Below are 144,179 nucleotides of genomic sequence, written 5' to 3' on the forward strand. Positions count from 1 at the left end.
TTCCTCCGACAAAGCTCCTACCTTAACTGCGTTAACTAAAGCCACTTCACCATCCGTACCAAAAATCACTCCTTCCCTAGCCTCTCCTACAATCAAACCTCCGACTAAACTAACAAACTCCAGACCTCCGCCCATAATCCTATCCTCCAGCTCCTGGCGTAAGGTCGCGCCCGTCATTTACGGGCTCGCAAACCTTACACCTTCTACCCTAACAGCAAAAGCAACAGCAAGCAATCAAATTACTCTTCAGACCACCGAACCGACTCAATCCCGTCTCATCCAAAGTACCTTGTTACAAAATGGAACCGACTTCCACACCTTCTCTCTCCCTGAAGAACGCTCTGTCAAGGTCGTCCTGAAGGGAATCCCTAGTGACATCCCGGTCGACGAGATCAAACAGGAACTCGAAACCCTCGGCTTTTCGACCACCTTCATCCGCCGTTTTGGCACTCCCGACAAACCAATGCCCCTATGTCTTGTCCACATTTCCGCTGACCCGAAAGCTAAAGACATTTTTCTTTTAAACAACCTATTTTATATTTCCATCTCAGTAGAACCCTTGAAATCTTCCGGACCTTCCCAATGCTTCTCATGCCAACGCTTCGGTCACGGCTCCCGCAACTGCGGACACCCGCCGAGGCGTGTCAAATGTGCTGGCAACCATGCTGCTAAGGACTGTAAAAAAACCCGGGAAGTATCTCCGACCTGCTGCAACTGCGGCGGCCCACATACCGCAAATTTCCGTGGTTGTCCACATTTCCTATCGCAAAAACCACTTACACCACCAACCTCGGTCCCAATCATTCAAATTCCACAAACCCTACGCCCTGTCTAACAAGAAACCCAACAACCACCCAAATCTTCTCCACCATCTCTAGCCCCTCAACCGACTTCCACAATTTCCTACGCCTCGGCTACTTCAGGGTCTCCTCACACTCCACGTACTTCCCCAGCCCCCCAACTGGACTTAACCCTCATCGTATGTACCAGGGATGGGCAACTCAAAGTAACTAGCGGGTCACTTTTAAGTACTTTAAAATCTAGCGGGCCGCAGTGCATAGGAAAAAGCAAAAAAAAAAGGTTCTTCAAATTCACTAACATTATTTTTTATCTTTATTAATTTATACTCGCTCGTATTTACAATTATTATTTAATGTGATACTTGGGGATGAGGTATTATATTAAGTAATTTGAAAATGTAGCGCGGGCCAGATAAAAAAGGTACGCGGGCCGCCAGTTGTCCATCCCTGGTATATACGATGACAATAGTATATAAATATACAGTATATTTTCAATATACTTTGAAAGTCCGGACATTTTTTATTCTTTTGATCTGTGAAACAACGTCTCTTTAAGCGTAGATGATGTCTTCCAAAAATTATCTGAACTACATTGTAACAAATCTGTCGGTCCAGATGACATACCTGGTATATTTCTTTTCAAGCAAAAATCCATTATATCTTACCCCCTTTGGATCCTTCTTAGACGATCACTTGATGAAGGCATCTTCCCACACATTCTTAAACTGGAATCAATTACACCAATTCTGAAATCCGGATGCCCAACTGATGTCTCCAACTACAGGCCCATCTCAATTTTATCGCATATTGCCAAAATGTTTGAGTCATTGGTCCAAAAGGATATTCTTAGATCTTTCAATAATATTATTATGGAAGAGCAACATGGTTTCCGTCCTGGTCGTTCTACTATCACTAACAGCCTAATTTTTCATAATTATGTTTTCAAGGCGTTCCAACATCATTCACAGGTTGACGTTATCTACACAGATTTTAATAAGGCCTTCGATACCGTTAACCATGCTGTCTTAGTGAAAATTCTAAAAGATTATGGCACTGGTGAGCCGCTTTTGTCTTGGCTTAAATCCTACCTAGGTAACAGATATCAATGGGTTAAACTACCTAACGTTAAATCTAATATGTTTTTTACCCCCTCTGGTGTTCCCCAAGGTGGACACCTGTCCCCTTTGCTTTTTTCTATCTTTATCAACAGCCTTAGTAAAACACTAAATAATTGTCAAGTTTTATGTTTCGCGGACGACATCAAGCTCTTTATGCAAATAAACTGCATTGAAGACAGTCTTAAACTTCAAAGTGATTTAGATAGATTTGTTGCTCTTTTTATTAAATTAGGTTTGTCACTGAATCTAGGTAAATGTAAAGTCATGACGTTTACTAAAACCCGCTCTCCGTTAACGTTCTCCTACCGTATTCATGATTCAATAATTTCTCGCTGTGATGAATTTACGATGGATCTTGGGTTCAAACTTTCCAGTAACCTTGACCCGGGCCTTCACATTAAAATGACTTGTTGCAAAGCTCTAAGAATATTGGGTGTAATAATGAGATTGTCAAAGGACCTTAACCTAACTTTGTCATTGAAAGTTTTATACTGTTCGTTAGTCCGGCCAATTATTGAATATGGTGCCATTATTTGGAATTCCCACACGGCCGACAACGCTTGCCAGGTGGAAAGGGTACAGCGTAGGTTCTTGGGATTTACCAGCTTCCTTTTAGGCATCAAATGTCCACCGCATGATTATTCCCCAGTTGCTATTCAACTTAATCTAGCCTCACTAGCAGAGCGCAGGCGCATTATGGATACCAAGTTCTTGAATGGACTGTTATATGGTAGTGTTGATTCCCCGACTTTACTATCCTTAATTAATTTTAAAGTATCCCAACGCTCCACCCGCTCCATTACTACATTTCATGTCCTTTTTTGTTCCACCAACTACTTACTAAATGAGCCTATGAGGCGTATGATGCATAATGCCAATTTGGACCCCACTTTCTCTTTTAGTTATCTCTGTCATATCTATTATTTTTGAAATGCCCATAAACTGTATTATCCCATAGCTACTTAATAACTACTGTTCACTTTAACATCTTCATGTATCTATATCTTTAATTGCATACCTATGTATATTATTATTACTATTATTATTATTATTATTATTATTATTTTCTCTCGCTTTGTAAACCATATTACCTGTTTTATCTATGTATAAAAGGGCTTAGCCCGTGTATTCTAATAAAATAAAAATATCATATCATTATCACTATTATCGGAAGTAATATAATTTATATTATTTACGTCACTGCAACCAAAAATATCGAACATCTATACAAATTAATCGATATATTCTCTAATATTCTTTATTATACGAAATATTCTTTTATCTTGAAATATTCTCAAATATGTAAAAAAAAACTTTTACCATTATTACACCTGTTTCATGATTCGTAAAGATTTCGAACCCACGTCTGACTGCATACTCATAAAAAATATGCAAAAGAATTTAATTCCGGGCTCTAATCATGATATACTAAATTGAAAATCGTTGTAAAATTATTCCTTAATATATTTTGATCGTTATCTATCTATTTGTATAAAAATTTATTGCTAGCATAATCACAGAAAATGAATTTAACACACAGTTAGAGCCATAAATGTGGAAGGATTTTTAACGGGCTACGAAGTGCACGGGCTCAGCTAGTATATTTATATTTTATAATACATAAATATGTATCTCAGGGCACTACAAACCTTGAATTCAATATTGGTTTCAATGTTGGCTTATACAGTATAATTTTCCATAAACATATTCTATTATTTATACATGTATTTAAATCACAGCTATTTAATAACTTAAACAAACATTTTTCATCTTCTGACATTTTTATAAAATTATGCAGAACTAATATAGCTTTATTAATTGCATTTACAGTTTTCTCTCCTGCAATTATTATAGATCGACGGTATATTTGCCACTTAGATAACAATATTCCCAATGTATTTTCTATTACTCTTCTAGCACGCGAAAGTCTAAATAATGATATAAAACTTAAAATTATTTTTATTTTTTTTATGATACAGTTTAATTTACATATAACTTTTATAAACTACATATCACCTATAGTTAAATACTGATTCTCTTATCAGAAGATTTGCTTTCCCGCGACCCGGATATGGTCTCATAATGTTTTCCATTAGTGGGAATACTTCATCTGCTATTATGTAGTATGGCATGTTTCCATTTTCACTATCGATTTATATGGGTTCTGGAAAATAAATTTTCTTTTCTAGTATAGCTTCCCCTAATGTGCATTCTTTGAATATGCCTCCATCACTACAACGGCCAGGAAAACCAATATTGACTATGGTAAAATAATAACTAGCATTGCACAATGCTAGTAAAACTGTCCTGTGAGATCCTTTATAATTAAAGTTGGATGATCCACTGTTTGCAAATGCCTGTTATATGTAAAATATTATTAAATATGAAAATTATTTGAAAAACCATAACAAAATACCAACTTGATGTACTACATGTTTTCCATTTAAAGCGCCACAACAATTAGGTATCTGCCATTGTTCATAAAACTGCTTTGCAACCTTAACCCAATTACTTCTAATTGGTTGCAATAATACCTATATATTATCATAACAATTTAATTTTAATAATCCAAGTCAACTAAGTCTATTTATAGTACTTTTTTATATAGTGTATCCCACAATACTTTAGAGCACTCATATATTATTTTTGTTATAGTTGCCTTTCCAATTCTAAAAGAATACATAATAGATACTATGCTTTCGCCTAAAGCTAAATATCTATAGAAAAAAAATATCTTTCATTATTTTTAATATAGTCTTTAAGTTACTTAAAGTATATACCTTAATGTAGCAGTTAACATTTCTTCAAGTGAATGATTATCCTTTCTGATTGGATCTCTTTGGAGTTTGGGAGAAACAAGAATTACCACGAGTAATTCTTCAAAAGTAATAGAAATCATTCGCATAAAATTGAAATATACAGCTGAATTATACAGTTGCAGTTCTTTTATAAAACAATGATGATGGCCATGTAATTCTCTCTCTTAGAGTAACAGACGTACGTGCCATCTTGGTTTGGCCCTACTAGAAGTATATTAAACATTAGGAATGCAGTTTAGCTCCCAATCGATTTTTTGGAATTTTTTTTTCAAGATGTGTTTTTGCATGCCTGATTTGATGGTACTTTTAAAAAAAGCCGGTAGAACTTATTTTGGAAGTTATGGTCAAAAAACTTCAAAATGCTCAATTTTCTCAAACATCGTATTTTTAAATTTAAAATACCAACAATTTAAGTTTTTAGAATTTTTTTTTTTTAGAAATGTTCGTACTTATATGCTCAACATTTTGGTAATTAAATCACAACTTTTCGTCGGCATTGTTGTAGAACATAATGATAAGTTTTTTAATTTTCTTTTTAAACTCATATTTAAATTTTAAAAAAAAACACGCGAAATGAATTACCTATTCAAAAATGTAATTTCACTTTCAAACTTAGGAACTACTATAAAATGTTAGAAACTTGGAACTTGACATCAATTTTAAAAACAAGTGGGAATCTATGGATAATTATCAAAAAAACAGCTTCAATATTAACCGAAGTGGTATTAAACTGTTACCATTAAGTAACCAAGACACAACAAAACGTCACGCCCACTTTCAGAATTTTACGTGCATAATAACGGAACACGGTGTATTGGAAACCCGGCTTTAATGTTATAACTATTTTATTTTCATGAAATAACAAATTTTAGTTTCGAATTCTCTTCCATGATTCCCGCAGAATAGTTCTTTCTCTCACTCACTTTATATCAATGCAAACTTGTAATAGTTGGGTGGTGAGAAACACGCTGTCCATTGGTCAATGATCATATGTCATGTGTAGTTTATTTGTTTTCCGGTAGGTGCTTACCTAGAGACGCCTTCCTAGTTGGGAAAAAACTGTTCATCACTTCATCACTGCCACCATTGGCATGCACAGGGTTTTTCATAATCAGTATTCACTATTCAGTGTTCAACAGCATGACGTCTTTAACAAAAATCTTAATTTTGATCACCGCAATCGTTTTTATCAACGAAAAGGCACTCGGTTTGAGTATCGGTACTGTTGGGTCCAGTGGTGAGTACCTATCTACTTTAATCATAATTTTTTTAACTTCGTCATTGATAATAACTTGGGCTAGGATTTTGTAGCATTTGCATTTTCTTTCATATTATTCCAGGGCATGACTAATCAAAAACAAAATTCGATTCATTCATCACAGAGTTCAAATATGCAATTTTGTTTTTGCTTTTTTGCTTTTTCTTGTGATATTCGTAAATAAATGCTTTATTGGTACTTTTTCGTCAGTTTATTAGCTTTTTAATTGGTTTTTGTTAATTATACGCATATTTAACATTTACGTACTCACATATTTATATAAATTATTATTTTTTCATTTATTTTAATTGTATAATTATTAATTATATATGTTTTGTGAATTCGTAGTGAAATTTTTTCGCCTTATCGGAAAATATTTCTGAAAATAGATTCTTAGATTTTATGATTACTGATTACTGATTACTGAGTGGGGAGTAGCGGTTACGTAATACAACGTCTGTAATATCGTCGTAATATTATGTCTGGATTTCTGACACAATGAGAACGATATTTATTGACTTGTTTACTATATCTAAATTTACAATAATATTATTTAGCATTTCCTAATTATAGGAATTTCTATGGGGGTTTATATTCGAGTACGGAGTATTGTCGCGACTCGCGGAACCACGATATCAGTAATCGACAATACGTTATGCCGACAAGTCAACTAAACTTAAAAATGTTTAATTCTTTTTTAGTTGCATTTTCCTGGTTAAATGCTTTTTTTTGTAGCATTATTGACAATTTTTTAATTCCTTTATTGTAGGTTTTTAGTGCTTCATTTTCCTATCCCTAATAATAACTGTATTATTGTTATTATTGATATTAAACCCATTTTTGTAACTGAAATATAAATACCTATATTATGTATATATATATATATATATATATATTTTAATTTAGAACTTATTTGATATTTAAATTTTTTTACTTTATATTGGTTCATGTTTTTAGTGTTATATATATTTGTTTCATAAAGTCTTGTTCGTTTTTTTTATATTTTATTGATAATTCGTACCATCATAATTCCAGGTCGTGGTTCCTATCATAACAAAATGTTAGAAACTTTACTTTGCCAGAAGCAAATTGTTCCAAACTACGATGAACTGATTTTATATGGCCTTTACGGACTAGATCGAACGTTCGGCTACAATCAACAGATGTCAATATTGCTAACACCAAATCCATTGTCAGCAAGCTTGAAATCCAAAAGTAAATATATCCTGTTTTTACATGTTGTTATGAAACCGACGATAGACAATTACCCTCCAAGTCACTAATTCATAATTTTATCAATTATTAAACACTGAAATATATTATAGAATTTCCTTTGCACCAACGAGCATATTTTAACCTTATTCTTTATTTTTACATTCAGCGCACAATGAATTTAACCAATTATAGGATGCTAAAAGTAATCAGATAATCATGAGTTAATCGTTGTACCTTAATACCTTATATGAATCGATTATAATATATAAATTAATTCAAAAATAATATTTCTGGGGTTTTTAATAAAATGTATGTATTTATGTTTATTTTATTTAATAGGAAAATTAATAAAAGTTCAATATTTTAATAAAATCATTTTTTTTTTTTTTTAATTATGTAAATACAACTAGTTGTAACATTTATTATTGTAACACTGGAATAATATAATGGTTTTCACTTCAAATAAGTTAGATAATATTTTATAATAATTTTGGGAGCCGCATTAAAAACAGATGAACAACATTGTAAAAAAATTATAAATTATAATTAAAAACATTGTAAATAGCTCTCATTTTGTTACTTCATACGATAATTTTTATAAATCTTAACATTTTCTATTAATGGACTATTTTAATTTTAATCTATGTAAAATTAATAATATGCATTCTAATTTAAAACATATTTTATAAATATTATCTTGATCCAGATTTTTATTCTTTTACTCTTAAAAATGTGTCAACCCTCTTCTAAAAGCTATCTTACTGAGTGTTTATATTTAGACATTTATTATAAATATTTACTAACTTACAATAGCCTATAAGTAATTTATACAAGATATAGGTACATTAAAATAAATAAGTATGTAGTTTTAAACTGTTCATCTACACAACCATAAACTATAATATTAAGAAATTGGAAAGAAATATCTGTCTTATCAGCTTTACATTCTGATATTTTTTTATTTGGTGTCTGTCTGAATAAATATAATTTAAAACACATTTTTAATTTTTCTATTGCGATTGGATTCTATTTAAATATTTATATTTATGGTTTTGAAAAAGGTACAATAGTTAATTTTTCCATTGAAAAATTAATTAGTTGTTGGATGAAGAACACGTATTAATAAAAGTCATTCTCCTAGCCTGTAATTAATTTAATGTTGTTTATAAATTCATATTTGTTAAATAATAAGTCTCTAGTTGTTATATTTGACCCACCTCAAAATAATTCTAAAAAAATGGCAACATGCAAACCTAGTTTTAAATATAAATTACATATTTTGTAAATAATCTTAGATTGAACAGTTGAGCTTTCGACACACAGTTCTAAGTATGTTTATTTTTATTAAAAAAAACTTAATGACTTTTGTGGTGCCCTGCATTTTCATAAAAGTAACAATGCTTGTTGTGAAGTTTTTTTTATATTATGTTTTGGTATTGTAGGCGTAATGCAGAAGTACATATTTTAAAGAGGTGTCCACTGAAAAAAACATTGATTGCGGTCTGTTTCCATTAATACAATTTTTTAATTTTTTTTTTTTTACATAATGAAACAACAAGAAGCTCTAGTTAAAACCAAAAGTTCAGATGATGAACCTGAATCAAGCATTCCTCTCACCAGTTCCAGTTCTCCATTAAGAACCACAGTGAGAAACAGATATCGTCGATCGTCCTCAAAACTATATACACCATCCAATAAAAACACTACAGTTGAAAGTCATACTCCGGTCAATAGTGGAACACCAAAGACATCCAAAAATAAACGTCTTCTTCTCATGATATTGACTGCTCTTACTAGTCCATACTTTATGATTTCTCCACACCAAGAATATGAACAAAGAGACGATGTTTTTTCTTGAAATAAATAATAAAACATATGATTATTATAAATAAATAAACTGTGTATTTTATTATTATTCCTTAGGTATATAAATTAAATAATATATTTGGTAATTATAATATTATTATTCTAATAAAAAGTCATACATTTTTCACCCGGTATGAATTTATTCATGTCTTACCATAATTTACATGCTTACTTAGAGTTAGGTGACAGAAGGCGATATGTGAAGATAGTGAACTATATCACTAGTATAGTGATAATTGTTATTTAACTGTTTTGAAATTTTCGAAGATTAAATGATAGGTTAAGTTAATTAATTAGGTCACCTGTTTAACCAAAGGTAGACAAAATAAATATTGTTTACGTAAAAAAGCGCTAAAGAGAAAAAAGAAGGGTAGTTAAAATAAAGACGTTTAGTTCTAAATAGTAAATTTATGATATATTCCTAATCCAAGGTTTTATATTTAAAAACGGTGCCTCACTGAAATTGCGAGTTCTAATCACACCATAATTCTTATGTTGGGTTAGTAAAATACGTAAAAAAAATTAAAACTCGTTTAAGTCACGAACACAACAATATATTAAGTTACAGTCACTTATAAAAAAAATAATGATTTGCGCATTATTTGCTCTATCGTTCTTAAATCGTCGTACCTAGTAGGAATATATTTATTTTTTTTTTAAACAAGTATCGACAAATAATATAATACTGTAGGTATATAATGGTATAATGGTCATGGCCCATGATTATAAATTGTACACAACTAGGGTTATGAGCATGAAATATTGAAAACTTGAAACTTTCAGCCTTTTTGAAATATTTCAATGAAAAATTGAAAAATATATATGTAAAATATTATAATATTGTATAATATTTTTTATTTTTATTTTTATTTTTATTTTTTGATATGTTTAAAAAAATCATCAATACATGGTCACCATGGTTTAAGATAGAATGGTTGAGCGACGATTCATACAATCCCATGGTACATTACGGCGGAAAAGTTTCTTATCAAATAAATGTTTTTACTCACTGGATACTAGCGCTTCCAGTGCCAACATGGCCTATCACTAAATGTTGGCACCAAAAACAATAATCCCATACGGCATTTTACTATTTACTATTTAGTCATACCACAAAATAGAAAATAATATACAGCATTTTATTCTGTATGACTGTTTATACTACAGTATATAGCAATAGTCATACACATAAACGGCGATAAAGGATGCAGGTGCTGGTATTAGATTGGAAAGCTATTAAATGCCAATTTAAACTGACATTTGTTAAAAAAAATTACATTGAAAAGTTCTTCTACGTTTTCAATCATAAAGTATTATGATTTATGAAGTAGGTACTATATAATAATAATTAATTATTATACTATAGTATTAATTATTATTATTTAATAAATTTAAAGAATATCAAGAGTATGGTGGTAATTTAGTAGATCCGAGATCGCACCACGGGGCAGTGAGTTTTTCATATTTTTGATAAGAAACTCTACCGCCGAAATATCAGACCTCGTCGCTTAACCATTCTATCTTAAACCGTGATGGTCACACTGATTCCATAGTTGATTTGTAATTATAATTTCATGATTATGTAGAGAAAGAGAATATTATAATATTAATAATATAAAATATTATCATTATCTTATCATTCTTATCTTGAATAAATCATATCAATAATTATTAATTATAATTCATTAATTTATTATGACTTATTAAATATTAAACCTCCACTAATTAGTAACTATAAAATATTAAATAAACATGAATTAGGAAATTCATATAGGTAATTCATATGTTTTGAAACTTTTTTAAGTATGTTGATATGAATTTTATGTAATTTGTATAATATAATAGGTATATAAGAAATATTTATTACATTTTCCACTTTAGATTTAAATTAATATGATTTTTTACTATTTTTCACAAAAATGAAATGTTTTATGAAACTTTCATGAAATTTTAGAACCCTATACACAACCCACTTAAATTTTGAACTTTGTTTTAATTGTAAATAATGATTGATATATTCAACAAATGCTACATTGTTCATAAATTTTAATACAAAATTAATTTTTCAAAAATAAGTCTAACAATTTACCGCATTATATACTTATCATAGTTAATTATAATCAACCAAATAAAACTTATTCACTGCATACACAAACATTTTTAATTCAAAATATATCTAAGTATTTACATGCCAAACCAAAATAGTTAAAAACCGTAAATATAAGTATAAATATGGAAATATTCCATAACCTGAAATAGAATGATCACATTCATATAAGTACTTGTAACAAATAAAAGATAATGTGTTGCGGTCGATATCGTAAGGTTATCGTCTCTATCGACGTCCTCAAAAGCGTGACCGAGAATTGGTCTAGCCGCGGCCAACGGGTTGAGCTGTCGGCCCAAAGATCAGCGGACGACCAGGGCAGCTTTTGATTGACCGTTGACGTGGACACAACGTCACAAACATCATATTTTGTTCAAGAGTTGACTTCATAAAAATAAAGTATTTTTCCGTAATTAACGTGTCTATTGATTTATTCAACCCCATCCCAACCAACATCTACAAATGTATGCTTTCAAAAATCAAATAGATATCTTTGAAACTAAGAAAATTAGAGTATTAAAAAAAGCATTAATATTATTTATAATTAATTGTGATTTTATATATGAGGAGGTACGTAGGTATTAAACAACTATTATACCTACATCAATGAAATCCAAAATTAAATGTTAACAATTTGTTTAACATAAGGCTAAAGTACCACTCAAGACACAACATATTTACCTATATTATGAATTTACTAAATATCTAGCAGTAAAAATGTATTTTACATAATTAAGAAATAACCTTAGATACTTTTAAAAATGAACATGGATATAAGTAATGTGTATTAGAAAAATTTCTAATATTAAAGCTAAACATTAACACAATCCACACACTTGAACATATATTTTATCATCCAAACAATTTACCATAAGAATATTACATACGAACTAAAGAAATTGAAAATGGACTGTTTTTAAGAAGTTCAAAATAAGCAATTTTTCAATTGTATACATATGGGTCTTGTAAATGTGTACTTACGTATAACGATGTAAGTTACAGCTTTTGCGATGCGTAAACGTAAATAATTATTTATATATTTATATATAATAGCTTAGGTAGGTATCTATATCTAAACATATTTTGTACCCGAATACTTTTTGTCAATCCAGCCGATGGAGGCGATGGAGCTGATACTATTTTAAGTTTAAAAACTGAGAGTTTGAGATTTTAAGAAATTTAAATATACAAACATAATTTATATGAGCTCAAGTTATTGGTGTATTTAAAAAAAAAAAATAATTTTCGGTTTGAAATCGTCTTTAAACACGTTAAGTTACTGCTTTAAGAATAAAACAATTTTTAAAAATACACTTACAATTGCAAGTGCAAATTATATAGGTGCACATACTCGTAAAAAATTTAGGTAAATAATTATTGGCTATTACAATGGTTCCCAACCCATGGGCCGCTTGTTGGTTAGGTTAGGTAACCGCGGACACTGGTCAAGTATCTGTGTTAGTTATTCTTAACCGGTTTTCCGTCGACTTAATATAAGTGCTTCGCCAAAACTTTAAAATCTATAGAAAAAAGTCCATAAAATAAGTTTCATTGTAATAATATCCTTGCTTTTATGGACTTCTATAGAATATAACATAAAAGTGTAAGACGTGTATGTTTGTATATAATGTAACTACTATGTAACGACTAATTTAATAACAAAAATCGACAAATTTTTAAATGAAAACATAATTTTGGAGCTGATTTACAAGTACAAAAATAAGAAATAAGAAATATCATTGATAATACTTTCAATACTAAAAAAAAAATAAGAAAGATTGGTAGATGCATTATTCCAATGATTATTTAAATGTTGGATTCCCTTATTTTGTTATGTTGACGAAAATTACTATAAAATTCAAATATTCCAAGGGTTTGAAAATTTTATTGAAACCAACATCGAGATTTTTATATGATTTTATACGCGTCTATATTTCTTCTATCGTTTTATTTTAAGGTGCATGTTTATATTATATACCTGGAATCTGTAAATTTGGTAAGTGTGACTTGTTTTGTTTACATATTAATAGTCCATAAAACAAAAAGGTTGGGCACCATGGGCTATTACATTAATTATTAGATAATACAGATACATGGACAATGAATTTATTAATTGTTGATAATTCTAATTTTATTATTTTACACTGTACCTATTGTTTAACTACTGTTGCGTGGGTAAGAGGTGCTGATTCAGGAGGAGGGGGCCCACCAAAAATTTCAATAAAAATTAATTGATTAATTAGGTTAGGTATATTTATTTGTCAATCCAAAAAAATATTCTAGGAACCACGCCTTGTATGTAATATGATCAAATTATCACCGCGTGTGCCTGATAAAAAAAATAGTAAAATTATTTATTTATTTTATTGATATTTGAGTTATAAGAAAAAAGCGTGGATAAGTATTGTAATTATTTTATTACTCGTTGTATTATTTGCATTGTTAGTCTTAAAGATTGACGGGTGGATCTGCATAAGCCACAATCTTCAAATATTTCCATAAAAAATCCTAAATTTTGTACAAAATCGATTTTATATGGAAAATTCTAAAAATAACACAAAATGCATTTTTAGAATTTTTTTGTCCTAACCATATGAAACTCCAATTTTGCGAGCAACATGCTTCATTTTATTCATTTAAAACAATCAGTTTTTGTGGAAATTTCTTATAGAAATATAGAGTCTCTTACATTTTATACCATATTATGTTATGAGTCATTCCAAAACACACACACATACTTTTAGTGAAAATTATAATACCTATATAACATTATAGTTTAGTAATATGTGGATACCGATTATAAAATAAGTAAACCCTACCCCGTAATCACCTCCAACCCACATCGCTGTAATTCGATTATAGTTTATGTTACAGCTCAGATAGGTAGCATGTAATCAGAGGTTTGGATACCACTTCATGCCACACAGGCACCGCACGTTATTATATTTAGGTATATTTTTTGTATTAATTGTATTTTGTGTATATGTACGATAAACAGTTAATCTCAAAATCATCTCCGTCACAATATTATAAACATATTTTTTATTTGTATACAATTTCACCAATAGCTGACTCCGGCTCGTGGGGTTAACGAGGATGGCATGTTAAATACATATACATATTATATTATATACCTACATATATATAGATACCGACATACCGACCGACGCCGGCGTCCTGCTGATATTTTGTCTGCCTTTATAGTGTGCATACTACCTATAGGTACATTTATCTCAGAGGTATACTACCAGACAGAGTAGAGTAGACAGACAAAGATAAACATCTTAATGTCTATGTCTGTACAGTGTATAATTTCTATGTAACTGAATTTAAATGTGCCTATGTCCGTATTTGCCTGAAGTTAAAAATGTATAATAATATATTATTACCATTGTTTAGAAATACTTGGAAAAAGTTGGACCATAAGAGTCAAAAATATAAATTCACAACCACGACAACTAAAGCTAATAATATATAAAAATTAATATGCATAAAAAGGGTAGTTTAATAATTGTTAACACGATAATATGATAACATAACAACTACCAATTAAAAATGTACAGACTATATACTATAGATTTAATTACGTCAAAATTGTGGCATACAAAAATCAACATACCTAATAATAAATTTAAAAAATGCAACATCATATTTTAATAAAAATACACATTTTAATATTAGTAGCATCACTCAACATTTAAAAATTTGACTAATTAAGCCAAAAGAATCAAATAAACCTATAATATAATATTTTTGGAGTGTACGCCAGTTCACCTTCTCGTGGTGCACCCTAGGTAACTCTAAATAGTCTAAATTAACCGTGAAACACTCAGGCTACGTCAAAGTAGTGACCTTTTTCTTTTGTAGAATACACGGGTAGTCGGGTTATATCTTATTCTAAACGTGCCCACAACATTAAATATGGGTCATATGGGTCAACATACTCTTTTGAACAGTTACTTGTCGATAAAAGTGATTAGTCATTTTTAGATGGAATTATTACGCCAAAAATTCATTTTTATGTAATTTTTACAATATTTATTTATATTGTCTTAGGGCATTTACATATAAAAATATAGGTCTGCGAAAAATCATTTATATTATTATATTATTCAAATGAATAATATTATCATCATCATTATCTACGACAGTGATGTCAACAACAAATTATCGAATTTGGACTGGAAATGTCAACAAATATGAGCACGTTGTTACGCACTGTGAAAACATGTGCTATGAATCACAAAGCGATTTTATTAGCGCTCGAACTTTAATTTTATTTTACATAAATAATTTAATAATCATATGCTCATTTCGAACGAGATGGCCATTACGCTCGTTACGCCGGTTACGTATCTACTGAAAAGAAATATTTGAGTATGTGCGATATAATCGCCGAAAAGAATTAAATTATATTTTATTAAATAATACAAGTAGTTATATTAAATAAGTTTTATGTTGTATAATAGATGATGCGCATGCTGCGAGGGGAAGCATTTTAAATACTAAATATTTTGGAAGAGGAAACAATGATACTTGTTTATACCTATGATGAAAATTAACACCTGGGAAGTGGGAAAAATATAAAACCATTCACCAAGGGCTGTATGTAACTTGTCTCTCAAAAAATAATATTTTCAGGTTGTAAATTCAACCGCTAACTTGCCTTCCGTTATTGAGACGCAAATCGGCTGAGCGTTTAGGTGAATACTACATTTGAGTGATTATACGATAATAAGATACATTATAAAAGATGAAAGATAAAAATATAAAATATTATATGGTAAATCTAAACTTAATTTACAATTGGAAACGTGAACTTATTACAGTGTTAGTGTTAGTTAATACGTATGGTATGTTGTTTGTTTACGCCGTCGAGCTCTTGTGAAGAGTTGGCCCGACAACTCGCACCGTGCAACGGTTGTTACCACTAATAATATTATTAATAAATGAAAAAATAATGTAGATAATATTGTGGGTGAATTGTTGCTAAACAGTAATATTGTATTGATCGTTGCGAATAATGATAATAATAATAAAGAAATACAAATTATATTAGTGAGGACGTTTCATGATTAAGTAATAATAATCAAATAGTAACAAAAAATTCATACAAATGCACAAGATACAATAATATAATATACAAAATAATAACGAAGATCGGATTTATCACTGAATCCAGGTGTCGTGCCGGAACGCGATAATAGACAGCTGACGGAGCGGCCGTTGACCCATATTCGTCGTATTTATAAACGCGGTCGACGTTCGCGATGGCAGCAAGTGACCGTAGTGGCGACGGAGAGTGGCGGTACGACGACGGCCTATGGACAGGCGGAGAGTGGCGGATCCGGAGACTGTGAACGCACCGGCGTAAAATGACGGAGTCGACGACAGCGTATATTAGTAACGAGTCGCACCCAACGCTTGCGGAAGACGATTAAAACTGGTCGTAACGTCGTATGCGTGCGACACAAAACTATATGAAACCACAACGCTATGATGCGTCCTGCGACGGATGAGATGTCTATTGACCGAATCGCGTCGTACAAGAGAAACACGTGGTTTCGAGTTGCTGCTGTGGATTTCAACAACGTCGTACGACGCGCGACACAAAAACTAAATGAAATCACAACAGCTCACGGCAGACTGAACCGCTGTCGCGCACACGCCGCACACGTATAAGGGCCAGTTGTACCGTCTTCGGTTAAACTTCGATTACGCTTAATCAGCTGATAACAGATATTTAACCGTGCAAATTCGGCCGATTAAACTCCGGTTAACTTTAATCAGAGACGGTACAACTGCAGCGGTAGCGGTGGCGGTGGCGGTAGCGGTTACGGCAAAATGATGTCGGACTCAATTTTACTGCCACCGCGGCGGCACCAAGACAAAGAATTTTACCGCCACCGCTGCAGTGTGTGGCGACTTTAAGCAACAAGCAGCCGGCCGGTGATAAAAAGAACAATGCGTGACAACGAGCGATACGAAAGTTCTCGAATATTCCTCGTCCGCCACGCGCTCACGCGGACCAGTTCGAAAAAAAGGGCAGCGGTTTGAACAGTGTTTATAGTACCAAATATAGATGATAAAAGTTGAAATCATTTTATGACAAAATTAAATAAATTATTCATTTTTATTCAAAACTATAATTTTAAAGAATCCTAATAACTATAACCCCTTAAAAATTTTCGTTTTTTGTTATGTCATTTTCATGATAAAATACTGCCCAAACACATCACGGGATATTGAAAAATGTCATCCAAACACATTACAGTTTTTACAAACTTTCCCAAACGCAAACCACCCAGTCAATTATATAATTTGTATCGATATTATCGTGTCACAAAAATCGATATTAGATCAATAGTTAACAAACTGCGCAGTTTTTAAATTTCAATTTTAAACTTTAAAAAAGTATATTAAGCCTGTGATAACTAAAAAATTCATATACTCACCATATTAACATTCTACTTGTATTATTAATAAGAAAACTAAAGGACAATGCAAGAAAAAAAGAACACCTGGTCACCACATGAGTGGATCACTATAGCTATAGTTCCATACCCGCACGCACCCATCCCTGCATACACAATAATATAACTTATTTACATATATTATTAATAATTAATAAGATAAAATATTCTGTTGATGGTACATTTTGGTGCATGCATACGCGTGCGGAGTGTGGAACTAGCTGCTATGATCCGCTCATGACGTCACCACTACTCGCCTTATGATAATATTCCTTTTATATGTGTCAAACATTGAAACAAAAGATGACCAGCAACAAACTACGAGTGTAACCATTGTTTGATTACACAGATAAAAAATATTTTCGTTTACCGAGGATTTTATCGAATTTTTGTAATGAGTAGGTGTGGAGTGGTTAAAGGGTTGGTCCACCTTGTTTCGGTTTCATTACCCTTTGCAAATATACGTGTCAAAAAAACGTCATCAAATATTGTTTATAATATGTATGTACTATAAATAATATACTTATTAATCATTGTTCAATACTATGTCATATAAATACCACATACTATGTGTCAGACATTGTCAGTAATCAATACGAAGTATATATTATGTGTGTATATGTGTGTAGGAAAAGAGAAACGACTCACTACCTGCAGCGTTGGGATTCCAATCTGTATATTCTATATGGATACAATGATGATAATAACTGCATGTGAGATATGGATCTTAGCACGTCATGTGGAGACCATCTGCACCAGAGTTATATTTTTATATTATGCGCAATATTATACGGGCCATATTTACGGGCATTATTTTTCGGTCGTATACTCGGGTATATATTTTAAATAAAGGTATAAGAACGACGATAACAAAAGCAAGCTTGTGAACTGCAGGGTGTCGGCGTCGGCTGCAGCTGGTTACTACAATACAACACGTCTACAATTCTACATATACATAACACAATAGATTTAAATGTTTAAAATCTGCTATTTTCAACCCTCGTCAATGACAGGACTCAAATATCATCTATAGTATAGATTCTATCCCGATGATGATTGTCTGTTCAGTTTCTGGTGTATTATTAATATTATTATATTTTAAAAATAAGTAGGTAGGTACGACCACGACGATAGATATTTGATCTATAATAGCAAAAAACTATCTTTACGGGTGTAACCATTACTTGATTACACGGATAAAAAATGTTTTCGTTTACCGAGGATTTTATATTCGAAATTTTGTAATGAGTAGGTGTGGAGTGGTTGAAGGGTTGATCCACCTTATTTCGGTTTCAGTACCCTTTACAAATATACATGCCGAAAAGACGTTATCAAATATTGCTTATAATGTTTATGTATTATAAATAATATCGTAGTAATTATACTTATTAATCATTATTCAATACAATAACATAAATATACCTAACGACGTTATTTCTGAAGGTACAAAACTTTCCGTATTATTAATTTATTATTTATTATAACTGCGAATGATTGAAATATAAAAATATTATATGCAACGTACCAATAATATTTACTTACATACTGTATAACTTGACTTATACGGGAAAAACGAACAAACATAAAATATGGTGATTTATCCATGTAGACCAGTTTTAGTGTAGAGAAGCACTAGACTATCATGTATATCATCACTTTTGGTCTTTTTTTTATTTTACACAAAACTGACACTACTTAAACGGAATAAACTATGAATAATAAATGGTTCACTATTTATTGATTAAAATATTTGATAAATATAATTTCCTAAAGTAAAATATAATAGTATATATAAATATATATATATATAATATAATATAATATAATATAATATAATATAATATAATATAATATATAATATAATATAAAATATAACATAATATAATAAAATTTCCTAAAGTAAAATATAATAGTATATATAAATTGTTTTCAAATGTCAAGTCGTCAAGAATATTTTTGAGCTACATTGGGTTTAACTTCCAAACTGTAAGTTGCTATAATTATTTCATATTTTATACAATTTTAAATTACATATTAATTATTATTTTTGTAACAATAGCTTAGAATGTTATAAGTTCCTAAAATATTGTGATTAATACTATGCCCTTTAAATTATAAAAGGTAAGTGATAAGGGGTAAGTATTTTATAGACGCGTTGCTCTAAATCGTCATCAAAAAGAATGTAAATTTAAATCTTGAATATAAATCTAAATCTTAAATCAGTATTCAGATTTTATAACTTTTATGTGAGAAAATGCATTAATCACTCTAACAGGTTAATCCAAAATATGTATGCGGATGTAGATAACAAGTATCTACTAAATGTAAAATATACCTAGGTATTAAATTCTTACATTTATACGAATCGCATTCTAAAGAATCTAAGATCGACCCTTCACGACCCTCCAGTCTCCACCGTTTGGCCACCCCTGAGTCCTTGATCTTTGCGTTTTGGCCGTTTTGGGTACCTATGGTGTATATTTCGTAACAATAGTCGCCGTTCAAAATTCTGTATGTATTGTGTTTTCTCAGCAATAAGTATTTTGGCGTCAAAATGTCGGCACCATGGGTATAAAGAGAGAGCACCTGCATTGCAGTAGGTACACGAAGGAACACATACAATATACAATAATACCCATATATGCTCATAAACATTATGTATATACTATATATATATATATAATACATGTTATACCTTTTTTTACGATTGTCAATAAATACGACGCAGATTATGTATATATGCCAAGTTTTTGTATGAAAACGTTCGGTAGGTAGGTAGGTATAGGTGATAAAATAAAATAACGTAAATTTATACGACAATCGCATTACAACACAATACACGGCGACGGGCTGTCCGATACGACCCTCACCACCAACAACCCCTCTCACAAAATATATGTAGAAGATATTAAAGGTACCGTATCTTATTAATATTTAAATGGTAGGACCGACTGGATCGTAATCGAATTTCTTATATTTACGGGTGAAAAACATATTTATATATTATATAGGAATAATAGAATACATTATTAATCAGTAGTTGTAAAACTATATAATATAAGATCGAGGAAACAGTGATGATAATCGCTTGCGCATAATACACAATTTTTTACCTGTAAACTGACAACTCGTTTGCGTACATCGAAAAATGTGAAAACTGTTAATACTAATTTCGACCTGAAAATGAAGAATTGTGTGCATACAGCTATCAAATTAGACTTATATTGTTACTTGTAGAACAAATTTCGATAACATACACGTAATTAATTAACTAGTGTGTGGTTCTATGTTACTAGGTATATGCCTATTATTTAGTCGAACGTGTGATGCTATCGAGATAGCATAGTCAATTTATTTCGTGTAGTACCATGGATATTCAAATATCAAATGTTTTTGAAATGCGCAGAGGAAAACGTTGTTTTAATATTAAATACAATAAACATAACATTGAAAAAACATGACAAATTTAATTTAAATTAAATTAACAAAAAAAAAGACATTTTTAATCTCACCTGTTGTAAACATACAGTCTATAGAAGTGAGAAGGAAAATGTTTGAAAACAATCTTAAACATTATTTTTGTTAATGGTTTTAGTAGACTTTTGTTATAGTTTATGTACGCAAACGAGTCCTACGTTTTGGGTGATTTATCACAGGTATTAATAATTCGTGTGCACAATCGAGTTGTTCATTTGTACGCAAACGAGTCGCAAAAAAGGTTAAATGTATTCAAAGGGTATCGCCCGGAAAACAGATAACATCGGGGCTTGGGTAGATGAATTCGATCCGTTCACGATAATAAAAATATCCAAGGTAGGTACCTACCACATCACGACTCACTTCTACTCTCTACAAAATTTTAACATATTAACATCAATACCTATTATTGGCCAATTAATTAATTTTATCATTTAATAGTCTGAAGCACCTAAAATAGAATTAAATTAAATAAGTACCTTCAATATAACAATAAGTAGTTGCCAACATGTCCCATCGAAACAAGACGTCGGAGAGGTGTTCCCTCTAATATTACGCAAAGTTCTTAAGGACGATAACGAATATTATAATATTATCATGCCCCATAAGTAGAATGTACACAATATACATAGGCGTGCGCACACTTTATTCGCAGGAGATGCCATTATGCCAATATAATTCAAAATAACTCAATTTTTAACTCTTTTCAAAAAAAAAAAAAAAACATAGATCAGAATTTTTTTTCCTAAAAAAATGTAATACATAACTACAGAACTCTATGTTACATTTGTGAAAAAAATTATGATAATATTGATAGTTTTCATTATTAAAAGTAAAAACATAAAACAATGAGCTATCTGAGTAGACTGCAGGGGATGCCATGGCATACCCGGCACCCCCCCCCCCCCTGTGCATGCCTATGACAATATATACACAATATTAGCTGTCCCAACCGACATTGTCCGGGCCAAAGATATTCCCGAAAAACATAATCAGCTGGTCCATTTTAAATTTGTTAATTGCTACGACAATTAATTTTAACAGTTCATAGATTTGAAAATATTCCATTGATACACAATTATATAGTCATAAAAATATAACATACTTAAATGGTCAAATTTATTTAATGAATAAAAATTTTAAAAATTTTAAACTTTTTAAAACAAAATTGTCCAGCATTCATTTTAAAATCTTATAATTGAGTTAAAAAGTAAGTGACCTTATTATATAATTAATTATCAAGGCTCGTCCAGACCTTTCCGTGTGGTGTCTGGACGCGTCTTTATACTTGTAGCTTCATATTATTATCTATCATTATATGACCTTAAAAAAAAATGTTTTTAATTTTTTCTCGTCGATGTATGAGTTGTTCTATATTCTACTTGTAAATAAAATGGGAAAATAATATCATTAAATCAGTTTAATTTTTTTTTCAGATACCTTTACGGCACGGAGAGTTAATTTTTTAATATCATACGTTTTAAAAGTAATTATACTAATGATTTTATCAGAAAATAAATCAAATATTTCAGCAGATAGTAAGTAATTTATTATATAATTATAGTTTAAAAATAAAAGTTTGATTAATTTTAACTTCGGTAATTATTTTACTGAACTTCCCCAACAGATTCAACATTTGGAATATAAACTTCATTTATTGGCTGTGTCACGTTGTATGAGGTCAATGTTTTAATGTATTTTAACCTTGAAGTCAAAATTGTCAAATTTAATATAGTTTAATTTTTCATCACAATCAACATCATAATACACATATCGATTTTAGAAATTTTAATTATTTTAATTACAGTAATAATAAGACCACAAATTTTACAATCAATATGCCGTCCAGTTCTAACGATATATTATAATGTATCACATTATGTATATATCTCACACAACATATATATAAATATATATTCAAAAAATATTTAATTTCAAATTCATAATTCGTCAAATTGTTTTTTTTATTTATATGTTTACAATCTTATAATGATATATAACAAATTTATCAATAAGTTACCTAATTACGTATTTAAGCGTACTCTGTTTTTTCAACAATTTGAACTATGCACAATCTACTATCACACCATCAGTACTGATAATCTAGTTAACGGTATATATAAGCTCAAATTATTTTATATTACAAAATAGTTGCTAGACGCTTATCAAAATACATATTTTCTTATACTTTTTGTTTTATGTTTCTATACTGAATACTGATAATACCTATTCACCATTCAGACAATGAATTAAAGGACAATGATGATGAAGACAAGGACAACGAAACATACTATGTGACTGGTAAGACCATATTACATTTAATTAGTCTTTAAAAAATACTTTTAGATTCTGACAATGTTATGTTTTAAAGACTTTTAGCTTAATAGTTTTAATTAAAAACATCTCATTTGCTGCATAATAAATCATATTAATATTTATGTATATTACAACCTATTACATAATATATACATTATACATAAATTAACATTTTGCAAATTATAATTTAAATAATTTAACTTAACAGTGATGCCTGATTTAACTGAGGACTCCATACCATCAACTTCAACCAATAAACAAAGTAAGTTTCCAAACTTTGCATATTGTGTGTAGGTATTGCTTGATACCTTTTCAAGCTTTTTTCTCAAATTATTTTTTATTATTACCTACCAACCTCATTCATGATAATAATATCAAATTGTATATATTAACATACCTAACAAAACAAACATTATATTTAAAACAATATTTTATTAATACAATATACAAATAATACATAAATACTTAATTTGATTTTCAATCAAAAATATTTAATTTTTAAATAGGTACAATAATTATATTAAACATAATTTCAATATTTACAATATGTATTATTATCATAATCTTATTTTTAATTGCAATTTGAATTTAAATAACAAGTTAACTATTTATGTTGTCATGGATATGCTTTTGTTTTTCTAGAACCATTCAAGAAAGAAAACATAGATATAGATGTTCCCAGTAACTATGAAACTGCTAATGAGGCAAGAAGAAGCTTTACCGACTTTGGTATGTTAAAGTAAACTTGCCTACAACAAAATAATATATCTAATAAATCTGCTAATAATAGCCTTATTTTTTTTAAATTTTATATTTTTACAATAATACAAATAAATATATTAGGTACAAAGAATCTTTATAATATTATATATCATTTTCTCAGGTGCAAGTGTCAGCCAATGGGACGTGGTAACTCATCAACATAATATAAAACTTGTTAAAAGTACTCCCCTCAACAAAAAAAATAGTGAGTTTTGCATGTTTGAATTTATTCTATTCAGAATTTGTATAACATATACTTATCATACTTTAGAAAAACATTTCAAAAGCCGATCCGCCAAGGCAACAAACCTCTTGCAGTAAAAGGACAAATTAGTAGATTTACAAATAAAAGCGTTGGAGCAGGAAATTGGAATAAATGATGTTCGAAAAAGGAATGCTATCTTAAAAGAAGAAAAAATGAAATTAAAAATAGAACTTCTTAAAACCAAATTAAATAATACAAAACATTAAGTTATTTTTTTTTAACTACAACTTAGAAGTGTGTTGCTACATAAATTATGTATATATTTAAAAGGTAGGTAAAAGTTATTATTATTATTATTTTTTTTTTTTTTTTGTTATTTGTTGCTATATAAATTATGTATATATTTTTATATATATACACCATAAACTTTTTATTAATATTGTTATTACTTCTCAAAAGGTAAAAGTTATTATTACTTTTTTTTTTTGTGTTATATAAATTACCTTAAGCATTTCATTAATATTGTTATTACTTCTGTTAATATTATTATTTGTTTTTGTTACTATCATTATCTGATCATTATAAATAATTCAAATGAAATTCCTAAATCTTAATTTTAATTTCTATTTACTTACCATATAACTGTAAATTGGCAAAGTGGTCCCTTATCACCCGATCTCTTTTTCTTGCCTACCTCTTGTATTTCAAGACTAGAGAAAGTTTTCTTCTCTGAATAAATAACATCAATTTCTTACTCTTGATAAAAAACATTGGTTAGATACATTAGGTACAAATTATAATCACAAAATTTATTTAAATCTATCCCACCATCTTCAACCAAGCAATATTTGCCTTTCAATAACATTTCTAGTCCTGATGTGACTTTCATTGTACAACTGCTCGCTTTGTGTCCTAGGGGCCAGCAGAGGAGTCATAAGGTAGAGCTTCACTTCATACCCACCCTCACCTAAGAGGTATCCTTTTATGAGTCCTGTTTCAAATTTATGTTTTATTAAAGAATTGTCGAAAATGGTTGGATCATGGCATGACTCTGGCCATCGAGCAACTATGTTTGTAATTTTTAGCCATGGATTACAAATGCATTGGACGTTGACGGAAAAAAAACCTTTCCTATTTCCGAAGGTTTCCCCATTATCTCCACCTCTAAGTTACATTGAATCTTAGTTGCATAAAAAGGAATATAGTTGGTGGCAGTAGTATCATATTTTATTTATACCTGGTGACTGAATTTTTATATGGGTACAGTCTATAGCTTCTATTACTCTGGGAAATCTACTTCAGCTGTAAAATCCAGTGACTACTCTTTTTGTATCAACATCATTCAATTGGGATGGCATGAATTTTTGTTTTTGATTTTCTATGGTTCTACATGTTTGGTGAAGGTAACAACAGGCTGATGATTCACTAACCCCAACAAAGTTAGAAATAGCTAACAAAAAAGGCCTGTAGCAAGATATCTTAGCATAATGTACAGGCGTACAGCTTACAATAGGTGCCAATATTGCTCTGTTTCTAAAAGAAAAAAAATAGTAATACCGTAGGTAGAAGAAAAAACCACAACAATATAACTTTTCATACAGTTGAAGGATTTACATACTGTTGGTTATTCGACGACAACATCAATATTTTTAATAAATAAGATAAAAGCTTTAAAATAAATAGTTATTTTTACATATTATATGGATCTCATTGGACAACTGATTAAGCTGTCTTTACAAGATAGTTGGTATACAAGTTAGGACCATCCTGTCATTATAGCAGTATTATAAATTGTCAGTTAATTGTCGTCCATCCGACCCATATAGTTAAAAAAAAGTTACACTTCTTGAGACTCCTGTGCACATCATCACTTTAGTGTAACATTACAATAGATGATGTCGTCTCCGACAGTATCACTGTTTTTCATGCAGCAACTGTTTTCAAATTGTATTAAAAGCTACTTACCTTTGAGAAGAAGGTGATATTTCATTTTCTATCAATGTCAAGACCATACTAAACGTAGCTTTAGAAACACGAAATCGATTTATGAAATCATGATCATCATACAATTCACAATAGTTGACTCTTTCATAAAATATCCGAGGTCGACGTTGTATAGCAATAATCTCTATTCATCATCGTCATCGTCGTTGTATAGTATTTGACGATACATTCCATTTTAGTTGAACTCTTGTTTTAAAAATGCACTATGTAGAAACTATGAAAACGTTGAAGTACAAAATCGGAAAAAAACAGAGCCAAACTTATAAAATTCGATATGTAAATATATTTTTTAATTTGAGTTTTCTGTATCATGAAACACATGTTTAGCATATTACTCTGCTATTTTTTAAGAATCTCATAGAATTATAGAAATATGTAAATGCTATAAAATCCTAGCCCCGATGATAATAATGAGAATTAGTGAATTAAACTGATAAGTATTTTGCAACTCAAATTAAACTCAAATTTATTATTTGATATCAACAATTAAATTCTATAGAATTATAGAAATGAAAAACAGTAGGACTTCTAAAAAGATTTTATAAAATTCATTGTATTTATTTGAAGAATAGTTAAAAGAACAACATAAATTATTTTAAAATATCTATAAAAACATTTTTAACATAGTGGACTGAGGTAAGTTTTCACTCGTTTTTAAAAAAATGTTTAAACAACAATAATATTATTTGTACCTAAATTTTATTTAACTTTAAAGAACATTTTGTCTAAATTAAATGAGTTAACAACAATTTATAGAAGTAATTTAAATAAATTTAAGTATTATTTCAGATTTCAGTAATCAGCTTAATCTGCACATTAACTAAATATTTACCAAAAACATTAATTTAAAAATAAAACTGATTCATCGATTTTGGCTCCAAAGATGTAGATGAAAAAAATTTTATAACACTGCAACATTGTCACCGAATAACATAAAGCAATGTATCGTATCAACACTATCAAAAATATAATAATACTATAATGTTGGCTGCAAGTTCGAGAAAAAGAATCATCACTCTTTTTATTTGGATGTCGTCTAATCATCATAACTTACTGATAATCCCGCCCGTTAGCATATTAATATTCCGCACGTTAAATAAAAATCATAGAGAAATACGGCCTTCTCATTGGTCTCACTTATTTAGTGTAAAATTCAAATGAAGTTATATTATTATAATTTAGGTACTATTGAATAATATATATTGACTATTTATTTAAAATTTTATATTATAAATAAATATCTAATTATTAATTATTTCTTTTAATTTAACATATTAGAAAGGTTTTGTTTTCTTATGTAGGAAAGATTTGTTATTCTTTAGTCACAGACACCTATATAGTCTGTGTTTTAGTTCATATCACATGGTTAAAAATAATGTAATAAAAAATAACTATCTAAAAACACAAGTTGAAAAGCTCAAGTTAAAATATAATGAACATAATATTTTGGATAACTGTTATATTATTATTGTAATTAATATATCATAAAATTAATTAGGTATTTATGTAATAATAATTATAGATTGATTATGTTTTGGCATTTAACATAATATTGTACATTATATATCTTTTGATTGCCTTTAAAATAATAGAATAGTAAGTACCTATAATAAATACATCTTAAATTAAATTCTAATATATTACACACAAATGATTGAAAGAATTTTTAATTTTGATAGCTACTAAGTAGAATGTTTGTTTGTCAGTTCCAAAGGGAAAATACCTTCAATGCAAATTAGTGAATATAATAATATGTCCATAATATAATGTTTTTAATTTTTAGATTCAAACATGTGTATTATAGGTATTATACACTTTTATTATATGTTTTGTCGTTAAAGATTGTTTTTTATTAATATGTTATACCTCAATTGTATTCTATGTAAACTATGATAACATAATTTACAGGACAAATTGCTCGGTGTTATTACAATTTGGAATGAACACAATCATGGTATCAACACATCAGAGGCTCTTAGATGTTTGAAAGCCACAGATGATTTAAGACAAACTTTTGAGGAATATATGAATGATGGAATGACAATGACAGAAGCCTTTCAGTAAGAATCATATATACAAATAATGTTAATTCTTAATTAAATTGAATTTTAAAACGATAATAAAATAACACAAATAATTCATATATCTATATCTTCTATCAATATATATACAAAAAACAAACAATTTTTGCGCCTGACTACCGATCTACCTATGTCCTTTATGCATTTGTAAACAATGCATTGTTGCATTTGATTGTGATGAAATTTATATTATACATTTAAAGAGTTGATTGTTTGTTTTTATTTATTAATATAATTCAATAAAACTGCTGAGAATTTCGAAAAATTATCTTTTTTAATTACCACTTCGTGGGTAATGCAGTTAATTTATACAAACCAATAGGTAGGTACATCTTATAATTTTATATTTTATATTACAACCTAATCAAACAGAAAAATATACATTTATTTTCCCAAGTGAAACTTACCAATATATACTGGATAAATCTACTAAATTTTAACGTACCTTGGTTACTTTGTCATTTGTTTCGATAATTAAATTGCTAAAAGAAGAAAGAAGATTACTAGAATTTAGTTTAAGATTCATTTTGACGAAATTTCTAGAATTAAAGAGTATTAAACAACTCATAAGCATTTACAGAAAATTTAATTTAAAATACATAACACAACCTAGAAAACGAAACCTTTTTAATCATATTAGAAGGATTATGTGACTAATAATAGAAATAATTAATTGATAAAAATGTTCTATTCATTTCTAACTAAGTTTGTTTGCTATTATGTTAATATAATTAACTAATGCAATACTACAATAGAAAAGTGCATTGAATTTATTAGTTAATCTACTTTAATAAATTCGTAATTACACATGTTTGAATATAAAGATTAAAACATTCTATTATGAATTTATGAACATATTATTATATTCACTAACTTGCATTGAATGTATTTTCCTTTTGGAACAGACTAACAAACATTTCACTTAGTGGCTATAAGAATTGAAAATTCTTCCTGTCACTTATGTGTAATATATTATATTTGAATTTTAGATGGATGCATTTACTATAGGTACTTACTATTCTATTATTTTAAAAGTAATCACAAGATATATAATGTACAATAATATGTTAAATGCCAAAACATCAATCATTCTATAATAATTATTAAATAAATACCTAATAAATCTAAATTAATTTATAAAAAGAATTCTAAATAAAAAGAAATAATTAATAATTAGATATTTATTTTATATATTTTAATAATATTTGATATTCTTTAAAATTTTAAATAAATAGTCAATATATATTATTCAATAGTAAATTTATTATAAATTATAATAATAAAACATAATTTGAATTTGGCGCTAAATATGCGAGACCAATGAGAAGGCCGTATTTCCCTAAGGTTTTTATTTAAAGTGCGGAATGTTAATAATATGCCGCTCGTTAAATGCCCTATCACTATCAGTCAAGGATAATTGCTACATACATATTTATTCAGCATATTATTGTCTGTTTTATCGACAACTGTGGTATCGGCCAATCGGCGTGCTCGTTACTTTGATCAGCTTGCCGATCATACGACTATACGAGTGTCGTCGGTCGTCTTAACGACAGACAAATATAGTAATCGCTATCACATTAATTTAGCTTTGTTAATGTTAATTAATTATTATTGAATTGCACAAAAATCATTTTTCTGTAGCCGTGCGTCTTCGTTTTGTATATTGACTTGTCCAGACACCGTTCACGTGTAGCAAGTAGTAAGTATTATTGGATTTGCGAATTAAACAATCCACGAGCATTTCCGTCATTTTCCAACTTTCACCACAACGCGACGTTAGTCTGAACAATACCAGTCAACCCGAGCCGGAGGTTTTTGATTTTGATGCTCTCATGTCCGGCTGGGAATTTGGCCTGATGTTCTGTTTTCATCAGAACGCTGGTGCTGGTCTCCTTGTCCCATTCCACTTTGAGTGTTGATGTTTTATTTTTGTTTGAATAGGTACAATGTCATGTTGCTTTGATTTCTGAATTTGTTTCAGTTGAACCATGGCTCGTACTAAGCAAACCGCTCGTAAATCTACCGGAGGAAAGGCTCCCCGTAAACAGTTGGCCACCAAAGCCGCTCGTAAAAGCGCGCCCTCCACAGGTGGAGTAAAGAAACCTCATCGTTATCGTCCAGGTACTGTCGCTCTTCGTGAGATTCGTCGTTATCAAAAGTCTACAGAGTTGCTGATTCGAAAATTGCCTTTCCAACGTTTGGTCAGAGAAATTGCCCAAGATTTCAAAACAGACTTGCGTTTCCAAAGTGCGGCTATCGGAGCTTTGCAGGTACCTATCGCTGTTTTACAAGTTTAATTTATAATATATGTTTACTCTACTGTAAGTAGTCTTAATAATCTGTGTTAGTAATTCTTTCAATAGATTTTATTTTATATTGAATAAGATAGATATTTAGATTGAATAATTGCATAACTTTTCAATCAGTAGTTTTGATGTTCCATTTTAGATTAATAATTAATTTACAAAGTGATATTACTGACATTTCACTAATTAAACATATCATACAATTTCTAATATCTAAATTTTCTCTATTTCAGGAAGCCAGTGAAGCATACTTGGTTGGCTTATTTGAAGACACTAACTTGTGTGCCATTCACGCCAAACGTGTCACCATTATGCCTAAAGACATCCAATTAGCTAGACGTATCCGTGGCGAAAGAGCCTAATTCATCTATTACATTCTTCTCAAGTGTAATTTATTTTTTTTTTTAACAATTTATCTGGATCAACTTTTATAAAAAATTATAACCATATCAATGTGTGACCGTGAAATATTTAATTGTAAAAACATTAATGATTTATTTCGTACATATTTAATTATTAGCAAGTGTTTATTTAAAGAAACAATCTTTCGAAAAACAATAGCAGCATTTAAAATTATTTTACTTAATATTATATACCGTAAATGTCATATTTCTCAAGTCATTCAAAGAATAATTTTCTTCATAATTACTTAATTTGCTTATTACAAATAAGCGACTAAGTAAATTATTTATAACTCATTAAGCAAACTATTTAAATAGTTTTAATTTATGCTATGCTATTTTATATTAAATTCTAATAAATAATTCTGTTGCTTAAGAATCTAATATTCAAAATATAAGTGCGTTTTTTTTTATTTATGGTTATTGTATTTAAAATTGCTATCCATGTATATTTAAAACTTAAAAGAATTATATATTAATTGCTTTAAATAAATAAACATGAATTACTAGATAAATCTGTAGTATATTATATACTTTTTGAAAATTATATATTTTTTTTTAAATTGTCCATTTGATTTACTACTATATTTTATTATATTTAGGTAGAGTAATTACAACTATTTATTATAGATTAGAGGTCATCATTCTTTTCCATCAATTGAGCTAGTTTATTGATTTAAGATTTAGTAATCAAATCTATTTATTTTGGTATATTATTTAAATTATTAGATGTTGTATTGTAATAAACTGTATAGTAATTTTCTTCTTTGATCATTTCTTCATTGGAAAACTATTTTTCTTTTCTTATAACTTAACTTTGTATATAAAACATAAAAATGTGATTAAGATTATCAATAAACTGGCGATAATAATTAAATTTTTTCGGAAAACTTCAAAATTAACTTGGTTTATTAAAGTTTTCATAATCTTAAAGAATTACCTTACATATTTTATTTTAAGATTACATAATATTTTATTAAATATCTTTTTTTGGTGTCAAATAATCATAAGTCATATTAATTATCAAGTTTTCAGGGCGACTAATTGAATGTTTAAAAAATTCATTTTCTAAGACTGATTATGACTTGACTAAGTATGATTAAATATTTTAAACCAAAAATTGCTTTATTATTAAAAAAAACCTTTTTATGATTTTGTCCATATATTAGTTCTCATTATTATACAATATGAGACATTTACCCTTTAGTGTTAACCTTAGTCCTAAAGATTATGACTTAAACCATTTTAATCAATTTAACTTGGGCTTGTAATATTATTAAATTATTAAAAAATAATATTATAATTATGTCCTAAATTTAAGCGAGATTATAAATACATAATATTAGCATTTTAAATATAATTGGTACCTATTTAAATAAATAACAATAAGAAAATACATCATATTCAATTGGCTTTTTCATTCTTAAATGAAAATATTCAAGTTCAACTCATTTAATATAATTTTATTGAATAAAAAAATGGCATAATTAGGTATTGTAGTATTAATAATAATGTATTATTAGTGTAACAGTCTTAAATGAAAATTTATGTAATTAAAAATAAAAAACCTATGTATAAATAAACAATAGTTAAAATTCAAACTTGCAATTTAACAGTATAAAAATAAGGATATTAGCGCGTTATAGCTTATTTGTTGCACTTTAAATCCATATATTAATAATTACTCTATTATGATAAAGTATTTAAATAATATTATTATATAAAACTTTAAATTCAAAATATAATATTACTTCATAATCATAAAAATATATTTAAACATAAAAACAAAAAACATTACCTTAACAATTTTATATCAATAATTAATATTATTGATTATTATCTTTATCATTCAAGTTATATAAATCAAGATTATTAGCAGTATTTCTTCATCAATTACTATGTTCTTATAAAAATTGTGGTAAATGTTTGGTATTAATTGTAAAATGTCAAAATGATCTTTTTTTCTCTTTTGAAATAGGAACTGGAGGATTATAAGTATTTTTCAATTTAAAATTAGAAGCCATACAGTTTTATTTCTTTTTTTGAAGTTAATCACATTGAATGATTAGGCATAATTTAAACTTATTTTACAGTATAATATCCTAATTATTGGGTTGAATCTATTATCCAATCACTATCATGCCATAAAAATGTTATACTTTATTCATTTTTGTTATGTTAAATCAATGGTCCTTTAACTAATGATGCAAAATCATAAAAATCATTTTGTTTAAGTTCATGAACTTAATTTATTATAGCTTTCTTTTGTCGATACATCTTATAAGAGTTGTCCAGTCTCTGGGATGACATTTAGAAATTTTACTTTTTTTGTTTTTAAATTTGGGAATGGTCACTGTTATATATATGTTTTATATGTTTGTTACCAAACACTATAGGAACTTAGGTTGATTTATTATTTTTGTTGAAGATTTTTTTTTTAAGTTAAGCACCTAACGTGGCTGCAATATGAGAATTTTTTTGTTGTCCTCCGCAAGGATCTGAATATAAGGTAACAATTGTAATACTTTTTAGCAAGTTCATCAGTTCTTTGAAAATACAGGATTCTATTTCATTGGCATCTCTTCGAGCAATATTTTCATGCCGTAAGTAACAATTTGATTGACCTGTTGTAGCAAGATTATGTGTGCTACAATTGTATGTCCAATATTGTTGTTTATAAAAAGCAACAGATGGTAAAATAAATGGTGTTGCTAAAGATTGTCGCAAGTCGAATGATATGCAAACATGTTTTTCATCAGTTTTGCTATCTATTTATCTTTTCTTTTAGCTTCATAAGCCAAATCTGCACTTCCAATATGATAATATTGTTGATATTAATAAGTGAAAGTATTTTTTCTTTATTAACTTGAATTTGCATCATAAACACAAAACATTTATTACAGGTATCTAATTTTCTTAAATTAAATCTAATATTCATACTTTTAAATACTGTTTGATAAATGGTTTTTCTTACTGGTTCTGGGTTTTCTTGATAATATAGTTTACACATTTTGTTTAAGGTGAAGTGTGAAGGTAGGTATAGTTTATCATTTGTAACAAATGATTTGTTCAACGAATGTAATGGCTTTTGTATATAGAAAAAGAAGTAATTTGATTTTTTACTTCTTGTGTTTTTGTTTCACATATTTTGTTAGGTGGTGAGAGTGAGCCACGGGAATCTTCTGAAGTAATTCCTGATACAATTTTGTTTTTACTCTCGATAACCACATGGAAAAATTTGCCAATTTCAATGTCACTAAAAAAAATTTGTTTGCAACAAATTGTTCGTCTCTGCATGAATATTGAAACTGTATTCATTAGTAATATATCAATGTTTTAATGATGATGGGACTCGTTTTCTTGAGAGATTTAATTTAAACATGAACAACTAAATCAGTGAAGTTAGTATCATTAAAATTAAATATTTAATTTATTGAATACGTAAGTTTCTCCATTCTCCCACCTTTTAACTATTATATCAAAATTAAATTTTATATTCATAAATGTTCTATATGAAGGTGTGAGCCTAATACAACTAGGTCAATATTTAAGATACAAAAAAATATTGAATAGAGGAAAAAATTGCAACAATCAACAGAGCTAGTACTTATTGGAGACAATTCCTAAATTCATAAACTACATTTAAAACAACTGTGTACCCTACCGTGTAAGTAAGTGGAAAACACTGGTGTCTTTTTCCACAGTCGATTTCATAGCCAAACTTTTATTTAGTTTTTTGTAGTTTTTGCATCGTGTTTAATTGAACTCATAGACTTTATATTACTATACATAAGTGCTGTTTAGGGAAGAGGGGGTACATTGAGACACTATTTTTTTTATGAGACAACATATATCATTTTATTTTATTTGAAAACTTCCATACTTGTTTAGTGGTTCAAGTGGTTGTAAAATCTAAGTGGTGTACCTACAGTTTGAAACTTATTTAGCAGTACCTATCTGAATACTTTTATTTATCAGTTTATCATTATCACTGATTATATATTATATTATTATTCTTTAATCGATAGTTTCTATGACATTAAACATGTTATATTTTAATGACTATTCACTTGTTTATTACAAATTATTATGACTTAAAGCTGTTAATATATTCCTAATAAATAATTAGGTCCAATTAAAAAAGAAAATAATAATCAACATTTTTGTTTAAACGGTATAATATTTTATATATATACCTAACTTTAACAAGTAAGATAAATTTTAATATAATTAATAATTATATTACATAATTACCAAATATTCGCAAATCTTCATGCGTTATCTTAATTATATTGATATGCCTATCTATTTGTTGTATAACTCTGTTATTAACTATATTGGCAATTGTGACCATTACATAAAGGTAGATGTATCGTATATTAATTTTTTTGTTATCGAAGGTATTTAAAATGAGCACTGATGAGAAAGTATTATTAATTCGATCTAAAGTCAATTTGGTGCAATTTGAAAATCCCATATTGATATCCAACAACAACCAGACTAAACAAGTAAATATTATAATATATTATGAGTGAGGTTTGGTGTCATAACCTGAAAATACCTACTTGTAAAGTTGTAACGATATTCTAGAACTATGGTATCAGACCTTCAATTAACTTATTATTCAAAAATATAATAACTCAACTAATAAAACATAAATATTTGCTATTTAATTTTCCTACAAATTAATAGGTACCTATATTATATTCAGCCTGTATAATGAACCAATATTTTTTAATATTTATGCAATAAATTGTTATAAAAACAAATATGTCTGGAGCCACATGAATAGTACAGTTAGAAAATAATATTGATTTTATAAGGTCTTATTTGATATTAGAATACATTTTGCAAACGATTTAGGTCTAATATTTGAATACTTTTTGTTAATAAATGAATTTAATATACCTAATGTATCTAGGTACTATGTCTTTATAAAATACTTAGGTTAGTATTTAATTATCTACTGTTTATTGTAAATAGGTACACTTCCTTTTTTAAATACTGCAAACAAATAATTTAACTTTAGACAGTAGATAATATATATTTTCATTTATTTTTCCATTTACCAGATATTTTTCTGTAGACCAGGTAGAACCAACGTTTTTTCAGAATAGATTGAAAAAATTTAAATGATTTACTTAGGATTCAAATTCTGTTAAAAACAATGCTCGTCCAATAGAATCTGGTGATGATGCGGATGAATGTGAACGACAGAGTTGTGATGACGTTTTGAACAGCATATTACCACCAAGAGAATGGGAAAAAGATGGTAAAAAATTTCGTCAATGTATATCAAATAAACCGGCCACCGAAATCAATGTGAAAAAACTCAATGAGAAATTTGATACACTTTTGAAACAGTACAATGCTAAGGAAGTTGGAATTTGTCCGATAAAGCAGGAATTATACAGTCAATGTTTTAGTAAGTTTGGAATATATGTAAAACCATTTATATACTAACACTTTGGATGAACCAGAAAGTGGAGTTGGTGGAATGGAATAACGTGACGTATTAACTATTAGTACAAGTTTAAATTATTTTATTTGTAGGGGGCGAGGGAAGGGCACAATAAATTGATGTCAAACAGTTTATTGAGCCATGTGTGCGATAGTATGTATATTAGACGTATTTAAAAATTATATTTCTACCTACATTAGATAGGTAGTATAGTGGTAAATTTAGGAAAATTTGGGCATATAAATAAGTGCTCTAAATTGGCTTTTGCAATTGGCCTTAATTTCTTTTAATCAGGCTAAAAATTTAATTAGCTGCAAAGGTTACAATTCTGAGTCACATGGTATATTATACAGTATTCCTTAATATATAGATGACGATAGATAGGTAAGTAGGTAGGTAGTAAAGAAGGCAGAAGATACACAATATAACATCATAATAAATAGGTATAGATTTTCCTGGTAGAAAATTTATTATACGCCAGGTATCGAGAATCGCGGAAAAAAAAGTCCCGTAAAAAAAATTCCCGGTAAAAAAAGTCCTGGTAAAAAAGTCCCGAGGTAAAACGTCCCAACTTTAATATAGATTTGATTTTAACTGATACCTTTTATTTCATTATTTGTGTACCTAATGATTGGCAGTCGAACACTCGAACACATACTGATAATCGTATCGATATAATTGAATATTGATATAATAATAAATATAATAGTAATCGAACAATTTTATCATAGTTATATACATATTTTATATTTATTTTTATTATTTATATATTATTGACTATTGTATATGTTATTTCATTATAACATTTTATCATTATACCGATTAGGTATTATATCGATACGATTATCAGTATGTTTTCGACGGCCAATCATTTAGGTGCACAAATAAAAGGTATCATCTAAAATCAAGTCTATATTATTAAAGGTGGAACTTTTACGTCGGGACTTTTTTTTCTTAGTGTGGAACTTTTTTTACCGGGACTTTTTTACCGGGACTTTTTTTACCGGGACTTTTTTTTCCGTTTACCGGTATCGAATATTGGCAGAGTACAAATTTTAACACTAGGTATTTTAGATATTATATTATTATGTATGCAGATTATTTTATATATTGGTAAAATCTTATTTTTTACTTAATGTGTATGGATTTATGATTTTGCTGTATATAGTATTATATCAATAAATAGCCATTATTGACTCAATAACGTATATTTTTAGTCAATCAATGATTGCAATATTCATGTTCGGGACACAGCCGTTTATTTCTGGAACCAGTTCACGCGGACTCGCGAATGTTCTAGAAGTGACCCCTCTCTCCCGCCCTATCAATTATCACGACCTGTCGGACGAACTCGCTGTGTGAAAAATATAACACACTATATTACTATATTACACAGTCAGTTGGCACTTGGCCTTTTGCGCTGTTGCGGTTCGACCCGACATTAATTATTGTCATTGCGACGCCGCCGACCGCTTTCTTTACTACGCGTGATAATAAGCGTTTTCTCGCACTACGCACCCGATTCCTTGTCGATCAATTTCCCCGTGTTAACTCTATCGATTATCTGACATCTGTCAACGTCGAGTGCATCACCATCTTCGTGCCTGTGTCACGAGCGGATTAAAACCACCCTGATCCGTGCACATTATTATCAATTCTCCGTTATCACTATAACTAACATAATTAAACATTATTACCTATATGATATAATTTATATCTAAAATATAATAATGATATCTTAATAACTAGGGTTTGAAAGTTGTTAACTTGCATAACTAAAAATGTGTTTCAACAACATACAATACAAATCTAAATCTTCTAAATAACTAATTTTTATTTTGCATCTATTGATATTTATGGTATTTTTTGGATTTGAATTTGAAAGTCAAATCATTTTTAATTTATTAATTTGACAAGATATTTGTATTATGTGATGATAATTAAAAATTTAATTTACTTATAGACTTGGGTGAATAAATTAAAAATAATTAGAAAAAGTATTATTTATGTAGGCATTTAAATAAATAATACATATTGTTGAGAACACAGGAGCTTGCAGCTATAGCAAGCTTGCCTGTTTCTTATAAAGATAAAGGTAAATTATTAAACACTAAAAATAGTGAATAGTGGACTGTATATTTTAAAATATTGTAATAATAAAGATTGTTGTAACAATAAGTACAATAATAATAATCAGACTTATACATGTATACAATTAATTGAATGGTGCTTGGTGCACCAGCTTACCCTGAATAACATTAGAAAAACTGGCATGCAATATAATACCGATTCGATCACAAAGCCCCCTTCCCATAACTAACTTGCACATCCAAATTTCTCCCAGTCTTTCCCGTAAGTCGTCGTGAATGTGTATGAGTTTGCCTACACACCACATATCGGGCGTATGCGTTTGGTTGCCTATCCATTCTCTTTTGCGGCGTTGATTGGTTACCACTGAGGCAAACTCGTTGCCTAAATTGCTCTCGAACGTTTTCGAGTGGTCCTTCGAAATAGCCTCTACTTAGAGCGTAAACAAATAACAATATACATAATAACATAAAATAGATAATACATAATAATAATTTAAACTTAAAGTCTTGAGGGGTAACTTGAACTTGAGTAGACTGACTTGAATGAACACGAATACAGTTTGACTAGATTGACTTGAATGAACATGAATACAGTTTGACTAGATTGACTTGAATGAACATGAATACAGTTTGACTAGATTGACTTGAATGAACATAAATACAATTTCACTAGATTGACTTGAATGAACATAAATACAGTTTGACTAGATTGAATTTGTTGAATCTTCAGCATTGACAAAAGACAGTGGACATAGTTTCACCAGAGGTCGCCGCAATGACTTGTTGCCAGGCATGGTAATTGTTGCAACACGAACAATGTTATCAGATCCAGGATGAAGCTGTGTCACCCGGCCAGTGCGCCAAGTTAATGGTGATTGATTGTCTTCTACTACTAACACCAAGTCTCCTACTTTGATGACTGCATCGTTAGTGACTACATTCCACTTAGATCTGACTTGCAGTGTGCGTAGATACTCAGTGGACCATCTGCGCCAAAACCTTGCATCATTCCCTGCACGATATGCCATCGTTTTATATGGTTTATAGGTTTCTCGGGACGTTCTACATTTGGAGGTAACGTTAAACAACCTCCCACTAAAAAATGGGCAGGTGTCAACACTGAGAAACTTTCAGGGTCATTAGACTGAGGAGTCAATGGCCTGCTATTTAGACACGACTCAATTTGACACAACAAGGTGACTAATTCTTCAAAATTGAGTGTGGCTGACCTTAATGTTCTTACTAGATGATGTTTCGTAGATTTAACTGCTGCCTCCCAAAGACCACCCATATGAGGTGCACTTGGAGGGTTGAAGTGCCATTGAATTTCATCTTGTGCTAATGTCTCTATAACTGCTTTATTGTTATCACATGGTTGTTTGTAAAGACGTTTCAATTCAGCGTTAGCACCACAGAAATTTGTACCATTATCTGAATATATGTGGGAGCATTGACCTCGTCGCGAAAAGAAACGTCGTAAAGCTGCTAAAAAGGCTTGAGATGTTAGACTGCTAACAGCCTCCAAGTGAACGGCGCGAGTACTGAAGCACATGAAAATAGCTATGTATGCTTTAGTGGTGGTTCGATTGCGAGGACCTGAATGTAGATTGATGGGACCAGCAAAGTCAATACCAGTTAGCAGTAAATGGACGACTGGGTGTCACTCGAAGCCGAGGTAAATTTCCCATTGTGGGCTGAATCCTGTGGGGTTTGGCACGATAACAAACACTGCAACTGTGTACAACACGTTGAGCTGTATTTCTAGCATCCAAAGGCCAAAATTCTTGACAGACTCTAGTAAGCAAATTTTGGGCGCCTGCATGCAAATATTGTTTGTGATATTGTTCAAAAATGAGTTGAGTTACACGATGCGCTTTTGGCAACACTGCAGGATGTCGTTGATTGGCAAGTAGCTGCGATAGTTGTAGCCTTCCTCCAACTCTGATGAGGCCGTTTTCAAGAAAAGGACTTAAGCCAATGAGTTTACTTCGCCGAGATAATTGGTTGCCGTGTTCTAGACATGTTATCTCAGATTTGAATGTGTCTTGTTGAGCAATTCTTACCCAAGCTTCCTTGGCTGTCTTAAGTTCGAATGCATGGAGATGATCGATGGTCCTTTAAGTTTTCGCAACTTTAGAATTTTTACAAAATTTTTGAACATATGCGGTTATTCGAATGAGTTTTGTCCAACTTGATTATTGATTTAACAGATTGTTATCGTTTGATGAATCTACACTGTGACACTGGGTGACTGTCAGGATGTCAGGACAGGTTTGATAGTACGAACTTCGGGAATACTGACTGCATACTCAACACCTGCAGGCCAATGATTACTATTTTGTGTTAACCACTGTGGTCCTTTCCACCACAAAGTTGAAGATTCTAATGACTGTGCAGATGTTCCTCGAGTTATAAGGTCAGCAAGGTTATCTTGTGACGGTACATATCTCCATTGTGCAATAGTAGAAGACTCATGAACTTGTGTTATTCGATTGGCAACGTACATTTTAAAGGTATATCTGTGTTGATCCATGATAACACAATTGTAGAATCTGTCCATAAATTTACATTGTCGTTTGATATAAGTATGTTGAGTGCTTTGAACTCCTTTCGAACTTCCGTCATCAGGTCAACTAATATTGTTGCACCGTTGAGTTCCCCAATCTTGGTATTGTTGTGGTGTGAATAGGTGCTACTCGAGATCTTGAAGTAAATAGTGCAGTTGTCCATGAGTCCTTAGAGTCGACTGTTTTCGAACGTACATAGATACAGGCCCCAATGGCGTTTTGAGATGCATCACAGAAACCACGTAGAGTGATATTCGTTTGTTGGCATGGCACAAAACTAACCGTGAAATAGATAGGTTTTCAATTGAGTGTAGACTATTGCAAAATCTTGTCCACTTGAGTTGGGTGTCAGGAGGTAAAACTGTATCCCAATCTATCTTGATTGTCCATAATTGTTGGAGGAAAATTTTTCCTTTTATTAGGACTGGTGTGATAAAATCAAGGGGATCATAAATTTTGTGCAGATCTGACAACAATGACCTATTGGTCATCTTTGTTTGTGGGCTCCAAGGTTTGAGTACAAATTTAAAAACATCCTTATTTGGTAGCCAAGTTAGTCCTAGTGTGGTAATGGATTCATCTTCAGCCAGCAACAAAGAATAATGTTGTTCATTGGCAGATGGTATATGTGCGATCAGCTCAGTAGAATTTGAACACCATTTTCTGACAGGAAAGTTGGCTTGGTTTAGTACATTTGTTACTTCTTGATAATATTGACAACATTCCACAACTGTAGTACCACCGCTTAGTAAATCATCTACATAAAAATCTTCTTTGATTATCCTAGAGACTCTTTGATCAGTGCAATGTTTGCTTAGTTCAGATAAACATTTTGTGCCTAGATACGGTGCTGATTTTGTCCCATATATGACAGTTAACAATCTTTAATGTTGCAATGGGTGACTTGGATTTGATCTGTATAAAATTCGTTGTAAGTCACAGTCAGACTGATCAACCTTGACTTGGCGGTACATTTTCTCAATATCACCAGTGATTGCTATGTTATGTAACCGAAATCTTAGAATAATTCGAAACAGTATTGCTTGCACCGTGGGTCCTCGCATTAAGATGTCATTAAGAGATATTCCAGTTTACGTAGCAGCTGATGCGTCAAACACAACGCGAGTCTTTGTTGTTATACTGTTTTCTTTTACCACAGCATGATGAGGAAGATAATATCAATATGTGATGGGTTGATCGATATCTGTGTTTTTAATTTCCTCCATATGGCCAGTGGTTAGATATTCAGTCATAAATTTGTCATATTCTTTGCTAGGGCTTTGTTGCTCATCAACCGTCGTTCCATTGCTAAGAATCTTTTTGTAGCCATATACTCTGAATCTTCTAGAACACTAGGGTCTCCGTTGATTGGCAGCTTCACTATGAATTGCCCATTATGATCACGCTTAATTGAATTTTGAAAACGAGATTCAACTTGAGCTTCTTCAGCACGTTGAGCAATACCTTTTCGACTCTGGAGAGATAGAGCAGAGATTTTATTCTAATTGGTGGTGAGAGATGTAGACATTAATGATTGTGGTACTGACGACTCGATGACAGGAATGCATCCGGTGATTATCCAACCCAGCTGTAACTCACATGCAAATGACTTGGATGAAAGTTTAATGTAGTTGCCTATAAAAAGTTCAAAAAATAGCTCAGCACCTAACAATAAGTAAATAGGTTGAGGTTTATGAAATAAAGGGTCTGCAAGTTGACATCTGACTTGGTCTGGAATATTGGTCACAAGTATGCAATCTGTGAGAACCTGTGCATAATACAAACTTTATGTTACTTGGAGTTTTAAGATTGTTACCTATGCTGAATAATGCCTTTTTTTGAGGGGCTCGTCTCATGGTTTGATGCTGTCCTTCCATAGTGGAAATGTTGTTGAAGTCGCCAACTTCGTATGCTGATATGCGATTCAACAAGAATGTTTCTAGTTCAGCAAACTTGGGTAGTTCACGAGTTATCTGGCGGAGCTGCCATTCACCAACTGTTATATTGTCCAGTTTGTAACAAATAAATAAAAGCCAGGCATCCCAACTGTGAATAGGTTGATGTAGAGCTTCTAACACTTTGACATGTGACATAACATGATGATGTAGTTTTTGCAGTTCTGCTGAAGTTACAGTGATGACCTTTTGTGTTTCTAATAATGACCGTATATGAGATTGAATTGTTAATGATTTATTTTCATACCGCATGAGTAAGGCATCATAAGCTTTTTGATAATTGTCCCCTGTTGTTGGAAAGCTTTTTATCACATCACCAACAGATTTTGTTACACAAGACTTCAGGTAATGCAGTTTTTGAACATCTGCCAGTGATTTGTTGTTATGGAACATTGCATCAAATGAATCCCTAAACGCTGACCAATTTTGAAGGTTACCATCAAATTCAGGTGCAGGAACTGCTGGTAATCGCATTGTGTCGCTAATTCTAACATTTATAATATATAATAATAAATAATATATAATCACCAAATGGTAAATAATTAAAAAAAGTTATTACATTTGCATATTGTTATTCTTGATTACATAAATAAAGGTTGACAAACTAAACCAAGTTAATACAGATGGTTTAATACAAGATAATTTTAATCAAATAAAAATAGTTAGGTACCTAATCAAATTTCAATTAGATTAAACCATTGATTGAAACATTTCAGTAGACGTTCAATTTCATGATGTTTAACAATTTTCAAGACATTGAAAAAACATTTTGATCTGTAAAACATGAAAAATTGTTAATCATGCAGCGGTTCCCAAACTGTGTGGCGTGCCACCCAAAGAAGGCGCGAGCACTTATAATAAGGGTTATAATAAGTTGAAATTTTATACATATTGTTATTTTAAAATATAGGTCCAAACTCAATGTGGAAAAAGAAATGCGTGTTGCAGTCAGGGTTGGGCAAGATACTCAAAAAGGAGTATTGAGATACTAGATACAAGATACTTGGCTTTGGAGTATCGCGATACTAGATACTCGATACATTTTAATAAAATTAGTCACTGGATTTTTAAAAATTATGGGGAATTACTTCATTAAGTAACTAGAATGACAAATAAAATAATTAAAACTGACACTTATTCAGTAATAATAATACATTAGTAATAAAACAAAATTAAACAAATCAATCGTATTCATTACCTACTTTATCGTGAAAGGTACACTATAACGTAGTAACTATTAGGTACACCAGTATACAAAATTATGGATACCTAATAAGTAGGGCTAGGATTTATATGCTTTTGCATGTTTTTTTCCTTAAGTCCAAATTGATTGGTTGTCAGATTTGTCCGCGATTTGGCTTATTCTCGTTTAAATGGGACCAATTTTTTTTGCATATTTTTAACATAATGCATATAATTGCATATTCACGGATTTTTTTAGAATTTGATAAATATACATTAATTAATTTTTATAAGTTATTTTAAATTTTAAATGGTACTTCACGAAACCGATAGTTTTTGGTTTATCCGTTGAATTTTCGTAAATATATAGCATAAATAGGTATTACCTATCTTAGGTCGGATAATATCCGTTCGTTACCTTATCATTGGTTGGACGACTGGTAGAATTACTTACACATTGTTATACAGTGAGACAGCATAGAATAATTGTATTAGTACGTCGTGTGTTGCGTAAATGCGCGGACGTTTATACTTAAAGCCTTGGTTTCCTACAATCACGCATCCGTGAATGCGTGGTGCGCGATGCGTGATGCGTGATCGCGCAGAAGTTGAAACCACGAAAAACTATGTAAAGCCTTGGTTTCCTACAATCACGCATCCGTGAATGCGTGGTGCGCGATGCGCGATTGCTCGGTCACGCTTGCGTGATGCGTGATGGAGGTGTTTTGCCAGACTATGCGTGATTATGAGCGCGTGGTTGGGAGTTTGGAAATTGTTGTCAGTTTGTGTTCAGTAACACGCCAAAATGGACGTGATGTCAGTCTATAGTTTGTTAGAAGATGAAGCCGACGAAGAACTTCTACTATTGGTCCATTTGTTCAGGGATGAAAGCCATGAAATGTACAGTGAACGGGACAGGGAAGGCTGCTACAACAACCTAATACAAAGACGCTTGATTGACAGTGAAACTCAATTCAGAGCATATTTCCGAGTTTCCTTAGAACTATTTAATTATATACTTAATTATATTAGAGAAGACATAAAAATACCTCCTTGCAATCGAGTCAAAAAACCTATATCACCGGAAGAAAAATTGAGTGTTACTCTCAGGTAAGTAAACATGATAAAATAGTTAGCTAAACAATTTTTTTTTATTAAATCTTTTTAAAAAATAAAAATAATAACAAATTAATGTTTTTGTAAAACAAAATATATAAATTTCACCTGGTAAATTGCAAATTGCAAAGAATAAAATAAAACATAATTTATAACCTTTTAAATTTCAAAATTACACATAATATAATGTTTAATACCTTGTTAAGCAGTTTGAAAAGATTAAATTATCAAAATGATAAAATATAAAACAAAAATTAAAAATCAGCAATATAGTCTAAATATGAAAAATTAGAATTATCTGGAGTTGAACTAGGACTTGAATAATCTGGTACACTTGTATTTGACGTTGCGGAATTTGAGGTTGAAGAATCATCCATGATATCCGTTATGTTTGTGAAAGTTGATGGTGTTGTTGTTGCATGGTTATTCGTTATGGTTGGTGTGTTATTTTTTGCCGTTAATGCACGTAATTCCATTTCCGATACAATATTGTTGACTCGCATTCTTGTTTCCACCACCAATTCAGGGGGAAAAGTCATGACCGTTGATGCTATGCTTTTAAAAAATATTTGGATCGGATTATTACATTCAGCTTCCTTCATCTCTTTCATCATGGCTAATCGTTCTTCTCGTCCTTTTTTTATTTCTTGAATTATTTTGTCTTTTCCTCCTCGTACTTTATATGGTTTTTTAAAATATAATTCTTTTGGTCAACTATCAGCTTCATGTGATTCATCAAGCGGAGAGTCAGTATTTTCAACAACTATACTATGATTCACTTCATCACTCTCTGCATAATCTGTCTGATCTAAAATTCCATTTTCCACCTCAGAGTTATCGATGATAGATTCTCCTTCAACTGCAATGTTTGATTTTGTTCTGAAAATTACAAAAATATTTTCGTTAGGAGATAGTAAAACAGTAAATAATAATGAGGATTTTTTATTATCTATATTATATTTATTAAATTTTAAATAAAAATACATTAATTATAATTAAAAATTTACCTTCTTTCATCTTCAATATCTCTCAAAAAGCTTAATGTATCTACATTATATTTTGATTTACTGGCTGCTGCTGCAGAACCGGTGCCTAATTTTCGTTTTTTTAAATTTTTTTTGTTAGAATCTCGTATTGTTCGCCAACGTGTTTTGCAATCATTCACTAAAATTCATAAATAGGTAATATCATAATCATCAAATTGTATTTACCGTCCAAGCTACTAATAATTTAAATACACTCATTATGTCCAATTAGTCATTAGAATAATACAATTTTAACACGCAAATTAATAAAAAAAATTGAAAATAATATATACTTTTCGAAATAATTAATGTAGTCACTTAAATGGATCACTCTGTATAATATATATAATTAAATAAATAAATATATATATATATATATATATCGATTTTACAGGTTTTTAGCGACTGGAGAGAGTTTTAGATCACTTGCATTCCAATTTAGGATATCACACAGCTGGATAAGTGTAATAGTAAGAGAAGTTCTTGCTGCTATTTGCCTTCGATTAAAAACTATAACAATGCCTGTACCAACAGAGAAAATTTTAAAAAAAGTATCTAACGAATTTTACCAAATGTGGAATTTCCCAAATTGCTGCGGAGCCATTGATGGGAAGCATATTAGGATCGTTTGTCCTGACAATTCTGGATCCTTGTACTTTAACTATAAATCTTTTTTTTCAATTGTTCTGTTGGCTGTAGTTGACGCGAATAATAAGTTCATGGTAGTGGACATAGGTTCATATGGGAAAGAGGGTGATGCCGGAATTTTCCCCAAATCCAATTTGGGAAAATTGATTTCAAATGGACAATTTGAATTTCCCGAACCAAGTTGTTTGCCAAACACAGATATAGTTTTACCACATGTATTTGTTGGTGATGAAGCATTCAAATTGACGAATACAATGATGAGACCCTACCCTCGAGATCAGTCGAAAGCAGATATAACAAAAGCCATTTTTAATTATCGGCTAAGTCGAGCTAGACGGACGACAGAAAACACGTTTGGAATCATGTGCCAATATTTTCGTGTGTTTTTTACACCAATTAACATTCTCCCAGAAACGGTCGATAATTTAATAATGACAGGCTGTATTGTTCACAATTTGTTGAGAGACGAATGTATTAAGTGTCCTACAGAATCTACTGCAGAAAAAGAACCGATGTACCTGAGAGAAAATGCAACTAATATGATATCGTTCAATCACGTAGGAGGAAATGCAACGCACGAAGCATTTCGAGTTCGCGATTCATTCAAAAACTACTTTAATAGCCGGGCAGGATCAGTAAGTTGGCAACAAAAACATGTCACCCGGACTAGCTAATATGATTTATCATTGCGTGATGAAGAAAAGAATGTAAAAAGTCAAAATACTATACTATATTACTACATTTACGAAAATACATTTATATTATATGATAAGATTATTATTTTTTCAAGAATTTCATTTTTAAAAATAGACATTATACAACTTTAATTAATATCATATGATAATCTAATAATAAAACTAACAATACCTAACGAGTTTGTTAAAAACGTCCATAATATTACTAACTATGTATATTGTATTTATTTATACATAATAGAATATAAAATAATAAAATAAAATATGTACCAATTAAGTTAATAGAATATTTAATCAGTAGTTGGTTGTTTAACATAGTTTAATGTACAATGACTACAATTTACATATACGATATACATATTAAGAAATATCACTAGTGTTCTGATTTAAATTTTAAAATAAAAATTGTTGTATATTTACCGTTTTTTCCGATGGCAATTGATATTTCCTTCCAAACGTTTTCTTTTATATTATTATCTTTATAATTTTTTTGACTCAATTTATATAAAACGGGGTGGTTCCGTACCAATTCAATGAGTTTTTCATCGTTCACGGGACTAAATACTTTAGATTCCATTCCGAAAAGTATTGTTGAATTAAAAATTTTAATAGTTTAGTATAAATGCATATGTATGAGTCCTAATGCGACGCGCAGATGTTGGTCTTCTGGCAACCGCGACGTGATTGACGCGCGTGATAGAAGGATCCCGCGCGTGAATATTCGCGCGCGTGAATTATTAATAAACACTTACATAGTTTTTCGTGGTTTCAACTTCTGCGCGATCACGCATCACGCATCGCGCACCACGCATTCACGGATGCGTGATTGTAGGAAACCAAGGCTTAAGTGTTTATTAATAATTCACGCGCGCGAATATTCACGCGCGGGATCCTTCTATCACGCGCGTCAATCACGTCGCGGTTGCCAGAAGACCAACATCTGCGCGTCGCATTAGGACTCATACATATGCATTTATACTAAACTATTAAAATTTTTAATTCAACAATACTTTTCGGAATGGAATCTAATAATTTGAATCTAATAATTTGAATGGTTTTAATAATAATGTCCAGCATACCGAAAAAGTTCAAAGTGAAATTGCCAAGTTACGTCTAATTAAACTAATTTAATGTAATGATATGAGCTAATAGTAATAAGTAATAATAATAAATTATGAATTATAATAAATAATAATAAAAATTTGTTTTTGCATATTTTGGTGAATAAAATGCATATTATTTTACAATTTGTTATTGCTTATAAATCCTAGCCCTGCATAAAGTAGAGATTTATTACTTTTATTATTCAATGTGCGTGTGTCACAGATAAATATGCATCACACATAAAACTATATTTTATGATTTATCGATACTGGGTTGAAAAATTATTTCTAACAACCTACCTACAATATTAAATAAAAAATATTAATTTCTGGATCATTAATTATTTCTTATTAATTATAATTTTCATAATAAAACCAGAATTGTAGTGTATCTTGTATCGCATCATAAATTATTTTATGAAATACTAGATACATTGACTAAAAATGTATCGCGATACAAGATACTCGATACTTCATATAATTGTATCGAGATACAAGATACAAGATACAAGATACAATCGTATCTAAGATACTTATCTACGATACTTGTATCGAAGATACTGCCCAACCCTGGTTGCAGTAACTACATTAATTCCTAATTTTTAAAAATTAATAACCGAAAAACAAGCACATTATTCGCATTAATTATTTTGTATAGAATAAAATATTAAGTTTATTTTTATTTTTTTGTTATCAGAATTTAAAACAATAAGTTTGAGAACCGCTGCTATAATGCATAATATAATAGTACTAGCTGAACCCGTGCACTTCATAGCCCGTTAAAAATTCTCTTTTATGGTCCATAGTTCATATTGTGTGTTAAATTAATTTCATCTGATGATGCTATCAGTATATTTTTATACATAATAGCCGACCCGTCACAGCTTCGCCCGTGATTGGTTGTTTATTTTGCCTTCGGACCATGATATGTAGAATTTTTTATTCAAATATTATTGTTTATTGTGATCGGCTAGTAAATATAAAAAACGGTTTCTAGCGTTATAAATGATAAAAATAAATACTGATAAAAAAGAAATGATTTATGGTTGATAAAGATTTATTAAAGAAAATTTATTAAAGATTTATTAAAATTTATTAAAGAAAAAAAAAGAATTAAAATATGAATTTTATAAGACTTCTGAGTATATGATGTTTTTTGTTATATTTCCTGTTGAAATTAAAATCATAAGATGATTCGGGTCTCCAGTTCGAGAAAATGCCACGTATAATTACCCATGTGAAAAGCACTCTGTACGAAGATCTACGCCAACGTACTTGAATGTTTGACCTTGTGCTTTGTTTATGGTAATGGCAAAAGAAACTTTAACCGGGAATTGAAGCCGTTTGAAAGAAAACGTCAAGTCAGAGGGAATCATGGGAATTCTTGGAATAAATGCAATTTCTCCTTTCGCTGGCCCTGTAAGAATTACGGCTTCTATAATATTATTTCGCAACGATTTTATTTGTAATCTTGTACCGTTACATAAGTTCGGTGGTTGAAGATTACGTAATAATGTAATTGGAGCACCAATTTTTAATTTTAGTTTATGAGGAGGAAATCCCGAAGGAGAAAGTGAATTGAGAAATTCTTGTGGATAATGAATAGCATCATCTGTTGATGTAACTGTATCAATAGATAGATATTCACGTGAGTGTCCATCGAATTTTAGAAGGATGATATCATTAATTTCTTCTGCTGTTACATTTCTTGGAGAGATTATAGCTCTTTCACATAACCACTGATCTGATTTATTGGACAGATTAAAAAGGTCTGGATAAACTGTAGAAATCAACTCTAACACGTTATTGACCACCCGTCCAATCGTGTGATTGACAGAAATGTAACCATTTTCATTTTCTAAAGTTCCATTTCCAATTTTCAACAACTGTGCTGGAAAAATATCGTCCCCTCCGCATAAATAAACTCTCATGTTTGTTCGCAAATAAAGTTTTTCAACATAGTTCCATATATGGGAAGATTTTAAGCAAGCATTAACGACATCAGCTCGAGTACCTTTAGGGATTACTGGTAAGGTTTGACGGAAATCACCAGCGAAAACGAATGTTATGCCACCCATAAACTTATTATTACACCTAAGATCTTTTAATGTTCGATCAATTGCTTCGATATGTGATCTGTGACTCATTGTACACTCATCCCACACAACGAATGAGGTTTTTTGAAGAATTTTTCCATGAGGGCCATTTTTACGAATCGGACAAACGTATTCTGTATCAAATAATACATTTAACGGTAACTTGAAAGTCGAGTGAGCAGTTCTGCCGCCACTAAGGGGAGTTGCTGCTATACCAGATGAAGCTACTGCTAATGCAACTTTACCTGAGGATCTAATTTGAGCCAACAACAAATTAATTAGGAATGTTTTTCCTGTACCACCCGGAGCATCTAAAAAAAAAACTCTTCCTTGATGATTCATTACGCTTTCTGTAATAACATTAGAAGCATATTTTTGATCATTTACTAATTTTGGTAAATTGATTTCTACAAATTCTTGTAATCGGTTATTATCGTAAGAACGCAAAATTGAGAATTCAAAAGGATCAGATGCATTTTCATTTCGAACAGGTGAGTTCATTCCAAATTCAGTTAAATATTTTTCAGACAGAAAAACAACTTTATCTTCTATTTCAATCAAACCTTTATTAAATATTTCATCAGAAAAAGTAAATTGCAAGTCATTTAATCGAGTGCGCTCTGTAAGAAGAATATCTTCACAAAAATCATTTCTGAACTGTTCCCACATAGATTGAGGTTCAGACGGTTGGCAGAAAACTATGATTATTGCGAATAATTCTCTTAATTTTGAAGGACTTTCTGAAAGAGTTGCCTCCGCTAGAGTACTTTTCCATTGCTCGTCATTTTCTAAAAGCCCAAGAGCAAAACAGGAAGCTTTAAAAGTCGCGTGAATGACTCCATCAAAGGCCTTCAAGCTTTCAAATGAAGTAGGACCTTGTACATAATTTAGTAACAATCTTAAATGGAAGCACTCACTTTGATTTGGGTGAATCGTGTAAATTCTACCAATGGCAGTGTCCATTTTTATTCCTGGCCAACCTGGAACATCTTTTCCCCGTCTTCTCTTTAACCAGCCTCTGCTATTATCCCAGGTGTAATAAGAAGGAACTTCATGATAGAACAGTGTTTTCGCAAAATCATCATGTGAACACAGTTCAAAAAATGCAGTGATTCAATGAGACCTCTTTTCATATTTGGAATCATATTTGTTCGAATAGATATTTGATCCGACTCTGACATAAATATATTTGTAAAAATTTAGCATTATTTCCAATTTCGGGTAATAAACTACCTATTAAATGATGCACTTGACCCTGAATTTTAAAAGAGGGCATGAAGTTCCCTTCACTTATTTCGTTTGCTCCAAACGATGTCATTTGAAACAGAGTGTTATACGGTCTAGAATTATCAAAGAAATGTTTTGATAGAGGGTGAGAATTATCAATTAAACTTTTAATTAGGTCTGGAAGATCCTCAAATTGGTGTAAAACAACTTTACCGTCAGCGCAGCAAAGTCCATGGGTTTCATCTTTCCGTTTTTTTGCATGGCACTTAGGACATAATATAGTCATTCGTCCAATTTGAAGCGCTTTAATATTTAAATAATCAATCTCGGATTGATAATTAAACGCTGATTTCATACTCAAAGCGTTACGTTGCTCCTGAGCACGTGTTTGAGAACGTTCTGGTGTGTTATTTTGTTGCCTTCTGTTATACATTCGAGATGCATTGGCAGTTCTTCTGCTAATGCGTGCTCTTTGCGCTCTCGGCATGATAATGAATTGGCCACTTACTCAAAATTTGGGTAAGAAAAAAAGGTAAAAAAACTAAGTACAAATTATGCCAGTGTGCTGATGCCAGTGACTGATGTTCTCTTAGATTGTTTACTATAATGTAATATTACAAAAACTTTAGCCACAGCAACGCGTGGCCGGGTCGGCTAGTAATATTATAATATACAAACCTATAGAACCGTAACAACTAAAAATATTTAGTATATTTTTTGGCCGAAAGAGGGCACCACTACTTTGATTCTGTTTTTGATTTTGTATGAACTTTATACTTTTTTTTTATTGACAAAAGTGTTACTATAACCTTCAGCGGAGTGTCGGGTTTCAGCCAAAAAAAATTTCAACCAAATCGGTTCAGTAGTTTTCTCGGTTAGCGCGGTCTAAGAAAAACCCTTACAATTTTATATAATAGTATAGATACAAGTTTGATAGTTTTAGAATAAAAAAAGTACACCAATGAACTCATTAGCTAACACTTCAAGATTCCAATCAGACTGCTAAAGTTCCATTTCTCCCATTGTTGGCTCATCAACGGTCAGGGTTGGGCAAGATACTCAAAAAGGAGTATCGAAATACTAGATACAAGATACTTGGCTTTGGAATATCACCAGTGCTCGAAATGGAAAATGTTCTGAACCGGAACGCTTTTTTTTTTAGTACATACCATAGAATTGAGGGCTTCACCCAACCAAAATTATAATTTCTAATAATAACTCTTTTTTAATAATATATAAGTTGTATCTACTATTTTATGAAACTCACTTTATATTTTCAGCCCTTTTAAAAATTTAAATATATTTTTACCTTCTTTTATACTTACTTACGAATACCTATAACCTATGTATATATTAGGTATATAAAATTAAAATAAAACTATAAAATGTTTAAAGAACTACTTATAAACTTATATTTATTTAAATTCTATATTTATAATTCAAAAAGTCGCGTCGCGGTCGTTTGTCGTTTATTAAATATTTTACAATGCACAGTTCTGCAAAATGTTTAAATTTTACAAAAATATGGTAGGTACAGTAAAAATTTGTTTGAACCGGAACGATAAACGTATTTTTTTTACGAACCAGAACACTAAAAATTTTTTTGCCGTGAACCAGAACGGCGTACCGGTGCGTTCCGGTCCATTTCAAGCCCTAGATATTATTATTATTTATCGCGATACAAGATACTAGATACTTGGCTTTGGAGTATCGCAAATACTAGATACTCGATACTTGGCTTTAGAATATCGGGATACTAGATACTCGATACATTTTAATAAAATTAGTCACTGGATTTTTAAAAATTATGGGAACGGGTACTTCACTAAGTAATTAAATATAAAAAACAAAATAATAAAAATTGACACTTATTCAGTACCTAATAATAATACATTAGTTATAAAACAAAATAAAACACCTACTTTATCGCAAAAGGTAAACTATAAATTATTATACAAAATTATGAATATCTAAAAAGTTACAGGCGTAAAGTCCAATTCAATGTGCGTGTGTTACAGATATATATTATATACAATACATATACATCACATATACAACTATATTTTATGATTTATCGGTACTGGGCTGACAAATTATTTCCAACAATAATCTACAATATTAAATAAAAATAATAATTTCTAGATTATTAATTATTATTTTTACAATAAAATCAGAATTGTATCTTGTATCGCATCATAAATTATTTTATGAAATACTATAGATACATTGACTAAAAATGTAACAATTTTTTAGTTTCGATTTGATATTCTTAGATGATTTTAACTTTAATCTTTTTAGTGTGAGATAATTTTTTTTTTTTTATCAAATAGGTAGCGTTTATTGAAAATTTACAATGTATACAAGTTTTGTACAATGAGTATATTGGTGGGAAGGATGACAATGATGGGGCGGTGGAGGGAAGCTCACAGTTGAGCTACCTTTTAATCACGGTTTTAGATAGAATGGTTGCGCGTCGACCGAAAAATAGTGGCAAGAGAAAGTGCTAACATAAATATTGACTAACTCTTAACGTGATCTAGCGGTCATATTTATAAATTATAGGATATTATTATTTATAATGCTAATTTTCTGCACGGAATGTGCACGACGATTTTTTTATTGGCCAAAATCACTTTTTAATTTTTAATTATCAAAAGATTATAAAATAAACCTTGATCAGTTGATTATAATTTAGCTTAAACTGTCCTCATGACTAGCTACTTGGTACCTATTTAATTTATTAATTTAAATTGTATTATTGAGTTATAGATTGACTATATATTTCACAGTGTATATTATATTTAAATTATTTATCAAAATGTTTAATAATTACTAGGGCCAACACTTGTATGCATTTGCATATTTTTATTGTTGGTCAAAAAAATAGCTAGTTTATACCAAAATTTGTTTTATAACCTAACGATGCTGTATACGAAATTTTTTTTTTTTTTTTTTTTTTTATTAAACAACTATCCGCGGCGTCTATGGCCATTGGATGTAACAGTACATTATATATTAGTATATTTACATATTACATTAATATTTAAAAAGATATACAAAGTGATTTAGTATTTAAAACAAGACAAAGTAGTAGTAATTAGGAGTTAAGTGAATAGTATTATTTACAATTTACAGTTTGTTTATAAGATTCGTTTGTCTGAGAAATAGTATGATCTTGTGTATATTGTTGGGGTCCGGGTTGAGTGCTTCAGCAAGGTGGTTGGATATTTGATATAGCCTTCTTTCTTTGTCGTATATTCTGCATTCGGTTAAGATATGTTTTACAGTAAGTAGTGTTCCGCAACATGTGCAAACTGGGGGGTCTTCCTTCTTCATTAAGTAGGAGTGTGTAAGGTGTGTGTGGCCAATTCTGAGACGGTTAATAGAGGTCTCGTGTTTTCTTGAGATGTTATCTGGAGAAGGATACGGTAAGGCGGATCTCTTGATTTCGTTCAGTTTGGTTGACATTTCATTCCATTCCTTTTGACGCTGAAGTAATGTATCATTTTCGATGACCCTCTTAATGTCGTTGAGAGAGAAAATGGGTAGGTTGATAGAATTTAGGGAAGTGTGAGCGAGTTTGGCGGCTGTGTCTGCAAGTTCGTTGCCGTCTATGTTACAGTGGCCAGGAATCCAAGAGTATGTGATGTTTTTGTCCTGTTGTTTTGCTATGTAGTGGGTGTTTTGAATTTTTCTAACGATATCAGAAGGGGAATACAGATTTTGGAGGCTGGTAAGAGCTGAGAGGGAGTCACTAAATATTGTAATATTGTTGTCGTTTATTTCAGATATGGTGAACTCGATAGCTTTAAGAATCGCCAGGGCTTCTGCTGTATAAATAGAGCATTTGTCTGAGAGTTTCCATTGTAATGTAGTTTCATCGCATATGATAGCCATCCCGACTCGTCCTTCGATGATGGAGGCATCTGTATATATATGGGTTTGTGGGTGGGCGCGTGAGCAAAAGTCTCTGAAAGCATTCTTGAAAATGTGGGGACAGGTTGAGTTTTTAGGGAATTGATGTAGGTCAATGTTAATATTCATGCTGAACTGCCATGGGGGGCATAGGGATTTTTCATATGGGATTATATTTTCGAGGTCGTATTTTATATAAGTGTGATTGAATGTATGTTTAGGGTGGTGAATTTGATTTTGGGGGGATCTTGATATTCTTGCTGCTAATTTGTGGGTTTGTTCTCTCCAGCGTACTTCTAGGGATGGAATTCCAGCAATGTTTAAGATGCTTTTGATGGGGCTAGAACGGAAGGCTCCAATGGAGAGTCGGATTCCCGAGTTGTGGATAGTCTCCAGTATTTTAAGTTTGGTGTGTTTCGCTGATGAGAAGATTGGAGCGCCGTAATCAAGTTTCGATAGTATGAATGCTTTGTGTATTTTAAGGAGGGTTTGAGATTTGGCTCCCCATGAGGTATGAGCTAGAGTTTTTATGATGTTCAATCTTGGCGTGGTAATGTTCTTGAGATTAAGAATATGGGGGATCCATGAAGCTTTATGATCAAAAATGATGCCCAGTATTTTAACATTGGGTTGGTTTTCTACGACTTGGTTTCCGATGTTAATGTGTATTTTCTTCTTATTTCTGTTATGGCTGAAAACTATAAGGTTGGTTTTTTCCGGGGAAAATCGGAAGCCGGAAGTTTTCGACCAGGATGTGAGTTTGTTCGTGGAACCTTGAAGTATCGATTGAATAGAATTAACGTTTGTACTGTGGCAAAGAATAGTGAAGTCGTCTGCGAATAATAGAGGTATGTTTGGGCGTGATATTCCTTCTGATATGTCGTTGATAGCGATCAGAAAAAGAGTTACGGAGATAGTGGACCCCTGTGGAACCCCACTTTCTTGGAGAAAGGTGTCTGAAAGCGTGTTGGAGGTTTTTACTTGAAAGGTGCGGTGGTTGAGGAAATTCGAGATGAAATCTAGCATGTATCCTTTGGCAATAATTTTATTGAGTTTATTTAATATTCTGGGTCTCCACGCCGTGTTATATGCTTTGACTATATCAAAGCTGATCATTCCCAGGTTTTGTTTGTTGTTTAAGGAAGAGTGAAGTTCATTTTTAATGGTTAGAAGGTTGTTCATTGTACTTCTATTACATCGGAATCCATTTTGTTCGGAGGTGAGAAAGTTGAGGTTTTCAATAAACCATATAAGTCGACGATTGACTATTTTTTCGAGTAACTTACATAAGGTGTTAAGTAGACAAATGGGGCGGTAGCTTTCTGCTAAGAATTTATTTTTGTTAGGCTTGAGTATGGGGATGACATAACCATGTTTCCAAGATTCAGGGAAGACGTTACTATCCCAAATTAAGTTATAGATGGTTAAGAGGTGATTTAAGGTGTTTTTTGGGAAGTTTTTGATGAAGGAGTAGGGAATCCCATCAGGGCCAGGGGATTTACTTTTACAGTTGTGGAGAGCGTCTTCAAGTTCCTCGATCTTCAGTGGAGAGTTTAGTAGGGATTGCTGGGGGTCGAGAGGATCTACTGTGTTGACTGGGTTGGCATAACATTGCGAGTAGTATAAGAAATCTTGGTCATAGTTAGCATTGCAAGAATTTTCATGGAATATACGTCCCAGAGAATTGGCTACGTCATAAGGTGATGTGGAGAGTTTTGAGTCAATAAGTAGATTTATGACGTTAGATCTATTGGTCCCTTTTATGGATTTAATTTTTTTCCAAACAATGGAAGAGTCCGTTTGGTTATGTATGCTGGACACGAAGTTTTTCCAACTTGAAGCCTTGCTGTTTTTAACGAGGAATCTGGTACGTGCTTTGCATCTTTTGAGGGCGATAAAGTCTTCTTGGGTCTTGGAAGTTTGAAATGTTTTTAGTGCTTTGTTTTTGATTTGGATGGATTTTTTGATGTCATCGTTCCACCATGGTACTCTGGGTCTATGTGTAGTCTTATTTAAAGATTCACCTATGGAGATTTTAGCAGTGTCTTGAATAAGGGTTGTAAAGTTTGCTACATCAGTGGTGATGCTTGTTCTGGAAGGAGTAGGTAAAGAGGGAGTATTTACCTCCAAGGTAGATGAGAATAGATTCCAGTTGGCGTTTTTAATTTTCCACATAGGGGGGTAATTAAGGCGTGAATTGTCAAGCGGAAGCGTGATCAATATTTCTATAGGTATATGATCGCTGCTATATATATCGGGGAGGGTGTTCCATTCTAGTTTGTGGGATAGGGACGCGTTTGTGATGGATAGATCTATGGCTGACGGATGTCCATTTGAAGGATTTATTCTGGTGGGTTGGCCATTGTTTAGTATAATAAGACTGTCGTTTGAGAGTAGCTCTTCGATTATTCTACCTCTGTAGTCGGTTTTGTACGAACCCCAGGTTTCGCTGTGGCTGTTGAAGTCGCCCACAATTATAAACGTGTTGGGTAGTTGTTGGATGATATGCTCTATATCGTAGAGTGTAAAATCTTTTTGGTTGGGTATGTAAATGTTACACAAAGTTAAGGTCATGTGAGGAAGTGTGATTGAGAGTGCTATGGCTTCTAAGTCAGTGTGGAGTGTAATTTCTTCGGAGGGAAAATTGTGGTTGACCAGAATAGCGACTCCTCCGCTCGATCTATTGCATACATTTCTGTTTTTTTTGAAAATGTTGAAGTGGAGAAGTGCAGGATTGCTTTTGGTATTAAAATTAGTTTCTTGTAGACATATAATTGTGGGGGTATGGTCTTTGATTATTAGTTGGAGTTCTTCTAATTTGCTGTAGAACCCATTTATGTTCCATTGTATAATGTTAGCTGACATGTTAATTGTTTTTAAAGATAAGATTTTGCTCTTGTTTTGATAGGTGGTGTCCAGTAAACTATGTGAGGAGTGGTGATAAGTACTAAGAGTGAGCTGATTGGGGTTGTGAAGGAGGTTAATTGTCTTGAGGTGGAGGTAGCGCTTGAAATAAAAAGTTCGCCAGTCTGGTGAGTTGAGCTTTGGTGGTACGTTCAGTGATTTTAGGTCGTATTGCATCGATCAGGAGCATAAGCGAAGTAATATCCGAGTTTATGTCTTTACAGATATTGTGAATATTAAGATTTTTGTTGGTATAATTTTCCAGTACGTATTTGAATTGTTGAAGCGAAATGAGTGAATCGTTGGAGAAGATGTCCTCTGCTGGTTTAAGTCCATAGGATATTTTGTCGGCTGTTTTAGATGAGGAATTGGAGCGGGATCTATCTACTTTAGCTTTTTTTGAACTATTCCTGCTTCTGTCGGTGCTTAAGTTTACCTTAGGCGGAGAGTCAGGTATTGTTAGAGATGAATTATCGGACTACGGTCTTTTATGTGGTTCGCAAATAGCATTTAAATTTATCTCTGTTATTTCGGACTGGTTGTGGGAGGAGGATTGGTGGGTTTTGTTGGTTTGATGGTCTTCTGAGATTCCTTCCATTTTTTGAAGGGGCATGTGTGGAGTAATAGGATTTTTTTTTTTTGGGGGGGGGGGTGGGGAGGATAAATTCATTTCTGGAGTGCTTGTGCTTGTATGAGGATATAAGCTAGATTCTTCCAAGGAAGGTTCTTCCACAGGTTCAGGTTGTATGGGTGAAGTTGTGGTTTGGGGATTGGCATTAATTTTCTTGCAATTATTGGAGGTGTGTCCAGTGGATTTGCATAAAAAGCAAGTGATTCTATCGTCAGTAAAGAATACTCTATATTCGGTTTGATTATGGAGTAATGGTAGAGATCCGGGGAGGTTTGGAAAGTCTTCGTGTTTGATAAAGATTTGGCGGCGGAAGCTTAATATGTGTTCATATCCCTCAATGTTGATACCTGCTTTGAGGTATGCAATTTCGGATACGGGGATAACATTGATATTTTTAAGCGCATCGAGTATGACGTGGTTGGGAATAGAGGGGCAGACATTAGAAATGACAATCCTCTTGGCTGGGTTTATGAGTCTGCGTATTTGTATTATCTGTTCATTTATTGTAATAGTTTGAGTGGCTTCTAAGAGTGAGTCGAGTATTTGCTTGCTTGAGAGAAAAATGCAAAAACGGTTATTCGATATGCGGGAAACAAAAACTATGTTCTTTGGCGAGATTATTTTACCTATGGCGACAATGTATTCTCTTTGAGGTATGCCGTCTATAGAATTAAACACGAGAGCTTGTTCTCTACTAGGAGAGTTTTCATTAGATGTCGCGGACGCATAATTACGATTTGTGTTATGTGTTGTGATGTTGGTAGTTATTACTTGTTTGTTGATATCGCTGGACGCGGTGGACGTTGATGGCAGAAATGCTGGTGCGGTCGAAATATGAGTGTGAGGTGAGGTGGTGGAAGTAGGGGTTTTGGGTATCTTTGAACGACTAGGTAGAGTGGTTTGTGGAGAGTGTGCATTTGTAGATTTAGTTATTTGTGTTGCATTGGTTTTAATACTAGGTCTATTCGATATCGGTTTAATGACCGACGATAATGCCGGTCTGCCCGTCTTATTAACGTTGCTCATTATGCGATAAGGAGGGACGTTACATAATATGATTATATTACCCGTATACGTGTATCCAGCGGTGATGTGCTATCGGGAGCTTATAAATGCGCACTCGCGTAAAGAAAACACGTGCTACACGGACGGCTGTTAGACACGTACTGACGAAATTTTATTTCGCATATTTTTGCATATTATGGTATTTTTGCATTTTTAGGGCATATTTTAGCATTTAGTATATTTTTAGAGCATATTTATGATCTTAAAAACTCTGGATATACAAAATATTCATTTGTTTCACTCATATACCTTATTATTGGTATTTCAGCTCATTTATGGAAAGAGGTAATCTAATCTTAATCGCTAATTATTAGGGTCAACAATATTATATGTCCGTAGATCGGTGACAGTATCGCATAGAGATAAATATAATATATTTTATCGCACCTATTACAGTCGTCAGTCGCTCTTTATACTCGTGCGGTGCGTTATTAAATCGACCGTTTTAAAATGCCGAAAGTGAGAACTTCCAACACTAGTCGTATCAATAGTTACATCTCTGAATTTGGAGAAAATATATTTTCATTGGATGGGAATATATTGTTTTGTAAAATATGTGAGGCAAATGTTACACGTGAAAACGATTTACAGTTTTAAAACATCTTAAAAGCACTCACGTGGTATTCAACGACTGGGCGACAAACAACAAAAGACTCAACAACTTTTACCTACTACATCAAAAATTAATTCTTTCAATAAGGATTTGTGCAAAACGTTGTTAGCAGCCAATATACCATTAAATAAATTACAAAATACCTATTTTCGTTCGTTTCTGGAAAAGTATACGCATTAAGATATTCCATCAATATCTTTATTAAGAAGTACCTATGTCAATGAGTGCTATGATGAGACAATGTACGCCATAAGAAAAGAAGTGCTTGATAAGAAAATCTAGATTTCGATCGACGAAACTACTGACGTACAATCTCGATATATTGCAAACGTAATTATTGGTATTTTCAATTTAAATTAATAGAAACTGCGTGAAGTAAAATATGTGAAGTTAGTGGTACAAATGGCACTGATATTAACAAAAAAAATTTTTAACGGACAATCGACGCTCAATGCTGTTTGAAAACTTATACAAATCATTAATTGTTCAATGTAATAACATCGGGTAAAAATTAAAATGTTTATCATCTGATTAATGTTTTTGTTTTTTAATTTTAATTTTTTAATTTATAATATTTTTTAATATCACACATTTTTGTAAATCATTATTCATTGGCAATAAATAATAATATTGTATTATAGTATAAATTGTATAATACATAAAAAAATTAATCATTTAATCATGTTTTTACAATAACATTTTTTTTTTAGGTATATTTTAAGGGCATATTTTGGTAATTTTTAAGGAACAACTGCTTACATATTTTATATATTTTTAGGGCATATAATTGTTGGCCCTAATAATTACTATTGCACTTATAACTTATAACTTGTATTTCAGTGTATAATTAATTATATTAGGAATTAATTTGCTCGATTTACCTACTATAAAAATGTGTTGTAAATATGTACCTAGTATAATAGTAAGTATTAAAATTAAACAACGACAACATTGTAGTCCATAGAATAGTAAATGGTTGACAATGTGCAAAGAAGTAAAGTGAAACAGCCAGTGAATAATTGATATTTGAGATACCCAAAAACAAAATTACTGTTTTTAGCACGATTTAGTAAAACATATACATATACAACGCTAGATGGCACTAACTGTCAGTCAATTCATGTGAGTACATTGCATGGTCACTTAGTCAGTAAGCTTAACATACGTCGACGCGCAACCAATCTATCTAAAGCCGGTCGTGCTTTTAATGAGTCTTAAATCTAGTTAGATAAATATAATTAAATTTTAGCCAGTTTCTGTTTAGTCGGCGGGTAGGGTTGCCGGGAAGATGTTTTGAGCGAAGATTGGATATTAATTTATTTCGGAGGCATTGCATTATTTTGCAGTGAAGTCTTGAGTAAAATGTAACTGCTATTTGGTTGATGGATTGGACTTTGAGATCTTGATGTAAAGCGGCATTTTTGACATACCAAGGTGCTTTGGTGACCATGCGAAAACATATCGATTGAAAAGCTTGGATTGTCCGAAGGTTTAATGGTTTGGCAGTGCCCCAGAGGGCGATTCTGTATGACCATATTGGTTGAAGGAGGCTTTTGTATAAAAGTAAACGGTAGGACAGGTTCGTGTTTGATTTTATAAGAGGTCTGATGGCGTGTAGGCGTGAGTTAAGCTGTTTCCTTTTGTTTTTAAGATGAGGACCGCAGGTGAGTCTCCTATCGAGGTATTTAGCATCTCTTGAGTGGGGGATTAATTAATTATTAAAAGAAACTTCAGAACAGTCCTTAGGTCTGAGGGTGAAGGTGATATGTATAATTTAAATATATATTTCAAATTACAACAATATTACCATTCTTAAATCAAGCATCTATATGATTTTCAAATTTTGTAAGTTTTTATTTCATATAACTAAATGCTTATCTCATCCATGTTTAAATAGACGAAGTAATTAGACAAGTAACGTTGAACTGTACGGAACGAGGTCACATGTTAATCCAGATTCGCGAAGAAATCCAGATGACTATCGATGCTTATAAAGAACTGTATGAAAGCGTCTTAGCAAACGGGATTCGAAAGTTATTACGGGTAAGTGTCATATATCTGCGTAAATATTATTAAGCGTAATATCGTCAATATAGTCAATTCCAGTGCAACAAAATTTATCCATTATTAAGAATACCTAATCCTAAACCTAATAAATTGAAAACCCCTATTAGCCAAGAAATATTATGTATATACCTAACAGGTCTTGAAAAACAATTTTTCATAGAAACAAAGTCATATACATAGTATATAGATAGGTAAATATATTTTAATACATACGTGTGGCATAGCTACATTGGTAACTTATTATTATATCTATGATATAATGACTTGTCATGGGTGATTTACCATCGCCTAGCCAGAACCACTGAAGCTATGAGTATGAAATTTAGTCAGTAAGTTAATTTTATGATACAAAAAGAAAGTATTTTTCAAAATTCAATCCCTACTGAGGTTAAATGGGTTATTATATTAATTGGGTAATACAAAGAAGAAAAATGTTCTATTTGTTTGGTTTAATCTCTGGAACTACTTGATCAATTAAATTTTTTTTACCATCAGAAAGCTACACTATCCCATAGATCTATAGGCTATATTTCATCTTGATACGTGGCCCTTAACTTTTTTATTGCAAAATTGAGATTTTTTATTAAAATAATAGATACAATAATAATAAATATAAATATATTTTTATATTTTATACGGTTGCTATTGGTTAAACAATTTTCTATTTAGTATGGATGACTAAGAAATTAGTAATTTGTTATTGGGTACCAATCTAAAAAAAAATTATTTCATCTTTACAAAACTAACAATGCGAGAAAATATTATGTTACAATATAATTTTAGTTCTGTATTTTATATGACTGTGTTAAAAATCTTTAATAGAGAATAGATAAGGCTCGAGATAAGGTAAATCCACGGGAATTTGTTGCGGAAAGTTTTGAAAAGTTTTGAACATGACTAAATATCCGGGTATTAAACCTTGTAATTAAACACAAATTTCGAATTATATAGAGTTAGTATATATAAATATATATATATAGGTTTAGCTAGTAGACTATATTATTTAATTAACAGCTATTATTCCTACAAATATATAGTAATTAAATGCGAAGTTATAGTAACCCAACCTAAAATATTATGATTTATTTTAATCATTTATTTTTAAATTATGTTAATTAATATTAATACCACGATATCATATATGGAAAAATGCTCAGCATTTCATAAAATTATTTTACCAATTAAACGAACCCGCGTGTCCTAAAGAAACTTTAATTAAATTATAGTTAAAATTAGTGTCCTAAAGTTGTTAAATCACATGATGAGGAATATCTCAAAATTATAAGTCTACATACCTATGACTTTTTATAGATAGGTAGCTGTTTTTTTTTTAAATTTGTATTTATGATACCTTGAATCTAATTAATAGACTATAGTTGTGTACATTTTTGAACACGTGGTTATTGAAATAAGGTAACCTACTAAAATTTGGCAACTCATTTTGTTTTTGTTTTTAGAGAGAACACAAAAAATCTGATTTATCGATCAGAGTAAAACAGTTGAATTCTGAAAACGAAAATTTGGAAATCGAGCTGGCTGAAATGAATCTAATGACAGAGAAGATTGAACGAGATGCGGCCGAACAGCGTGACGCGGCGATCAAACGGCAAGCCGAAGAATTAGCTTCTCTAAAAAAGTCCAATCAACTGATAAAAGTAACTTAGGGAATAAGATGATTATATAAATTCATGTAGAACTGTAACTACTAATGTAATTATTATAAATAATTATGCACTGAGTGACAGTGAGGGATGGAGAGCTATCAGGCATATTTTTTTCTATTTTGCAAATCAGTAATATATTTTATTTTCCTGGACAGACTACCTACTATAGATATAATCTTAGCGATCCATTTACCTATTGCAAAGTGCAGATACCCACAGTTACGATTATCATACATAGTAATATAGTATATTAGTATTTGCTTACGATAAACAACTTATATAAATAACACGTATTGTGAATTTGTATAGGTACCTACACTATAAACAATATCTATTCCTTTGTGGCCTTATGGAAAACTATACTACCTAAATATTATTTAATAAATTTATTGAATTTACGAATATTATTTACTACCTGCAATTCAATGTTATCTTCTATTTCTAATTATTCAAAGTTTTAATGTTTTTATAAATAATAACCTGACTGATAAACTAATGGATTGATATTTTATGATCCTAATACAAATAGATAGGTTACAGATCAGTTCACCACATGTCTACATATAAATATCTAAAAAAAGTTCTTCGGAAATGTCGAAGAATGTATGAGAGAAATTTATATCTCCCCCCCTTATGAGTTTTAAAAAAATAGGTACCATAAACGGTGTGTACTAGTTGCGGCCATAATCAAAAATTACGTACTAGTTGCGGTCACCCATCAAAAAGGCTACATACTAGTTGCGGTCACTCAAATAATAATAACTAAGTATACTAAATAATATAATATAATATAGTTTATATAACAATTAAATATGAAATTAATATATCGTTTATTTATTTAATTTAGAAAAATGTATCAATCAACATTTTCCTTCCCATTTATATCGAAGATATAACATACTTATTTTTTTTTTTTGTAGGACTGTCTACACACTATTATTTATTGTGTAGGTATGGTTAAAAATGTTGATACTTATGTTTAAATTATTCGAATATTCGAAACTATGATCGGAGTATACAATTTAATCTATTTTTTTTATAAACGCTGTGTACATTATATCGAAAAATATGTTTATCGTATAATATAAATTTCGCCTGGAATTGGAGTTAATAAAGCTATGACTGCAATTAAGATATTACCTAAATTGGCGTGACCGCAACTGTTATATTATCTGTTTATCTCAAAAATCGTCATGACCGCAACTAGTATGCAGCCACCATAAAATATTGCTTTATTTACATTTTTCGTAAAATTATGTTTTTAATAAATTACCTATGCAACAAATTATATTGACATGATGTCTTATGGCTGGGGTCATTCTATAAATTTGTGAGACACCAATGAGATGAGCGTTACCATTATTACAGAATACAATATTATTGTATTTTGTTGACCGATTTCACGTTTTACTTACCATGATAACCAAATAATAATAAAAATGAAATAAATGTTATTAAGCTATTAGATTGCCACTAGCAACTGATGATAAAATATAATAATATAATTATTAATTACGTTAGGTACCATAGCTATTTCATTATACTTTTTAGATTCTCTATCTTAAGTTCATTAAAATAATCAATAATGTGGTTTCTATAAATGGCTATACTCAATTTTTTGAATATAATATATTAATATTATTATATAGGTAATATAATATATTAAATATATTATTTGTCTGCAGAAAAGTTTGTATGGTATTAGTATACAGTATATTATAATATGCAGATATATTTTTAGGTGCTAACTAATAACACTATTTTTATATTACCATTTAAAAAAAGGCATGTTATATTTAAACCCCTACGTATATTCTATGTTTTAGGTAGTGTAGATTATTGAAAGTCTTCCATTACCTATGTTATATTGCGGTATGTAGATTACTCGATCATGATCATGGGTCACTGGATAACAAGATAATAACCTATAGTTAGATAGGTATACCTAGACTGATAGCTACATTGCAGTGGTGGTCGCTGGGGGGTTTTGGGGGGGCTCAAACTTCCCCCCGAAATACTTGGATGATTTAATATATATTTTATATAATAAACTGTTATATATAACTTGTATAAATACAATAAATAATTATTTCCAAATAACCGTAATTATTCTTAGTTTTTCAAACCCTCCCCCAGAATTTTTTTCTGCGTCTACCCCTGCTACATTGTATTTGGACCGTGTGACAATGAGCTATAATATTTACATTGTATATGTGATAACCTTGTAAGTTATAAGTATCGGAATATAAGAGATATGTAACTATCAATGCTTATTACCTAATACAATTGGCTAATATTAAAATTAATTGGCTAATATAAAATTAGGTATCAATATCTGTGTGCTATTTAATCCCATTGTGCATTATTTGATAGTGAGTTAATAGAATATTAACCATCTATATTATCTGTATCGTGTTTTTTTAGATTCAATTGGAGTCAATCATTTCCCCAAAAAGAGTATAAAACAAAATTTCTGCCGAAAATAACATCTATATACTTATAGAAATGTATGATGTGTCGATGCGTGGAAGAATAGTATGAAGTGAGGTTGCATCATACTGTTAATTTTGTTATCAATACAAATAATAAAATAAATTCTTGATATGCAATATGCATGCCTAATATATATTATTTACCTACATAGCTACAACTTTCGATTCAAATTGAATGAACGACTTAATGCAAATACCTAGTGATTGTTTTATAATAATTACGGGATTTATTCATCCATTGGTTATAAATAGTGTTATATGCCCACCACTATAGACTATAGAGACGCTTGTTTTACAGAATACAATAACGCCTGTATGTAGGTGTCTTATCTTAGATATCGAATATTGGTCCTATCGGCAATTTTTAGTCTTGAACTCGACTCATTCGAGTTAAGTAGTGTGCTTGTAGTATAAATTACATTTTTTAAAACTAATAAAGTATAATATTCTCATTCAACTCTAAAACGTGTATTATTTTTATTAATAAACTATTAGACAACATTCGATTATCATCCGCTACACATGCAGAGAACGGTTTCAACAAATTGTCGTCTTCGGATACAACCAGACACAATATAAAATATAACAGAACATCCAGGTATACGCGGTAATAACGTTGATAACAATAGGTATATAGATTATAGGTACTATCTAGTAACTAGTATTAACTATTTATAATTGATGTTTCAACTTCGTTATTAATTACTGCCGTATGAAACCAGTCGTCGACAATAAACTAAATTTGAAAGTATCCGGGACATTGATAAGTCCTAGTTCGTCAACTATACATATTAGGTAAAAGTTTAAAATATATCAACATGATAACATAAATGCTACAAACACAATTAGTAGGTATATACAGTAGGTGTTCACCAATAAGCAATGTCACCCTAATTTTCCTTTAACATATTAACGGAAACATAATATTTTAAATTTCCACAACCATTTAAAGAATGTACTTGGTTGTTTTATGCTATAACATTATCGCAGTTACTAAGAGTAGGTACGTGATACTCGCATATGTTGTTTCCGTCATAAGTGCGTAACATAACAACAAAAACTGTTTCGTGTGGGAAAGACCTGAGAAGTTTACAGTGATAGCTAAGAAACCAAATTTTCTGTATGAAAAAAGGATACCTACCTTTAACTGTGTCACAGTGTTTTTATTTTTCGATAAGACCAATGTATCAAAACTTATTAAAGTTAAAGATATTAAAGTATTTAAGTTTGAAAAACTTAAAAATATCAGATTTTTAAAAGTATTATAACTTTGTCCTTATTCAAGATATCAAACAAATAAAAACGCTACGACACTGAAAATATTATATATTATGATAACTTTTGGTATTTCTACTAAGAAAAACACTAAAAGTACAAACTGAGTGGTTCTATCCAGCGTTAAACAGCTTTTACAATTCTACGCACTTGTAAGGCGTAGACGACAAATGCGGGTATCACGTCCTCTTAAATTAGTTCATAGTATGAAGTAGGTAGTTCAGTATTTTAGTTGAAAGTATGTTCGTTTTTGTAGAACTTCGGCACTTCGCAATTGCTAATTTAGGTGTGTGTTGGACCCTAGCCGAAATTCATTGTGGGAACCCCTTATAAATAACAAAGAAAATATACCAATAGTAAAAATTATTACTTAATTAATAATAAATTATCATCAGTTCAGCGACGTCCGTCGTGCGTTGCACATGTGCGGTATAGATTACTCAGTGTTTTTATTCAATCCGACAGTTTCTATCTATACTACATCCTTATGTGTAGTACCGTTTCAACCGTTGTGAAAATTCTACTTACACTATTTACTACTCTGCACACCTAATCATTATCCAGTCTCAAAAAACGGAAAAAAATTGGTAAATATGATTACTTTACTGTAATTCTATTGTTACCTTGTTCCCATACAGTCGATAAGCACTCAATTACGCTTATCGACACAACACACCCCGATCCCCCGGCCCAGCCGGCGGTGGTCGATCATTACCCACTACCTACACGGTCACTAAGCCGAACTCGTTATCAATAATCCTCAAATATGAGCCGTATACAGAGTGTGTCAAGTGATGCATTTGAAAACGACTCCGATATGGATTTAGATCAAAACGATGATTCTGAATTTCAAGTTAAAACCTCTAAAAAAAATAAGAAATCATCCAAGTTAAAACGTGCGTTACTTCTTTCGTCAAGCTTCACCTCACCTAAATCGTAAAAAAAAAAAACAACAGATCCAGTTTGTTACAGAAAATAGGTTTGCTCCTATCTCTCCTGCTACTACAGATTCCGAACTCGCTTTAAACCAATCAGCTCCAACTCAACCAACATCATACAATATTGAAAATTATGATGTCAAACCAATCCTAGCACCTCCACCTATTTTTGTCAGCAATATTGACAATTTTATCAAGCTGCGTACGGACCTTATTGATCTGATTGGCACTAATAATTTCTCATTTAAATCAACCTCGAAAAATCTAAAAATTGAAACTAAATATTCTGATGCATACCGAAAGGTCATCAGACATCTCAAAGAAAAGAAAATTGAACATCACACGTATCAGGCTCGTGAAGATAGAGCTTTCCGAATCGTAGTACGTAAAATCCACCCATCTACACCAACTTCTGAGGTCGGAATAGCCATTACTGAAATCGGCTACTCACTTCGCAACGTCAGTAACGTTTTACATAAGACCTCTAGACAACCATTACCATTGTTTTTTCGTTGATCTCGATCCTGCTGAAATCAACAAGGATATTTTTCACTTGAAAAATCTACTTCATATCAAAATATCAGTTGAAGAACCTCATAAACGTCGCGAGCTTATCCAATGCACAAATTGCCAAGACTACGGCCACTCAAAACCTACTGCGCCCACCCACTAAGATGTGTCCGTTGCGTAGGACAGCACCTAACCGTTAATTGCACCCAGTCCAAAGACCAGCCACTAACTTGCACCTTATGCGGAGGCAACCACACCGCCAGCTACCGTGGATGCAGTACACGCAAAAATCTCCAGCGTTTACATTGAAATTCAAGTCTGTTCTTTAAAAATTCTAAAACTAAAATAAACAATGTAATTAATACTAACAATGCAAGCGTGGATCAGGACCCCAGTGTGGACACTCCCCAGACTACACCAATTACACAAGACTTAAATGCATTCCCCCCTCTTCCCAAAAAAACCCCTCCCGAAACACACGCAAAAAAAAGTACTCACAACGTGAAACACACAATCCCACCCAAGAAAATAACTGAAAAACTAATGTCCTCATTTTTAACCGAAATGAAGTTACTAATTAACCCGCTAATCCAATTGCCTAACACAGTAATCAATAAATTAATTTCAAAAAATGAATACTAATCCCCCCAACACCAAGTCTTTAAAAATTATACTATGGAATGCAAATGGTTTAAAACAAAACGAACCAGAGTTACTTCAACTTTTAATCCAAAGTAAAATTGACATCGCACTTATAACGGAAACCCACTACACTTCCAGTACTAATCACTTTTTCCCTGGGTTCCAAGTATACAAAGCCAATCACCCCGACGGAACCGCCCACGCGGGATCCGCCATTTTAGTCTCAAACCAAATCCAACACTACCCACTCCAAAGCCTCCATCTACCATCAATACAAGCAACGTATATCCAAATCGTACTAAATCATATTCCAACTACACTATCCTAAGTTTACTGTTCTCCTCTACCGGCAATAACGCCTCCTCAAATCGAAAACTTTCTAAAGTCACTTGGGCGCTCGTTTATCGCCGGTGGCGATTTCAACGCTAAGAACACACAATGGGGTAGCAGATTGACAAACTCTAGAGGGAGATTATTTCTTGACAACATTCAAAAACTAGGCTGCTCTTTTATATCTCCAAACGGTCCAACCTACTGGCCTACTCACATAAATCGCCAGCCTGACATTCTAGACTTCTTTCTCACCTCAATTCCAAAACACATAAGACATAAAATTCAAAATAGTTGTGAAATTTCATCAGATCATACCCCGGTCGTTCTTGAAATAAATGGTTCAACAACCTGCAAACCTCCCCGATCCACCCTCGCAACAGGTCCTGTCAATTGGGAAAAATTCTCCACCATCTTAGAAAATAACACAAACTTAAAAATCTCTCTAAAAACCAGCAGTGAAATTGAAATTGATCTTCTAAATCCCGACCTGCACTAATTGAAAAAAAAAAATAAATAAATAAAACTATCTCCCCCAAGTTAGAGGGTATCCACACTGTGGACCTCCCTCCTCACGCCATTCATGTTATACCTACCTTTTCTTTGTTATCATATTTACTTAATGTATGTATATATAAATTACAGATTGTAAATATTTTATTTTATCTAATAAAAAATAATAAATAAATTATAAAAACACTCAAATCGAGTATAAGTTGTATCATCATAAAATTATATTTGCTTTATAAAAATATGAATCGCTTCATGTAAGTGTAAGCAAGTAATTAAATAAAAATTATTAAAAATAATAATTTCAAGTAATTAAAATTAAATGCCTAAAACTTTTCTTGATTTGATTTGTACAGAATTATTAATAACATTTTGGAAATCAAGTTTTCTTTAAATATCAGATTCTGAGCTCATTATCGCTAGTTGATTGATCCTGTATCCGCCCATAGATGTATGTAATCTGTATAATATTTTATGTGTTTTAAATTAGAGAATGATCTTTTACTACCGCTGTTTGTTATCATAAAAATAAGATGATCGAGAAGAACTATTTCAACATTAAGAAAACAATCTTTTACTTCCTTATTTATTAATACTTGGCACCTATATTAAATATTCTTGACGAATATTGTGAAGTACACCATTTTCATCTTTAAAATGTTTATAAGATTCTTTAAACTGAATATGTTCAAATTATCTAACCTGTATAATAAATATTTTTATATGCTATTAAATATAAAAAATAAAAAATAAATATTATTTAAAGTAATATTTATTCTTCGTATAGAAGGTAATAACTGTAAAACTTTGAATTAACCTCAGAGAAAGTTGTGTTAGGTTGTGTTATGAAAAAAATATGTCATTCACTTGTAGTTTGTGAAATAATTTCAGTATTTTTTTTCTTTTTCTTTTGCCAATATACGTTTATCTATACCACTCTTATAAAATAGCTTTAATTTATGATGATCTTCTTCCATTTTTAAATTGGTTAAAATTTTAGAATTAAATTAATCAATTATTCCTTAATATATTATATTGAACATACTGCTAATTTTAAGAATTTTACTTTAAAACCTAAAATGACAGTCAGACATAGACGTTGATATAATATTAGATATAAATATATAATGATTCATTATGAATGTTCGCAAAGGTGAGTATCGCGTGGCTCGTCGCTTTGATGTGATAAGGTTATCCAAGGAAGTCTGCGCGCGATCAAGTCACCATCCTCCTCCCACCATTAATATATTATTATAATTAGATATAATTATCTGTGTAAATATTTTTGTGTAATTAAAAATATATATTGACTTTGTTTTTCTCGTTGGTTATATTCTATGTCAAATGTCTTTGTATAGGTATAGGTATCATTTGTTTTATCATATCATGTTTTTTCTGTCGTTTTCGTTGTTGGTGTAATGGTGTGTGTTCGCTTTTAAAACCAACACCTTTTTTTTTGTCCTCGCTGTTGGTTTTCTCAAATCTTGTTTTGCAAATCGCCACTACGACATAATCAGTGTATTGTTTATTGCCAGGCAGGTTGTACCAGAACCATGGGCGCCCATAGGTAAAATTTTAAGGAGGGTCAAAATAAAAAAAATCTCAAATGTAAAGATTTAATGTTATTTTCACAAATGAATGTAAATATGCATGTGATATTTGTATTGTCATATATATATAGGTACAGTTGATTCATATTATTTTTTGTCCAGGGGGGTGGCAAGTGCCAGACGTATGTTGAAAAATAAACTCCACCACAACACCCTTAAAGTGAGTAGTTTTCTTTGATTTTACACTTTCCTTGCACACGTCAGCGTTAAGTCACAATACGGCATTCCGCGCTAACAAGTCTGATCTCCACGCTGCCGTTGATCCTCCGTCAGCTGTTATATAACGATCATTTTCGAGCACGCAGAAGTTCGCCAGAATCTGCCGTGGCGTGTGAGAGGCTACCAAGGCCGTCCAGTTTCTTTTCACCAACCTTAACACGCACCGTCCTCAACATAGTCTTAAGTTAATTTCTGGTGCCCATCTCATTGTAAGCCCTGCTGCGTCTTTGCACCAAAATGGATCTTACACAGGGCCCCCGTTCCCACACATACTCTGTACCATCCTGCCACCATATAACCTGTTTCTGTTCCTTTGCCATACAACCGTCGATCCGAGTGGCCGATGTCATCGTTGTATATTATAAATTGTCGAGTAGTGAGTTTGGTTGCCTCTTCAAATTTATGTCAGGGGTATTGGGAGGACGTGATGAGAGGATTAACTACGGGCGCTTCCCACATCAGCTTGTGACAATCGGTTTCGTTCGGCACCAAATCAAACTACGTAGTGCTACTCTTCCCTATCAATGAATTAGTATGCAATCAAATTTCTGTATTATATCTATTGTAAAACAAAAAGCAAAGGCTCTCCTACACTGTATATGTGAGCTTTAAGATCATGTCTATGGTGCAAAATATTATTCTACTGTCTACTAATTATACTTATGTTTCATTAAAAAGTATGCAGGTCCACAGTGATGTTTTAATTTAGTTAATCGTACAAACAGTGTTTTAACATTCTCCATTTTTTACATTTCCAAATCAAATTTAAGAGTGAGAAAAGAGTCTACATATGATCAAGTGGAATAATCGATAAAAATTCAACTTCATACCAATTTTAAATATATTTTCATATGTTTTATGACATGTATGCCAGATTGTTTAAAATTAGTAACTAGGTATTGGTTTGTTTTATGATTCAATTAAATTTATTGAACCAGTTATGTTATTCACTATTGATTCATTAAACTCCTTATGGTTGCTTACGAACCCAACAATTTATTTTGGTAAAAAGTAATACTCTTAAATTTTATATCAAGATTATTTAAATACCTATTGGTACCGATTATATCTCTTAATCTTGTATATCAGTAACTTGTACTTGTATTTATTTAAAAAAAAATTAAAAATATATATTAAACTAGAAATCACACATAGTATAGATTTTTATTATAGTGATAAACGTACAACTATATAACTATACATGACCGTGTGGATATAAAATATACATACTATGTCATGCCTCGTGCATATAAATAAAGAACATATTTAGTATATTGTGATCACTGCTGCGCACATGTTATATTCGTGTAATATACTTACTTAAATTCTCTTTAGGGCTACGATAGATTCTAATTGATCCTGAAAAACACATTTTATAAATAAATAACGTACCTATGTAAAATATTTGTTTCAAACTGTGAGATGATTATGTATTAATTATTTTCACATAATTTTTTATTAAATTCTTGATATCTCAAGACTGGCCAAACCATATGAGGCAGTGTCAATATACATGCTATAAAGTATTAATATTAATTCACTATATAGATTATATAAAAGTATCTTTTATTTTCATAGGTATAAACGAAAAATATTCAATTTCTGTCTAAACGAAACTACCATGTGACCACAGCTTTGAAAATATTTTCATTGTGCACTCCTACATTGTGGTATGAATGTAGTTTTTAAATTCAAGTATTACATCTATTCTAATTTTAGGCTCTACATTTATCAGTCATCAGTTGACCAGGACATTTTTGTTTTTGGTACAATGGTACCATCATCGTCGATAAATATACAGAATTTCAATAACGAATTGGGGGTTTATTATAAAAATATGTTATAATTTAGTACCCACTAATCTACTTTCATCCAATAAAAAAAATTGGTTTCCAAATTAAATTTTATGATAATATTGATTTTCAGGCCCCCATTTCCACTCGATATTTTTTGTTCCCGACACGTTTCCATTTTAGCAGGTCCCGTGGCCCGTCGCTGGTACAAGATACTTACAAAATGTCAAATTTTTAACTATTAAAATTTAGATACTATGATGATCTATCAATCAGTCAGGACACGTTCCATTATCAATTAGATACCATCCTGGAAAATATAACATAGATTTCGAAAAAGGGAAAGTAATTAACCTAGGTATGTCTTGCAACTTGTAGCCCTACTCACATAATTACCTAGTGGCAAATAATACATTTTAAATTACAGTTAAAATAAGTATAATATTATTATCATCATAAATTCATAACTTACTTTGACCAATTGGTTGGCTTTTTTCAAATCTTCCAACTCTAATGTTAGACGTTTAACCAAAGCATTGCGCTCTTCAGTTGCGGTTTGATCAATCTTCTCTGTCATCATGGTGATTTCCATCAACTCGTTCTCTAATTGTTTGTTATCAGACCTTAAATATTTCACACTCTCTGATAATTCGGACCTTCTGTGTTCCCGCTATAGTGGAAGGATTACAATGAAAATTTGAATCTTATATTAAGTGTATCCATAAAGTATTATATACAATATCATAGTTAATACAAATTAATAATTATAATATACCTAAGCATAAATTGCTCATTGATTAGGTTATGTTAGAGCATATACGTATAGATAATATGTGTCGTTAACTTCGTGGAGAGCTAGAACAGTGTACGACGCATATCTCTCTCGAAAGTCCTGTGCGAAATCTGCATGAAACGAGTTGGCCCTGCTAGACACAACCACCTCCGTGGTGGAATGAAAAACTGGACCGAGAGTTAAGCATCCTCGGTCACTGGAAGGTCAAATTACGAAACATTAGAAACGCGCTAAGAAGGCGATCCATCCGTGGTACATTTAGGAAACTTAAGGTCCAGTACAAAAGAAATTGTTTCGTGGCCAGACGTACAGCCTGACCCAAGTTCGTCACGCATACGGGTAAAAGTGAACCGTGGGGACCAGTCTATAAATGGTTAAAACCCGGTGGATCTAGACCTTTGAAAAACCTTCTAGCATCAGTCTATAGAGAGGATGGGTCGTATACGGACTCCCTAAGTGAAACCGGATAGGTCCTCATGGTCGAACTGGTCCCGGAAGACACCGTAGAAAACGAAGACCCAAGGCAAATAGTAGTCCGCGCGGAGACAGGTGTGATGGTAGGCGCCTTCAGCCGACAGAGCTAGCGGTTTCCGGCACTGAAATAAATCTGTGCAACGTTGAAGAGGTAAAGGAAGCCATCTGGTGAATGTTTCCCAATGAGAGAATGACGGATATACAGGTGGCAATTTAAGGCAGGCTTGGCTTATCCTGGCAACACATATCACCAGCGTGATTAACAACTGCCTGAGGACCGCAAGGTTTTTCCTAGTGGCTGGAAGGATGCGCGGGTAGTAGTCATCAGAAAATCATCGATGAAAGATCACACAGAGGCTAAGTCTTATCGCCCTATAAGCCTCCTCCCGGTGATATCGAAAGCCTTTGAACATGTAATAGTAGAAAGAATCCGTAAAACCGCGGAACCGAACATGTCGAAACGACAGTTTGGATTTACAAAGAACCTCTCAACGATCGACGCGGTCCAGCATGTCTTACAATGGACAAATGATAGGCCAGAAAAATATGTCCATGCGATTTTCCTCGATATATCAGGCGCTTCTGACTGCTTGTGGTGGGCCCAGCTGATCTTAGATATGCAGGCAGTAAACTGCCGGGATAGGCTAATTGAACTCACAAAAAGCTACCTTGACGGTCAAAGCGCGGAATTAACGATCGGAGACCAAAGAATAACGAGGACTCTTACTAAAGGATGTCCCCAAGGTAGCGAGTATAGACCTGATCTTTGGAAGCTAGAGGTGAACTCGCTGCTCACGGAGGAAGGAGGAACTGCCCGCTGGTACCGAGATAGTCTCGTACGCAGACGATCTTACCCTGTTGATATCTGGTAAAAATCATGCTGAACTGACCCTACGGGCAAATGCTCATTTCATCCGACCACTGGCCGTAATCGTTAGCCGCGTGGAAGAGTGGAGCCAAACCAGCTTTGCGCCGGGTGCCCTGCGACCGCGCGTGGCACCCCATCCATCGGTGGTCGTCGCGTCCAACCGTCGCACGCCCGGGGATTTGTGGTGGTAACGCCTTAGTAGATGGAGATAGGTCGCGAGCGGGTCACTCCCGATCACACCCGGAGAGTCACTTGAATCCCAAAGATCGGCTTTAAATGAGTTTCCAGGGAGACGCTATCCGTCTGGCGCCAGGGCCCCCGGGTACAACTCTCCGGAGTGATGAGGGCTCGTTCCGAAGGGTGCCATGTGCCTTTCTATGAGATGATGGTAATACGGCGCAAGCCAGCAGGATACGGCAACACGTCCTTTCTCCGTCACACAGTTGGTTGTAGTTGTACGACGCATATACAAACAGTTGTGGAAACAATAATCACAGAAACATGGACTCCCCATACATGGACTGATAAGAGCCATAAGGTGGTTCAAGAAATCAAAAACGATAAAAATACTAAGACAGAGTCGGCCTTAAGGGTGGACAAGTTCCGGGGTAATTTTTTATAATGTATAATTTCATTAATGCGAGCCCAAAATGTCATACAAAAGAGCAAGGACCGTGGAAGTTAAGGCTGGCACTGCGTTAAAATCAATGAAAAATGTTAACACCTTGGTAAATAAAGAATATCATTTTCACAACGAAATGCAGGAACTTATAAGACGTTTGAAATCTTCTTGAAAAAGTAAAAACAAAGAGAGTAATGATGAATATTGAAAAATTATAAACTTACTTTGATACTTACCTAGTCGAATGTTAGAGATGTTAAAAGTATAGAAATATTAGTAACAATAATGAAAGAGAAGAATAAAGTGGAATCATACATAGCTTTTGCAAATATAACAAAGAAATTAAGTGACATGTTGGTATCAGTCCAAGGTATAGAGATAAAGGTTATAGAAAACGAAAAAATTTGGAAAATATTCATCGATTAGGTACAAACAAAGAAGCAAATTCAGTCAGATAATGCCTTATGCACAAAAGTTATATGGTAGAATAAAAGTAGGAACAAGACTGTTTCAGAGGAAATAGAATGTCATAACCAAAAAAAAAAAAAGATAGAACTGTGCTGAGTTAACCAATACGCGAGAAATCAGATCTATTACCTGTCATATTGGTTCAATTGGAAGATAGTTGCTACTCCAACGTGCTGAGAAAAATCAGGAATGTTAACGAGGTATGTGATGTGTCTAATGTCTAATAACTAACAGCTTTGAGAGCTAATGAAAGAAATTTGTTGACCGCACAAATAGAAATTTCCGGAAAACAAAACGTTGCTTATAAAAGTTGTAGATTTATTGATTATGGCAGACTCAGATACAAAATTATTTGGGTGCGCCAATTAAATTTAGGTGATGACATAAATGGACATGACCTCATGGAGGCAACTTCAAGGACCTAATTGTGGACTTACAATTTGTAAGCAATTTGTATCAAATCAGAAGATTATTATTATAGGTATACATTTTACATCGTAACAAAAATTACTACTATAGCATATTATGAAAATGATGATATTGATGATAATTATTGTCATATTATATTTACATAAGTGTCGGATCCTACTACCCGTTTTATCGGCTGCCAATTTAAAAATCGTTGGAAATAACTCGTCAATATTTTTGTTATCGCTGCAGCTCGGATAATGGCTTACGACAGCAACGTGTTTCCAAATCACACACCGATTATAGATTATAAAAATTTAAAATTATCCAAATATAATATCTCCGACTTCAGTATGTCCAAAGCTACGAAATAACACAGCTCGGCTGCGTTCATTATTTTTATATATATAACAATTCGACGTTTTTTCTGCTTCGATTTAAATTAATATTATTTTTATTATTTTTTTACTAATTGAAATGTCGCATCAAATAATAAAATCTAACAAAAATGCGGAAAAAGTTTGTTTTAATGGCCACATGTATACGAAACATTACAGTACGTTAATATCTGATGTTTGGAGGTGCTTTAAGGCATCAAGTCTCAAATTTCCAGGCAAATTAAAAATATCAAAAGAAAATCCTACTGAAATACCAATAATCGATAAAGCACATACTCATCCTCCAGACACGCATGAAGTTGAAGTCAATAAATGCTTAGCGCGAATGAAACATAAGGCAGCAACTGCGTCAACAAATCCAATTGAGATTTACTGTGAAGAACTTGGAAGCTAGGATAAAGAAACTCGAGATAGGATGCCACCAGAAACAATTACCAAAAGAACTCTTAGAAATCAACGGTCAAAAAATAATTTAAAAGAACCCAGACATTTAGATGATTGTATAATCGAAGGTAAGTTGAAAATATTATATTATTATTTACGGAATCAGATAATTAATTAATTAAATCGTTATAATAGTCGAATAAAATTTAATTGATTGCTACTTATACCGTTTTTTTAATATTTCTAAATATTAATAATATGTATATTATATTATGTAACTTTGATAAAACATTTTTATTAATTATTTTTAATTTAAATTATATATGAAAATATGCAAGAAAAGTTATTTTTACTGTGTACAAGATACAATAATAATAATGATGATAATAATTATACCGAACAATTCTTAAATGCTGTAGCTTATCACATACGTTTTAAATAAATACATTTGATTTAATTTTTTTAACAAACTATTTTATACATAATATATTTGTAATAATTATTTTTCGATTTTAATAGTAACATGTAATACCTACACTTATAACTTATTATAATATTATAATATACATAAAATATTTAATTAATGAATTATTTGATTTGATTTTTTTTTAACAAACTATTTGTAATAATTTATACCTATAATAATAATAATTGGTTTTCGCTTTTTTTTCAATTTGCTTTTTAGATTCTGAACGGAGTGATGAATGTATTGATTTTACAATGTGTGTGTTTTTTTTTGTGTGTTTACACCATAACTAGTCGAAATAATGCTTCAATTTCAAACTTTGGGGGTGGTTTCTGATGTAAAAGTAAATATACATGGTGCATTATAGAAGTCAAAAGTTAACATTTTCCAACAGTTTTCAAAAACAAAAAAAAAAATGACAGAAAAACGGGATTTTTTACGCAAATCCAGTTTTCGACTAAATCGATGTATTAATATGGTTGTAATTCAAAAACTATAATCACTGTAAATACTTGAAATTTTCACCAAATGTTTATGCTAGTGTTATCTATATACCGATAAATTTTCAAAATTTTTCGATTTTTTGAGTTATTTATAGACCACTGAAATTTTCGATTTTTATGAGAATTTTTTTTGAAGTGTCGGTAAAAAAATTTTGGATGACCAAAAAAACTTGAAAATTTAATACAAGGTTCCTCATGAAATGTTCTCATTGTAGCTAAAAAAAATTAAAAATCGTTAGTCACAATTTTTTTCATAAGCGTTTATAGTTTAAATTTTCACGAAATTGTCGAAAACGCAAACATTTGCAAATAATTTTGAAGTTGAAAAATCATAAAATTTCTTGTTTTACGACACTAAGTTTTTCATAAGTTTTCCTTCAAGTAGCTATAGAGAAAACTCGAAGTATTATTACAGGAAAAATTTTAAGTGCGTTTGAATTTTAAATTTTTACGAAATAGCCTAACGATAACGATTCATCCGGAATCGAGTATAAATATTTGTTATTATTCAAAAAGTATAAGTCGTAGATACTTGAAAATTTTACCAGGTATTGAGATTGGTATTTTCTTTACATGATTTATATTTTTACTTTTTTTGAGATATTTATAGACCACTGGAATTTTCAATTTATCTGAAAATTTTTTTTTGAATTGTCGATAAAATTTTTTGACCCAATCAAAATACTTGAAAATTTAATACAAAGTTTCTCATAAGTTATTCTTATAGTGATTAAAAAATTATTATTAGCAGTTGAAGTTCAATTATTGACATAATACGTAAAAATTACGGCAATGTTCAAATTATCTTAGATAGAAATTCATAAAAGTTTTTCTTTTTAGATCTAAGATTCGAAAACTAAATACAAGGCTTCTAAAATATTTTTACAATAGCAGTTGAAAATAAAAGAAATAGATAGGTAGTCAAAATTTTTTTTTACTATCGTTCAAATTTGAATTTTGACAACATATCTAAAAATTCACGAAAATTCGCAAATTATTTTGTGCTAGAAAATTCATAAAAAATTTTAATTTTGACAACATACGTAAAAATCACGAAAATTCGTAAATTATTTTATCCTAGATATTCATAAAGAATTTTTCTTTTATATCTAAGATTTGAAAATTTAATACAAGTCTCCTAAAATATTTTTACAATAGCAGTTGAAAAATAAAAGAAATGCATAGTCACATTTTTTTTTTCAAGCATTTAAATTTTATACAATGATATATCATTGGATTCAAATTTAATTTCATACATTACAGTAGGTAACCCACTTGTAACCTACTGTACAGCAGAGTGACATCCACGACTTACCCACTTCTTTCCATATGCTTTTTTTCCTTTGCATTTTATCACTTGCTTTTTTTCCTAAACTCGGTTTCTGGACCGGGAAGGGTGGGAATGGCGGGAATCATTAATTCAAACCTACCAGTCATGGAAACCAGTTTGGTAAACTCGGTGGGTTTCGAATAAGTCACTATGTACGGGTTCCAATTTCACTCGTATTATTGGTCATCTAACACAGATTTTAACATATTCGAAGTTTATCTTAATATGTTTTAGACTAGTGTTAAATGAGTAGGTGAGATATTGATAGTTACAGGGGACTTAACAGGAAGGTGCCAGGAGTAGAGCGATCCTGGAGAGAAAAAGAAAGGGAAATTCTAGGAGCTGGACGCCATCTAAAAGCCTTACAGCATGTAAAACTGATGATCGAACAACCTTTGAGAAATGATGAAGAGATGGATGTGCAAATTGTATAGTTATTTAGCTGCCAGTCATTGTATTATTCATGTTAATAATGTTTGATAACTAAGTTTAGGGATATATTGTTTAAATTATACCGTTACACTGATATTATTTTACTATTATTATTTGTGTTATCATATTATTTACTTGATTATCCACTATTCAATTTCGTAATGAAATAGGTTAAGTACCATAATAACTATCAAAAATGAATTTTTTAAGTGCGAATAACTATACAAGTTAGTGTCCCAATCTCATATAGAAATTACATTTGTACGAGAAGCGATTAGTCATAACATACCTGACTGAAAAGTATTGAATGAATACACAGTTAGCATATATAATTACATAATCATTGATAAAGCGTCGAGTCAACTTCTATTATGCAGCCAGAACCCAGGAGGTAGATGGCCCTGTAAGAAATACAACTTGAGTTAACTTTACGAGTTACTTTGGTCATCTCGTCCATCCATAATAGATTAGGCTGCTAAAGCAGGAGCAGATATAGTGAACGAATTTTGAAGGAAGATTGTGACAGCTGCATACTCAAAGATAACTATAAATGGGATAAAACACATTTTTTCAAGTTTACGGAAGACATAAAACTTATGTTGCAGCCCAAAGAAAATAAAAAAGGGATCTTCATCAGGTAGACTAGACTTGAGAAATCCAATAACGAAATGAATACAAGGAAGCAAGGAAAGAAATCAAGTAAAATGACAGTTGGAACAAATTATTTTTACAAGTAGACACAGAATGTTGGGTTCTACCATATAAAATATTCACCTAAAGATGAGTGGGAACAAGGATATTCCTTCAAGAGAAAAAGAAAAGGAAAGTTGTTGACCTAGTTGCACGAAGGCAATTATCTCAAAATAACTGAATACGAAATAAAGCTATACAGCAAGAGAATTTCCAAAATGTAAGGCCCAGGTAGTGTTTAACGTTTGTTCAATGTTTTAATATTTATTTTACCTGCGTGCTTATAACACTTGCCTGTAATGACTTTCGAATCCTATGAGCTAGTGCACTCTCATACACTTCTTTATAGCCATCGATAGTCATCTGGAGTTCATCGCGAATCCGGATCAACATGTAACCTCGTTCTGTACAGTTTAAAGTCACCTGTCTTATGACTTCATCTATAGAAATACACGAGTTGAATGAACACTACGTTATATGCACTATGAAATAGATAAACATAAAAATAATTTTTTATACATAACCAGAAAATAAAAATAAAATAGTTGTGAGGTGCTCGTATTTTATTATTAACTTAACCGTCCTAATCTAACATCTAACATATTATGTCGTCGAAAATGTATTTTTTTTTTCAAAATTCTATTTTAAAATAATATATTTTATAATTATGTGTAAATATCGAGTCTATAAGTAAATAGCATGAAAATTAATATCCTTGTTACAGGTTATCTAATCGTAAAAGCCATACTAATATTAAAAACTATACGGTAATATGAATGTTTGATAAGCATCTTAAATTACACGAATCCGATAAATCTCTTATACCAGCTTCTTAAAAGTCATGGTCATGGTTCGCTTAAGTTGGACGATATAAAATATTTTCACTAGTTGTGAACCCAGTAATCTAAATTTAAATGAAAACAACAATTTTCTATGACAATAGTTGCAAGGACAAATTACTTTGCCCATGAGTACCATGATCCTTAGTCCAGCACAATCGGATGAGAAAAATACTTATAAGAAAACCAGGAGTACAGTATACTCAAATGTACCATAGCCGTTGAGATGTGAGCACCTTCTCGTTATTTACAGAGGTACAACTTGTATATTTTTATAATTTTTGCTTAAAATTTTAATTTAAATAATATATAATTTACTCAGTATTGAAATTTCCTATAACCATTTATTTAAAGACAATCATAATCTGGATTTTGGTCAGTCCGCATACAATAGTCTTTTGAATTAAGTATACATAAATGTAAAGAAAAAGAGATTAGATAGACAGCCGACCATATAATCGACCTATCTATAAGTATAGCATATGATAGCAATGTTCAATATACCTTATAACATCGACTTTAGGTAGGAGTATAAATGTAAGTACATTATATAAATTTATGGACTAAGCTTGATTGAAGTATGCTGCTTATAGAGCACTAAGTCTCACAATAAAAAATATTAAAATGGGGTATTCTTTCCGTGAATTTATGGCAAATGAAATTAATAATTTATTTTTTATTGCATAATTATTTTCATCTTTTCGGGCATACTAATAATATGGTTCACCTAGGCACTTACATTTCTATATGTACAATCATCATTTCCTATGAAAAGGTCCTTTATAGGATCACTAATTAGAGCATGGCATTCAGCACACACTTTTAGGATAACATTACCACAATAAAGTACTATTATAGAGTCCTGAATAGCCCCACACAACAAATAACTTGGGCTATACACAGGGGAGATCATACAGTATCAAATGACACCCTCCTTTTATCTATAGACCCAAAACTACGAGATACAACTTACAAGTCATCCCGTTCCAAATAGAGACACAACAACACGCAGAAGCGACGCGTAGCTAACCAGATGGTACGCGACACGATTTATATACCGGAAGTTTTCACTCTATCATCACAGTTTCCATCAAACATACACCGTTCAACAACTACAAAGGAACCGAAAACCAGAAGACTTTGCCGATATATCAAGCTACTAACACCTGAGTAACTAAAACCGACGACGAGGTAACATCAGCGGAAAATCGATGATCTTTTCAAATAACCACCAGCAAACAGCGAACTATCATACGACTCCGAGAGCTCCGCGGTACGACTCTAAAGTTAGGTAAGAGTGCAAACAGCACTACCAAACCGCTTGAGGTACCAGGAGCCTAAGAGGAAGGTCCGAAGGTTCAACGCAGCGCACGGACACTACAACCCGTACGCACGCGGTGGCACTGACGCACCAACGACGACTCTAAAGACCCTGCGTATCAGATATAAAAACTTACCAACAAAAAACTTTATTTAGCAGTAACCTAAAAATCAAAAGAATTTTATCTGTCATTTTGGCCAAATTAACGCCAAATATCTAGGAGTCAAACACGATCGTTCATTCATCAAGAACTAATAGTAACTTAAACCATAAGAACCAGAGCCTGTTTTGTTTTTATCCAGTACCTACTTCAATTCCAAAGTTCAATTAATGGTGCTACTCAAAAGAGTGATCATATAACTATGTTTGTGGAATGTATCACTTCTATCATACCTATTATCTATTTATTATATAGGTAATTATACTACTTATATAAACTTACTAAAACATTGATTGTATATTTTCTGTTTAATCGGACAAATACCCACTCCTTTAACGTTATATTCTTTTAAGTATGTATCGAATTTCTCAACAAGATTTTTCACGTCCCTATTAGTAGCTGGTTGGATTGATATTTGTTGTGAAAATGTTTTACCATCCACTTCCCATTCCTTTGGAGGTAATATACTATTCAAAACTGTTGTACAATTAAATTGTTTAGACTCGTCCACAAAGTCTCCAGAGTCCATCGAGTGAAAATTTTTTTCCATAGAATATTTGTCCTGTAAAAATAAAATCTTCTAATTTATTTATAACATTTCAACTATCTTTAATATATTTATATAATTAAATATAAAGCCGGACGCATGCTAATGCAGTTAAAAAAATTATCATAACCTTCTCCAATTCATGCTTATTAATTATTACAATAACCTGGTCACCTGTTTCACTATCAGCTCTGGTGTACACCTGGCCTATGGTCAATTTTCGAATTTAAAAGAAAAATCTCAAATTCTATTCCAAAATAATTCATTCGAATTCTGAATGATTATTATGTAATTTGTAATTTAATCAACGATCATTAATACATTTTATAAAAATATTGCGATAGAAGTTTAAATAGGTTCTTATAGTGAAAAAATCTGTCTCAAAACGCTTGGCAGACGTGAAACATCGAAATTGGAGGTTATTAGTTAAAAACTAAAATATAAATATATATTTTTTTTCAACTTAATTTATAATTATAGAAAACCAATAAATAAATATACTTTAAAATAAATAAAAGCAGGGTTTCAATAATAAGATAAATATAAATTTCTTATTGTCCATATTATTGTATTATTAAAATGAATAATATACTCAGTAAATAAATAGATAGGTAGGTTAAAAGACAAATACATATTTTTTGTTTGAGTTATTTTAATATAATTAATTGGTTTAATTACTTAAAAAAAATTATAAAATTTTACAAATAATGACACCCCCACCCTCCATCAACAATCTTAAGTTTTTTTTATTGATAAATTTAACCATGACAATTATCATAAACAAAATCTGAAAATGAAAATGAAAATGAAAATCATTCATTTAAAATAGAAAAATAAGGAGTATAAACAGAAAATAGTAAAAAATAGTTTAATATAATATGATTTATAATATACATATTATAGCCGATAAGCAATGAAATGCTTCCCGTCGGTTCACCTTTTAATTCAAAACGGATAGACCTATTTGAATAATTTTTCTTCTATGATGTGTATTAGAATAAATGAGATCTTACGAAAAAAAAATTTACTAACATTGGTTGCATACCTATCATAATAACATAGCATTGTATGATAATATGTAGTAAATTAGTAGATATTAATATATTATTAGTTTTATACATATAAATAGTTGCAGCAAGTCACAAATAAAACAACTGATCAAAATATATACTTATATCGCACATATTATTATTCATTTCAACTTATAATTTTCATATTATATAGGTAGTCACTATATTTTTAACTCACGTGGAGTTAATAGATTAAAAAAACTAATTGAACGTTTTAAATCAAAAGTTATATCAATAGCTTAGGACTTGAGAATTTGAGACTTAGGTGGTACCTATTTATACATTATTTTTTCAATCTTTATCCCTAGGTAGTTATAACTCAATCAACCATCTATAGTCATTCCTTCCTCATTTTTGAATTATAAGAAATAATCGAAGATTGATTAATGTGAATTGTGTTGAAGTTAGACACAATTCCTTGCTACATTTTATTTTGTTAGGTTATGTTTTTCTATGTTCTTATATGATGTACATTGTACCTACTGTTCTTAATGTAATTTTGTTCGTTACATTTTTATTACGACTTACGGTTGTCTTATTATGTTTTTTTATTAATTAAACTATTGAAGTGGTTTAAAGGCGATATGTTTTCCTTATTTATTTATTTTATAATTCAATAGGTTATGGGCCCAGTCATCCTATTCTGGTTATTCGTTATATAAAATAAAATAAAAAAGAAACCACGTGGGTTCGTACGTGTTCGGTTGTTGTTAAAGTTGTTGCAAAGTTTCATATTTGAAATGGAAGAGGACAAATACAAAGTGCCGTTGTTCAATGGGAAGAATTTTTCGAATTGGAAATTTCGAATGGAAATATTACTTGAAGAACAGGAACTTTTGGATTTCGTCACGGAAGAACCAACAACAGATAAAGGTAAAAAGAGACAACTGAAATGTAAGTCTTTAATTATTCAGAGAATTGCTGATAGTCATTTGGAATACGTGAAAGACAAAAAGTCGGCAAAAGAAATTTGGGACACTTTAAAAGAAACTTTTGAAAAGAAAGGTGTTGCTGGTCGTCTTCATTTAATAAGAAAATTGTTGACTATGAAATATGATGAAAGAGATTCATTAGAATCACATTTTCTACTTTTTGAAAATCGTTTACGTGAGCTTCAAGGATCCGGACAGCAAATGGATAAATCATTTGTAATAAGCATGTTGTTGTTGACATTACCTCATTCATATGATAGCATAGTTATTGCATTGGAAACTATGAGTGATGATAAACAAACTTTAAATTTTGTTAAGAGTAAACTATTGGATATAGAACTTCAGCGCATAGATAATAACAAAAAGGTTAAGGAAATATCTGGAGCAGCTTTTTCTGGAAATGCAAATAAATATCCAAGTAAGAAACCAGTTTTTCAATTCAAATGCTACAACTGTGGGCGAATAGGTCATAAACGTTCTGATTGTCGTGTGAAAATACAAAAGCCTAAGACACAACAGAAAACGAGTAAGGCAAATCATACTCAGGAAATTAGTGTTGAAACAGAAGAAGTCGCCTTCCATACTCAAGTTGCAGCCAATAAGAATGGGAACTTTTCAACTTCAAATACAATATGTTGGTACTTGGACTCTGGAGCATCGGACCACATGGTGAATAGTAAGAAATATTTTACAGAGATTCAAGAATTGGAACAACCTATAAAGATTGCTGTGGCCAAACAAAAGGAAATGCTCTACGCCAGATACTCAGGTACAATTCATGTATTCTCTAATATTGAAAATAAATTTAGAAAAATTACTTTTAGAAATGTACTTTTTGTACCAGATTTGTTGCATAATTTATTCTCTGTAAGAAAGATTGAAGAGAAGGGAATGAAAGTAATTTTTTATAATGCTAAAGTTTTAATACAACAGAATGATAATTTAGTTGCCATGGGAGAAAGAAATGACAAAATGTATCAGATTAAATTTAATATGTATGAAACGTATGACTCAGCTAATGCTAATTTAGTTATCGAGGAAAATGCAAATTTATGGCATCAAAGGCTTGGTCATTTATGTAAATCAAATTTGTCTAGATTAATCAAAGAGAAAATGGTTGATGGAATTCACATTTCTACAAAAATTATAGATGAACTTGATGTTGTGTGTGAATCATGTGTAGGAGGTAAACAAACAAGACGTCCATTCAAGGAAAGGTTGCTTCAACGGTCAAGTCGCCCTTTGGAGCTTATACATACAGATGTTTGTGGTCCAATATCTCCTGCGACATGGGATAACAAACGGTACATTTTAACATTGATTGATGACTATACTCATTTCACAATTGTTTATCTTTTATCAAAAAGAAGTGAAGTATTAGAATGTGTTATGCAGTATGAGGCTTATGTAACATCAAAACATAACTATAAAACATCTCATATAAGATGTGATAATGGAGGAGAATATATTTCTAACGATTTTAAAGAATTTTGCGTTACTAAGGGTATACAGATTCAATACACCACTGTCTATACACCACAATTAAATGGAGTAGCTGAACGCATGAATAGAACCTTGTTAGAAAAAGCTCGCTGTGTAATACTACATTCAGGTGTTAAAAAGGAATTATGGGGAGAAGCAATTTTATCATCTACCTATGTAACAAACAGAAGTCCTTGTCGTTCATTACAATCTAACAAAACTCCAGCTGAGTTGTGGACAAATAAAAGGGTAAATCTATCTAAATTAAAAGTTTTTGGTTGTGAAGCGTTTGTTCACATTCCTGAAGAAAATAGAACAAAGTTAGATTCTAAAACAAAGAAATGTATTATGGTTGGTTACAACATAAATGGTTATAGACTTTGGAATGAAGATGAAAATAAAATTGTTGTATCAAGAGATGTAATATTTAATGAACAAATTTTTCAAAAGCAAAGTATTGAAGATACACATATTATTGATGAAATTAAATGTTCAGATCAAGATGATGTAACCCAGGATATAGAGAAAACAACTGTGAATGAAGAAAAACCACCCAAAACTTCAAGAATAATAAAAACACCAATATGGCATGAAGATTATGATTTTAGTGTTTTGGCACTGAATGCAGATACCTTTATTGATGATCTACCGCATGACTATAATTCAATTATAGGTCGACATGATGAAAAACTATGGTTAAAGGCAATTGATGAAGAACTTCAGTCATTAAATAAAAATGATACATGGGAATTAGTGCCACTACCTACCGGACGAAAACTTATAGATAGTAAATGGGTTTTCAAAATTAAAAGGGACAATGAGGGAAACATCCTTAAATATAAGACTAGGTTGGTAGCAAGAGGTTTTCTTCAAAAACATGGAGTTGACTTTAATGACACATATGCTCCTGTTGCAAAGCTTACAACTGTCCGAGCTATACTAGCATTAATAAATGAAAAATCATTATGCGCTCATCAAATGGATGTTAAGACAGCATTTTTGAATGGGTACCTACATGAAGAAATCTACATGGCATTACCAGAAGGACTCAAAGACAATAAGGACACAAAATATGTATGTAAATTAAATAAATCTCTATATGGACTGAAACAGGCAAGTAAGTGCTGGAATGAATGATTTCATACATATATTACTAAACTAGGTTTCCAAAGATCAGATAATGATTTTTGTTTATATATTAATACTCAAAGTGATGAAGGTTTGAGTTATCTTATTCTATATGTTGATGATATATTAATTGTTAGTAAACACTTATATGAAGTTAATAATATTAAAGATAACCTTAAGAAGGAGTTTGATATGACTGATGGTGGTGAATTGAATTTTTTCCTTGGCATTCACATTAAAAAAAATCATGACACATTAGAAATTAATCAAATACAATATTTAAAAAATGTTTTAAAAAAATTCAACATGGAAGACAGTCACCCAATATCAACACCTATAGAACAAAAATTAAATCTAGCTTATGATAAAAATGATGAAATCTGTGACAAACCATATAAACAATTAATTGGTTGTTTAATGTATGCAATGCTTGGTACAAGACCAGACCTGTGTCATGCTGTTAGTTATTTTAGCAGATATCAATGTCATCCAACTGAACAACATTGGGTACATCTGAAACGTGTTCTACGTTATATTAAAGGTAGTCTTAATCACAAACTTTGTTACAAGAAAAGCATAAATATGCCTCAAGTTTTGTCTGTATATGTTGATGCTGACTGGGGTAATGATATCAATGATCGCCGATCTACTACAGGATATCTGATTAAACTTTATGGTTGTACAATTTCATGGTGTTCTAGAAAACAACAAACGGTTGCAATATCGTCAACAGAGTCAGAGTACATGGCTGTGAGTGATGTGATATGTGAAGGTACTATGGATAAGGAGTCTTATATCATTTTTAAACTTAAATGTTAGTGAACCTACATTAATTTATGAAGATAATCAAAGTTACATTAAATTAGCATCAAACCCTGAATACCATAAACGCACTAAACATATTGATATAAAACATCACTACATTCGAGAAAAAGTTCAAGAAGGAACAGTGCAGTTAAAATATATTCATACAACAGATCAAGAAGCTGATATGCTGACGAAATCCCTACCTACAAATAAATTCAAGGATAATTTGTTAAAAATTGGATTACATGTTTAATTATTTCTATTGTTTGTATAATGTATATTGTTAATTTTTTGTTTAATGCAGGGATTGAAGGGGAGTGTTGAAGTTAGACACAATTCCTTGCTACATTTTATTTTGTTATGTTATGTTTTTCTATGTTCTTATATGATGTACATTGTACCTACTGTTCTTAATGTAATTTTGTTCGTTACATTTTTATTACGACTTACGGTTGTCTTATTATGTTTTTTTATTAATTAAACTATTGAAGTGGTTTAAAGGCGATATGTTTTCCTTATTTACTTATTTTATAATTCAATAAATTGATTAATTTATCGTCGAATATCCAATACCTTTAATAACATTTTTAATTTAAATGTCATGAAAAATTAATGTGACTTTCCAATAAACTTATTTTTTGTTCGAGTTAGAAAAACTAACTATTACATTTTCAAATGTTAAGTATAAAAATAATAATTGAAGATCATCAATGTAAAATCAATACAATCTTTCGCAACATTCAAAATCTAAAATAGAAATCACGATTTTCAGAGCAGTAGGTAATACATTTTATAATGCTAGTGTAGTCGTTATGTAGTAACATTGATTAAATTATTCACTGATCTAGAACTCATTGAAAATAGGCAGAAAATTATCTGCAAATGCATCTGATGAATACGCCAAGAATTAAAAATACTTATGTTAAATATTACATGAATGAAAGCATAGTCCATGGTCAGGTGACAACTGATGTATTGTTCAATACCTATATTGTATATATTTTATTATGTACCATCAAACTTTAATATATCTTCAACGCGTTATATAATTAAACCACAGTGATAAAATATAGGATTTATAAAAATATTGGAAATACTTGTTTAGTCTGTGTTGGCAATGTTCTCATAGGTTTAGTGGAAATCAATTTTGGACTATCGAACTGCACCAAATTTACTTCGGATAAAAGCACTCTTTCAACAGTACTCATTTTCGTACCAATTTTTACCAAGAGTTTAATAATCTATACTGCATAGTGAATAAGATAAAATTAATTTATTGGTACACATAGTAGGATATTTATCCATCTAATATTATAGTAATTAGATAGGTATTTTTAGTTTTATATAATATAAACAATATAATATATTTAATTTTACTTGTAGGTACACGATTTGAGTATCATAGAATTTTCGTTAGTAATATTATGTAAACAAAAATAGGGTTTTCTTTTATAAATTATGTTAATATTTTTTAGAATAATTCAACAATGTCATAAATTGGCATAAACAAAATATAATATAATTATTAAAATAATAATTGTATAAATGGCATGGAAACAATAGAATCCATAATTAAATTTTTTTATCAGTTTATCACGTAATATGATATCACACCATTTATTATGGTTGGTCTGGATCTAAAATATCAATTCAAGTGCGTACTTATCCATGCCAGAAAATATTATTATAGTAACTAACAATTAACAAATAATCATTGTGTTACACAGTTTTGTTGCTGACAATTTTCCATCACCCAACATTATCATTATTATTTTTTCTATTTCCTTCATGTACTAGTTAAAAAAGTTAAACTAGACAGTAAAGTATCATTAGTTATTGCTTGTAGGAAGTTATGTCAAGACTCATTGCCTAACCATAATCGAACCCTGCTTCTGTGTTTTTATTGTTATTTATACTATTGTATTAATTGCATTGACTGTATTGTAGTAATGTACCATTATTTTATTTTATTAAATTGTTTTGTTAATAATCTGAATTTCAGATTTTATCTGAAAACTTATGTTACATCATATGTGAAGAATTAATAAGTTGTTCTTTCTTCTCAATGATATTAGATTCTACTCAAGACATAACAAATATCAACCAAGTCAGTATCATTATACGGTATGTGATTGTTGACTATGAAACACATATAATTAATATTAAAGAATGATTTTTAGGATTTTATGCTTTAGAACAGTATGGCGCATTGGACTATGCACAGTAATACAAGATGTTTTACACAAAAATTATAAGTTGTAGTGGACAAGGATATGACGGTCGACGGAGCACCGGTTATGAGTGGTCAATACTTTGGAGTCTAAAAGAGAATAAATGATATTGTTCCAACTGCATCATTTATGCACTGCTGTGCTCATAACTTGAACTCACTGATATCTGATGCCTCTAAAATTTCACCAAGCATATTAAGATTTTTTGAAACTGTGCAGAATGTGCTTAATTTCTTTAGCTCAAGTGGTCCACTCATTACCATTAGGAGATATCACAGCATCAAAAAATAGGAGACAAGTATTAAAAAAAGTGTGCTCTACCCGATAGGAATCTAGACATACTGAAGTTTTTGCAGTAATATTACTTTCAACTAGTAAAAAATATGAATAAGATATGAGTAGAGTACTTAAAAATAAGATAGAATCGAGTGAATTTGTATTAATTTTATATATTTGGAAAAACATTTTAAGATATCCACCTGACCACCTAAATTATTACTTTAAGATATCTACCAGCTTTCCTAATAAAATCGACTTATGATTTCTTTCAAATTTATAAAGATGATGTTACTTCAGATCTCACGCGTCAAATTATATCCTGAAAACAAACATTTCATCTCAAAATCTTGTAGTTTATCTAACGTTATCGTGATACGTATAGCTACTGTCATCAATGTGTCAGCCTGTACTGTATTCAGTCTTCCGTCAACTAGTGTTTGGACAGTAGGTATGTGTGTGCGATAGTGTGTGCCACATACTGTATCAATATTCAATACCTAAGTGTTTTAAATTGTAATTGTGAATTTTAATTTGATATAAAATATACTAAAACCAATGCGCCATTAAATCACGAATTTTTTTTATTAAGTATCGACTAACCCCATCTTGGTTCACTTCCTACAACTTCAGAAGTGGGATTAGGTCATTAGGATTCGAATTCGAACAAATGATCAACGGAAAATGCTACAATCCACAAAACCTCAGATCTCAAAAAAAAAAAAAAATGGAGAATAATGCGCAAAATGAGTATCATTATTCCGAATCTAAAGAGTCAGCAGTTTCGAAGCTATTTTGGAAACGTGGATTTCACACCGATACAAATAACGTCATAAGAAGTAATGTAAGTTATTTTTTGATCGGAAAATATTGGTTACAAAAATGATAATGGTCGTCAGCAATCGTTAAAAGCAGCTGATGCTCAGGCAACAGTGCTGCCCACTATCGTACCCGAAAACACAAAATTTAAGAAATCTTCAGATGACACTGCATCGCCAACACCGATAATCACTAATTAAAATATTGATATCAATAGTACGTTGTGTACACTTCTTCAACAAAATCAACTTCTGATTAAACGCTTGTTTGAACGTGACAACACTTCATTGCGTGATAAATCTCCTTTTCTTACCAATTTTAACGGATTCTATGTTTTTCCGAACTTCCACACACCATTAAAATGTTTTCAGTCATTGAATCTAGGGCTCAAGCCAGAGACTAGCTTCAGTCAGTGCAGTCAGTGGCTCGACTTCATCAATGGCCCGAAGCATTCAAATTATAAATCGTTTGAACAAGGTTAGTTGCGACTGCAAGCAACTAGCCGTCAGAACGAAACTTTAGTACATGGCCTGATTTTGAAAGGCAATTTATGTCCACATTTGCAAATTCACCCACTTCACTTGTAGAATATATGAAATTATTATTGTCACGTATTCAAAACAAACATGAATCTTCAGCCGAATACTTTCACGACAAAGCACGTATGTGCCGTGAGTTAAAACTATCGTTTCCTGAAACGAAGCAGCAAATCATTGAAGGCCTCCATTGTCGAGACCAATGCTTCTATTTGCTTGCCCGTGATCATTTAGATAAAAATTCTTTGCTGGCTGACATTCTATCTTTCAGTACAATGAATAGTGCCAGATATACTCATTTTAAGACTGATCCTCAGCCTCCATCGAATCCTTCTGTTCGCCAATCATCTCAAAAGTCTCAAGTAACCAAAACTTCTTTTTCAACAAATTCGACCAGTAAGCCATCACCTTCAGCTAATCTAGTCAATTCTTCTACACCAGCCATAAGATGCTTCAATTTTTCATCACATGGTCTCTATGCTGCGTCGTGTTCCAAACCAAACCGTGAGCCTGGTTCCTGTTTCAAGTGCGGATCAACCTCACATCAAGTTTGAGGACGCTCTTCAGCAGGTACCAACAACAAGGAAGCTCTAGTACTTCAGTCACCATCAAAAAATGTAAATTCTACCTTTACTATTAAGTTAGCTGTTGAGTTTCCCAGTGATAAGATAATTTATGTATTAGCGATCATTAATACTGGTGGTCCTCTTAGTTTGTTAAGAAAAAGTATCTTAAAGTTCCTTCATGGTCACCACCACAAGTTCCTCTATTAGCATCATCAGTTTTAGTAGATATAAATGGTTCATAACTAGTTGTCATAAATTAAATGTTTGTAGATATTCTACCACCGGATGATGAACATTCGATTAATGTAAATATAAATAATGTACCAGATAGTACCATTCAATGTGACTTATTTCTTGGTAGAAACTTTTTATCACAGTCCAGAGTAGTCTTAACTATAAATAGTGGTTCTTTTGAAATTGATTTCAAGCGTTCAGATGTTGTACCTTTTGATGAGAATTTTAGTATATAAATTATTCAAAACTGTAAGAATAGTGAGTTAAATCTGAATATTAAGTCAGTCATATTAAGAGTGAAATTAAAAATATTGTGACTGGTTCCTATTTGAATAATAGTTCTCTTCCATCTGAACTTATAATATATGACCCACCTGAACTTAAGATCGAATTTAAGGATAGTAGTTTATTTTATTTTAACCCAAGAAGATTGTCTTTCTTTGAACTACTAATATTAGATGATTTTTTAACTAGAAAAAACTTAGTCATTTCGAGTATAGTAGTCCTATTGTATTGGTGGAAAAGAAAATTGATAAACTTCGTTTGTGCATAGATTACCGAGAACTTAATAAACATATGATTAAAGATCGCTACCGATTACCATTGATCGATGATCAGTTATATTCATTAAGAGGGGAAAAATATAATACTTGCATTGATTTGAAAGATGGATTTCTCCATGTTAAAGTAACAGGTCAGAGTCAAAAATATACTTCTTTTACTGCTCCTTTAGGTCAGTTTTCATAGGTAGCATAGTCCTTGCATATTTCAGTGATTTGTTAATAATGTCTTCCAGGATCTTTTCAAACAAAAAATATCATAGTGTATTTTTATGACATTGTCAATAAACTAATAAATGTAGCAGGCAAGTGTGATCTAAATATCAATGACAAAAAAATTGAGTATGTAGGAGAGATAGTATAAGGAGTGGTTATATAAATCGAACACCATAAGTTTAAGAGAGTGTCACATTTTAAATACCTAGGATCCATAATAACACAAGATAGTGACCTTAAGATGGAGGTGGACACTAAGATTCAAATGGGAAATAGGTGTTATTTTGGCTTAGGAAGTATGTTTGGCTCAAAAATCTTATCGACAAAATTAAAAAATACAATTTTTCATGACCCTGATAGATAAGTACAGTACTTTTATATGGTTTTGAGACGTGGAATCTAAGAAAGGTAGAGGAAACAAGACTTGCGGTGTTTGAACAGAAAATTGTAAGAAGAATCTATGGACCATGTATCGATTCTGACACTGGGGATTGGAGGAAACGCTCACGATGATGAACTGAAGAACTTGTTTCAAAAACCAGATATTATAGCAGAAATTACAAGAAGAAGATTAATGCTGGCTGGGCATGCTTGGAGAAAAGAGGGTTCTTTTATTAAGGTGGTTATTAAAGAAAATCCAATTGGGAAAAGACAATTAGGTATACCGCGTTTACAATGGGAGAATCATATCAAAAAGGATTTATATAAACACAGTGGATAGAAGTTGCAGAGAATAGGGAAAGATGGGGCGGCAAATTTGTTTGCAGGGATGGTCTTGAAGGCCGTAACCCACAAGAAGAAGAAGAATAAGCAAATACTTAAATGTTTTAAATTAATCATTCGAAAAACTCATATTATTTGTAATTAATGCATTTTTAAATTTAAAATATTCAATCTAATATGCCAATACAAAGAGTTGCGTCGTCGTTGGCACACGTAAATCGTCAAAACCCCCTTACATATCTCATTTATTTGTAACCGATTTGTATCCATTTGAATTCTCCTTCTTCTTACGCAAAACCAAATCCCTAGTCCAGGAGCAGTAAAAACGTCGTTCTGGCATTTCTGATACTTGGAAATCAGAATATTATATTTTATCTTTTCGAATAGATGTGGATACATTAACATTAGTTTATTCGATTTTTATATCTTATTATGTTGAATCATTTCTTACAGGGTACATTGGGCTTTTTAACCAAATAATACGATTTTGAATATGGGCTAGGTTCACAAGCTTTTGTTATTTTTATTATGTTATTACTTCATTATTTGAAGCAATGAACTTAAAAATCAAAGTCCAATACACCCAATTAAATCTATCATTTTTCTAATGAAAAAAAAACATAATTCTTCATTATACAATATTTTAGTAAAATAATATGAAATCTTAAAATTATTCACTTAAAATTTATTTTTCAGTATGCTGGGGATATTTATTCTATACAAAATTGGTACCAAAAAAGAAAATTTTAAAAAGTCCGCTTTCCTTAAAGCAGGATATTTATAGGTTCTATGGGGACAGCGGGACACTTATCTCGAAAGCAGGACTGTCCCACCCAAAGCCCGCTTACGTATTGTCTAGTTACTAGACGCTCGTTAGAGATTCGAACAATCAAGGTAATTACAGTGGAACCTTGATAACTCAAACCTCTATAAGTCGAATTTTCTTTGACCCAGCCCTTACAATATAGTCTATATAGTCTCTATGACTGTTTGTAGCTATCTCCTTGCGTATAATTTTAGATGGTCGCTCTGTAATAAGTTCGTCACATTTTCTTTTTAGTGAATTTGTCAATTTTTGTCGCACAAGTGTACCATCACATTTTCTTTATAGTGAATTTGTCAATTGTTGTCGCACAAGTGTACCATCACCTTCTCTTTCGTGGTTATGTGTTAGGTTAAGTTAACAATCTTTGTTCAACTTCACATATGCTTTACATTTTCGTTTTGTACATATCCACCTCTGTATGTTATCTGCTAGGTTCTTTTGGAATCTAAACTTGTAATTGTCAATAATCAACAACTTAATTCCCTTTTCACTAAATATAAACTCCATAATTACGAAAAATTACAGTTTAAAAAATAAAATATGAAATACAAATTACAAATTTATACGATGTGTTCGAGACTGTACAGTACTCACTGCAGCTCACTAATATTATTGTCATTCGAACATAGGATATAGAAGATATACCATACAGCGATAAAGTAAATATTATATCGCAATATTGTTATCTTAATTGATCGGGGTATCACAGATAATTTGTTAAACTGCCAATATATAAATATTAAAGATACTGCCATCTTATTGTATATTATACTAGAGGTTATAGAATATTGCCATGAAGGTACATTTATATTTTATACTATCTAATTTATATTTTGTACCAATTATTAAAAATTTAAAAATTACCTGTACACAAACGGGAACCAATTCGGCTCAACTTAATAAAATACCTTTTTCAAACGGGAACCAATTCGGTTACTCCCTCGACGACCGTCACCCTCCCGCCCATTATAGAGTATCCGCTTGTTGAGGTAGTTTTAGTTCTTATTTAACTCACTAGCGCTGCAGGTTATACTTATTTGAGGTTATGTATTTAATATTTATTAAAAACAATCATATCAAAATAAATCAATATATCATATATATCAGATGATTTTAGCCGGTGCCAGAAATAGAAAATTAGAAAAATATACTTACCTGACTTACCTGTTACCTCTGAAAATTCTTTAGATCGCCATGTCACTGGTGTAATGTAATAATTAATTAAAAACATTTTATTATTTTAATATAAAATGATAAAATATATCATTGAGTAATAAGATACTCGTAATTGTTTTTTATTATACAATTTTAAATACGAATTTGTAATTATAGTTTCTTAAGTCTTACAAAACTTCGCAACTTTTTTTTTATTTCTGTTATCTAGTTTCTTTGGAATGGAAAAGACAGACAGTTTTTTATTGGTATTACAACCAAATATGCAGATATTGTTGGGCATAATTAATTTTTCAATGACTAAAAACTTGATGGTCGAAATAAAATGATGAGTGCAATAGCTAATTAAATACGTCTTGGTAAATAGAAATAAATATTAACCAAAGTTCAATAGTTGATTTTAGATTTAGACGGAATTTTGAACATTTCCAAAACAAGAATATAATATAAGTTCATAACCTCAATAAGTATAACCTGCAGCGCTCGTGAGTAACAATTGAACTAAATCTGCTACATTAAGCGGACAACTGATAAGTACTAGTCGATGGACCTTATCTTCGAAGACCGTGGACTAAGATAGTAAGATATGATATTATCTTCAGCTGCACATTTCTTATCAGTTACTTATTGTTTTTATCATTAATATTTGTCAATTTAATTTGATAGACAAACGCTGCCAACGTGGCAACGTTTCACCCAACTGCTCCGACCAATTGAGGAAATGGTTTTGTCCTGTTTTTTTTTTTTTTCATTTGAAATTTGGTATTCTTTAATTTGTTCTCAGTGACAGTAAGATATGGTACAATTTAGTTATTAATTGTATTCGTTACTTGTTGCTTGTTTGTTGCCTGATTACGTTAAGCCCGGTAACGGAGAGACTGGGAGTTTTTAAATTTTTTGAGAAATGAACCAAGTCGAGATGGCTGCTAAGAAGTCGGCCAGCTTAGGTAAGTGTCTTATCCACAATGACTCTAACATTTAAAACATTCAATTGTAGTGTATATGAATGTATACGACACTTGTTTGTAATGTTTATTTTGAGGTTTACAGGTTGTATAGTTTCGTCAACTAATTTTCTGACCCCCTGTGAAGGTTAAAATACAAGAAGTGTTCTTAAAATTAGTGCCTACTAATAATAGTAACTAACTTCTGTACTACCCTTAATTTTATATTATCTATTCATTTTAATAGTACACTCCTACACTCACACTCGAACAATTAATAATTGTCAGAAACTCTGTAATGGTTGTTAATTTGGCAACTATTACAGTAATGACTGCTTATATTGGAACATTGAATTCCACATGTTTTTATCTCCACTCGGTGTAATTTTATACTGAATAGAAATTATAATTTTTCATGATACCATTCAAATAAATTGTTGTCATTGTTCAAACAAGTCTCCATATCATATTAATTGTATGACATCAATTAAAAAATAATTAAATGTTGCACACTATTAATCTCACTATTGATGTACCAAATAAATTTTATTTCATAAAATTGACGTAGGTAAGTGTTAGTTAAATAATTAGTTCTTAAGTCTTGCTAACTCTTCTTATTTCATAATATTGTCATTTATTTGTTAAATAGGTAGGTATAATAACATAATTTATATGTTTAATAGTTAATAATCGGTCAAATTAATTGTTATCATCTACATTATGTCAGGCATAATTGATATCTTGGTTTCATAAAACATTGTATAGAAACCACAAAATTAATGTTAAAAATAATTATTTATTTTGTTAAAAAAAAAAATAACTCAGAGCTAATGTGCTATATAATTTATTACCTATTATTTATAATTGTTGACTGCATAATTTCCTCTGTAGTAGTGTAATGTGATTAATCAAAAATAACAGCTAGGGATAGGTATGAATGAAACAATACATTAACCAAGATTTTGTAGTTAAATGTTTTGAATGAGTAATAGTTGATAAGGTTAAGACCAACTACTGTCCTGACCTTGCTAAGTAAATTCTTTCATAAGAATGGGTTAATAAATTTAAGACACTTACATTTAAGTTAAATAGAACAGTAGGTCTTAATTAGATTTCTTGCAAAATATAGAAGTGATCAACGTAGCAGAGTTAAGGTTTAGTTGTTGTTACTACCTCTAAACTGACTCGAGAAACTAGAGGACAGACTAGGTAAATTATAAAAAATTAGGCTATATTTATATAATTTACCTTTCATACTTGTTAGATTTAACTTAGATTTTATTATTACTTATTTTCAGGGTTGGGCAGTATCTTCGATACAATTGTATCTTGTATCTTGATACAATTATATGAAGTTTCGAGTATCTAGTATCGCGATATTCCAAAGCCAAGTATCGAGTATCTAGTATCGAGATACTCCAAAGCCAAGTATCTAGTATCTTGTATTGCAATATTCCAAAGCCAAGTATCGAGTATCTAGTATCGAGATACTCCTTTTTAAGTATCTTGCCCAACCCTGCTTATTTTAATGGTTTATAGATACAACATTTGTTTTTGTTATTGCACATTTTGTCATATTAATTACAATATTATATTATAATATAAGACTACCTATCTTAAATGTTAAACTTAATTTTAATTATCTATAGTATGGTGCAGGTAATTTGGTTAGGTTATAAGTTTGGGCCAGGCCAAAAAACATTTTTTGATAATTTATGTTTCTGATATTGTCCTTGACAAATATTTATGTTATCCCTTATGGCGGGAAAATATTGTTTACGACAATTTCGGTAATACTTATTTTTGATAAATTTTTCTCTAGTGTTTATGGGGTTTAAGAATGATATGTTTAATATTACCATTGTGATATTAAGATATGATGTTTTGTGGCATAATAATATCACCACAGTAGATAATTGAGTGCACATTATTTAATAATGTTAGATGTCTATATATATATATATATATATTAATCTTGAACAGAAAGACTTAGAGTAAGAAGCATTCATACTTTTTGAGGTTATAAATGTATATTTTATTCAATAAACTACATCAATTTTAATTAATTATAAATTAATGTTATATTTGAACATTTTCCACTTTTACCTTAAAGTTGAACTTTACTTTTTGATGATAAAAGTATGTTATTATGAGCCTAATTATTTATGTAAATTACTAATCATTTGTTTTTATTTTAGGCTCTTTGTGGGATGTTATCCTTTTAGAATTAAAACGTGGCTATTCTCTAGAAAATAATGAAAAAGAATTTTTAGACAGGACACAAAAAGTTTATAATTTTATGAAAATACCCTTCGAAGTAGAACGATTCATATTCTATGGTATTTGTCAGGTATGTAAGCCCTTATTCGATTTTAGTTTAATTAAACATAATGTTTAACATATCATATAAGATATAACTTACCTTATAAGCAGAGCCCAGATTTATATGCATTTAAAAAGTGTCAAATTTGCAAAGGAAAAGGGCTAAGTATGCAATTATATGTATTATGATACACTTTATTAAATGTGTTTTTATTAAACTACACTTTTATACCAAAGAAAATTCTAAATATTTTATCATAAACAAAAAAAAAAAGAAAATGATAATATCCATTGCTATACATATATATCAAATAATTTAAATCAATCTTAAATTTATGGAATACTTTGAAAAATAATACAAATCTTTTAAAATAATATTTTCAAAACTATAAATGTTTTAAACAATAATATAAATTTTAAAACTTGTTGGAACAACACTAAAAACTAAAATATTAAAATAGGTTCTTTTAATAATTTTCATAACATAATCTAATTTTTTTAAACGTACTAAACGCATTGACGTACAAGTGATGGTTGATGACTGCATATTAATTAATTGCCATTGTGCCGGGTGGTGGCTATTATCATCAGTCAACACGGTGGCTAAAAATTACTGACGGCCAGTGTATTGGAATTTAGCTAAATAAGATTTATAAATAGAGCTCGGATTTTAAAGCATAATAAATAACAATAAAAGCACAAAATTGTTTTTAAAAAGCAAAAACAAAGCATATTTATTTTTTAAAAAGGCAAAAAAAAGCATGACTAAAAAATTAACATGGATTAGTTATAATTTTATAAAACTGAATAAAAAAAAATTGAAAAATTAATTTAAATTAAAAAAAAAATTTACTACCATGTATTTGGCAAGATTTTCAGAAATGAAACTGACTCTATTGTCTGACATTATGATTTATACATACAAAATGAACGCTCTACATCCACTGAAGTGATCGGGGCATACTTCATGCAAGAGGTTTCGTTTAAATCAAATCCATGATAATTAATTTCATTTGATAGTTTTGATTTTTGGCATTTTAATAAATTACAACATTATAAAGCACTATAAAACAAATTTTGAACATGTCTATATCGATGTTATACGAGTACTGAGCATAGGTTCTACAGACTATATGCCATAGCCGATAAGTTTAAGGACGTTTCGCACTAAACGTTACTGCCATTATTTCGGGTTTTCACATTTCTTATTAAGTAAATAAACATTTATTTTTATAGCATAACAGACATATAAAAATTCCTTTGTTAGAATAACTGAAAAAAGCAAAATTAAATTCTTTTATTTGGAATCAGATTGACGTGAAACAAATTTATGTATAAATATGAAGCATTTCCTTTAAAATCTAAGCCCTATTTATAAATATAATGATACGTGAATACACAATGTGATTATTTCTAAAATGATAAAGACATACTGGGACGCGAGTGTATGTTTGCTAATAGTTAAAAACCATTAATTATGCATGTTATATGCATTTATGAACAAATATGTGATAAGTGATAACCCTCAAAATGTGCAAAATATGCTACCTATATAAAATTTGGTATGACATGAACCATGGACATTTTAAGTCCCCATAGACTTATTACAAACATGTAAATGCATATAAATCCGTACTTTACTTATAAGGTATTCTAAAGATTTAAGTTTAATGCATTGTAATTTTAGTGTGTGGATTCATTCCTATTTGTCTATACTTTCTTACCATTACGGGCATTAGTCACATTTAAATCATTAATTTGTTGCTACTTTTCAAAATTGAAGTGAGTATTTTACAAACTGTTATATAATCATAAAACTTATTGTACATTACTTTAAGGGACAACCATAACAAAAAACTGTTATCTCCTGCTGAAATTTGCAACTTGATAAAAATGGCTATACTAATAACATGTTTGATGATGTTATTACCGTGGGATACTTCTATGATATATCATGTAATTAAAAGTCAGTCGGTTATTAAGTTATACATATTTTTTAACATGTTAGAGGTAACTATTAAATATTTATCTTCAAGTTTACTATTTTTAATTTATAAACATATAATTTTATAATTTAAGGTTGGAGACAGATTATTTTCATCATTTGGCCAAGACATATTAGATGCATTGTTTTGGACCGCTACTGAACCTAAAAATAGTCAGCATGTACATTTTGGCGTTTTACCACATTTTGTTATTGCTGTTTTGTATGTCTGTATGCTTTTAAAAATATGGTTATCATTCCATATATGATCTACCAGACCAACTCGTATTTGAAATGGTGACTACTAGGTACCAACGAGTTGTTTACCCACGCCCAAATGATTTATTCACAAGTACATTTTTGTATCACCATGATATTTATGGCATGAATTAGTTTCATTAACTACATTGTTGTCAAAATTTATATTTTTATAAAAATATTAAAACTGATATTTTTTATCGAATAATCTCATTTAATTCAACTACTTAAGTTTTATACATTTTTAACCAATGTCTAAACACATAATGGTTATTATTATCATCAGGGCTCGTGAGTTCATGCTCTAAAAAATGCCTAAATAAGTATGCACTTATGCACTTAAAGCTGGGAAAATATGCATTGAAATATGCCTTTAAAAGTTCAGAAATATACATTTATATGCACTAAAATTCTAAAAATTTGTATAAAAAATATGTAGATTAAAAAATAAAAATACTATAAGTAAATTTTGGAATAACAAAGAAATGTTCATTCATATTATTAAAAGTTTATTAAGTTATATTTTATTATATTAATCTACCGAATTTCAAAAAATAAATTTAAAATATCTATCAATAAACAATTAAAAAAATATCTTATTTTAAATCTGAAAATTTTAAATCCAATTTATTAAAAGATACAACATATTTAATTAAATAATTTATATTTACTTAAAGAGTTGCATTGCACAGTAAGAATTTTTTAATGATGTCAAATTTGAATGAACGGCGATTATGTGTGAGTAAATTGGTGTATATTGAAAATGATCTTTCAACGTCAGCAGAGGTGATTAAAACAAGAAAAATCATTAAGTGTCATATCTTCGGGTAATCCTAGATTTTTCATATTTTTCTCTTTACCATATATAATTTAAGAAATTTGACAAATCATTTTGTAACTATGGTTATGATTTACAACAAAATTGCATTTTGATTGAATTTCGGTAAAAATATGCACAGTAAAATATAAAAATGCATAAATATGCCAAATAGTTTTTAAAAAAAACCTCTAAATATGCAATATAAAATTTCACATGCTTAACCACAGTACCTTGAAATGGATTTTTATGTCACCTAGCATTTAAATACGACTTAGCAAGATTGATATACAGATGCATGAACTCACGAACCCTGATTATCAATAATGAGTGTAATGGCATTATTATTACTGAGTATAATATAAAAATGTATATTTTTTAAATAAAATCAGTTGCAGCAATATCCATTCTAGCTATATTGCTGAGAATTAAAAAATTCTAATATTTGTATAGTAAAATATCTAAATCACCTAATAAATTATTTACATAACAGTTTAAAATAAATTTACTATAATAAAGTAAAATAACTTTACATTAATTAAAGATACATTACATGTAAATATGATATTTTACAATTTATTTTGAAAATAAACTTTTTTTTATATATTCCAAATTATAATATTTTCATATTAAGCAAGATATTTGTGTGTAAATATTTTCTCTAATTCTATGGTGTGTACCTTACCCTGGTATTGAGAATTTTGACGTTTCCGTTTGTATAAAAATGTATTAAAAATCGTACTAGTATGCTATCAGCCTAAAATTTTCAATTTTTATTGCAAATGTTGTGATCTATAAGCAATTTAAACTATGGTAGTTTGATGTATAAGGATGAAAGACTCTGTAGTCATTGAGTGAACGGGTCGAGCTTCATAAATTATGTGAAATCATCCGGCAGTTATGCAAATTTCACTTTTATAAATTAATTAAAAATTGAACAACGCTATCAACTATTGATACCTTTACAATTTGATTGGGCATGTTGTGGGCTATCAGCCTTGACAATTGTATTTTTTGTTTAAAACTTGAGAAGCCTGTAGTACAATAAAAGACGGCTGGAGTTTAAAAATTTAAAATGTAAAAATTGTGCGATCGTTTTGAAACTTGCACTATTAGATTACACATTCTTTTCATATCATCTCTGTTAATTATGTATCAGGATAAAAAACCTGTCATCAAATACAAATACTTAATAATATTACAAAATATAGTGCATCTTACATAAATGTAAGCAAAAACAAAAAAAAGCTACTGTTTATTTAGGCAGGTAACATAAGATCTTCATTTGGTGAATATTAATATCTAAAATACATCAACTATTTTAATACAATAATATTAACATAATAAAAGTCTTAAAACCAACTTTAAATTTTCTTTGACGTACATTATTAGTCTTACATAGCATACTTGTATTATGTCAAGCTACCATATTGAATATTGCCATTAATTCTAGTCACAGGGCACTACTACCAATTATGATGTCAAACAATGTAATATATTTTTCATATTTTATTATGAGTGCAAAATTATAACTGAAAATAATTTATTTATTTATTTTAGTTCATAGAATTTAATGGAAGTGTGTTCAAAAAGTTTAATAAAACAACTTTGTTCCAATTATCTTGCAGTGATGTCCGTGAACGATTCCACTTGTTCATATTATTACTAATAGTTGTAGTGCAAACAATGAAAGAATACCAATGGACTAGTGGTTAGTATTTATTAAGCCATGGCCAAAACTAATTTTAATTTAAGAAGAAAAATTAAAGAATAGTGCCAATGTTTACAATTATCTTTCCATACTGTCTAAAATTTAAATTGGCTGTATGATAATCCAAATCAAATAATACTATTTTATATTGTTTCTATTTTAACCTTTGTGTGTTTTTTTTTTTTTTTTGTATAATAATTTTAGATTTTATTGTCCCTTTGTTTAGGTTTGGTTATTTTCTGTTAATTGAAAAAAAAAAAAAATGCTTTGCTTTATTATATGGTTTCAGAATCATTTTGGGAGTTAATGCTTGACTGCATGTATATTATGATATTAGAAATTATAATTGATTGGACAAAACATGCATTCATCACTAGGTTCAACGAAATCAACTTATCAGTATACAATGACTATTTATTGAGCCTTGCTTATGACACTGAACAATCATATGATAAAAAGGTAAACATTTGTGATTATTGATATTGCCGGCTGGGTAAAGTTGTTTAATTTGTTTTCTAAAAACCATTTTGTCTTTAGGCTTTCACTGATCACTCGGATTTGGTAGCAAGACGAATGGGATTTATTCCAATTCCAATTGGAGTAGTTATAATTAAGGTTCTAACTAGATGTGTGTCTATTGATGGGCAACTAGTTTCCATAATTCTACTATTGACTACATTTATATGTCTAGTCACATTGAAAATTCTTAATCTTGTTTATATAACAGGAAGAGCTTGCAAGATGATAGACCTCAATAAAACTATGTGAAAATTAAAATTAAAATAAGTCATGATTTTTTTTTATATATATATATTATAATCAATAGATTGTTATACAGGAGGCATGTCTTATCAGTTTAACATGTTAATATAAAAAAAATCATATAATTAGATTTACACATGGTGACTCTGTTTAAACTTATATATAGCTTTCAATGCTAATGCCCTGAATACAGAGTATTAATTTAGGTTGAAAAATCATTGGAACGTAATATAAATAAAATTTTATATTTTCATATTAGAGTATTTAATTTTAATTAATAATACTGTAAAAGAGAATGTTGTTGTTTTTTAATTATTGTTAACTTAATATGCATTAACACACTCTTATATCCCTTCTAGAATATATCATTAAAATAACCTATTAATTACCTTGTTTTAATAACCAAAATCGAAATCGCAAAATTTGTATTGGTTTCCGTGTTCCCGTTTGTATCTAATTCTTTGATTGTTGTTTATTGATGTTTTAATTATTATATATTAGGTATTAGGTGTTTTAATATATAAATCTTAACTATATAATATGTATAATATTATCTAAGCGATTTATCATTTATTTTAAATTTTAATACCTTTTCATGCATTTTTTTTTTAAACATAACTTAATTTATTAATTTAAGCGAAGTTAAATCAATATAGTATTTGTTAACCTCATTTTAATTTAGTTGATGCATTAAAGATGTGTAATAATATAACTTTTAATTTAATTGAAAAAAAATACTTAACTAAATTATATAAGTTGAAAACTATCATTAACTTGCCCGGCCGTGGATTTAGCTAATTCATGTTTTATTATTTGCTTATAAGTTGTTTTTAAAAATATACACATACACAATATAACGTGCATAACCTTCTTACTTGAAATACAACAATATCTAGACTAGTAAAATACGTGATTTTTGTATTGAAAAATTAAACGTTAATAAGATTGATTATAGTGTATTGATATTAGTATATTTTTGTCATAAATAATATTTTTAGATTCTTGCTTTAGATAGGCTTTATTTCAAATATAGACTTAATTTAAATTAGATTTATAAAAACATCTATATATAATTAAAAAGCGGGAAAGTGGATGTCGCTCTGCTGTACAGTAGATTACAAGTGGGTTACTGTAATGGATTGAATTAAATATGAACATTTCACCAGCCCCCCAAGTTGGTAAATCGTGTTTATTTTTCACCATTAATTAGTCTTCAATTTGTGTGAATTTGTGCGATAAAGGATTAAGGATAAATTTAAAAAAACTTGGGGGGCTGGAGAAATGTTCCTTGGCCCCCCTTAAGTGTGAAAAACCAACATTCTTGGATTTTTTTCTGCCAACAATTATTGCGCTATTTGTGTGACCAAAATCAAAATTTGTGTGCAAGCCTTTAGCCCCCCAAAATTGCGTTTAACCATTTTGACTACCTAACCATTTTCCAGCTCCCCCTCGAGGGTGAATAAACGAATTTTCTGGATTTTTTTGCCAACAATTAGTGCGCCATTTGTGTGAATTTGTGTGACCAAAACGCTGGGGAAACGATCAAAACAGTTAAACGCAATTTAGGGGGCTAAAGGGTTACGCACAAATTTTGATTTTGTCACCACACAAATTCACAAAAATGGCGCACTAATTGTTGGCAAAAAAAAAATCCAAGAATGTTGGTTTTTCACACTTAGGGGGGCAAGGGAACATTTCTCCAGTCCCCCCAAGTTCTTTTTTAAATTTATCCTTAATCCTTTATCGCACAAATTCTAAAAATGTTCGCACAAATTCACACAAACTGAACACTAATTAATGGTGAAAAATAAACACGATTTACCAACTTGGGGGGGGGGGGGCTGGTGAAATGTTTGTGAATTAAATTTGAATCCAATGATATTATATCATTGTATACGAAAAACGATTTATCTGTCTAGAATATAATATAATATTATAATAGATTATTAAGAATTTTTCAAATCTTAGATTTAAAATAAAAATTTTTTATGAATTTTGTAGCATAAAATAATTTGCGAATTTTCGTGACATTTAGGTATGTTGTCAAAATTCAAATTTGAACGATTGTAAAAAAAAATTGTGACTGTATTTCTTTTATTTTTCAACTGATATTTTAAAAATATGTTAAGAACTTTGTATTAAATTTTCAAATCTTAGATATAAAAGGAAACACTTTAATGAATTTCTATCTAAGATAATTTGAATATTTTCGTAATTTTTACGTATTTAGTCAAAATTTAAACTTTATATGCTTATAAAAAAAATCGTGCCTATGTATTTTTTATATTTTTTAACTGCTATTGTTACAATGTGTTAGAAGGCTTGTATTACATTTTTAAGCTTTTCTACCACTATTACGCAAGGTCGAATACAAATTCCAAAATTGGTCATACAAATAGCGTTTAATTATTTGACGTAGGAAAAAGTAGAAAATTCCGTTGAAGGGGGTCGGGGGACACGGGAAAATTGGTTTTTTGATTATAACTCGGGAGGGGGTCGCATACAAATTCTAAAAATGGTCATACGAATTGAGTTATTGAATCTGGCAGTATAAAATATATGAATACTTAATTATTTATATTACGGGAGCTGGAGACATGTGTCGTCAGCCCCATTCAGTATTTTCGATATTGCTCGAATACTGGTGTCGTACAAATTCTAAGTACAGTCAAACAAATTCATACAAATGACAAACAAAATATTTGGATAGAAATTTTCTAGATTTTCTTTGGATGGGGAGTTGGGGACACGGACGTGAATGCTTTCTTGAAGTCCAGAAAGATTGCAGCTGTTTTTTCCTTTCTATTTGTTGAATTTGCTAGGTGGTCAATTACTTTTGTCAGTTTACTGGTTGTTGAATGATGTGGTCTCAAAGCATATTGTTCCAGTAAAATTGAGGTCGATAAGACCTTTTTCAGTTGTACGAGAGTTATGATTTCCAGGATCTTGGACATTGAGTTAATAAGCGCAATTGGTCGGCGGTTGCTTGGGTTTTTGAGGTATTTTCCTGGTTTTGATATCATCACTACGGTTGCTGTTTTCCATAGACCAGGGAAGTGTTGAATACTTAGGCATAAGTTGAAGATTTTGGTTAGCGCCATGCGAGTCTTGTTAGAGAAGTATCGAAGAGCTGTGTTTGAAATGCCGTCGGGTCCTGGTGCTTTGTTGCGGGGTAGGTGCTTGATGTTGTTTCTTACTTCCCCCGGAGAGATCGATTGGATTGGCAGTTTAATTGCTGTTGTTAGGATCCGCATTGAGTTGGCGACTAGTAGGACTAACTGGGTTTCCATCCGGGCGATTGAATCGAGAAGCTAGGTTTGTTGCAAAGAGTTCAGATTTTCCTGGAGAATAGAAAACTGGTCCTACTAGGCTATTTGGTGGGCGATTTGGAGGTGTTCTGTTGATAAGTTATTTGTTGATTTTAAAATTTTCGTGTCAGCTGTTTTTAGCCCTGCAAGGAAGTAGCCCCATTCTGATTCTCTGTGCTGTAGAATGAGTCTCTTGACTTTTGGTGTCTGATTATTGAATCGATGTTTTGTTTCTGGGTTCCGAGAGTTTTGGTGGGTCCAACAGAGGTTTGCTGTAAGTGTTAAGATGACTGGACTGTGGTCAGATGAATGTTCGTCGATGTAATTACAGAGTAGGTATTGAAGATTGATATTCTTTATTATTGCAATGTCTAGAACGTCGGATTGATGATGAAGCTGGTCTGGATGATGAGTTGGGGTGTCAGGTGCGATGACGAGGTAGTTGTTCATCTCCATGTGATTTAGAAGTATCAGGCCAGCAGTATTTATTCTTTGACTGTTCCAGACCGGGTTTTTTGCGTTCATGTCCCCTGCTAGAATTGTTGGAAGGTTGGTGTCTAAAAAGTTTTCCAAGTCTGTTGGTGCGAGTGTGTTTTGGGGCTTTTTGTAGATTGCTGAAAGTCTGGTTTCCCGGTTGTTTATCTGAATGTGAACGGTGGTATTTTCAATATAGTTTGTTTGTATGTGCACTTCGTAGTGTATGATTTTATTGGCTACTAGTATTGCTGTGCCTCCAGCGCCTCTCTGTCTTGATGGAGTGGGTCGCTCATTCCTGTACGTGTGTTAATTTGGAAGCTTAAATGATTTGGTGGGTTTGAGGTGTGTTTCACTGAGTAGAATGATGTGGATTTTATGTTGTCGTATGAATTGATAGAGCTCTGGTTTTTTGTTGCCTAGTCCTTGGCAATTCCAGTATAAGATTCTAAGTTGTTCATCCATGTTGGTTGATGAGTAAAACTATGGCTGAGATTGCCAGTAAGATGGTGTCTTTGAAGTTTGATGCGGTAGATATCTGGTATACAGCGCGGTTTAGTATGTCTATTAGGTTTGGGTTTGTTTTATTTAGTGGTTGGACTAGAGCTGGATGGGGTTTTGACGGTGATATAGCTTGTACGTATGTGAACTGCTTGGAGTGAATGGTGGTTGTAGGTACTTGAGGGGTGCTGAGTGGTGAGATATGTTGAGGGTTCATTTTCTTTGTAGAGGCGGCCTTGACGTGGGCATTGGCGGTAGTTAGCTGTGTGTTCTCCATTGCAGTTGCAACATTTTGGTGGCTGGTCCGGTGTTTTGGTACTTGTTTTAGTTGCGTGGTTTTTGCCGCATTTGACACATTTTGGCAGGAGTTAACAGTGAGCTGAAGAATATCCAAAGCCTTGACACGTGAAGCACTGAGATGGCCCGGAAGTTTTGTAGATTTCCACGCGGATACCTACGTAGAACAGACTAGGCATGTCGAAGATGCTTTTGCTGCTCTGGGTGTTTGGCAGGCATACCATGCACATAAGAAGATTTCTGCCGTCTTTCAGAAACTGGCACACATGAGTGACTTCGTAACCGAGGGATTCCAGCTCGGTTTTTATCGAGTCTTCGGAATTGTAGCTTGGAACATCTCTGAGGAGCACCTTTAGTTACCACTTTGTAGGTAGCGAGAAAGTGTGGAAGGGTATGTTGTTGTTTTCCATTATGGCTTGGACTGCGCGGAAGATGGTTGGGTCTGCGGCTTGTAGTTTGATGGTGTTTTGGCTGAATTTTGCGGTGAGCTGGTCGTTGTTAAATGTTGGCATGAATGTAGGTGCGGCTGTAGCCCAGAGTGAAGAGTTAACAATGATCACCTTATTCGTTCGCGGTGAACGGTTTGAGGTGTTGGTGTTGATGATGTGGACTTTTCACTTAAAATGTTTGTGGAGCTGCTGCTGAATGAGTCTCCAGAGATGGAGCTTTCATCTGTCGGTACAGGTGAAAGAAGGGTATCACGTTGAGGACCTGGTTGTTTCCGCTTCTTAGTTTCGTTGAGCACTGGAGAAACGCTTGCCCTCTTTGTGTTCTTACAACCACCCCGGTGGCCACCCATGTCGGAATCCTATACGTTCGGCTGGTAGTTGATGAGATCAGACTTGTCACTTGTAGACGATTAGAACGCTATGATGACTGATGATGATGACTACATTGTCGAAAGTGTCTGGTATTTATACCCTTTTCGACAATCTAGTCTGGCGCTGGTTGGTCGTGCGGGTCTTCGTTTGACAACTTTGTTTGGGCGTTTCCATTTACAAAGTGTGATTTTCACTTGTCGTTTTGTTTTAATATGCTCTATCATCTTGTTTGGTGGTCTTGACTCTTGAGAAAGACCTTTTTTAATGTGTGTGGCTTATTTGTTCCGTAACATAAGTAATAATAACATAAATTTGTTGTTATAATATATATGTTACGGTGAATGTCGAAAATTGGTAAACGGCGTCATTGACAGGGGAGTGACATCATTTACCGAAATGATTCAATTATGTAGGTAAATGTTGTAAAAAAACACTTTTTAAACTCAAATTAACATCTTTCCCCGGTCATTGACGTCATTTACTAAAGCTGGTGGTAAATGATGATAAACCTTGAATTTAATGCGGAATGTAGAATTGGTTTTATCACATGTCCCCTTTTTGATTCGATCGTTTTACTTGGCAATAACGTCATAAGCCTAAATATGCCATAACTGCCTCTATTCACCGTTGTCACATTACAATATTTTGTTTTTAACATAGCCATCATCCTAGCTATTTCTACCACCATGCCCTACTGTCAAATGTACCGTGTGAATTACTTCCAACAACTCGTCTACTGTGAAGTAATATAAAACGTTAGAGTCATTTTCAAGTATAGGTTTAATTAATTTTTCTTTTCCACCAATTTTTACAACATAATATTTATGGATAATACTATTATTTGTTACCGTTTTTTTTTGTGTCCCAATTTTCAATTATTTTACTTTTTGAATCTTGTTGTTGTATTCTTCAGAACTAAAATAAAATATGTTGACACCTCTATAATTTTTTCGATTGCTGCTTTAAACTTATTTTGGTTCTCCATAATTTAATACTATAATTAAATAAAACTACAACGCTATAATTTAATTAAGCACAAATTATTACAAATAATTATAAAACACGCGCTCGTCACCAGAATTACTAACTATTACTAACTAATAAACTAAGATACCATTTCATATCATTAACGGTTATCGGCGTTATTGCTAGTCGGGTTTTTTCTAATCTATCGCTATGATATTTTTAACTAGCGACGTTTTGTTGCATACCTATAAACTTATCACTGATCGTTCAAAACCGACATGAATGTATTGAACATCATTCTCCATCTCAACCGGGGAACCGGGGAATGTCTATGTTTACAACATTTACCAATTTTTAGGTAAATTACGTCATTTACCGCGTTTACATCATTCACCGTTACATATATATATATATATATATATATATATATAGAAATAATAAAAATGTGTGTATCTAATATACTAGTCATTAATGTAGTACCCAATATAGTAATATACTTCAATAATAATAATTATAAATAACTAATGCCATAATTGGTAAAAAAATTCGAACTTTTACTGACACTGATGTCTGATTGTTTATGCAAATCTTATTTGTAAAAGTCTGAACTCTGAACTAGAAAAATCATTCGGGGTTTGACTAAATAATTTTGTGTTTCTAGGTTTTATCAACAGTAGTCGACGAAACCTTGGATTTATTAGTGAATACTAAGTTTAACCGGTATTCGAACTTCTATCTTAACATAATATATAAGTTTAAATATATTAACCTCTTGTATAGTTTTGAAATCAATATACCATATTATACTAAAATTATTAATATTATACTACCTATTAGCTGAACTTATATAATATTATTGAAATTTCTACTACTGGTCACTTTCAGTTACATAACCTGGTGTAGGTTTATGGTTAGGTATCGGTACTCACGTGGCCCAAGTTTTTTATGAAATAATCCTATCTGACTCTAAAAATCAATACATGTCATATTTCTGCATGATCTGCAAGACAATTTTGTTTCCGCGTGGCGTGTGATCGTCCAACGCCGTATGATATGTTCGAACGGAATCAGTGAGATCCTAACAACGTTTAATAAACGACTACTAAAGATGATGAAGACTCTGCATTACTTGATAAAATATTTACTAAACGACGATCGCGGGATACTTAAGTACGCGTGCGTGGATCGCTAGAACTATTAACGGCCACACAAAACCCACTCATAAATTTCGAAGTGTGCAAGAGTGCGGATAACAAGTTTTAGTCCCAGCGCGGTGTTATTGTGCTCTAAGTCCCGGAACGATATTCACCAGCACACTTTGAAGACTTTTACATAGGTTATGATCTCAGAATGGTTTAGGCAATGATGTTTTTGGTCTCAGCCTCAGTATTTGTAGGGGAAGCAGCAGTGATCTTGGCATAAAGTATCAATGTATAAGTTAGGCCTTTGTTACCGCCAACATCACCGCTGTTGCCCTCATGATTGATGGAACAAGACTGGCTGTGAAAAAGCTAATGAATAACGTCATTGAGCCAACAATCATAAAGGGAAAATACAAAGGAGAAGATGTCTTGATCCCGCGTATACCGATGACTCCAACAGATTTACCATTCGATTTTAAACGTCTACAATTTCCCGTACGTCTGGCCTTTGCGATGACCATAAATAAATCGCAAGGCCAGTCGTTGGAATTTTGCGGAATCAACTTAGAGTTTCCCTGTTTCTCGCATGGACAATTATACGTTGCGTGTTCGCGTGTCGGAAAACCGTCATCTTTGTTTATTTACGCACCACAAAACAAATCAGAAAGCTTTAAATTGATTAACAGACTGTATCATAACTGTGTGTGCCTATTAATATCAATTGAAACCTTATAAGTAGCCAATATTTCAGGAAAACTGTTTTGTAAGTATCTCATTGTTGTAACGTGACTATTTTTAAGCAAAATCATGTGTAATAAATAAAACCTCATTCATACCGAGCATTTTTTTTTTAAATTACGGATTCCTTTTGTTTGTTTTAAGTTTTTTTTTTATAAAAGTTTAGCTTTTTTATTTATCGAATGAGGCAATACAAAGTCGAAAAAATCCCGGTTTTCACCTGAGGTGACTTTTGCCCGGGAAACGCCGGTTGGGACAGCTAGTTTAAGATATATCAATAGCTACGAGCTCACGAAGTCACGTTTAATAATACCAGGCTTGTTAGGTACTCCTTGATTATTATTACTATTATTATTACTTAATATTTATTTATGTCTTATTTTATAATTTTTATGATTGTCGATTATCATGAATTGTGACCATTTTATTACAAAAATGCCTACCTACCTATAAATAGTGGTGTATTATACATTTGTGATTTTCACTTATTTTAAAACCTTTTCAATGAATTTTTTTTTTATTAACTTAACTTTAAATTTAATTGAACAAAAAATATTTAACTTAACTTGAGTTTAAAAAAATCATTAACTTGCCCAGCCTTGGACTCCAACTAACCAAAGTTTACTTATTTTGTATTGAATTTAAATTTTTTTCGGGCAGACGTGATGTTTTCAATTTAGACGAGAACCAAGGTGCATTCCAAGAAATTTAAATGATCTTTTTGTGAAATTAGTTATTTATTATTATTTACTATTCGGGTATTTTCAGCTTTTGATAACGCATATAGCTATATAGGTTTTTAGTATAATAACATGTACCTAATACTCAAAGTCAATTATTGACTTCTTAAGTTATCATCTACAGTGAGCATCTACAATTTTCGCGGTATAAAGGAAAGTAGGTATGGCCAATTTTTTTTATACTTTTAACTTCATATTAGGTATGATACCAATTAAATTCATTTTTTTTAAACTTAATCTTCCTTAAGGTTGATGATTAAAAGATTATTTGTATAAAAAAATTATTGGACAAAAAAAACTAAAAATATACATTCATTAGCTCATTTATGTATACAGTATATTATTATTTTTGTTTTAAGACTTAAATCATAAATATGTATATAGGTAATTACAAATTACTAATTAGGTATGATATGATAACCTTATCTATATTGAGTTATGTTTAAAAAAAAAAAAAATTAAATGTTCCAGCAAATGCCACCAAACAATAACATGTAACAACTAGTAATAAATAAAAACTAACTACAGTTTGTAATAATTAGGTGTATTATAACCTTTTTAATCATTTTTTTTATACTCATACTAACACATCTAATTATTAATTACCAATATATACTTACGATTTAAGTATTAAAACAATAATACCGATAGACGTGAAATTAAACATATATCATATACCTACGTATTTTACATATTAATAAATAATACATAGTTTTTTTATATATATAAAATAGCAATAAATAATTGATAGAAAATATTGTTAAATGTTTAAAATAATACAAAATGTTTCATTTTTGTGAAATTACATAACAGTTAAATTTTTGACTATATGCCTAGGTATTTAGTAAAATACCTGATTTGACTATATCCAAACGACATATATATTATATATATTCAGAGAGAAATACATACAGGGTGAATTTACTAAATTTAAATGACAATTTTTAATTTGTTTATGTCCTCGCTGAAATGTATACTATTTCTAATTTCTAAATAAAATGTATGTATTTGTAATTACCATTCCAGATGGTGAATTGTACATTGTTCTGTACGATCTCTTTCACCAACTACCATCAGCTACCACTGTAATTAATGGCATTCCATCGGCATCTACTTCTCCTTTTGATATTGCAAGTATTCTGCTTCATCTTTAGCCGCATTATCCATTGCTTTTAACGCAGCTATTTCGTATCCTTTGCAAACACGATCATGCTCATTTTGGTACGTTTTCTGATTTAAAGTCGTTATTTCCATTTCAGACATAATATCTTGCAATTGACTAAAACCACATCCAATATTCAATGCACTTATTACCGCCGAAGTATTTATAGCCATAAGATCTTCATTTTCGGACGATATAGTTCTTTTAATATAACACATGCAGCATTTGAAGCTAAAAATTGATTTTAGGCCTAGCTTTCTCTCACCAATTAATATCATATTTTTAAATCCACAATCAAATGGTTTGTGGTTATCAATACTTTTGATTTCTTGAAATAAGTGTGATATATTTACTACTCTTCTTCCACAAATTTCAATTTCCATACTATTATTTTGGAGTGATGGTGTACTATTTTTTTCATTAATTGGCGATAAATGGGCATCTAAGTTAAGAAAAGATGAAGAATCTATGTATCTTTTTTCTTTGAGGCAAGAAGTGCCAAATATATTATTTATATTCACAGTTAAATTTGAAACATCATTTACATTGTTCAACGGTACAGCCAACTTCATATCATCTGGAGTAAATGTATTAGAATATTTTCCATGGATGTTTTCTTTTACATCAGTTGGGATGGAATTATTTGAAGCCGAATTAGAGATTCTAGTTATAAAGATAAAAACTAATAAATAATCTGAAATACACTATTGGCATTTTATGAATAAATTGGAGTTTGATCTAGATAAATTCTATATTTGTTTTTGTATTTTTTTTTTTTTTTTTCTTTATTTGTAATACACAATCTGTACACAATCGGCACAATAAGAGTATGAGCTAAGACAATAAAAAACATGAAATTATGAGCTAAGAAGCCACCCACCGATAACACTTATGTTTTTAAATTATTTGTTTTAACTTAATTATTATTATTATTATTATTAAATATTATTTTATTTTTTATTTTTTATTTTTTGTTAGGGGTTAAGTAGGTTACCTAACCATTTACGCTTGAGGCGACGAGGGGGATTACCAGGAATGGTTAAAGAAGCCAGATTTCTTACAAGTTCGTTTGGATGATAATTGAGGCGTTGGTGAAATCGTTTGTAATAATTTTTTGCTTCTTCCTGAATTGTTTTCATATGAAGGTCTTTATGTAGGGAGTGATTTGAGACATATAGTGGAGAGTTGGTAATTTTTCTTAGAATTTTGTTTTGGAAACGTTGAATTTTATTTAGATTAGATATTTTTGCGTTGCCCCACAGCTGTAGGCCATACGTCCAAATTGGCTTTAAAAGAGATTTATAAAGAAGTAGTTTAATATTTAATTTAGAGTGTTTGTTGTTGACTATTAGGGTTTTGATTATTTGTAAACGGGAATTTAATTGAGAAGTTTTGGCTTTGATGTGGTGAGCCCAGGTTAGACGGCGGTCAAGAGTTATGCCGAGATATTTAACGTTTGGGGATGAGGGGATCTGAGTACCAAAAAGCGTTACCTCTGGGCATGGTGCTAATCTGAGTGTAAATGTAGTATGTGCTGATTTGGCTTGGTTAATTTTAAAACGCCACTTTTTATACCAATCTTCCATTAATGAAAGATGGTTTTGAAGGTTCATGGAGGCTACAATAGGATCTGAACTGGATGATATTATGACTTTATCGTCCACATAGTCTGCTACTAGTGTGTTGGGCGTGGTCGGTTGGTCAGAGGTATAAATATTGTACAGCATTGGGGAGAGGATACCACCTTGCGGAACTCCTGCCGCAATACCTGCTATATTAGAGTCAGAAGAACCATAATGGACCTGGAAGTGTCGGTCTGCGAGATATGATTTAAGTATAATGTAGTATGTTGTGTGTAGGAATTGTTTTAATTTGTAAAGTAGACCTTCATGCCACACTCTATCAAAGGCCTGCGATACGTCAAGGAATGCGCAGGTGCAGTAACGTTTTTTTTCGAGGGCAAAAGAGACAGCGTCAACCACTCTATGGACTTGGTGAATAGTCGAGTGTTTAGTACAAAAACCAAATTGATAGTCAGGTAAGATTTTTTTATTTAACATGATAGGTAGGATACGTTTAAGCAAAAGCCTTTCCAGTATTTTGCCAAAAAATGGTAATAAACTAATTGGTCTATAAGAATTTAATAAGTCCAGTGGTTTGTTTGGTTTTGGAATTAGGATGATTTTAGAAAATTTCCAGAGAAGGGGAAAGTAAGAGAGTCTTAAGGAAGCATTGAAAATGTGGGTAAGGAGGATGATTGCACGTTTGGGTAGGCATCTGGTGACTTCCGCTGTAATTAAATCAAATCCTGGGGATTTCCTAAGTGAGTATTTTTGTATTGTAAATTTTACTTCACTGGGCGTGAAGTGTTTTACTGGTAGAGAAACAGGAAGAGGAGAGTCAAGATACATTTGTACAGAGTTTGTAGTAGCTAGTGAGAATGTTTCAGGGTTAGGTTGGAAAATGTCATGAAGATGATTTTTGAATAATTCTGCTTTTTCAGCATCAGAATAAGCAAGGCTACCGTCTGGGTTTTTTATTGGGGGTGATGCGGCTTTGTATTGGAGAATTTGTTTGGTTGCTTTCCAGAGACTCCCGTCTTTGGTGGAGAGGGTTTCAAGCGATTTGCAAATGAGATATCTTTATTTTTAGATAAAACTTTCTTGAGAGAGTTGGCCAATTTATTATATTTTTGTTTCAGAGAAGGGAGACGGTCACGTTGGTACAGGGCTCTTGCTCTCCGTTTTTCCACTATAAGTGTACGTATATGACTCGGCAAGGAAGGTTGGTATGAACAGGAATGGTTTGCTTCAGAGGTGGTTGACCAAGCCGCTGATTGGATTATATTTGTGAAGCTATTTACTGCTGAGTCAATATCCTCCGTGGATTTTAATTTTACATTCAGTTTTATTTTTTGGTTAACAAGATCATGAAATTTGTAACGATCAGTTGTGGCATTGAAGAGTTTGGGAGGTTCCAGGCGAATTAATGGATATTCGTTAAGTGTTAATACGACTGAAGAGTGGTCAGAGTTTAAGTCCAAGATATTGTCAATAGAGTGAAATAAATTGGATGGGGTTTTTGAGACAAATATGTCGAGTATATCTGGGTTTTTTTGAGCAGAAGTTGGCCAGTAAGTAGGGCCTGGGGGAGCAAGTATTTTAAGTTTTTTTATACATGTGACATCTCGTAAGACAAGTCCACGTGGGTTATTTGTTCGACATCCCCAACTTTGGTGTTTGGCATTAAAGTCGCCTCCAACTATAAAATTATTGCCAAAAGTACAAAAGTAGTTATTAAAGTCTGCAATTGTAACAGTATGTTTTGGAGGTGAGTATAGTGCAGCAATTGTTACAGGGATATTATTTATGTTAATTAAAATCGCACAGGATTGTAGGAAGTTCTGACAGAAATTGGGAAGAATTTGGAATGTTATGGTGGAATTTAATTAGTATGGCGACTCCGCCGTGAGCCGTATTATCTGGATGATTGGCTTTCAGTAATTTGTAACCTGGAATATGTACATTAGAGTGTTGAGTAAGATGTGTTTCCGTAATTAATGCTATATCAATACGTTTGTTTTGTAGTACTGATTGGATTTCAATTACATGATTTTTGAGGCCGTTTGCGTTGAATAATAAGATTAAAAGGGATTTGTTTGTGTGTGTGTTGTTAATCATTTTTTATTATCTAAGAGACTAGTTATTACTTTGGTAAGTAGGGATATTAAAGGATTAATTAGAGATTTAAAATCCTCTAGAAAGCTTGTTATTGTTTTGTTGATATCAGCTACCGGTGGAGGCGGATGTTGATTTGAGGATTGGCCTGACGTGGCCTGAGCATAGGATGGGTTGGGGTTTGGGTTAGTATCATTAGTAGGGTGGCTATCTTTTACAACTGGTGCCTTATCTCTAATATTATCTGATAAAAAGAAATGATTACTAGTGGAAGGTTTTTTGCGTCGTTGGAGGTCCTTGTATACTGCGCATCCTTTGTAACTGGCTGGATGGCTCCCTTGACAGAGTGCACATGTTGGTGGAGTATCACGTGGATTTGGACAGGCGGATGAAGGGTGGCATGCGCCGCAGCGGACGCACCGTGGTGGATAACCGCAGTACGTTTTGGTGTGACCGTAGTTTTGACAATTTAAACATTGGCTTATAGTTTTGGCTTTGAAAGGTTCCTCTACTTTGATTTTTGTGTGTAAAAGAGATGTCAATTTGTATATATCTTTTGATTGGCTGCTGGGTTCCAGATCGACAAAAAAAAGTGGTAATGGGTGCTTATTTGTTTTGTGTAGAACATTGGTGATATTTCTCACTTCAAATTGACGTAATTCTAATTCAGATTTTATAAGACTAATTGGCGTTGTTGGGTGCAAGTTGCGAATTACGACTCGCACAGGTTTGTCTTGTTGAAGTTGGTAGGTATGGTATTCGGCTTTTTCTTCCTTCAGATACCGTATTAGTGACCTATATGCGTCTGGAGTGCTAGTTTGAATTTTTAGTCTGTCTGTAGATGATTTGCAGACAAAATTATCAACACCGATTAGTTCTATAAGTATCGTGCATAATTCCGGAAAATCCTCGACGCCTCTAACGAAAATTGGGGTAGGAGGTTTAATTTGTGGATCAGTTGTACAATCAGTCTGCATGTTGGTGGTAGTATTTTCAGTAGAATCATTGAGAGAAAAGTCGAATTGATTCTTCGACTGATTAGAATCTTGAACTTCGTTAGAAGCGAGAGCTTCGTAACGATTTGCTGATTTCAAATCAAAATCAGTGATTTGAATATTTTTTTTTTTTGATTTGGGAGGTTGCTCACCTGGAGAGTTTGGTTCAGAATTAGTAGAACTGGAGAGATTTCTTTTAGATTTTTGTATGGTCCATCCTTCATCTAGTTGATTATTACTTGTACCGAGTGATGAGTTGGAGGTTTTATTTTTACTAATAGTTAACGGGGATACGGTGTTATCCATTTTACTAATATCTTTATTATTATTATTGTTGTTGTTGTTGTTTCTGCTAGGCATTTTGAGTAGAATAAATTATTAATTAGTTTCTGAATAAATACAAAGCAATTGCGATAAGTACGATTGAAGACGACGGCGGGTTGCGATAGCGTAATTAGATTGTTATATAATAATATCGAGACCGCCGAGGCGGTCGCCGATAAGACCGTATGCGCTAGCACGCTGACAATATTGCAACTATAGGACAATATTGCGTGAATATTTATTTCGTTTGTTATTGTGCACGAGACTTTAAAAAGAGAAGAGTAAATATGAAACATTAAGACTATGTCACATCTTGATTAACTGGCTTATAAGAAAAAAAAAACCGGGCAAGTGCGAGTTGGACTCGCGCACCGAGGGTTCCGTACAAACCTGTAGGTATATAAGTAAAAGTTTTTTTTATTTTTATTGCAAAATGAAATTTATAACATAAAAATATGGAAAGCTGGAGGATCATAAATTAATGACAAAGGTATCTTTATCGTTCCAGTAATCCTTCATTTTATATTAACATCTATCATTTATTTTATAATATAACAAGGGCAAGCTTTTTTATCAAAGTTATTTATTTACAGTTTTTTAGTCACTATTTAGAAATCTGGTACAAAAATGTTAATTAAGAATTAAATTTGAACCAGATTTGTAAATGGTGACTGAAAAAGGTATGATTAGTACCACATTGAACATTGAAGTTCGAAAAAACGTTATCTATAGTTGTACTACTTCGTGTAGTGCTAGTGTTTATTAACGGAAACATGTTTAGGGATGAAAAAAATGTGGAAATTCCATTTTGGGGATTCATTCTAAAATCGATATTGAAGTCTCCCACAGCAATCAGACGAGAACATGATGTATACCTATTGAGGTTGTTGTCGTATATTGCTGTATTTATGCATTCTATTGCAACATTAATTGGACATTGTGGTGACCTATATACAGTTATCACTCTGACATTAAACATTTCAAAATGCAAGCATTCACAATGGCCGTTTGCAGCGCCTGGGTTATTTAAATAATATTTTTTACATGATCCATCTGTCACGGCATCTTTGAGACTGCGACGTACATACGCGATAGATCCCCAACCTGGATTTGCATTAGATATAGCTGGACCATCGACTCTGCACACCTCATAAAATCCATCAAGTTCGAAAGTATCTCTACAGCACCCCCAAGTTTCAACAAACAATGCTGCATGGGAGGAATGGATAATAGGATCTATGATGACGTCCGACAAATGTTTGCGCAATGATTGCACGTTATGAAAAATAATTTGAACTACATTATCTTCAGGAGTTTGCAAAAATTTGAAATATGGTACCAATTTGTTTTGCTCTAGTCTTTTCATTTCTATACTTACAGCACTCGATTCTAATACTTCAGCGGGAGGTTTAAATATACCCGAATTCACGACTAAAAACAGTCCAGACGATGATGTTGCTCTAGAACAAGCTACATACAACATTGATCTTTTAACATTTTTAGAAATATGAACCACAACTTTTTCTAAGGTTGCACCTTGCGACTTGTGAATTGTAATACCTTCTGCTGGTACTATTGGAAACTGAGTACGTTGCACTACAAGATTTGAAGATTTCCACCGTTTCACAGTATAAGTGACAGCATCTAATGGCGTCCAATACGAATTGAGATATTGACGATGTTTCCAAGAAGTTACTTGACATTTACTTCTTGTAGCTATTCCTGTACTTTTATCGAACAGAACCCAAATACGTAAAGGCCGCTTTTCACTTGTTTTCTTGTGTCGACCATAATCTATAGCCTTTAATATTCCGGTAGTGCCATTCACAAGGCCATCCGTAGTGTCCATATTCACAGTTACCATATAACGTGCACCTACTCGTAAAAACAAGTTCTTAGGAAGACCATACGTTTGCATTGTAGCTAGAGCCTTTACAGATTGCAAGGCTTTTTTAGCAGCTTGTGGATTTGGTGCTCCAGAAACCACATCAAGTGCTTTAACCGAGCACCCTTCAGTGTTCATTCGAGATAATACTTGATTATTGTATTTGTCGACTTCATTGTTGGTTGCAAATAAATGTATCGCTCCATGTACCTCAATAGGTAAAGTATTAATACTGTAACATCTAGAATTTATTAACTCTATATCCATAGGAGTCATCCGACCGACAGCCATATTGTTTAAGGCTACTGCGAATGCCAGATCATCTCTTTGCCGCATTATTTTAGTCATCATAAAGAGACGGAATGGTTCCCACAACGGAGCGCCAGCGAGGGGTGCCAATGGATTTCGACTACTGTTTGGCTGAAATACCCAATTGTCCCCTACCGGAGGTAACTGATTGAAATCTCCGACGCTTATAATAGATATACCCGCAAATGGCGCATCTGTGTGAAATACTTGCTGCAATCTCCTATTAATTTGGTTCAGAGTTCTACTCCCCAGCATAGATATTTCATCCAAAATAATTAATCTTACTTTTGCAAGTTTACATGCTAAGGTGTTTGCGGTGCTTGCTGATAATTCAGGCATTGTTTGGCCACACTGGGATACTGGAAGTCCAAACGTACTGTGTACAGTTTGACCACCGATTCCAAAAGCAGCTTTTCCCGTATATGCACAAAGTAAAATTCTAGCATCATCAGAATTTATACCCGGAACTCTATTGAACATAAACATTAAATATTGATACAAACCCTTAATTAACAAACTTTTCCCTACGCCAGCGCCACCACTAACAAAATAATAAAAAGGTGCTGGTGATTCTTGAGTGAAAATATGTCCTACATGTAATACAAAATGTCTTTGATCACAATTAAATATCCTAACTAAACTCAATATATAATCTTCACACAATACTGCTGGTTGGGCAATTGTTTTTCCAACTAAATTCGATTGATTTCCATGTAACTGTAGACAATGATCTGGATCACCTTCTTGTGTTTCAAATTCATAATCATCTAAAGGACGAGCTTTTTCTTTTACTATACTATCCTCATCCTCTTCATCTTTACCTACATTACGAATCGCATCCAATAATGCCTCGAATTCATCTGGTCCTCCCAACTGATTAAATTGAAGACTTTCTGAACGGATTTCATCACTAAGTTCAATAAATTTCTGTTCGAGATTTATTTCATCGACCAATTCAGTAATTTCATCCCTCCAGTTTATGTATAACATTAGCTGTTCCCTGTAGAAATTGTCAGGATCTTGAACTCTATTATATCTTCGGAAACGTATGATCCTGGCTTTTCTTCTTTTTCGTACATATCCATCACTATTTAACAGCTCAATCCAATTTCCTATACCTTCATGGTCAGTGTTTTCATCTTCATGTGTACACAAAATTTTAGTTGAAAAAGTATAATATGCGGCAAAATAAGCTAAACTCATTGTATCAAACGTTAGATCATGTGGCCGATTTTTATAATGATCCAGTAAATTGTTTTTGAATATGTCTGTGGACGATGGATCCAAGGACTGCAAATCTATTAAAGATTTCAAAATACCCACTCGTTCATTGGGGTGTCCTGTGTTTATGTAAACATCGCTCTCAGAGGCTTGTGACAGAGGAAGTCCCGCCAGACAGTAAATTGTCTCTTGGGCTGAAATTTCTGAAGAATTCAGAAATACTTTTGATATAGCGCGTAGAGAGTCTCTTATGCTACTATTGCCAGTTTTGGCCTCTTCCACCGCCGCTCTTAGTAAATTTGACATGCCTCGATCAGCTTTGTTAATATAATCGACAATATAAACGGAACAGGCAAATGGATCAAGTATAAATTGGCAATCCATATTAGCTCGTTGTAATTCCAATACTTTTTTGCAAAATGGATTGACCATGACGTCTTTAGGGCGTCTCTTTAGATATATTTTGGGTCGTTTAAGTGTTGATCTAACTGCGCATAGGTATTTTTCGATATTTAATTTTGTCGATGCTATGTACTCATCAAATGTTAAATGTGATGGAATATTAACCAAGTCGTCCTTTAATTTTTTAGATACTTCTTTCAATTCTTTTAATCTTGGATTATCTTCTTCCAGAGGCGTCAATTTTTTCTTTTCTTTTTCCCAGTGTGCTGGGGAATTTCTCACACTACTAAGAATTCTAAATCCATCATCATGCTGAATGAGGTTTTGTAAGTAGTCGTCATTAAGAAGGTTGTTTACAAAAATAGGAGCGCCGTTGACGGTCTTCTTTCGAAGACAAATAGCTATCTGTCCACCTATTTGGGCCATCTGTTGTTTCTTTAATAAAGTAAACAAATAATCAGGCCGCATAGCCCTTCTATCATGCCGACTTATTTCAGATTTCATTATATCAGAGGAACTCAATTTTATTTTAAACTGCCGTTTAATTCCACCATGAATCTTAATGAAAGCTAATTCTTCAAGAAAATCGTCATACAGTAGTGATAGTGGGTACTTACCCTCACCGGGTGCCATTGTAATGACGACATCCTGCTCATTATCAAGTAAAGTTTCAGCATTACCGGGATTTACTGGTTCATCTATTAATTCTTCAAGTTCACATGTGCATTCATTGTTATCTGTACGATCATCATCATAATCAACTTCGTCGTCATATTCCCAGTTATCATCATATGTAATTTTCAATTCTTTAAATAAGTCTGTCTGGACTAAATATTTTGCTGCTTCTCTCACTATTGCAGGACGAATACGCTCTTGACGACCGTGTTTGTAGCACATTTTTCGTTTCAAAACAAGTGTTATTATATGACTATCAGACACATGCCTTGGTAACGCTGAGACCATAGTGTTAACATCGACTGGAACGTTCACTACATTCCCTACCAATCCATGTTGGAAACCGAGACCTTGACCTCGCCTAACTATTTTAAGGAATATATGTCGTGGTGATACAATGCGTTCCTCAAGTGGAGTAAGACGTTGCAGAACATCTGGAATTACAGGATAAGTTAAACCATTATACATGGCAAGCCGTGGTATTTTGCCATCTTTTAGATATTTTTGACACGTATAACAAAATGAACCGTAGTCACCAGATGTATTGATTAGAAATAAATCATTTAGGTTTTGATCTGAAAATGTCTTATGCAACTGATCTTTTCTCATGATTCTAAGCGAATTTTTGTGCCACAAACGACCGCAACAGGAACAGATATTCGTGTGACCATCTGTAATATTATCAAAAAATTTTTGACGTACGGCCATCCAATCACGTACATGAGTATTTTTCCTAAAATTACACGTCTCTTTCTCACGTTCAACGTAATCTGATTCCTGCCTATTTAATTGATGTTCAATTGTATTACGAGTTTGCTCTTTATCCCTGTATACAGGGTCCTCTCGTAACACACGATGAGCAGCCGTGTTATGAGCTTGCTCGTTTTCTCTGTATACAGGGTCCTCTCGTAACACACGATGAGCAGCCGTGTTACGAGCTTGCTCGTTTTCCCTGTATACAGGGTCCTTTCGTAACACACGATGAGCAGCTGAGTTACGAATACGTACATTGTCACGTTTCCTTTTTAATTCTTGTGACCTTTGTAATCTCTTTGACAGTCTGTTTCTTATTCTCTCCTTAATTGTAACGTCTTCTTTGTTTCTCCATACACGTTTTTTCTCTTTATTATATTTTTTAAGGTCTTCTGACGATTTTCGATTCCGAGGAACAGAAAGAATTTTTTGAGTAAGTGAATCACCAGACTCAGGAGCTAGTGAAGACGCAGCGTGTTTAGGAGTATACGATATGGATTGTGGCGTGGGTGACTCAGATGTATATGCCATGGAGTACACTGAAGTAGCAGGGATTGCGAGTTCGTTATTGACTTGAAGATGTTGACCTTGAAATTCCTCGAGGTCCGTCGCAATAATATGATCCACTATAGCTGACCTATTAATTTTAGGATGAGTTTGCTTGTATTTCTGTTTAGCTTCAAGTACTTGTTCTGAGCGGGACTTTTTAGACTTTTTAGGACGACCACCTTTATTACGTTTTGGACGACCAACCTTTGCATTCTGTGTTTTTTTTACCAAGTTTGCCTTCATATTATCGTATGTATTATTAGGTAATTCTTCGGACCCTATTGGCGAACAAAAATCATAATGACCGGATGATAAATTGCCTGAAAGAAGTAAACGCTTTATTGCATATCCTTCTCTGCCAAATACACCCCTCAGAATACCCGTATTACGTTCATAAACTTCGAACCTCACTGGATACAAAACTCCTGCTGCCTTTACCTCAGCAGTACCGCCATAACTAAAGGATTGAAGCATCGTAGCTTTGTACTCATGTCGTGAAGAGAACGGATCTCCCTGGGCATCGCTTGTATACAAATTAAACTCGTCCCAGTTATTATAAATATAATTAACTATTGTAGATCTAAGTAATTGTGTTTGTTCATTATTAATGGTATTGTATATAGAGTACGCTATTGCATGAAATAAACAACTTCCATCGGGAGGCATAGGTATTATATTATGTAAAATAATATTTTCGTTGACAATTAACGCAACTATAGCCATAATAATTATGGCTATATTATGGCTATATAATAATAATAATATATAATATAATATATATATATTAATAATATAGTAGTATAATAATAATATAATAATATAATTATTATATTTTTGTAAAGTTTTGGAGTTTTATTTATTTCGGTAAACGTGCGAACAGCATCTGGGCGCTCGTGCGAATGACGCACGGCTGTTGCTCGCTCCACGGCCATACCGTAGCCGCCTAAATTTCCCCTTCCGTGTCACCGCCGCCGACACCGCGCACCGTTGCCGACACCGTGCACCGCCGCGCCACCGACCAGACCGAAAATAAACCGAACGACGAGCAGATATTATATAGATATGTCTCGGATACTCAAAACCTTATCGGTAACACATTATATTATTAATTTCGATTTTAAAATAACACGGTCGCATGTGTCATTTATGATTCTATTATAACGCTTGCCGCAATAATCGACGACGCACACAGGCTTTCCCAAGTTAAATTATATATAGTAAATAAATACGTAAACTTATTAGTCAAGTGTTTTATTTATTATTGTAGTATTCGGCACATGCTGTAAAGTTGTGATATGTCTTAAACGTTTACGCATACACAAGGTGTTTTACTTATTATTTTTGAATAATATAAGCGTCTTCGTATACGTACACATACAAAGTTTATGTACGGTTTTTTATAAGTATCGAAGTGTATTGAAATAAAATGAAGTCGTAAAATATACTACGCATTTACGCATACACAAGGACAAGGTGTTTTACTTATTATTACTTATTATTTACTTATTATTATAGGTATAGGCTGGCTAAATAGAATTGGAAGTATCCTTGGATACGATTTCACGGCTGTATTTTTTCAATAAACATCAAATATCGTTTACAGAGAAGGTTTTAATTCCCTCGCAAGTAGTCGCGAGTTTGAAAATATGCGGCTTAAATTGTTATTATTTCTTTCGATTGCGTTGACATAAAAGTTTGATTTTGTTACAGTTTAAAGGTATTATAGACTTAAGTATTTAGTATGAATTTTAATTTAATACCTCATCGCGTTCATGAGATAAGGAGTAGTAACTTTGAAATTTTCAAAATTGTCAAAAATATTTTTCAAAAATATTTTTTTTTTATATGATGAAACTAAAAATTTACGGTTTTCGTAATTTTTCCTATATCTGTACTATAATACGTGACTTCGTACGAAACTTCAAGATTCTAAGTTCACAGGAAGTACCCTGTAGGTTTTGATTCCCGTGCGAGTTTCGAAAATTTGACAGACGGACGGACGATATGCGGCTTAAATTGTTATTATTTCTTTCGATTGCGTTGACATAAAAGTTTGATTTTGTTACAGTTTAAAGGTATTATAGACTTAAGTATTTAATATGAATTTTAATTTAATACCTCAACGCGTTCATGAGATAAGGAGTAGTAACTTGAAATTTTCAAAATTGTCAAAAATATTTTTCAAAAATATTTTTTTTTTATATGATGAAACTAAAAATTTACGGTTTTCGTAATTTTTCCTATATCTGTACTATATGACGTGACTTCGTACGAAATTTCAAGATTCTAAGTTCACGGGAAGTACCCTGTAGGTTTTGATTCCCGTGCGAGTTTCGAAAATTTGCGGAAATTTGCGGCCTAAATGGCTGTATCTTTTGATTGCGTTGGCTTAGAAGGTTGATTTTTCTACAGCTTCCAGGGACAGTAGACCTGAGTATCATATACAAATTTCAGTTTGATACCTCCACGCGTTCCTGAGAAAAACGCTCTTGACAGACGGACGGACGGACGGACAACAAAGTGATGTTATAAGGGTTCCGTTTTTTTCTTTTGAAGTACGGAACCCTAAAAACAATAAAAAATAAATAAATAAGCGAACACAGTTGAGCGGTAAGACTAACGCACTGTGCACGTGCGTGCCGAAGGACAGCTATCGCGGAACTGTTTTTGTATTTAAAATTAAAAAGTACGATCTGTAACTAGGTTAATTTTAACTAAATGATATTTGTTTTTTTTTTTTTTTGTGTTTGTGTACAGCAAATTGTGTACAGCAAAACTTGTCGAAATAATATTTCAATTTACAAGTAATTTTGTAATTGAAAATTCATAATTTGTTTTTTTATATCTTAAGTTAAAAAAAGCGGGAAAGTGGATGTCGATCTGCTGTACAGTAGGTTACAAGTGGGTTACTGTAATGGATGGAATTAAATTTGAATCCAATGATATTATATCATTGCATACGAAAAACGATTCTGAACGGAGATGATTTGTCAGTCTAGGATATATTATATTTAAATATTGTCATATATTCTATTTTGAAACAAATATTTTATTTTTCAATTAAGACGCATTTTGCATATGGCATGGTTAATCAATTAGTGTAGTTATCATGTAGTTATCATAATTCATAATACCTTATATATACGAATACCTGGTTTGAGGATAAATCGTTATCATTACGCGATTTCATAAAAATTTAAAACTCAAACGCTCAACACATTTTTCCTATAGGTAATGACGCTTCAAATTTTCTCTATAGCTATTTGAAGCAAAACTTGTGGAAAACTTGGTGTTAAATTTTTTAACCTTAGATATAAATACAAACAATATTATGAATTTTGAACTACAAAATAATTTGCAAATATTCATGGTTTTGACAAATTTTTGTCAATATTTGAAATTCAAATGCTAATAAAAATTTAATTTGAATTTCCGGTGGACATTTTTTTTGTGATTAAGATTGACAAATTTGAAAGGAATCTTGTAATAAAATTTTCAAATCTTAGATTAAAAGGAAAATTTTTTTATGAATTTTTAGAATAAAATAATTTACGAATTTTCGTGATTTTTACGTATATTGTCAAAATTAAAATTTGAATACATGTAAAAAAAAAATTGTGGCTATACATTTATTTTATTTTTCAACTGCTATTGTAAAAATATGATAGGAGCCTTGTATTAAATTTTCAAATCTTAGAATCAAAAAGAAAAACTTTTATGAATTTCTATCTAAGATAATTTGAACATTGCCATAATTTTTATGTATTTTGTCAAAATTCAGACTTTGAATGCTTTTTAAAAATAATGTATTCATGTATATTTCTTTTATTTTTCAACTGCTATTGTAGAAATATGTTAGGAGTTTTGTATTAAATTTTCAAATCTTAGATCTAAAAAGAAAAATTTTTATGAATTTCTATCTAAGATAATTTGAACATTGCCGTAATTTTTATGTATTAAGTCAATATTTGAACTTCAAATGCTAATAAAATAAAATTGTGCATATGTATTTTTATAAATTTTTAATTACTATAAGAATAACTAATGTGGAACTTTGTATTCAATTTTCATGTATTTTGATAGGGCAAAAAAAAATTTTATCAACCCTTCAAAAAAATTTTTCATTTAAAATTAAATCATGTAAAGAAAATGCCAATCTAAGTAACTGATAAAGTTTTCACGTATCTACGACTTATACTTTTTGAATACTAACAAATATTTAAAATCGTTACAGGATAAATCGTTATCGGAACGCTATTTCGTAAAAATTTAAAATTCAAACGCACCTCAAATTTTTCCTATAATGACGCTTCGAGATTTCTCTATAGCTACTTGAAGGAAAACTTATGGAAAACTTAGTGTTGTATTCTTAATCCTTAGTTATAAAACACAAACATTTTTATGATTTTTCAGCTTCATAATTACTTGCAAATTTTCGCATTTTCGACAGATTTCGTAAAAATTTGAACTATAAACGCTTATAAAAAAAAATTGTGCGTATGTATTCTTATAATTTTTTAATCACTTTAAGAATAACTTATGAGAAACTTTGTATTAAATTTTCAAGTATTTTGATAGGGCCAAAAAAATTTTATCGACACTTCTAAAAATAATTTTCAGACAAATTGAAAATTTCGGTCGTCTATAAATATCTCAAAAAAAGTCAAAATAATTTGAAAATTATATCATGTAAAGAAAATAACAATCATAATAACTGGTAAAATTTTTAAGTATCTAGAACTTATACTTTTTGAATAATAACAAATATTTAAAATCGTTTCAGGATAAATCGTTATCGTTACGCTATTTCGTAAAAATTTAAAATTCAAACGTACTTAAAATTTTTTCTATAATGATGCTTCGAGTTTTCTCTATAGCTACTTGAAGGAAAACTTATGGAGAACTTAGTGTTGTATTTTTAATCCTTAGTTATAAACGCAAAAAATTTTATGATTTTTCAACTTCAAAATTACTTGCGAATTTTCGCGTTTTCGACAGATTTCGTAAAAATTTTAACTATAAACGCTTATAAAAAAAATTGTCTAACGATTTTTAATTTTTTTTAGCTACAATAAGAAAAACTTATAATGAACCTTGTATTAAATTTTCAAGTTTTTATCGACACTTCAAAAAAAAATTTTCAAAAAAAGTAAAAATTTCAGTGCTCTATAAATAACTCAAAAAAAGTCAAAATTTTTTGAAAATTAAACTGTATATAGATAACACTAACATAAACATTTGGTGAAAATTTCAAGTATGTAAAGTGATTAGTTTTTGAATTACAACCATATAAAAAAATCGATTTGGTCGAAAACTGATTTTGCGTAAAAATTCCCGGTTTTCTGTCATTTTTTTTTTTGTTTTTCTCGATTTTTTTGAAAACTGTTGGAAAATGTTTACTTTTGACCTCTATAATATATTAAGGATATTCACTTTTACATCGGAAACCACCCCTAAAGTTTGAAATTGAAGCATTATTTCGACTAGTTATGCTGTACACACACACAAAAAAAAAAAAAAAAAAAACACACATCATTGTAAAATCAATACATTCATCACTTCGTTCAGAATCTAAAAAAAAAATTAAAAACTTGAAAAATTAAAATTTCAGTAAACAGCTCAAAACTAATCGAAATGTTTTGAAAATTTTATCAATTATGTATCATGGTCAATGGTCATTCGTGTTAAAGTTACATCAAAAATCAAAATCGATTTTGTTGAAAACTGACTGTGTGTAAAAATTCCCGTTTTTTTTTTTTCAATTTTTAGTTTGTTTATCCCGATTATTTAGAAAAATATTGAACATTTTCTAGTTTTGACCCCCCCACCCCCCAAAGTCCAACTAGATTTACTTTCTGATCTAATGAGGTACTGAAGTCAAAACTCGAAGCACTTTTACTGCCCCAAACATGATGACAAAAAAAAAAAAAAAAAATATAAAAAAAAATCGCTCCGCTCAGAATCTAAAATTCAACACTGAGTTTTCCTTCAAAAAATTAGTGTCATTGTGTCAATATAGAAAAAATTTTATGAGCGTTTGAATTTTAATTTTTTACGAAATCGAGTAACGCCAACATTTTATCTTCAAACGATTTTAAATATTTGTTATTAGTTATTACCTATTCAAAAAGTAGATACTTACTTGAAAATTTCACCAGTTATTTAGATTGGCATTTTCTCTACATGACTTAATTTTCAAAATATTTCGCTTATTTTAATGCTATTAATAGGTATTTGAAATATTCTATTTTTATATAACTTTCGATAAAATTGTTTTCTTCGTCAAAATATTTGAAAATTTAATACAAAGATCCTCATAAATTAGTCTTATAGTGATTCAAAAATTATAAGAATATAAAGGAAAAATTTTTATTTTATTAGCATTTGAAGTTTAAATATTGACGACAATTTGTAAAAATCATAAATATTTGCAAATTATTTTGTAGGTATAATTCATAAACTTTTTTGTATACTTAGATTTGAAAATGTAATACAAGATTTTCTATATGTTTGGCTTACAATAATTATAAAAGAACATACAATTTGGTGTATTCAGATCATTAAAACATAAACCACCTTTTTCACCACTGGAAAATATATCCTAGGCTGTCAAATCAATTCCGTTCAGAATCGTTTTTTGTAAACAATGATATCTATCATTGGAATTCAAATTTAATACACGTTATGCACTTGACCACGTTTTTTAAATTTACTTTTAGAAAAGTATTACAGGATTTTTAGGACATAAACACATAAATTTGCTTAAAATAAATAAATTTACTTAAAATAAATAAATCAATACAAATTAACTTACAAATCAACTAAGCCGTCGTTTGATATCTCCGCTATTTTCTTTTGGAAATTAAGTACATTGCCTTTCATTTTTTTGCGTTTCGACAAACACTAATTTTTAAATTTTCCCATTTTTAAAAAATTTGGTAAATTTCCGAACTTACAATAACTAAGTTCAACTGTAACTATATAACTGCACAACTAAATACTACTAAAAAATAGGGTGCACTAAAGAATAAAGATCTGATAATCGACTTGACGGCAGACAATATCACCTAATATTATTATAACATACCTAAAGTAATCATTACCTATATTTAAGCCTGAATGCGCGAGCGCCATGTACACAATATGTAACATAGTCGGCGACAATGGAAATAATTATCTTCGATCATTATCGGTAATATCATTTTTACATGAGCATATTATATTTATATTATAGATTTCCGATAATTCGTTAGCGACGTCGAGATTATCTGACGGCGAGCTAGACAGACGTTGCGCACTCGCATGCACATGTCACATTTAGGCTAACAACAAATCTTTTTTCATGGTGAAATATTGTAAATCATAGACCTAAACGTATTCCAGCATACCGACTTGAGTTTTACACCAATAACAATTTTGAAAACAAATTTTGTTTCGTTGTTCAATCATCTTTGGATCCTTCGAGCCACATTTTTGATTTGTTATTCTTAAAAAGAAAAAACCTCACTTGAGATTTAGAAAAAAAATCTTGTATTCTTAAAAATTTAAATGAACATCGATAGTTAAAAAACATTTTTTTTTTAAATTTTGTTTCGAAGAATTCAAAATAGACTTCATAACAAATTCAAATATGTTTTCAAAATTATTATAGGATTACAACTCTAGTTAGTACGTTGGAACGCATATAGGTCTATTTCACTTTAAAAAGCGAAAGTGTGGAATCCCCTTAATTGAATTATAGTAGATAATAGATTCATAATAATAGTATATAGGTACTTGAAATAAAAATACGAAAAAAAAAATCAATCAAGTTCCTTACTAAGAATTTTGACGTGTGGTTTATTACAAATATTTTAAAATTAAAAGCAAGTAGAATTAATAACTAATTTTATTCTCATTATTTCAGGGAATTGAAAAAAGTCGGATGGACATGTTAGTAATGGGAAAAAGTTCCGAATAACTGAGGAATCAATCTATTAGTTTATTATATCTATCAGTTGTATCTAAAAGTTTAAAAATATCATTAAGCACTTAGTAGGGTAGGTATATTACCATACTGAAGATAATTTCCTTGAAAATTTTAAACCAATATTTGTGGCCATTTCTAAAATAAATAAAGCAACTGTCAATGAAATATCATCAGAAAACAATATTATTAATAGTAAGATTAATAAAAGTATTGGTTATATTATTATGTGGTACCTATATATGTATTTTTTGATTCATAGGTAATAAATAAGGCTTGGATTTTAATGACCCAAAAAACCTAAACAAATTACCTTAAAATATAATAAAAGTATATTATAATTACTAATTATTAATTAATATTTCGATACGAAATTATTTAAATTATAATATTATTAAAAAACAAATAGCAAAAAAACATTTTAATTCAGAATATTCTTGATATGAATACTAGAATTTGGAGTATGAAAGTTTCATGCAGTTATAATGTTCTGAAATAAACAATAAAAAATACTATAAAATAAAAAATCTATACGTATATATTTTTTTAATTTTAATAAAAATATTACCTAGATTTTAAAAAAGTATAAAAATAATCCAAAACTGCTACAAAATTACCTTAATTCCAAAAAAGTACAAAAAATGCAAAATAAAAGCTATATATTAGGATCCATAGATGACAAAAACACATTTTGTGCTTGAAAAGCTATATCCTGTAAATCCTAAAAAAAATGTAAAATCCTAAACTATCATTTCCCTAATAATAAAATAAGTATAACATAAGGTATACTAGTGGATTTATTCCATAAATAATATGAATTTTCCAGCATAATTTACTTATAAAATAAAAACATTTACATTTAAATTGTAACTCAAAATCTATATTGTTCAATAGTTAACACAATTTTAATGAAATACAACTTAGTTGACAAATTTAAATAATTTAGTACATAATAGTTGATAATAGTTGAAATCTCAATAAATATTTTTTTAGAAATAAGTTAATTGTTTTTAATTTTTATAGGGGCTTTTCTTATTGGGTTAATCGTGTAATAGGCTCAAATGGTCTATATCAGTGGTTCCTAAACTTTTAGCATCACGGAACTCTTAGGAAATAGTTTGTGTTTTGCAGAACCCTAATGTCTTTAATTTTAACTCAACCCTATTTTTTCTAAAAAAAAACCAGTATTGCAAAAAATGTTTTAATAATATTCTTAATGATTATTGATTATTGTTTATTACAATTAGTTAAAAAACAATTTTCAATGAAAATTTTATTTATATAAAGAACAAACATTTATTATTTAATTATAACAAGTACATACAATATATATTTTATAACGATACTATACTATAATAACTATTATATAGTAACTATCATTTAGGTGAACTTTTTTGAAATAATATATTTATAAATTTAATATTTAAAAAAATAAAAAAATATATTTATTATAAAATAATATTATTTTATATTATTTAAAAAAGTTCACCTAAATAATAGTTCTATATACCTAATAGTTATAGTATATATTTTTTAAATATTTGTTGTATGTACTTAAAATTGAACAGAATAAAATTATAACACTCAATATTCGTGATAATTAAATAATAAATGTTTGTTATTTAAATAAATAAAAGTTTCATTTAAAATTGTTTTTTAACTTATTGTAATAAACAATATCATTATGACATTTTTGTAGTACTGGTTTTTTTTTTTTTTTTTTTTTAATGGGATTGAGTTGGAATTAAAGACATTAGGGTTCCGCAAAACACAAACTATTTCCTAAGAATTTAGTGATCCTAAAAGTTTGGGAATCGCTGGTCTATACTCCGGCTCACAAACGAGAGATCAGTACTGTCACGTGCATGCAGAATAATCAACAGCGACGGAATTTCTCCCACTATGTGCTGTTATCGTGGCGGCGCTATGTAGGGGATGCACAGAATTGGAAGAGTTTTGTTAGAATAGCAGAACTGATTTTTGTGGGCTGGAGTATAGTTTCAAAGTAAGTCTAATAAAGAGCGAATACTGTATTATAAAAATAAAATTTCAACCGAAAAAAATAATGTATTATTTATTATTATTACATATTTTCTGATATTAATTTCATTAATTATCTAGATAGATTAAAACTTTCTCCTAGATTTGTAAATAAAGTGATCAATTCATTAAAATCTACTTTACCTACTAGTTATTTGCGATTCAACTGTTAATAATACCAAGGCAAAACTTCTTTCTTGGTCCATAGTTAACTTTAATATTTTTTAAATTTATTTATGTTATTTTCTGACTATAATTTATAAAAAATAAACATTTTTTAACTGTAATAATTACATTTGATTAGTAATAATAATAATTAAAATATAAAATATGTATATATTTATTTATTTTATGATACAATTGTAATAAATTAAACCCCTCCCTACCACCCCAAATTGTAGTCATAAAAACACTTTGTCACCGTAGGAACACTTGCCTCTCCCACCATGAAAAAAAATCTGTCTGATCATACATTTATAAATGTATTGATACAAAAATATTACTTATATTGAAGGGTTTATTGCATTATCACATTACTAATCCAAATAAACTATTATCTCAGATATTTGGTATGATGAAAGCAATTAAAGAAAATTATACTGTAATTGAAGACTTTACTGTAAGTGATACAACTCTCAAATAAGTATTCATTGCATTTGCAAAGAAACAAGTATTTTTAAATACAATGGCATAAGACCTTGTTTTACTTTTACATAATATATCACTATTAAATTTACACTCTGCTTCTCTCACAATTATTGTTATTCTGGTATTCCTATACACAAAATTCCTTAACATTCAAAATAATAACGATTTATTAAATCTAGAAATTTATGACTCTTATATTATTATAATTAAAGTATTTAAGTTAAGGTTATCAACTTGTTTATTGTTACTAGATTAATTCAACATTCAAAGAAGCCAGAGATAAAATAAGTTAGGAAGGTACTCATTAATGAAATACATTCCACATTTACCTATTTAACCACTTTTTTTGTTTAATTACCTACATAGAATATTTTCCTTGATATTTAATTTTTTCAAATAAGAAATATACAGTTTTTAATAAAGATTTTAAAATTTTGTATTTAACTAAAATTGTTCGTGTTGGATATTTAATAACATGTTATTAAATAAAAATTGTAATAATTTTGTTCATAATGGAACTATAAAAAATAAGATGAAAACTTAGTTTGATAGCGGTAAAATAATCATATTGAGCAATTCGTATATAGGTTTTCAACATCAAAATTCCATCATTGGAGCTGATTGGTATAATCTAATGTAAATTAATGTTTTTTAATAAATAATGGAATTAAAACTCAACAAGTGAAATCATATGCGATTATACACAACATTGGTACAAAATGAGCAGTAATAATTTGTTTACAAATATGTTGTGCAATGCTTGGGATAACAAGTTAATCATCTTGGAATTAAGTCATTATCAACAAGCTGATAAATTATTATCATGTATAAATGTATTACTTCTAAGTACTAAATTATAACAGGGGTGGACAACACGTGGTACACGTGGCATATTTGACGTTGATGAATTGGCACACTAGATAACATCAGATAAACTAATACATAATTTTAAATATTTCTAAAGTTTTGATTTCCAATTTCAAACAAATCATAAAAGTCATAAATATTATATTTTACAACATTTGTGTCAAAATAACATTAACAATGTTAAATAATAATTAAATAATGACATAACTTATTATTTATTTATATTATTATTATCACAAAGGAGTTTCCAGATTAATATTCCCATAGGTATGAGAATTGTTGGATACGATAACAATTTGAAATGTGTGCCAGACTGTACCTATTACAAATTAATAATCAAATAAATTGTGCTATAATTGCTGTACATTAACATGTAGTTTGCATCCAAGTTTTTTGTGATTGATAAAAAGGCATCCAATAAATCAGGTACATAGAGTTTAGGTATAAAACGAAGCTATAAATATAATATTGTCTCAAGTAATTTTAATATTAAATGAGTAGATAAATTTTTATGCAAAGGAGGAAAAATCTAAGCCAACTCTTAGTTGTCTTACATAATACAATTTTGGAAATGCGTAACCAAGAAAGATTTTCCAGAACTACATGATTGAGCGTTGAATTCGGTTTATAAATTTGCCTCGACATATATATATGAAAAAAGTTTTTCTAAGATGATTTTCATCAAAAATAAGTACCATACCAAACTCTAACAAATACTTAAAAATGTAATGCTCATATCTACAACTAAACTTCAGCCAAATTATGAAGAGATAATGAATATCAAACAAATTCAATATCCTCATTAAAATAAATCACTTTAGTCACAAATGTCAAAAAATAGTATAAAAAAAATCTAAAATCTGAATTTATGTAAAGAAATAAATATATTATTATACAATTTTAAAGTAAATAATAAGTATTAATTTATTTGTCATATTCTCAATTTTTAATTTTTATTTGGCACAATATAGAAAAAGGTTGGCTACTCCTGTATTATAATAACATTTATATAATAATACTAGATCCTATGCATTTTGTTGAAAAAAAAACATTGTATTTCAGATTGTCCAAATAGTTTTGTAACTAGTATAAATTGTTTAAAGTAGAATTGGAAAGTGTTTTTAAAGAAATTGTCATACAAACAAAGTTAGGTTATTAACATATTTAAACAATTCTAAATTATAGACATGAGTGAAAAAATTATAACTCTGTTGTAAATAAAAAAAGAATACACTAATATAATTATTCAAAAGCATTAGATTTTAGAAATTAATACAATAATCAAAAGAAAGTTGATAAAATTTTGAATGTATTTTTGAATAAAAGTATTTCGAATTATGATAATTATTGTATGATATAGGTAACAGTTTGAAAAAAAAAAAATTATATAATCTAAATATATTTGTTGGCATTAGATTAAAGTTAAATAATAAAAAATGATTACTTCAAGAATGTAGAAAAGGTGCACCAGTATCTTATGAATTCAGTTATGTGATATCTGATTGCATTTGATTTTTGAACAATCCTTCAAAACCTAAAAGAATATAATCGATTAATAACAGGTTAATTGATTGAATATATAATAATTGCCAGGTATAAAAAAAAATTATATACAAGAATCATATTCTAAGGAATTTTTTTTTAGTATATTTTACTATTTACAGATGTTTCAAATTATAAAATAAATGTTTGTTAACTTTTTTATGCTTTGCACATTTTTATAACCAAATTTAATGTAGTAGCTCCAATATTTTATGTCTAAAATTTTTATTTTTCATAATTAAAATTAATTTACTCTTTTACCATCATAGTAAAGTGAAGTAAAACTTTTAAATTTGTCTATGACTTTAAAATAATTAATCTTATTATGAACTCTATGTATTATTTTTCTAAATAATGATTTTAGCTGTAGTATGTTCATTTAGTTTAAAAATAACCATTATGAAAATTCAAAAATAAAAAGGCTAATTGAATGTAAGCAAAATATGAAATTTAATATATCATTTACCATTAAAGTACAAAAGTCAATTATGTATCAAACATTTTTATTTTTATTCAACAGTCCCCTTCATTACGATGATAATAATTATTATTTATCAAAAAAAAAAAAAAAAATGAACTAACAATTACAACTATATTGACTGCTCCCAGAAAATGTTTTATGTGAATCTTATAATATTAATCAGATCTGCAGTGAAACAAACATTCCTATTGCCAATTACAATAATTACAGGTATTTTCTTTGATAATAATACCACTAATTTACTAATTGTTTTTTTCAAAACTATTATACTATTTTTATTACCAAGTAAAGTAATAATGCAGTTCAAGTTAACTTATATTGTTAAATATTTAGATAATGTTAATCTAGAAGAATTAAATTTGCCAATGTCGCCTCGTTACGTTAAACATTAGTCTTTGTTAAGCAAGTATCCAAATGTTGTTCTTTTTTTATTTTACTCAAAAAACTAATATAGAGGAAGTGTTGAAGAGAAAATGTTGAATTTTAAGAGAGCTTAGCTAAAAATATATTCATTGATGCTGATATAAATGGCATTGTATTTTATATCTCAGAAATAACTGTTGAGACTATTTCAACAAAATATCATGATATTCTAGAAAAATTTGAATAAGTAAATATAAAAATGTATGGTTATAGTATTATATTATTATAAACGGTGTATTATCTTAAAATGATACAATCAACAAAAAGTGGAAAACCGAATACATCTTTTGAATGAAGATCAGTTGGGTAAGGGATATGAGTATCATAAATACATGACCATCATATCATGTTTTTATTTTATTATGTTACATATTGGCAGTATCGACATTGTTCCATTACATGGAGAAAATGAAGAGATTAATGATTTAGATATAATGAGAAGCAAAGAAATATAAGCTGATGATTATAGTATGAACAATCATAACAGAGGGTTGTTAATTATATATTTATTTATGGTTCAATAAAATAATGATTAATGTAATGTAATATATTTTACTTTTTATTTAAATTAATTTAAATAATTTATTAATAAATAAATAATTTTATTTTAAAATAATGAATAATGCAGGGGCGGATCCA

General features: G+C 30.9%; 7 protein-coding genes, 2 long non-coding RNA genes and 1 pseudogene across 10 annotated transcripts in view; 4 read left to right on the plus strand and 6 right to left on the minus strand.

Annotated features, from left to right (window-relative positions):
• Positions 1–23,125: 23,125 nt before the first annotated feature.
• Positions 23,126–24,617, plus strand: LOC149062521 (uncharacterized). Its single transcript, XR_016189953.1, has 6 exons — positions 23,126–23,246; positions 23,375–23,434; positions 23,658–23,711; positions 24,092–24,178; positions 24,333–24,416; positions 24,483–24,617. It is a non-coding gene; the product is annotated as an uncharacterized LOC149062521 (long non-coding RNA).
• Positions 24,618–25,714: 1,097 nt separating this feature from the next.
• Positions 25,715–26,589, minus strand: LOC149062522 (uncharacterized; annotated as a pseudogene).
• A 3,422-nt stretch (positions 26,590–30,011) lies between these two features.
• LOC107167009 (histone H3.3A) lies at positions 30,012–31,600 on the plus strand. Its single transcript, XM_015515891.2, has 3 exons — positions 30,012–30,203; positions 30,486–30,774; positions 31,044–31,600. The coding sequence occupies exons 2-3, from the start codon at positions 30,493–30,495 to the stop codon at positions 31,170–31,172; spliced, it is 411 nt and encodes a 136-aa protein (XP_015371377.1). The 5' UTR covers positions 30,012–30,203; positions 30,486–30,492; the 3' UTR covers positions 31,173–31,600.
• Positions 31,601–35,620: 4,020 nt separating this feature from the next.
• LOC107166999 (33 kDa inner dynein arm light chain, axonemal-like) lies at positions 35,621–67,698 on the plus strand. The gene is made up of 5 exons (XM_089217426.1): positions 35,621–35,719; positions 36,357–36,636; positions 63,402–63,547; positions 65,029–65,226; positions 67,660–67,698. Exons 1-5 carry the CDS (start codon positions 35,621–35,623, stop codon positions 67,696–67,698), a joined length of 762 nt encoding a protein of 253 aa, XP_089073552.1.
• LOC149062523 (uncharacterized) lies at positions 46,223–48,527 on the minus strand. The gene is made up of 3 exons (XM_089217472.1): positions 48,371–48,527; positions 46,590–46,746; positions 46,223–46,461 (listed from the first exon to the last, which is right to left on the minus strand). Exons 1-3 carry the CDS (start codon positions 48,525–48,527, stop codon positions 46,293–46,295), a joined length of 483 nt encoding a protein of 160 aa, XP_089073598.1. The 3' UTR covers positions 46,223–46,292.
• A 7,383-nt stretch (positions 67,699–75,081) lies between the features above and the next one.
• LOC107166998 (33 kDa inner dynein arm light chain, axonemal-like) lies at positions 75,082–92,884 on the minus strand. The gene is made up of 5 exons (XM_089215664.1): positions 92,774–92,884; positions 85,993–86,272; positions 83,685–83,830; positions 76,027–76,224; positions 75,082–75,120 (listed from the first exon to the last, which is right to left on the minus strand). The coding sequence occupies exons 1-5, from the start codon at positions 92,882–92,884 to the stop codon at positions 75,082–75,084; spliced, it is 774 nt and encodes a 257-aa protein (XP_089071790.1).
• Positions 92,885–100,525: 7,641 nt separating this feature from the next.
• Positions 100,526–109,003, plus strand: LOC107169613 (protein TAPT1 homolog). The gene is made up of 9 exons (XM_015519410.2): positions 100,526–100,783; positions 102,979–103,130; positions 104,790–104,884; positions 104,941–105,112; positions 105,182–105,317; positions 107,554–107,651; positions 107,722–107,872; positions 108,162–108,331; positions 108,410–109,003. Exons 1-9 carry the CDS (start codon positions 100,741–100,743, stop codon positions 108,638–108,640), a joined length of 1,248 nt encoding a protein of 415 aa, XP_015374896.2. The 5' UTR covers positions 100,526–100,740; the 3' UTR covers positions 108,641–109,003.
• Positions 109,004–118,495: 9,492 nt separating this feature from the next.
• LOC149062524 (uncharacterized) lies at positions 118,496–119,546 on the minus strand. The gene has a single exon (XM_089217477.1). The coding sequence runs from the start codon at positions 119,353–119,355 to the stop codon at positions 118,732–118,734; it is 624 nt and encodes a 207-aa protein (XP_089073603.1). The 5' UTR covers positions 119,356–119,546; the 3' UTR covers positions 118,496–118,731.
• A 4,867-nt stretch (positions 119,547–124,413) lies between these two features.
• LOC107172890 (uncharacterized) lies at positions 124,414–130,047 on the minus strand. The gene has a single exon (XM_015523185.2). The coding sequence runs from the start codon at positions 130,045–130,047 to the stop codon at positions 124,414–124,416; it is 5,634 nt and encodes a 1,877-aa protein (XP_015378671.2).
• An 11,171-nt stretch (positions 130,048–141,218) lies between these two features.
• The window catches only part of LOC107166769 (uncharacterized), a 4,963-nt gene continuing 2,002 nt past the window's right edge, over positions 141,219–144,179 (minus strand). For both annotated transcript variants that reach the window (XR_016189732.1, XR_016189731.1), the window contains exon 5: positions 141,219–142,628. This is a non-coding gene — a long non-coding RNA (uncharacterized LOC107166769). The remainder of the gene's footprint in view (positions 142,629–144,179) is intronic.

This window comes from Diuraphis noxia, unplaced genomic scaffold (assembly GCF_037042655.1).
Source record: "Diuraphis noxia isolate RWA-SAM2 unplaced genomic scaffold, SU_Dnox_SAM2 contig0001, whole genome shotgun sequence".
In the NCBI taxonomy this organism is placed as follows: Eukaryota; Metazoa; Arthropoda; class Insecta; order Hemiptera; family Aphididae; genus Diuraphis; species Diuraphis noxia.

Coding starts and splice junctions, on each gene's coding strand:
- LOC107166998 (XM_089215664.1), bottom strand. CDS start 92,884: ATGAGTACTGTTGAAAGAGTGCTTTTATCCGAAGTAAATTTGGTGCAG. Junction 76,225..83,684: donor GGATTCGAAAGTCATTACAG/GCAAGTGTTATA, acceptor CTTCCACTATAG/CGGGAACACAGAAGGTCCGA. Junction 75,121..76,026: donor AAGCCAACCAATTGGTCAAA/GTAAGTTATGAA, acceptor TGTGTTTTTCAG/GATCAATTAGAATCTATCGT.
- LOC107167009 (XM_015515891.2), top strand. CDS start 30,493: ATGGCTCGTACTAAGCAAACCGCTCGTAAATCTACCGGAGGAAAGGCT. Junction 30,775..31,043: donor CGGCTATCGGAGCTTTGCAG/GTACCTATCGCT, acceptor TCTCTATTTCAG/GAAGCCAGTGAAGCATACTT.
- LOC149062523 (XM_089217472.1), bottom strand. CDS start 48,527: ATGGAATCTAAAGTATTTAGTCCCGTGAACGATGAAAAACTCATTGAA. Junction 46,747..48,370: donor AATTGCCATCGGAAAAAACG/GTAAATATACAA, acceptor TATGAATTTTAG/TGAATGATTGCAAAACACGT. Junction 46,462..46,589: donor GATATTGAAGATGAAAGAAG/GTAAATTTTTAA, acceptor TGTAATTTTCAG/AACAAAATCAAACATTGCAG.
- LOC107172890 (XM_015523185.2), bottom strand. CDS start 130,047: ATGCTTCAATCCTTTAGTTATGGCGGTACTGCTGAGGTAAAGGCAGCA.
- LOC107166999 (XM_089217426.1), top strand. CDS start 35,621: ATGAGCACTGATGAGAAAGTATTATTAATTCGATCTAAAGTCAATTTG. Junction 63,548..65,028: donor GGATTCGAAAGTTATTACGG/GTAAGTGTCATA, acceptor TTTTGTTTTTAG/AGAGAACACAAAAAATCTGA. Junction 65,227..67,659: donor AGTCCAATCAACTGATAAAA/GTAACTTAGGGA, acceptor GTGTTTTTTTAG/ATTCAATTGGAGTCAATCAT.
- LOC149062524 (XM_089217477.1), bottom strand. CDS start 119,355: ATGAAGTTGGCTGTACCGTTGAACAATGTAAATGATGTTTCAAATTTA.
- LOC107169613 (XM_015519410.2), top strand. CDS start 100,741: ATGAACCAAGTCGAGATGGCTGCTAAGAAGTCGGCCAGCTTAG. Junction 103,131..104,789: donor TATTCTATGGTATTTGTCAG/GTATGTAAGCCC, acceptor TTGTAATTTTAG/TGTGTGGATTCATTCCTATT. Junction 108,332..108,409: donor AACAATCATATGATAAAAAG/GTAAACATTTGT, acceptor TTTTGTCTTTAG/GCTTTCACTGATCACTCGGA.